Raw genomic sequence first — 115,825 nt, forward strand, 5'->3', positions numbered from 1 at the left:
AGAGGATGTCTGTTGTAGGGAGAGGAAGGGAAAGAGATTTTTAAGCTGCTTTGAGACTCTGGGCAGTGAAAAGCAGGGTATAAAAACAATTCTTTTACCAAATTTAGAGGGTGCAGAGGAGAGCAATGAGGATGATCCAGGGCCTGGGGATCATGAGGAAAGGACTGGAGAAGAGGAGGTCAAGAGGGGACATGATACTTTAGGCTGATCCTGCATTGAGCAGGGGATTGGATTAATTGTCTAAATGGCCCTTTCCAACTCTTATACCAATACCCTTTTTGTCTCATCTGATGTCATTAATTGACGACGTCATTAATTTCCTCAAGGGAAAGAAAAAGAAATCATGTAATCTTTGCCTTTGTGTGTGTTTAAATTCATGCATTTGAGGGGGGAAACATGAACACATGCTTTTCTCGGTTGAATGTTCTAGAAATGTCTTGCTTATATATTAGGCAACGTAGGTGGAGTACGGTTATCTCACTCTTAGCTTAGCCTTTTTTTAGCCTAGCTCACTGAGCAAGCAGCCAGCCCACTGCAACCTGGGAAGAACTCTTCAGAGGGCAGCTGAGAGATGGGTGGAAACAGATGGGACTAGCAATGGAAGTGGATGGGACTAGTCTCTTTTCATTGCCTCTTCCCACAACTGGGAAAGCGTCTGCCATTAATCACTAACCTTGACATTTTTATACCCCCTTTGCTTTTATGAAAGACAACCGAACCCAAAGAACAGTTGTTATCCTGGAAAGGAACTATCCAATCTTCATCATCCTGCCGGATATTTGTTGCGACGCTGTCTAATAACCCATTACTATTCTACTCTCTCCTCTTATCTGCACTCTGATGATTTTTGTCCCACGGTCTGAGGAAGCGTGCCTGCGCGCGAAAGCTCCCGCCTCGAATACACCTTGGCTGGTCTTCAAGGTGTTACTGGACTCAAATTTTGTCCTCTGAAAGGGGCAGTGGCCATAAAACGATTGGGAATGGCCGGACTAGATGACTGGCGCGGCGCCTTCCACCCCTCCGATTCTAGTTCAAGAGGAACACCCACTCCACCCCCCACCCCCGGCCGCCTTTTTCTTTTTCGCGCTCTTTTTCATCCTTGCAAAGCGGAGGTTTGCTTTGGAGGGGGGACTGTGCACGCGCCCCTCGGATTGGCGCAAGGGGCGCCGGCCCCTCCCCCTCTTCCCCTGCTGCTCCGGAGTGGGCCGGCTGCTTCGCTTTGCAACTCTTCTTGCAACGCCGGAAGGAGAGCGGCTGCCTGCTTCCTCGGAGGGTCGTGCAAAGAGGGACGGGGAAGACGCCGGGGTCGGAAGAGGAGAGCAGAGAAGCCGCCGCTGCAGACCCACCCATGGCGCGTCGCTGGGTAGGTGCCTCGCTGGGGTTTGTGCAAGGGTTTGTGTCTTGCATTGCAAGTTGCAACCCTCTCTCCCCAGGCCAGGAGTAGGGGGGAAATGTGTCTGTCTCTCCTGAGCGGAGAGATGCGCTCTGCACGTGCTCAGGAGCGCCCTGCAATGGGAGACTCATTTCATGCATCCCAAGAAGGAACTGGGCGGGGAAAAAAGGACCCCCAGAATAAAAGAAGCCCGAAAGCAAATAAGGGCAAAAAGGCTGAGGCCTCACTCTCCCCTTGTTCTCCCCCCCGCCCCCCCAGGCGCTGAGTTTCAGAGGTTTGGTCTGGATATGGAGGTTCCTTTTAGTAGCTGCCTACGAGCGGGACTTGGGTTTTTTCGGCGATTCCTCTGCCTCAGTCAGGGGTAGTTAACCTGTGGTCCTCCATATGTTCGTGGACTACAATTCCCATGAGCCCCTGCCAGCATTGCTGGCAGGGGCTCATGGGAATTGTAGTCCATGAACATATGGAGGACCACAGGTTGACGACCCCTGACCTAAGTAGTTAAGAGGTGCCCTGCGGGATCCAACAAGTACTTTGTGTAAAGGTTAGATTCAAATGGGAAGCCGTGTTGGTCTGAACACAATAAAATCAGAGTCCAGTGGCACCTTTAAGACCAACAAAGATTGATTCAGGGTGTGAACTTGACGAGAAGAAGGTCTGAAAGCTCACGCCCTGAATAAATCTTTGTTGGTCTTAAAGGTGCCATTGGGCACTGATTTAATTGTGTAAAGCTTAATTACTCATCGACTGAAAAAGTCTTTGCTTTTGACCTGCACCTATTGTCAGTCAAATGCATTGGTTGCCCCCAAGTCCAGGTATTAAGGGGAAGGAGAAAAAGCTCCGTCTCTCTGCTTTCTCTACCCCAGTCAGGATTTTTGAAACCCCGTAGCCTTTTATTTATTTAATTTATTGGGGGGGGGTGAAGAAAAGCCAGGTGTTTTCTTCAACCAGTGCACAGCTAACCTTCTGGCCTGGCAGTTCTCTGGGGATGTCCTGAAATATCACTCTCGTTCTCTCTTTGTCAGGCCCCTGTGACCTTTGAAGATGTGGCCGTATATTTCACAGAGGGCGAGTGGGCCCTGCTGGATCCAGAGCAAAGAGCCCTCTACAAGGAAGTCATGCAGGAAAACTACAGCATCGTGGCCTCCCTGGGTAAGAGTCCCGGCCTACCAACTTCTTGGGCCTACAGGTTCTGAGTTTAGGCCTCACTATTCAGTTGAGCCAGACAATATCTTCCTTTCCCCGTGTTCTGTTTATTTATTATATATTTATATACCGCCCTCCCTGGAGGCTCAGTGAGCTAGGCTAAAAAAGGGCTAAGCTAAGAGTGAAATAATTAACAAGAAATGGTTTCTGACAGGAAAACCCACATTTCAAGTTGCCTTGTGTAGCATCTAGGGGAGTAGTTGCCAGAGCGAGGCTGGGAAACTCCTGGAGATTTGGGGGTGAAACTTGGGGAGAACAGGGACCCCTAGGGGTATAATGCCAGAGAGGTCCACCCTCCAAAGTCGCCATTTTATTTGGGGAAGCTCATCTGAAGGCACTGGCAAACCACCCCGTATTGAGTCTGCCATGAAAACGCTAGAGGGCGTCACCCCAAGGGTCAGGCATGACCCGGTGCTTGCACAGGGGATACCTTTACCTTTACCATCCGAAGATGAGCTGTAATTCCAGGAGTCATAGCTGGAGGCTGGCATGCCTAAGTTTTCAGCAAGGAGCTGGCAACCCTAAGAGAATTAATCTATCAAGATAATTATTTTTATTAAATAGAAAAAGGCATTTCCTAGCAACTGCAACCTGATTCCAGGGGATTGAATGGAGACCCTTTGGCCTCTCAGACACTAGAATCCCACAGAAAGTTCTGTGTTCAGTGCTGCCCCATGAAGTCTCGGATTTTCTGGTGAGCCAGTGTGGGCAGGGATTAGATGAGAGTGTTGGACTAGATTGAATCTGGATTCCCCAGGTTTGGCTGTCTTCACTGCCCTGGAAGCTTGCCAGGCTGGTCACGCACTCGCACCCTAACCTACCTCACAGGGTTGTTGTGTGAAGATAAAATGGAAGAGAGGCGACTGATGGAAGCCACTTTAGTTCTCCACTGGAAGGAGAAAGCAGGGTATAAATGAAGTCATGTAATTTTCTGGCCGCCTTTTCTTTTAAGAACAAGGCCTTCAAACTGTTTGGATCTTAGCAGGCCTTTATAGCTAAATCAGTTATGTGATCAGAAAGGGCAGACAAATATATCTGAAAGTGCTGATGACTGTTCCCTGTTTTGTGCTCTCGTAGAAACGGATAGACAAGAGTGTTCCTGACCCTCTCTCTGTTTCCTTACTAGACACAAATGCAGGAAACCCAGTTCCAAAACCTGATTTGATCTGCCGCCTGGAAGGAGGGGAGATGCTTTGGCTGCCTGACCCACCAAAGATCACAGAGAGGCAGGTGGCTTCACACTACAACTCAGGTAAGGAGTCCGGCTGAGGTTTCCTTCGCCAATTTTGGGGTGGCCCAACACCTCCCCTTCCACACCTGGCAGTATTCAATGCACAAATAAATGCATGAATCTAAGGGAGAGGAAGGTTCAGACCTTGTCTACCTCTGAAGTTTCTCAGATGATTGTGGGCCACGATTGCTCTGATAATTAAGCAAAATCTTACTATTATTATGTATAGGATTGGATTTATATACTGCCCTCCCAGATTGCTCAGGGGAGGGCGGTATATACCGTATATACTCGTGTATGAGCCGACTTTTCCAGCACATTTTTTATTCTGAAAATGCCCCCCCTAAATTTATACTCGAGCGTTCTCTGCCGCAGTGTGAGTGTTCTTGTCTGGGGCCGGGGAAGCAGAGCCCGGCGAGAGATGGAGCCACGCCTGGAGAGAGGAAAAGTCGTGACCGCCCACCATCCAAGATGGCAGCTGCAACCAGGGAGGTGTGTGAATCAACACTGACTCCCGAGAAGCATAGGGGAACGTCCCCGGAGTGCGACCCGGTCCCCGAAACCACAAGAAAAGCCAAGAGTGACAGGAGAAGCTTCTTCTGAGACGTCGGTCCGGAGGAGGGGGGGGTCGAGAAAGGGACGGAGGATGCAGACAAGAAAGACACAACTAGCCCTATAGTGGCAGTGGAGAGTGGAAGATTAAGTCTGCGCTGTCCCCCCTGTTGCCTGGGCAGGGGAAGTTTTCTCTCTCCAAGGTTCTCCTGAATGTAGCCACAGCGACATCTAGTGGTGGCAGCCAGAACCTCATGGTATTTTGCACTAGCTTTTAGTCCCAAGAAGGTCTGGTGAAACAGAAAGGAATGTTTTTATCTAGCCTAGGGTGTGTGTGTGTGGGGGGGAGGCCTCCTGGAGATATCTATTGGGGATCTGGGAGGCTTTTTCTCTCTCACAGGGCTTAGATTTTTCTTTCTGTAGCAGTTCGGTTAGGGTTGGCGGGGAGGGTTAAGAAGGGTGTGGTGGGGTTTTTTTTTAGTGCAGTTGGTTAGGCCAGGCTGGCAGGGGGGTTAGGGATGACTGCTTTCACCCAAGGGACCCATGTGGGGAGAAGATGGCTGGTCGGAGGGGCCCAGATGGGGCTGGGAATTCTGTGGCTGTGGGCCAAGGGAGGTACAGCAGAGGTTGGACAAGAGAAGGGCAGAGAGTAATACTGACCCAATAGGTCCATGCTGACCCAATAGGCCCATGCTGAAGCCCAAGACCAGGCTTGGGTCTACTCACTGTCCTTCTAATCTCTGTCTCATAACCAGACGGGAGGTGGTGGAGGTTTATCCTGCCCTTCCCAGGGCTGTGACCAATGATGTAGCCTTTACATTGTTACCCATGCTTGGTCCCACCCCCTTGCTCCATCCAAGCACTGCTGAATACAAGTACCGGTATATCTCTGATCTTGGATATACAGTACATTTATTTACTGTACTCAGTCTGCTATATTTTATTTATCTTTCTGCATTCTATTGCCAATTGATTTTACTTGTTTATATATATAAGTTGCCTGGACACCACCGTTTTTTTACTGTCATTTGACCTCTTTTAAGTATGGGGCTTCTTTTTGGAGCAGGGCTTACGGTATATTTTGAGAATTCAGTCGCTCCGGTGTGGCGTTCTCTTTCAAAGCCTTTTTTTTTTTTAAATCCTGTTAGAAATGGATCCCAATGCTTCTAATCCTGGACCAAAACGAAAACGCAGGTCCTACGAAGCTGGTTTCAAACTTAAGGTTGTGTCGAGAGCAGAGGAAAGCAACAACATTGTCGCAAGTAAGGAATTTTGTGTTGACGAAAGACAAGTGAGGAACTGGCGGAAAATGAAAGCGGCCTTGGAAAAGATCCCCAAGGCCAAAAAAGCTCAACGTGGTCCAACCTCTTCATATGGGGCTCTGGAGACTGAATTGCATACCTGGGTCATGGAGTGTTGTCGAAAGGGCTATTACGTAACACGCAGGGAAATTCGCTTACGTGCCCTTGAAATGGCTAAAGATGACAAATTAAAAGCACCAGGCATTGAGAACTTCGTTGCGTCAGGAGGATGGTGCTCCCGCTTCATGAATAGGTTTGCCCTATGTATGCGGCAAAGAACAAAGATTTCACAAAAGTTGCCAAGAGACCTTGGCGATAAAGTGCTGCCATTCCATTCATTCAATCATTAAACAAAGAAGGATCCATAGCTATGACCTGGGAGATACTGTGGGACTATGGATGAAACGCCTGTGACCTTTGATCTTCCAAGCAACGGAACTATGGCAAGTTTGGGAGACCAAACTAGGTTACTCGGAAACACAGGAAATTAAAAAAAAAAAAATTTCACAGTAGTTCTTTCATGTTTGGCTAGTGGAACTAAGCTCTGTCCGGTTGTTATTTTTAAAAGACCTTGCCTAAAAAGGTCAAATCCCCACCACGAATTACAGGGCACACGCATGTTAAAGGCCGAACGGATGAAGACGGAATTAAAAAATGGCTGGGAGGAATTTGGAATGGACAACCAGGAGCCGCCTTAAAGAAAAAAAACATCATTGCTAGTTCTGGGATATGTTCAGAGCTCACACATCTGATGACATAAAAAAAATTGGCCAAGTCTTCTCAAGTTACTTTGGCCATTATTCCAGGTGGGCTCACATCTGTGTTGCAGCCCCTAGAACTGTGTTTAAATAAACCTTTCAAACACCGTGTGCGAAAGATGAGATACAGAATCATAGAGTTGGAAGGGGCTATACAGGCCATCAAGTCCAACCCCCTGCTCAACGCGGGATCAGCCCAAAGCATCCTAAAGCAAGACATGAGACATGAATGGAGGTCATCTGGTCGAGCCCGACTGACAAAAGTTGGAAATCCGATGAAGCTCGACATAGAATTGATAGCAAGCTGGGTTCGTGATGCATGGGAAGAGATTCCAGAGGGCATGGTGCAAAGAGCCTTCAAGAAAATGTGGCATTAGTGATGCTATGGATCCGGGGTAGTCAACCTGTGGTCCTCCAGATGTCATGGACTACAATTCCCATGAGCCCCTGCCAGCAAATGCTGGCAGGGGCTCATGGGAATTGTAGTCCATGACCATCTGGAGGACCACAGGTTGACTATCCCTGCTATGGATGATTGCACTTTGTACGAGATCGACAGCAGTGATGGGGATGACTGCAAACTGATAATGACAATGTCTATGCTGACAGCCCTCACGCCAGCTAAAGTTGAAGCTCTGTTTGGCCACACGAATGATGAAGAGGAATCATAGAATCATAGAACCATAGAGTTGGAAGGGGCCATACAGGCCATCTAGTCCAACCCCCTGCTCAACGCAGGATCAGCCCTAATCCAGTTTTGAAGGATTTCAACTCTTGTGTTTTAGCTTGGTTGCTGATTGGGCTAAAGTTTTTGCACTTTTTAAGTTATTGTTGATACCATATTGTTCTCGTTGACCCTCTTTGAAATAAATATTCAAAAACATTGAACCTACTGATGCCTCAATTAATGCAATTTTATTGGTATCTACTTTTATTTTTGAAATTTACCAGTAGCTGCTGCATTTCCCACCCTAGGCTTATGCTCAATAGGTTTTCCCAGTTTTGGTGGTAAAATGAGGTGCCCCGGCTGATATTTGGGTCAGCTTATACTCGAGTATATACATTTCACCCTTCCCCAAAGTCTTAGGGTGGGTCTCATCATTGAAGCATGAAATTTTAATTCATAAAATTAACATTAAAAGATCGTAGGTTTCAAAAGAACTTGGTGCAGTGGTTAAGAACAGCAACTTCTAATCTAGTGGGCAGGTTTTGAGTCTCTGCTCCTCCACATGCAGCCAGCTGGGTGACCTGGGGCTAGTCCCAGTCCTGGTTGAGCTTGTTTTCTCAACACTTGATTTTGAGTTTGTGTCCTCTGTCCCCAGTGCTGAGATATGGGGTTTCTCAAGAGGGGTTTCTCAACAGTACAAATGTTGAGGAAGGCTGGGTTAGAAGATTGTGGGGATAGAGGTTCGAATCCCTATTCATTTTCCTGTCCGTAGGGATCCCAGCCTCCACATTGAACTGGAGATCTTCCGAATGACCTCTGGTCTCCAGAGATGAGTTTCCCTGGTTAAAATGGCCTATCTGGCAGGAATGTGGCGCCTCTCCTAGTACCTGACATACACAGAAGTTTAAAGAAGTGAAGATTTTGGCATCATATTTCATAGAATCATAGAGGTGGAAGGGGCGATACAGGCCTAGTCCAACCCCCTGCTCAACACAGGATCAGTCCAAAGCATCCTAAAGCATCCAAGAAAAGTGTGTATCCAACCTTTGCTTGAAGACTGCCAGTGATTTCTCTGTGCTTTTAAGACTATCAATTGCACCCCTCTCCCTCCAAGTCCGATTTAAAAAACAAAAATTACCACAGTTGCATTTATTCTGGGCGTGAGCTTCTGAGGAAGAGTTCTTGCACGCGAAAGCTCACGCCCTGAATAAATCTTCGTTGGTCTTAAAGGTGCTGCTGGACTCTGATTTTATTGTGCTACTTCAGACCAACCATTTGAATCCACAATTGCATTATAATGCAAAACCATAACAGCCCAAAGGGGATGCAAAAATCTGGGCCATTACCTTGCGGAATTCCAATTGCGGTTCTCAATAGATGTGGTACAGTTGTAAGGTGAACATCACCTTCAAACCTATGTTCTACCTAGTAGTGTTTGTGGATTTACCCCCACGGAATGACCATGAGCTCTATTTCCTCTTAGATTCCCACCTCGGCCACGCCTTGCCACCACTTCCGGTTCGGCTTTGGGAGAGGCAAGGTGAGGCACCACATGCACAGAATCAAACCGTCTTGGTGGATCCGAGGATGATTGGCTTTCTGGTGCAGTTGAGCGCAGTCATCAGTCTGATTAACGCCATCTTGACCGCCATCATGGACGACTGCGCGTTCTACATGAGACGACTGCTCCAGAGGAAACGCAGGTGGAGACCATGGTGGCCCAGAGCCATGGCTTCTAGGCATGTCCACTGTCTCATGACCTTTCTCAGGAAGAGACATGCTGCGAGGAGAAAATGGTGTGGGCTGACCGCGGTGCGTTTCCCCAAGAGAGTCTGGACCGAGAAAAGAAACACAGGCTGGTGGGAAAACTTTGTCGTCTCAGCCTGGAGCGACGAAGAGTGGCTCGCCAACTTTCGGATGACGCGCAACACCTTCGAGGAGCTGGTGTCCATGCTTCGAGGGAGGTTGGAGAGGCAAACCACCAATATGCGTTCCCCAATCCCGGTCGAGAAGAGGGTTGCTACTACTGTGTGGTACCTGGCCAACACCGCCCCCTACCGCGTTATCTCTCAGCAGTTTGGGATCGGAATTTCAACCACAGGGCAAATTATGCTGGAGGTGTGTTGTGCGATGGAGGCCGAGCTCTCTCGGAAGGTCATCTGCCTGGGCACAGAAATCGGAACGGTAAGCTCTCCTCTTGCCTTCCGCCCCCCTAAAGTTGAAATTGTAGCGCAGTAACGTTAGATCAGTGGTTCTCAACCTTTCTAACGCCAGGACCCTTTAATACAGTTCCCTCTGAAATCTCCCTCTGAAAGGTGGGAGATTTTGTTGCCCATCAGCCCATCTTCTGCACCATCTTCCTTAGACTTATTCCCAGGCCGGTGAGGGCGTTGTGGAATTTTTGTCTTGTGACAGGTGCTTATTTCCTGCACTCCCCACTCCTGTGTGTCTCTCCTTGCTCTAATCAGCCAGTTGATGGCATGATTCCTCTGCCTCTGGATTTCAGACAGTCCTCCTCGGTCTCATCCTTCCCATCATATAGATCAGTGGTGCTCAACCTTCCTAATGCCACGACCATTTAATAAAGTTCCTCATGCTGTGGTGACCCCCAACCATAAAATTATGCAAGTGTTCTTTCGGAAATTAAACCAAAACTGACTAATGGCGTGAAGATCCATTGTTCATGATTGTATATAAATTATTTTTCCCCCGGCGTTTCTCAGTTCAGTCCTGCCTCTTGTCCCAACATACCGATCTCACTGTTTTCCAATGTTCCAGACAGACTAATGAGCTGCCTCAATCTACCTTGCAAGGCTGTGGTATGGATGGTGCCCCTCCAGCCAAGATGTTTGCCCTGCCATGACCCCTGTGAAAGGGTTGTTCGACCCCCAAAGGGGTCCCACCCCCAGGTTGAGAACCACTGCGTTACACCTATATGTGGGAATCCAGTGGGAAAGTCCGCGGAGGGGCTCTTGTCTTCACGCAAGATTCATGTGTTTCTTAACCCAACTTTTTAATTTCCTCTTCAGAACATGGATGGCTTCAGGCGCCTGGGATTCCCCCACTGCATTGGGGCTGTGCACGGGAGTCAGATTCCAATCCGCGCCCCCAAAGGAAGGAGCAACGGTTACGGCAGCCGGAAGTTTTTCTGCTCCGTCCTGCTCCAGGGGACAGTGGATTGCAGCGGCCGCTTCATTGACGTGGAGGTGGGCCAGAGTGGTAGGAAAAACAACGCCATTGTGTTCCAGAACTCCCACTTGCGCTCCACCATGGATGCAGGAGTGTTTGTCCCGGGAAACCCTACAGTGACTATGGAGGGCGTCCAGGTCCCGGCGCTTGTGATCGCCAACGAATCCTATCCTCTAAGGCGTTGGCTCATGAAGCCATACCTTTCACCGCGTAACAAGGTGCAGAGGCACTTCAACCAAAACCTGGGCCGTGCCTACAGCGTGGTGGAACGTGCTTTCATCCGTCTCAAGGCGCGCTGGCGTTGCCTGACGGAGCGCCTGCACGTGCTTCTGAATAACGTCAACCCCATCCTAATGGCATGCGTCATTCTGCATAATATTTGCGAGGAGAAGGGGCACGACGTGTCCCTGGACGTTCCGGAACAGGAGACTCTTGCTTGGGAGGAAGAGGAGAGGCCTACTTGCGGGGAAAACCAAAGGATGCTGGAAGAAGGAGAACGGGTACGGGATGCCCTTGCCACGTTCCTCTTCAACCAACGGCGTCGGAGATAAATGCCTGTTCCCCAAGTTGTCTGGAAATAAAGTTGTTTGTTTGAGAAATCATGGTTGCCTGGAGTGCTGTCTTTTTGGGACTGGGGATCCTTGCGGCGTTGGGGGGGTTAGCAGGTTTTGTTGGGAGGAGAGGGGGACTATCATCCGGCTCACTGTCAACTTCTGACTTTGAGCCTTTGTGGGACTCCTGCCATGGAAACTTGCTGAGTGACCTTGGTCCAATGATGCTTTCTCAGCCTAACTTACCTCACTGGGTTGTGAGGACAAGAGGAGGAGGAGGACGTCAGCTGCCTCGGGGAATAAGAAAAGGAGACAAATCCTTATCCATTGCTCCTCTTAATATTTGTGAAACAGCCTGGGGGGTGGAATGAGTCCGGGGTGTCCGAGTTAGAATAGGGCCTGCCTCTACAGCTCCTGTGCTTCCCTGGACACTAGCCACTTTGTTCTCAGACACTTGAGAGAGACACAGAGAGCCCTGCCAAACTGCAAACAACCCATGATTACCTGCTATGGCTCCTGCTGCCAGTGAGAGAGACAGAGACAAACTGCAAATGAGCCCCAAACTACAAACAGCCTTGATTCCCCTGCTAGGAGCCCTGATTACCTCCTATGGCTCCTGTTGAGAGAGAGATCTGCACCTGCTGGGGTCCCCTGGTTCCTAGCACCCATTGCATTCCTGGTTGCAATGGGCTTTCTTGCTAGTGGGGTAAATAAGCTGACAGTTCATGCCTTGACCTAATTTTATGGGTGGCCAAAGTGTGTTTTAGCCTCGTTCCCCCCCCCCCAAGGAAAAACTATTTTTCTTCAGGTTTCTAAGAGCAGTTTTAAAGATGCACATTGGGGGCAGCCAAGACACTAGAAAAACCACAACCATAGTTAAAAGCATAAAAATATGACCCATGTTTATTGTAGGATGGCTTGGCACCCATGCGGCTGAACCCAGGAGGTTTGGGAAGTCCTATCTAAAGTCTTATTGGAGGTTTTTTTTTTGGGGGGGACAACAGAAGACTCTCGTGTCTATGCTCCGCTGGTAAGAACCCCACTGGCCATGGAAATGCCACCCAAGAAACGCCAGCTTGGTCTGCTTCAGCAAGACTCCTCTTCCATGTTCTGCAGTCCCTCAAATGCAAAGCAGAAACGCAGCCATGAAGGGATTCTGGCATCAGCAGGTCTGTTTAGAGACAAAGTGGCAGGCGAGGCTGGGAGAAAGAGCGTGCGCACACATGGGATTCTGGTCCAGCTCTTGGTTCAGACCCGGCAGCCGTTCTCAGCAAAGGCACTCATGAAACCCTGGAGTCCGTGGCACCTGTTACGGTTCCTGGTGGCCTTGCAGTCTTTAGAGTCTGGCAGCTCCTCTGCCCAGGTGTTCATATCCAGCAGGTACTGGGGGCTGCGGAGAGGTGGAATCAGAACATGAGAATGCCCGGCATAGCCCACCCCCATCTGCCTGTTTCTACATCTGCATTTGCCGACATAGTGGGAGTGCAGAGCACAGGAGAGAGCTGGTGGAAAGGTTTCTCGGCCTCTCCCATCTCATCTGTCAATCTAACCCAGCGTTCTCAACTTCTTTTCAGTTGAAAAACCCATCAAAACAATCTTCAGGCTTTCAGAAACCCCAGAAGTGGTGCAATCGTGCAGAATATGACCATTTGGGGGGGGGGGGGTTGGCATGACCATATATGTCACCTGATAAATGTTTAACACATTAAAAAAATATATATCAAAAATTATTAAACTATCCCAGTCAGGGCACGGCTCCCTTCTTTGACCCAGCCTTCCTGTCGATGATCGACATTTCTGGCTACCAACTTATCCTCTCAGTCCAGGATGCATCCCCCTCCCCCTCCGCCCTCCCTAACCTACCGGCTTTCAGAGTCCCGCGTTTCTCCATCACGTCCCATCAGGAGATATTCTTTGTTTGGAGCCAGGCGTGTCCGACACGCTGCACGGACCACGAAACGTCGGGTCTGGTCAGTGGAGACCGTTATGTCTGCAGCTGGGGGGACGGGGGGGGGGCGGCAAGAATCGAAAATGTGCTGAGGATACTTTATGCAGCAGTCTTGCTGAAGGTGAGATCGTAGGGACAGCCAGGTGAGAAACCAGAATAATCAACCATACTAGTACGAAACATGGGTTTCGTTCTGCGTCTGCATTATATTTCCTTGGACCAGGATAGGAAGGTATACCGTGAGGATAACCTTCCAGGCCCGTGTGCTTAACGAGGGTGAAAGTTTATCTATGAGGCCTCTGAAATTATGCCTCTGCCTTTTGCCACAAGCAAAGGGGAAAGCCAGAACATATGAGCGTATTGTATTTTTATTGTTAACCCTTGCAAGATGGCAGGCTGGGGGCAGCGGCTGGTGTTAAATAATAATTATTGTGAGCAGTAATTATTGTGAACGGCCCACAGGTGTTAAACAGTAATTGTTGTGATCTTGACTTCTTTCCTTCCCTCCAGAGGTTGGGATGTGGGGGGTGGCAGGGGGGAGTTGGAGGTTTTCTACCATGTATCTGTATTTTTGTGGTCCATTTTAACGGGTTTTTTATTGGATGTTGTAACCCGCCACGAGCCGGTCTTGGGAGTGGCAGGAAATAAATTTAATAATAATAACAACAATGATAATATAGCTAACTAAAAAGTAATAAATATAAATAGAAGAAGAAGAAGAAGAAGAGTTGGTTCTTATATGCCGCTTTTCTCTACCCGAAGGAGGCTCAAAGCGGCTTACAGTCACCTTCCCATTCTTCTCCCCACAACACACCCCCTGTGGGGTGGGAGAGGCTGAGAGAGCCCTGATATTCCTGCTCGGTCAGAACAGTTTTATCAGTGCCGTGGTGAGCCCAAGGTCACCCAGCTGGCTGAATGTGGGGGAGTGCAAAATCGAACCTGGCATGCCAGATTAGAAGTCCGCACTCCTAACCACTACACCAAACTGGCTACACCAAACTATAAAATACATACTGATTGTAACAATTTCAACTTGGTCAATTTTTTAGAAACTATTGTATTGTTGTAACTAGCTTCAAAGCCCGTTCCTAAGAAAGGGCCTTGAAAGGGTCCCTGCCCCTGGCCCCTGGCCAGGCAGCTTTAGGTGGCTTTGGGCCGCAGCTCGCAGCCAGATCAAGTGGGGCAGGTGGGGGCTGGGCAGCTCGTTAGCAGGGCCAGGAGAGAGCTCCTTAGCAGTCAGCTAGTCAGCTCCTTAGCAGTCTTAAGGAGCAGTCAGCAGGCCGGGATGCCCTCATCAGCAGGCCCAGCCTAGCAGGCCAAGAGGCCCTCGTTAGGAGGTCCTCCACCAAGACCCTTTGCCCAGGGCCTCTCCCCTTACCCGCTGCTGGCTCCAGGCACTGAGGCGTCTGAGAGCAAAGAGGCTAGTCTAGTCCAGGGACGGAGGGCGGGAGCTGCAGGGGCAGGGCCAATCAGGGCAAAGTTGGCTGCACCCTGATTGGCCCTATTCCAACTTGGACAGCTGGACACGTCCCACCCCCTAGGCTGTTTCATAAATATATAGAGGAACAACAATGGATAAGGATGTCTGGACAGCTATTCTGTAATTGCTGAAGCTGGCAATCCCTTGACAGACCATTGCCACGTGCAGATCTGATCTTGCATATCCAGATTTTGTGGAGATTTAGCTGTCCATTTGTTTGTGGGCTGCAAAGAAGCTCTGGCTCTAAGTTGGTGCTCAATCCCCCCCCCCCAAAAAAAAAGTGTCACTCACTGAACTGCAAGGGCTCCAGGACTGTAACTTTGTAGACACGGAAGGCGCTTTCTTGGCTCTCACTTTCCACTCGAACCCGGTACGCTGCGGGTGGCAAAAAAAGGCAGTGGAAGGACAGGCTATTTTCAGCCAGGAAACTTAAGAAAATAAGGGGTTAACAAAGCACATTGCCTCGCATGATTGGTCTAAGGCTGCCCCTTGAGTGGTGATTCCAAACATGGCGTCTGTTGGTCCCCATTGGAGCGATGCAAGAGGTATTTCATCTTCAGACTAGACACAAAATCACAGCCAGAGGATGTAGTGATGGCCACAGGAATAAACAGCTCTGAAAGGGGATTCGATAGATTCATGGAGGAAACGTTTATCGGTGGCTACTAGCTGAAGGGACTAAAGAGGACCTCTACATTCAGAGGCAGTAAGCCTCACTGTACCAATAGAAGGAGGCAATTTCAGAGGGAGGCTTCAGCCTCTCTGCCCTGTGGTTGGCTCTCCAGACTGGTTGGCCACCCTGTGAGGCAGGATGCTGGACTAGATGGGCCGTTGGTCTGATCCAACAGGACTCTTCTTGTGCTGTTATAAAAGGGGATTAGACAGATTTATGGAGAAGTCTTATCAGTGGCTGCTAGTCGTGGTGTCTGAGGGACACGTCCACGTTCAGTGGCATTAAACCTCTGAATCCCAGAGCCAGGAGGCAACCTCAGGGGAAGGCCTCAGCCTCTATGCCCTCTCGGCAGCCCTCCAGAGGAACTGGCTGGCCACCCTGTGAGGCAGGATGCTGGACTAGATGGATTGACCACTGGTCTAGCCCAGCAGGCCTCTTCTCCTGTCCTTCCTGGGTTAACGAATGGCCGCTCAAGAGCACAGCTTAGAGGGAATGCTTGCAGTTCACTTTCCGCCAGGCTTCAACAGCGAGAAGACAATTTCACACAGGCAACCAGGTTAAAGAACGGAGAAATGGAAGGATCTGAGCTGTGGCGTGTGAGCATTGGAAAATCGAAAAAGGCTTGGAGGGAATGAAAGAGTCTAAAGCCAAACAGGCCCACCGGGGTCTGTGCTCCAGAGCCAAACGCTTACCATAGTGTACACGGGGATCGTAACATGCAAACTGCATGCGAGTGTCTTCTGTGATCCTTTCTTGGAGAGTTCGTTTCAGACGTGGACAGGCACCTGCGGGTAGGGGGGGTGGGGTAGGGGAGGAAAAGAGGCAATCAGAATCCCAGGGGAGGGCTCCTGCCATTCAGGTGGAAGAGAAACAGCTGATGTCCCTACGAGGGAAGGGAAGGGATTTGGGAGACCAGACCCCCTGGTTGTTTACCCTGTATACTCGCGTATAAGCCTAGTCTTTCAGCACCTTTTTGCACACTGAAAAAGCCCTCCTCGGCTTATACGCGGGTATATACAGTAATTGAAATAAAAGCCTGCTCCAGCCAGCCAATCGTTGCTCTGGCAGCTTGTAGGTCATCAACAGTTTGACTGAGGGACACTGATCTTTTTTTCCCTTTTGCCTTCACTTCTTCCTCTTCTTAACCACTTCCTCCAAGCTATTATTTTGGTTTCTGTGGGTGAAAAGCGGGGTACAAAACCCAGCAGCTCTTCATCCTCTTGACTTTTCTGTATTGCGGGAGGACGGGAAGGCTGGATGGGAGAGCCTGTGATGAGGGAGCATTTCCCATCCTCGACTTATACGCGAGTCAGTAAGTTTGCCAGGCTCCTCTTCTTCATCTTGTGCCAGGTGCAGCTCTCTTGCCCAAATAGCTCACTGACAATCCCATATTAAAAAAAAAAACCCTAAAGTTAACTCTAGCCCCCCAGGCAGGCAGCCCGCCTTACCTTCTGCGCATTGGCAGACGTCTTCTGAGCACAGTGCTGACACAAACTGGTCCTTGTTCTGTATGCCATAGAAAATGCTGCAGCGCTTCTCTGTGGAGGAAGCGGGGGACAGGGAAGAGACGCACAGATATAATAGGGGTGTTGCTTTAATTCAGTTACTACATTTCCCCAGTCCTGAATTACTGATAAAATCTCCAAATCTCAGACTGAGGTTACAGAGAAGGCCAAGGTTGGGGGGAATCCATGAATTTGGGCTAGTTCACAGGGCCTGTAAAAATATGTGGGTCCCCACAACCAAGCTTGTTGCATTAAATAAGGACAACAAGAATATAACAGTCTACACATAACGTTAGAAATTATGATTGTGAACCAAGATCTCCATTACTTATTCGTTCACAATAACAAAGGCCACTGTATACATCACAGGCCCCCATGGCCCCCACTGATAATTTCCTGGGTGCCCACCAAGTTCTTTTAGCTTGTGGGAGGGGTTAGGTGAGACATTTGCCCAACAGAGATTCTGGTGGGCTGGGAAGATTGAAAGGCAGCCTGTTAAATAGAGCTCCTGCCCAAGATTTATTTTTGTTACTCACTCCCTGACATTTTGTGATCCGTGGCAGCCATTTTATGATCGACCCCGCCTTTTGTGGTAGCCATTTTGTGATTGTGCTCACCACTCCAGTCAGAACTCCAAAGATGCCATGGGGGAGACTCTGCAGCCAGGCTTACCTGGTTCATAGAAGTCATAGAGGGAGGCGCTTGTTGGTTGGAGTTTTCCCACTGGGACCAGCTGCTTTGCTCCAAAGGAGATACATTCCTGGCCTGATCCTGGCACCTATAGGTGAATATACAAAGCTGCCTCATACCAGATTGGCACCTTGGTCCATCTAGTCCAGAATGGCCTACTCCAGCCATTCTGTCCATTTTAATGGGGTTTTAATGGGGGGTTAACTGGACATCTGTAACCCACCACGAGCCTGCCTAGGAGTGGTGGGTAACAAATTAAATAATAATAATAATAATTATTATTAATAATAGTAATAAACAGTCTCCAAGGTGGACTCCGGAGACCCTTTTAAATGGATGTCCGGTAGTGAGCCTGGAGCACTTATTTATTTTACTGCATTTATGTCCTTCCTTTTTCCCCACAGGGACCCAAAAAATCTTAGATACTTCTCCTGTCCTCCGTTTTATCCTCACAACAACCCTGTGAGGTAGGTTAGACTAAACATGTGACTAACCCAAGGTTACCCAGTGAATGAGCTTCCACAGCAGACCAGAGATCCCCACTTGGATGCCAGATTGGTGTCATGGTTAAGAGCAGCGGCCTCTAATCTGAAGAACTGGGTTTGATTCCCCACTCCTCCACCCCCTGCAGCCAGCTGGGTGACCTTGGACCAATCACAGTTCTCTTGGAGCTCTCTTAGACCCACCTACCTCACAGGGTGTCTGTTGTGGGAAGAGGAAGGGGTAAGCCATTGAAAGTCTCTTCGAGACTCCTTCGGGTAGCATGTTAACTGGAAACAGGGCCCCCTCACATTATATAACACCTTCCCCAGGAATGCTTATCTGGCAGCGACTTTGTGGAATTTCAAGCAATAGATTGTTCTATCTATTCAAACTTTCAAATGTAATTGCATCTTTACTCAAAAAGAAGGCAGCCCTGAATGTAAGATAACACCCCCCCCCAAAAAAAAAACAAAAAAAAACCAAACAAAACACAAATAGGATTTTTAGTTTTGGCCATAACGGTAACTTGTATGTGAATTGAAGTCAATCCTCTTTTTTTCCCTGGGGAAAAAAACTAGGCTTGCATTTGAACAAATACTATATATATTATACTACACAAATGCAGAGACATCACCCTGCCAACAAAAGTGCGTTTAGTCAAGGCTATGGTCTTCCCAGTTGCAATGCATGGCTGTGAAAGTTGGACCATAAGGAAGGCCGAGCGTCAAAGAATTGAGGCTTTTGAACTCTGGTGCTGGAGAAGACTCTTGCGAGTCCCTTGGACTGCAAGGCGAACAAACCGGTCAGTCCTAGAGGAGATCAACCCTGACTGCTCTTTAGAAGACCAGATCCTGAAGATGAAACACAAATACTTTGGCCACCTCATGAGAAGGAAGGACTCCCTGGAGAAGAGCCTAATGCTGGGAGCGATCGAGGGCAAAAGAAGAAGGGGACGACAGAGAATGAGGTGGCTGGATGGAGTCACTGAAGCAGTCGGTGCAAACTTAAAGGGACTCCGGGGAATGGTAGAGGACAGGAAGGCCTGGAGGGTCATTGTCCATGGGGTCGCAATGGGTCGGACACGACTTCGCACCTAACAACAACAATAACACAAATGTATTGCTGCTGCTGTGCAGTTTGATTGTTGTCCTGGTGATCTCTTAAGGCTTCAGTGTGCTTCCCGATGACGTTTTTTATACCAATTGCTCAGAGCCAGATAGGACATCCTTGGTCAGACAGGCACAAAAAAGACCTTGTTCTGCTCAAACAAGACAAAACGCTAGGATTGGTTGGCTCTTTGTTCTCCTGTTAAGTCACGTAAGCTGTTCAAGGCAAGAGGTGCCCAGAGGTTCTTTGCCATTGCCTGCCTCCACATCAAGCCCCTGGACTTCCTCCGTTTCTCCCATCCAAGGACTCCAGGCCCAGCCCTGCTTCACTTCCGAGGTCAAGTTAGCCGGACCTGGTCACCTAGAACAGGGGTAGTCCACCTGTGGTCCTCCAGATGTTCATGGACTACAATTCCCATGAGCCCCTGCCAGCGTTTGCTGGCAGGGGCTCATGGGAATTGTAGTCCATGAACATCTGGAGGACCACAGGTGGACTACCCCTGACCTAGAGGAGATTCTTATTCGTTCCTAGGTGACCAGGCCAGGGCTATTTCTAAGCCCTTACTAAAGAAAAGCCTTCTTTTCCAAGCAATCTTCTCTCACCGTGTCAAAATACAGCAGTAGCCGTTGCCCTTGGATCTCCCAATGGCTGATGTATTGATCGGCGAGATCTCGAAGCTGAGGGGGCGGGGGAGAGGAAGAACAGAAATCAGTAGATGAACGACACCGGCATATTTCCCCAGTAAGGAGACTCAACCCCCCCCCACTCCACCAAATCTAAAGCCACTGCCCCTCTCCCTCCAGTGACAAAACTGTAACTGGCAGTTGAACTGTTTTCACGCTAGCAGTTTAAATTTCAAATTGCCTCCGTTCGTTTGTTCCATTTTTATAGACCATTCCGGTGAGGTACAGACAACCTGTTTTAGTACAACACTGAATTTAGTTCTGATCTGTGACAGGTCCTGGCCCCCCATCCCAGGGTCTCAGGAAATTGTAGTCCATGGACATCTGGAGAGGCACAGTTTAGCCACCCCTAGACTAGAACAAGGGTCCCATTGTCACCTTTCTTGGCACCCACCGAGTGTTTATAGATAGTGGGTGGGACCAGATGGGTCTCTTGCCCACCTGGACAGTAGATTGGCCACTGAAGATCCATAGAATCATAGAATTGGAAGGGACCTCCTGGGTCATCTAGTCCAACCCCCTGCACTATGCAGGACACTCACAACCCTATTGCTCATCCACTGTAACCTGCCATCCCCTTGAACCTTCACAGAATCAGCCTCTCTGTCAGATGGCTACCCAGCCTCTGTTTAAAAATCTCCAAAGATGGAGAACCCACCACCTCCCGAGGAAGCCTGTTCCACTGAGAAACCGCTCTGACTGTCAGGAACTTCTTCCGGATGTTTAGGCGGAATTCATTTTGCGTTAATTTCATCCCATTGGTTCTGGTCCATCCCATACTTGAAGATGGTTATCAGATCCCCTCTTAGTCGTCTCCTCTCCAGGCTAAACAGACCAAGCTCCCCCAACCTTTCCTCATACATCTTGGTCTCCAAACCCTTCACCATCTTTGTTGCCCTTCTCTGGACATGCTCCACTTTGTCTACATCCCTCTTCAACTGTGGTGCCCAAAACTGAACACAGGACTCCAAGTGAGGCAGCTGATCTGCCAGTAGGCTCATAAAAGTTAAGGCCTCAAGCTGAAAACTCACACCTAATTTTCCCCATCCTCACTGAGGTAAATTTTCAATTTTAATGGGTTTCTTTCTTTACTGAAGGAGCAGTGAGGGAAGTCTGAATCACAGCCTTTTAGAAAAGGGCAGCACAGGCCACATGTCCCCGTCCTCCAGTCCCCCATCCTTGTCCCTGCCCACCACCTTGTCAAGGTCATCCTGGTCAGGTTGGAAGCCACTGAGCATGGTGATGTCCGCGATGACCATGCCTGAGATGCGGGCCCCTGGTTGCCTCCTGGGGAGAAAAGAGGGGAAACTCAGATTCCTGGGACAGGTAGAAAATAGACTGGCGGGCTGCACTACAATCCCATTTGGGTCACGGTATTCTGCCCCGTATGACTAACAGGTAAAGCCTGTTTGTATTCTATTAGGTGTCGTCCATACTTTATGTGACGTTCCGCCTCCAGCACTTGGTCATTTGAAGGCAGGGCAACCGTTGCACATACCAGATGCAGAGGTTGTAAGTGACATCTCTTCGCTGCTGGTCAGGACCTTTGACTTCCCTCCTCCGGCGTCGGCGGGCATCAAACACCTGGATAGGCGAGAGCGGCTGGTCAGCAGGCAGTGATGGAGGCCCCGAGTCTTCAGTCCCGTAGTCTTCGTCCTCATAGTAGTACTCGCTTAACGTTGCTGCGGTAAAGGGGCAGGAAGAAACGACAGAGACTCGTGAAATGGGAGGAGAGGATGAAGACGTAAGTTCTGGCTGGGCAGTTTTGAATCTGTTTGATTTAGCGGGCTGGAGTGCGGCTGGCTGGGATCTAATGAGGCTGGCAACGTGGCTGTTCTCATGAACACTGTCTTGCAGATGCCGTGTGTCGGTAACTGCTTGCTGGAGCCAACTGCGGGCAAGCTGTTGCAAGAATCTGCACATGTGGCTCTGAGGGTTGCCAGCCTCCAGGTGGCGCATGGAGTTCCCCCCAAATTACTCTTTTCCCCCTTAACAGGATTTGGGCTTCTCTGGCATACCTGAGTCTTGAATACATTACCACCTCAGCCGTGGATGCCTCCCCTGGATCTATTTCTGTTAACGGTTTCAGTTCCTTAGCTGTGAGTTTACTTATCATGAACCTTTTTGTGGTGCCTCCTTGATGCTAAACTTCTAAGTTTGCCAACCTCCAGATCGGGCTCCCAGAATTACAACTGATCTCTAGGCTACACAGATCAGTTCCAGACCCCCCGGGTGTTGCCAGAAATGCCCCCCACTCAGGGGAGGCTGGGTCCCTCCCAGCAGGTCCTGTTCTGGCTGATCAGCTGGCTGGCAGAGGGACTAACCTGGGGTAAGGCCTCGTTGCTGGTGCCCCACAGGAAGTGACATCATCACATCTACAACACCCAGGCATTCAGATAGAAGCTAGTTTTATCATAGAGGTTTTGCCCAAATGCAAGAGTGTCACTTAGACGGCACTAGTGTGATGATGTCATTTCCTGTATGACACTGGCAGTGAGGCCTGGGCCTTTCTCTTTCTCCAGGTAAGCCCCTCCTGTCTTCTGTTGGTTGCCAGGAGTTCGCCTGGATAAAATGGCTGTTTTGGAGGATCAGCTGTATGAAATTAAATTTCGAGTTTCAATTTTGACTTACCATCTCGGCGAACCGAGCCGCTCACCTCCACCTTTAAGCCGAGGGTTTGGCAGGAGGTGTTCTGCATAGCCATGACGTGAAACTGCTTTAGGACCTGAGGGAATTGAAGGAGAGAAATTAGATTCCATCCACTGCCCCAGCAGAAATACCCCACAAGGAAGATTTTTGACATTACCATTCTAAACTGGGTGCTATTTGTTGCTGGCTGGTCTTTCAAGTAAAGCGATGCAGAAACTGGAGTTTCATACAGCAAACTTCCTTCTATGAATGAGTCGTATCTGAAGTGCTATGGAGATTTCAAGCAGTGCTGCTTTTCTCCCACCCTTTCCCCCAATGGTGATCTTCCTCAGTCTTTTTGACATGCTAAGATGAGCGCTTAGAGCCTCTTGTGGCGCAGAGTGGTATGGCAGCCGTCTGAAAGCTTTGCCCATGAGGCTGGGAGTTCAATCCCAGCAGCCGGCTCAAGGTTGACTCAGCCTTCCATCCTTCCGAGGTCGGTGAAATGAGTACCCAGCTTGCTGGGGGGTAAACGGTAATGACTGGGGAAGGCACTGGCAAACCACCCCGTATTGAGTCTGCCAAGAAAACGCTAGAGGGCGTCCCCCCAAGGGTCAGACATGACTCGGTGCTTGCACAGGGGATACCTTTACCTTTAAGATGAGCGCTATAGTGCTAAACCAGTATAGCACTTGAGTGCTACAGCAGCACTACTGAGATACCAGGATTCCATTAGGATAGTACTCAATAGAACGTTTTTTAAAACAATCCACGGAAGATTATGTAGCAAAAAAGGGGGCATGTGTGTGGGGAAATGGCACTATAGGAAGTGCTATGGATAGTAAACAGCACACCACAGAGATTCGGAAACGCAACAAAGGTGTAGAAACGGAAGAAAACAGTTTCCCTCAAAAGCAGCTCTAACTTTGCTAACACAAGCGGGTTTTTATGAACAGGCAGCGTTGGTTTTTATACCCTGCTTTTCACTACCCAAAGAAGCTTCAAGGCAGCTTACAATTGCCTTCCCGTCCTCTCACTGCAACTGGCACCCTGTGAGGTAGGCGAAGCTGAGAGAGCTCTGAAAGAACTACTCTGTGAGAACAGCTCTAACAGGGACTGTGACAGGTCACCCAGCTGGCTGCATGTGGAGGAGGAGCGGGGAATCAAATCTGACTGTCCTGATGAGAGGCCGCTTGTCTTAACCACGACAACACGCTGGCTCTCAAAAGCCAATAACTATTAAAGCTACACTGCTAAAATAACCCAAGTTTTATTATTTATTTATTCATTCAGTTTTTATAGTACCCTTCTGAAAGGCTCAGAATGGTTTAGGTCATGACACAACACATTGAGAAGCTTAGGTTCCGCAAATACATTTTTAATATTAGGGGTATAATCCTTCCGTCCATCCGTCCATCCATGCCCCCCCCCAAACCCTCCTTTTCTGTTTTCTTCTCTCAGTGAACTCAATAGCCAGATCTATTGCTGGCCCTTTGGGGAGGGGGGAAAGTGGGTCAACATGACCATATATCAGGGCCCAAACTGGCTTTCCAGATGTCCATGGATAGCAATTCCCATGACCCCCCTACCAGCACATGTTGATGGGCATCTGGAGTTCATGGACATCTGGAGTTCATGGACATCTGGAGAGCCACAGTTTGGCCACCCCTGCCATATATGGTCATATCACCCGAATTTTTTCTTTAACAAATTCATAAAAACATGAAACATTAACTAACTCCCAACCATTTGACAAACCCTTCCAGGTCCATCAAGAAATCCCAGAGTTTCATGAAGCCCTGGCTGAGAAAGTCTGGTCTAGTCACAGTTCTCTTAGTGCTGTTCTCACCGAGCAGTTCCGTTAGAGCTCCCTCAGGTCCGCCAACCTCATGGGGTGTATGTTGTGAGGAGAGGAAGGGAAAGGTGTTTGTAAGCAACTTTAGCACTCCTTCATGGAGTGAAAAGTGGGGTATGAGGAAACAGGTCTTCTTCTTGGCTAAATTTGCGGGATTGGGAGCGCAACGTGACGGGGAACCCATAGCGACTTAGATATTGCCAAATTCATTTTCAAAGGCCGTGAAGATACTCACAGTCAACGTCCCTTTTCCTTTCCCTTCCACCTTGACACGGATGTTATCTCCCAAGGAAAACTGAAGGCGGGAGGAAAAATAACAAAGAATGAGCATCTGGGGAGATATTTTTGGAATCCATTTTGGAGGCCTGAATCAATGACGCTGGATGGTTTGGGAGGCCGAGAATGAAAGAAAGGAGCTCCCCCCACCCCACCCCAACCCCTGTGGGACGCCTCCTCTGCAGAACACTGAGGGTCAAGTGGGCACCTTTTACCTGTAGCTCCTCCTGGATTGGGTCTTCCGACCTCCCAATGGAGATACGTTTCGGCAAGCTTCTCCCAGGGACGGTGAGGGTCACTTGCAGTTCATTGTCTTCATCATCAAAGGTGCTGACCCAGTACCGAGACAGAGCTTCCAGGGCTATCACAGTGTCCTGAAAGAAACACACGCAAACACAACGACATTAGAGTCCAATGGCACCTTTAAGACCAACACAAACGCACATGCACACCTGAAGCTGCCCTCTACTGGGAGCTAACTCACCCGCCTCTCAGGTTGCACCACCTACTCAACCAACTGGTTTTAATATAATATATACTGCTTTTCTTCCCTATGAGGACCCGAAGCAGTTAAAAATGCACAAAGTGGCAAACAAGAAAGGGAGGGTAGGCTTCCATCAGTTGAGAAAGTCTTCTTTCTCCACTGGCTGATCTTCTGCCCAGCTCTAGGCCCGACCCTCAGGCTGAAAGTTTGCAGTTCAAGCCCACCTCCTAGAAAGAGCCCTGTGGTCACGATTTAGGATAATCCCCCTTTCTGACTGCAAATCCAGACCAAACTGGTCCCACTGGTGGACCTCCTGAGGCCCCCTGGGTTTTGGCCACTGGGTGACACAGAGTGTTGGACTGGAGGGGCCACTGAACTGACCCAACATGGCTTCTCTTACGTTCGTATGCCTATTTCCTTCCTTCACGCTGCACTCTGATACCTCTTCTGCGAAAGGCAAAACATTCTGGTACCTGTGTTGATTTGAAGCCTCCCCCATAATTCCTCTGCTCCGTCAGCCATTTAGAAACTTTTCCAGCGGTCGCGGTGTCCTTTTGCTTCACCAGGAAGAGCAGTGCGTAGGCTGTGGCCTCCACGGAGATGGCTGAGGCCCCTTGGCCGCCCACTGCCCAGTGTGTTTCCGTGTTGTCTGGAGGGAGAGAACAGGACTTCATTTCCTGCTTTAGGGTCGGAGCAATACCATGAACCACCAGAGGTAGGTGCTGAGGAGCTGGACTTCAATTCCAGTCAGAGGAACATGGCTGGATCCAGATTGAAGAGAGTCATTGGGCAATTTGGCCAAGGAAGACCCTGTAACTCTCTGGGGGGTAGAAAGGAAGAGGAGGAGGAGGAGGAGGAGGACAGTCAGGGTGAATAGGAGCAAAATGTGCCAAGATGACCTCTTTGTGTTCGGTCAAAAAAAACACCCAAGATGGTAGCTTTGCCTCAAAGTCAACAGAGCATTTAATTCCTCTAGGCTCTGGAAAATGCTCCTTTTTGCTGCTAGGGGAAGAGGCACCACTTGGGTGCTACCCATAGGAGCTTTGGTATGACAACTATGCAGAAGAAGAAGAAGAAGAAGAAGAGTTGGTTCTTATATGCCGCTTTTCTCTAACTGAAGGAGGCTCAAAGCGGCTTACAATCGCCTTCCATGCCCTCTCCCCACAACAGACCCCCAAAATCTTCCGGCATTTCCCAACCCAGAGCTGGCCACCCTATCTGGCCGTATCCCACTGTAGATCTGCCTTCAATTCCTTCCTGGGGGTGGGGCTTATGAAGCCCCGCCTTTCCACAGGCAGAAGGAAGGAGAGCTTTCATCGCGAGGGGCAGATGCGGTAGGCGGAGTTCGGTCGGCAGCCGAAACGGACACCGAAGGGCCATACTTGGATCCTGCGTGGCGAGTGTCTTCAGGAGGGCACCGGCAAAAGCAACGGCGGACTTGTTGTGCGAAGCGATCGACAGGGCGTAACTGGAGATGGCCACGGGATAGGGGCCCAGAGCAGGATCATCCAGCGAGCGGGCCAGGAAGGAGGTGGCTTGGAACAGGCCAAGTTTCTGAAAGAGAAGTCAACACAGTCGGGGCTGAGGAGAAAGACCACGACGGCACTTCTTGCCACCTCCTGTTGCTCAAGGGCTGACTCACAGATGGCAAGGTCCTCAGTCAAGAGCTGGCTACCTCCCTCTCCTTGTTTCCTTGGTCCTTATGTGGATGAGATAAGCCAGACAATGACAGCTAAGAGAATAGCTGTCGTTTGTTTCAGAGGAAGGAATCACATTTTTCATCCAATGAAGCTGATGGTCAATAGGTTCAGGATGGACCTCTCTCTACTCCATTTCCCCTCTCTATTTGTACGCCTCCCTCTGTACCCCTTTCCCTCTCTCTACACCCACAATATACCCTTTCCCCTCTCTCTGTACACCCCTCGGTACCCCCTTTCCCTCTCTCTATGCTCCCCTATACCTCCTTTCCCTCTCTCCATGCTCCCCTATACCTCCTTTCCCCCCTCTCTGTCTGTACACCCCCTCTGTACCCTTTCCCCCCTCTCTCTACACCCACAATGTACCCCCTTTCCCCTCTCTCTGTACACCCCTCGGTACCCCCTTTCCCTCTCTCTATGCTCCCCTATACCTCCTTTCCCCTCTCTGTCTGTACACCCCCTCTGTACCCTTTCCCCCCTCTCTCTATGCCCACAATGTACCCCCTTTCCCCTCTCTCTGTATACCCCTTGGTACCCCCCTTTCCCTCTCTCTATGCTCCCCTATACCTCCTTTCCCTCTCTCCATGCTCCCCTATACCTCCTTTCCCCCCTCTCTGTCTGTACACCCCCTCTGTACCCTTTCCCCCCTCTCTCTACACCCACAATGTACCCCCTTTCCCCTCTCTCTGTATACCCCTTGGTACCCCCCTTTCCCTCTCTCCATGCTCCCCTATACCTCCTTTCCCTCTCTCCATGCTCCCCTATACCTCCTTTCCCCCCTCTCTGTCTGTACACCCCCTCTGTACCCTTTCCCCCCTCTCTCTATGCCCACAATGTACCCCCTTTCCCCTCTCTCTGTATACCCCTTGGTACCCCCCTTTCCCTCTCTCTATGCTCCCCTATACCTCCTTTCCCTCTCTCCATGCTCCCCTATACCTCCTTTCCCCCCTCTCTGTCTGTACACCCCCTCTGTACCCTTTCCCCCCTCTCTCTATGCCCACAATGTACCCCCTTTCCCCTCTCTCTGTATACCCCTTGGTACCCCCCTTTCCCTCTTTCTATGCTCCCCCATACCTCCTTTCCCTCTCTCCATGCTCCCCTATACCTCCTTTCCCCCCTCTCTGTCTGTACACCCCCTCTGTACCCTTTCCCCCCTCTCTCTACACCCACAATGTACCCCCTTTCCCCTCTCTCTGTACACCCCTCGGTACCCCCTTTCCCTCTCTCTATGCTCCCCTATACCTCCTTTCCCCTCTCTGTCTGTACACCCCTCGGTACCCCCTTTCCCTCTCTCTATGCTCCCCTATACCTCCTTTCCCCTCTCTGTCTGTACACCCCCTCTGTACCCTTTCCCCCCTCTCTCTATGCCCACAATGTTCCCCCTTTCCCCACTCTGTACAACCCCACTGTATCCCCTTTCCCCCCCCCTCTCTGTATGCCCCTGTATTCCTTTCCTCTCTCTCTGTATGACCCCCCCCTGTACCCCCTTTTCCCTGCCTCTCTCCGCCCCCCTTTTCCCTGCCTCTATCCCTGCTTCCCTTCCCGCATACCACTTGTTTGAGCTGCTCCTGCTTCTCTGTTTGCTTCTCTGGGTCTGTCTCCTCTCCCTCATACATGACCAAGGCCTCTTGAAGGGCAATGGTGACGAATGCGGTGAGCGAAACTCCCCCTTTAAGGCCACCGACGCCACCCTAGGGAAGGAAAACAGGAAGGGACACAGCAATCAGGGCAACAATGAACTGCAACTTATAGACTCCCATCTTAGCCTAGCAAAGTTTTGCTTTGGGGAGCAGAGAGCTGCCAACGGGAGACGAGAAAGATGGCTGCTCGGGGCTCACCTGCATCTCCCGGTGGTAGACGGGGTTTGAGTCAACGAAGGAGCCATCGGACTGTTGCTTCCTCAGCAGCCACTGTACCGACTCACGGATCTTGGCCTTGTCCACAGAGTGGTACCCGCGGCTCAGGGACAGAACTTTCACCACAAAAGCCGTCAGCCTGCAAAGCGGGTGGTTGCAGATGTGGCATCAGAACCCTCGCTCTGATCGGTGGTTTGGGAATATCTGGAAATTTGGGGGGGTGGAGCCTGTGGAGGGCAGTGTTTGGGGACGGGGGGGGCACCTCAGTAGGCTAGGATGCCATAGCGTCCACCCTAGAAGGGGAGGTTGCTGCTGTGAGCAAGGCTGTCCTTAGCCTAGCCAAGCATTCCCAACAGGGATTGTTAAGACTTCCCGAATCAAGCTAAAACTAAGGTGGGCAGGAACACACAATTTAAATCCTGCCAACACAAACGAGCCAACCGAATGTTCTTGCACTTTGTTCGCTGTCTTACGCTATGCATGTTGCACCTTTAGGACCAAGGCGTGAGCTTTTGAGTGTAAGTGTCCGAGGAAGAGTGCTTGCACTCAAAAGCTCACGCCTTGAATAAATCTTTGTTGGTCTTAAAGGTGCCCATGGACTCTGATTTTATTGTGCTTCAGTTCTCATTCGTCTCGGGAAGAAGAGCAGAGCGTAAAGTAAATAATTTCTGCATAAGCACTGGCCGTTTTCTTCCACTGTCCACTTCTGTTCGAGAAATCTAGAATTCTTTTTTCCCTCAGTGCAGGATCCTAGATGCTATGGCCAATGGGATAACTGCCTCCCCACATCCCCAAAAGGCCCACACAGGCCCCACTCCAGCGCTGAGTCTCACCAGGTACTACTTGGGGTTTTGATCCACGCTCCGTACGACCCATCCGACTTCCGGAAAGTGAGGATTCGCTCGTAGCCTGTGACACGAAAGGCAGGTAAGTCCCTCTCCAAAACACCAATCCTTTTCAGAAACGTTTTGATTGCAAGGGCACACGTGTGTGTGTGTTTTTTTTTTTCAGGCAACATTTATCATAAGGGACTCATCAGTAAATGGATGAACTGGGAACTTATTTTGGTGAAATGAATGCTGGGAAAAATGCAAAGAGTTCTAGAATGTCCCCATTGGTGAGTGCCTGAGAAGGTGTTGGCAGACACCGCGGCACCCCCAGGCAACAAGTTGGCGACCCTAGAGTGTCTTCCTCGTGTGCCCCAGAATGCACCCCACCTGTGCGAAGATTCTCCACTGCTTTTTCTTTGCTCTCTGGTTTGAGCTTCAGCCATTGCTCCGTTTGGTCCAGGTAGTACATGGCGTAGACCCCCGGCGCCATCAGGAGCATGGTTTGTTCACCGCATCCCCGTGGAACTCGCAGCAGCGAGGACAGGCCTTCGGGCGACAGGGAGCTCTCCAGAGTGTCGGCTGGCAAAGACCCTGCGTCAAAGCAAACACGCCGTTCGGCAGTTTAGTGTTACTGAACCTCAATGTGAAAATGAGAGTGTGGGGGCCCTTCGATGTGCTTTCCCACCTGTCAGTCGAACGTTCATCTTGAAATCCCCATCAGGAATGGCATTGGAGGGCAAGTCTCCGGGGATCTCCACAGATTTGGTTCCGTCTATCCCAGAAACAGAAAAGGAAGAGAAACGGTTTGGACCGTCTTGGTATTCCACCCAGTAAGCCTTACTGGATTCCCTATGCTTGGGAGAAGCACTGTGGCTTGATTGACACACATGCAAAGGTAAATTGGTAATTTAACAAGGCAACTGGGGCAGACTGTTAAAAGATAGGGGGGAAGGGGAAGAGGATAAGAAAAAGAAAAAAAGATTGCAAAAATAGATAAAATAGGTGTTCGGTAGCCTGCCAACACTGACCAGCTGTCCCACCCTCAATTCTTCCCTCCCCCATCCCATAGAGCCAATTCAGCTAAAGCAATGGCTGGCGTCTTCATAGAGACAACTTCTGGCAGAAGAAGTAAAACAAAACAACGCATAAAGAAAACCGCGGCTGCCAAGCCAGGGACCCGGGAAATAAAAACAGCAGATAAAAGCAGACTCAAGACAATTTAAATCCATTATCTTATTGGCCTATTCTGCACACAATAGATAATTCACTTTCAATGCACTTTAAAGTAGATTTTCCTGTTCCGCACAGGAAAATCCAGCAAACAAAGCACATTGAAAGTACATTATCCTGTGTGTGCAGAATGGGCCATTGTAAGGCTTATGTGCGGAGTGTTTTAATGGGGTTTTGTGAGGGTTTTGTGGACTACTTCACAGAGCAAACAGCAGGGGGGCTTTCCAGTGGTCCATGGACAACAATTCCCATGAGCCTCTGCCAACAAAGAATCCAGAATACATATCCGTCCAGCCACTGCTTAAAGTCTGCCAGGGAGGGGGAGCTCGCCACCTCCTTAGGCAGCCCATTCCACTGCTGAACTACTCTGACTGTAGACATTTTCTCCCCTAACATCTAGCCGGAACCGTTCTACGTGTACCGTTTAAGCCCATTACTACGGATCCGATCCTTGCTGCCCACAGAAACTGCTTCCTGTCAACATACTTTCTCCCCAGTTACAGAGTAGCTGTGGGGAAAGAAATTTTTAAAGCCCCTAGGAGCCTGAATAGGATGGTCACACAGAGCAGGAAGGCCTCCTGTTTCCCCCTCTCTCATGCCATTTTCCTGAGCTGAAATTGTGTGTGTGTGTGTGTGTGTGTGTGTGAGAGAGAGAGAGAGAGAGAGTGTGTGCATGTGTGTGTGAGAGCGGGATATATGTGTGTGTGTGTGTGTATTTTGCCCATATTTGGAGCCACCCCAAGACCATTTTGGAGAGGGGTAGCCTAGAAATCAACTCAATGACTTCCCACTCCTAACCATTTCAGCTCAGAAAAATAGTGTATGAATGGGATAGCAGAAGACTTAGGAGAATCTAGACCCAGTTCCTCAAAAAAATTAACAAGCCCTTGGGCCCTCAATTGGTTTATTTTTAATTGTATTTATTTACTTGTTTTTTTGTTTATAATTAGATTTTTACCCTGCCACTCGCAGACAAGCTGGCTCATGGTAGCTCACAACATAGTAAAAGCATAAAACCCCCATAAAATACCATCTAAATTCCTTCTGAATTTTAAAAGGCTAAGGGAACAAGATTTAAAGGTTAAAAACCCTGTGCATTCAAACTGCATTCCCCATCCCTCCCCCTCACCCCCCACCCGCAGGCATTCTTCTTCCATTTCTTTGGCCTCTGCTGTTTTTTCCTACCTGTGATGTCCAGGGGGATGGTGTATTCTTCCAGCTCAACAGCACCCTCTCTCTGCCAATGGAAAAACAGACGGAGCAGGTGGGTGTGTGTCTCATGGACAATCTGACAGCCACCACTGTGTGAACTGGTAGAGAGTGAGGTCTGGGATGAGGGAGAGCTGGCTTTGAATCCTTGGCTTGGGGGTGGGAGCTGGGCTAGTAATTCTGGTAGCCCAATCTGATTGACAACAGAACTGTCAAGATTCACAACAGAATTCACAAAAGGCTTGTCAAGACAATACTGGAGCATCCCAGTGCACACGCCATCGGAGCATTTGGGAGAAAAAGTGTGATGATACTAAAATCCAAACCAAAGGACAAGAAACAGCCGGTCGTACACGCACAAACACATTGTTGGCACATGAATACACAGTGAAACACGTGGGGTGCCAATGTATTAGTGAGTTCTAAGTCACTTTGTGCACGGAACCGACGTGTTCATTTTGCACTGCTTAAGATTCCTGTTTTCCCAGGGATGGTCAGGCTGTAGGCCCAACCAGGCCTCTTCGCTCCAGCAAAGGCATTGCTTCTGGGTTGTATCTGGAAATGACATCACGCCGCTCTAGGAATTCGTCCATCATAGACAGATGAATTTCTGGCAGGTTGTGATGTCACTTCCTGAGACAAAGTGGAAGTGATATTTTTTAATTTTTAATTTTTAATTTTTTAAATTTTTTAAATTTTTACAATTTTAAAATTTTAAAATTTTAATTTTTTAAAATTTTTAAATGTTTTAAATGTTTTAAATTTTTTAAATTTTTTAAATGTTTTAAATTTTTTGATTTTTTAATTTTTAATTTTTAATTTTTTTTAAATTTTTATTTATTTATTACATTTCTAGCCCGCCACTCCCATGAAGGCTCGTGGTGAGTTACAATATACATAAAATCACACATAAAATCACCCCTAAAATATAATAAATACAACATAATCCACACTGATCCGAGGTATACCAGGCGGAAATAACACTAAGCCCCACCCTCTATAACCTCCGGAGGAGGACACAGGGTATTACACCGCGGATAGAATAACCTAAGAGGGTTATTCTATATCTTCCTTAATGTGTCAACCTCAACCATAAGCCTGGCGGAAGAGCTCCATCTTGCAGGCCCTGCGGAACGCTGAAAGCTCCATCCTGAACCTATTGCCCCCAGCTTCCTGCAGGGCCCCTACTTCCCGCCCCCAAAAGGCTCCCATTGGTAGCTAGCACTTTCTTGGTAAACCCACATGAAGAACTTTGCTGAAAACTGCTCTGCTCGGGGGCGGAGAAACATCTGGTGTAGTGGAAAAGCCTCACCTCAACCTGTAGCACCTTCGTCACCTTGTCCCCAGCCCCCCAGCCGCCATGGGCAACGACCGTGATGGGGATGTTGGTGACTCCCATGGGCACCAGAACAAACGGAACGGGGACTGCCGAATTCCCCGGCACCTCCACCTGCTGCTTCCTTGCTGGGCCCACCGTGGCCGGAGAGCAGATACCCTCAGCAGGCTCCAGATAGACTAAGGCCTACAAGGGGAAAGGATTATTCGTTACTTTTAAAGATTGAATTTAGCATTGTTACCTTTAATACATTTTGCTCATTCACTGGACAGGAGACAGTTCTACCCTATGAAGGCAACCCTTCACGGGAAGTGAAGCCTCTCTCTCAAACCCTGTTAGAAACCGCTGATCTTCGAGAACTTGTGTAGCACAAGTGTTAGCAGAATGAGGTCCATCTTTTGAGTTTGTGCACTAGAAGCTAATAAAGAGCCAGTTTGGTGTAGTAGTTAGGAGTGCGGACTTCTAATCTGGCATGCCAGGTTCGATTCTGCGCTCCCCCACATGCAGCCAGCTGGGTGACCTTGGGCTCCCCACGGCACTGAAAAAACTGTTCTGACCGAGCAGGAATATCAGGCCTCCCTCAGCCTCACCCATCTCCCAGGATGTCTGTTGTGGGGAGAGGAAAGGGAAGGCAACGAGGCCGTTTCAAGACTCCTTCAGGTAGTGAAAAGCGGCATATAAACCGACTCTTCTTCTTCTTCTTCTAAAGAGGAAAGCAATTCCGTCCTGTCCAATATGGCTGGGGGACTGCAAACCAAGTGAAGGGCCATCCCGAGGGGGAAGTGCCCCATGGTTTTCTCTTACCTTGATCGGGTCAGGCAGGTAATTGTACAGAACGGGACGCAGCTCTATCTGCTCAAAGCGCTTCACCGCGTACGGCAGCCTCAGCGAGATGTGGAACTCTTGGAAGACCTTGATATGGAGCGGTTCTGAGACACAGATCCCTGAAGAGGTAAGTCCAAATGAGCATGGGCGAAAGGAAGATGGGAGAGGGAGAAGGGGGGGGGGCGGCTAGATGGCTGGAACGCTGTCTCTCCTATTTGGATGGGCCTAAAAAAGCTGGAGTCCTGAACTTTCAGAATTGGCCTGAAAGCCACCAAGATCAGTGGCAGGACATCAGTAAAACAAAAATAGAATCCAGTAGCACCTTTAAGACCAGCAAAGATTTATTCAAGGTGTGAGCTTTCGAGCGCATGCACTCGAAAGCTCACGCCTTGAATAAATCTTTGTTGGTGCTACTGGATTCTATTTTTGTTGTCCTACTTCAGACCAACACGGCGACCCACTTGAATCAGGACCTCAGTAAGATTAACTCACTCTGCCCACGTAGTGCGAAGGCTTTTTGCCTACTGTTGGCCGCCATCTATTCAATTGGGACTTGGAACAGGACCCTGTTGGGGGCAGGGAGGCCATGGCTCAGTGGAAGAGCATCTGCTTTGCATGAAGAAGACCTGACGTTGCCCAGTTTGAAAGATCAATTGGAAGGTGCTGCGAAGCTCCTCCTCCTGAAAACCTTGAGAGACACACCACAGCAGGCTGGGTGACGGAGCTGCTGATTTGTCACGTGAAATGCTTAATGCTGTTTATTGCCTTGTTTGTTTAGAGTGTGCACAAGCCATCCTGGGTCCTGCTCTCTGTGACAAAAGGCAGAATGAAAGTGTTGAAGAGAATCAAAGCAAGCAGAATGGATTGCGCGACTTCAGGCTGCTTTTCAGCTCTGAATGTTCAGTCACATTTAAAAAGAACGTTGATGAAAATGAGAGAATGGGCAGGAACGGCTGAATTTTCATCACCGGTTAGAGAAAAACCAACAACTTCTTTTACGACCCGTGGAAAACCCCTGATAGACTTCTGTCAGTACAGAGATAACAATGATCTGACGACTTGTGGCTTTGGAGATTAAACAAGATCATTGTTGAAATAATTCCACGGATATCATGGATATCAACAATCAACTTGAATCAGATTCTTCTCATTTATTAGATTTATAAACCGTCCCTCCCTAAAGAGGCTTGGTTCAAATTCACTGGAAATATAAAATTCTAATCTTTAACACTCAGCTGTATAAATATTTGCGCAGAGCCCTCCTGGGCGGAGCCAGACTGGCGTCTACCTACGGTCCCTGGAATGTTACGGGCCAATCAGGATGTGCACAGCAAAGCTGTGTGTGTTCTGATTGGGCTGGCCCTGCTTGCACCCGCCCCCAACAAATTGGACCAGGAGCACTCTGGCCTGGGACTGCTGCCTGAGTACTCTGGCCTGGAGCCGCCGCCAAGACTGTGGCATGGAAGGGAAGGGAGGTGAGCCCAGGCTTCACTGGCGTGTGGGGTTGCGAGGAAGGCCATGACACCCGCCAGCATTACCCCTGGGCTCAAAAAGGCCCACTGCAGCCTCTCTAGGCCTTGGCAAGCTTGCCCGGAGCAGAGGGGAGGGAGGAGGCAAGTCTCTGTCAGCGTTCCCCTTACCCTGAGAAGGCCCACCATGGCCCCTCAGCAGGCCTGCCTGGGGTGGGGGAAAAGAAGGCTAGTGCCCATTGTAATTTTCAATTACAATGGGCTATTTTGCTAGCAAGACAGTGCCTCTGAGTGCTCCTTTATATCACCTCTAGACTTTACTACTTACCACTATGTCTTACTACTTGTCCTTACTACTATGCCATTAGGCCATCTATGCCAAAATACCCTGGGGGGGGGGCTGTATTCTGGAGGAGGGGGAGGTCCTCTGATTTTGTTTGTTTGCTCTGGCCTCCACTGTAAGCCTGACGGAATAGCACCACTTTACAGGCCCTGCAGAACCTTGAATCAGTGCTTGAAGAAGGATGCACATAAAAGCTTACGACCGGAATAAAACTTTGTAGGTCCTGATGGTAGCAATGGCCTCAAACCTTTTCTACAGGTTACTAAAGGAAGAGATAGATGTTCCAAAATATGGGCAGGAATCCGTGGCTACGAGGAAGGTGAAGGACTGTTATAAGAAAGCGTTTTTTGTGAATTTGCTTCCATGTCAGTGTCCTGTTTACCTTTGCCAGCTGACATGCTTACTGCCTGGATCTCCCAGGTGGTGATGGAGTCAGGAAGCAGCAACTTTTCTCTGTGGGAGACAAATATGACCTTGTTTACCAGTGAAAATGAGCAGCCATTGGGGCAGGGGAGCACACAGGAAAGCAATGGGGAACCTCTGGGTTCTCATTTTTGTCTTAGGATCCACCTAAGTAGGGGCCAGGACCGAAAAGGCCCTAGCCCTAGTTGAGGACAGGCAAGCCTCTTTGGGGCCAGGAATGACCAATAAGTTGGAACCCGCAGTGCACAAGGCCCTGTAGGGGCCATAGAGTGACAGGCAGCCTCGTAGATATGTGGGTCCCAGACCGTGTAAGGGCTTGAAGGTCAGTACCAAAGCCTTGAACCTGAAACTGTGGCCCTCCAGATGCCCACAGACTACAATTCCCATAAACCCCTGCTGGAATGTACCCCTGGTGTAGGGTTTGCTCTGCTATTTGGATGCCTGGCTGATGGGGGAAAGTTTCCCCATTAGGATCTGGGCCCAGGGATTCATGAAATCTGCTTTGCTGCTCAGCCTCCCGATCTAATGTCACCCAAAGTCCAGAATCTGATCACTGGAGCATGTCTACCATCAACCCATGCACAGAAGGGAGAGGACACTATCGAAAGTCCTATCGTCCACTCACGTCTGCGTTGTGTCCACAGTGTATGTTTTCCACAGCCAGCTCTCAGGGAAGAAGCTCCGGACTTGAACGAATTCATCATCGAAAAAATCCTCTTCTTCCTCTAGGCCTTGAGCTACAAGGAGAGAGGAGGTCCCATGTTGAGGGAATGACGACACGTCCCTCAAGTCTTCCAAGCACCTAACCTTTGCGTATAAAGATTCACCATCTATCACACCCCAAAGAATATGCAGGATAGAGCCACATTTCTGCACATTTTGTTTTCCTTCCAAAGAGTTCAGGACACATCAGTGCTTCCCCCATACACTGACATTTATACTTGAAAGTCTCTTACCGTAATTCACACCCTCGACTCTACTCCCTCCCTCCCACACACACACACACACACACCCAAACAACCTGCCCAATGAACATTCCTCAGTGTGGTATCAGGCTGTGACTCGGGAAGGCTCATGTGGAAATAAAGATTGTGAGTCTTTAAAGGCGCCTTCCGATTTTGTTTTATTGCTCAGAACGTGACACAGGGTGATAAATGATATAATAATAATAACTCTCTTTCCCCCCATCCCTTTTCTCCTCACAACCATCCTGTGAGGTAAGTTCACCTCCCCCTGATCAGGGCTGACAGCTCTGGCTGAGGGGTGGTGCCTGTGGAGGAGGGGGTTCTGGGAGGGGAAAGATCTCAGCAGGCCACAATGCCCTAGACCAGGGGTGACCAAACTGTGGCTCTCCAGATGTCCATGGACTACAATTCCCATGAGCCCCTGCCAGCGCATGTTGGCTCTCTCAGAACTCTATCAGGCCCATTGACCTCACAAGGACCGTTTCCGCACTGGGAACTTCGCAGCCCCGGCTGCCGTACAGGAGCAAAAATCTGGGGTGGACAAGGAGCACTGGGCCAAACTGTCCCCCAGCAGGAGCAGGAAAAGACAGGGCAACCTGCCCCGGCTCAAACTCCAGCTTGCAGCCCAATGTAGAGCCTCCAGTGTGGAAACGGTCTCTAAGGTACCTGTTGTGGAGAGGGGAAGGGTTATTGTAAGTCACTTTGAGAATCCTCGGGGTACAGAAAAGCAGGGTAGGAAAACCTCCTCTTCTTCTTGAGAAACAGCATAACGCTATGGTTAAGAGTGGCATTCTCTACTCTGGAGAACTGGGTTCCCCCACTCCTCCCTCTACATGAAGCCTGCTGGGTGACCTTGGGCCAGTCACAGTTCTCTCACAACTCTCTCAGCCCCATATACCTCACAAGGTGTCTGCTGTGGGGAGAGGAAGGAAAGGCAACGGGAAGCCTCTTTGAGACTCCTTAAAGTAGAGAAAAGTGGAATGTAAAAACAAATTTCCTCTTCTCTTTTACTGGTTTCAGGCTCTCTACTCACTCCGGGCAAGGCCACGGGCACCCCCAGATTTGCGTCGCAGTTCGGCTGCATATCGGCAACAGTCAAGGAAAGCGTCACGGCAGTCTCCCTCGATGCGTTTGGCTCGCTGCTCACACGTTAAGGGCATGGGGATCAGCACCATGCCGTCCCGACAGCAGCTCTGGAACCTGGAGTTTGAATAATTGGAAACTGGGGAGAGGAAAGGTTGGGAGAGAAGACAGAAAGGTGAGTGGACACCTCTCCGAAGAGGAGCAGGTCGATCAGAAGAAAGGATGCTGGTATTTTGTGCTCTGCTTTACACAAGTTTAGGCTGATTCTTCTAGGCCAGGGCTCCCCTGACCCCTTCTGGCCTGTGAGCGCCTTTTGAATTCTGACTTAAGGGTGGTACGCACAATTACAAAATGGCTGCTGCAGGAGGCGGAGCCAGCCACATAGTGTTAGAGAGTGAGGTCATTTGTAACTCCAACTGTAAGTTTTAGCAGGTGCTCTGTGTATGTTGTTGTTATTATTACCATGTTTTTGTATTCATGGGGTATTTTAGGGGATTTTATTGTATTTTATTGATCTTGTAAACCGCTGCAAGACATTTGAGAGCGGCGGTATATAAATCTAAATCTAAATAAATAAATGAATAGCAGGATGCCTTTTAAAACAAATGTTTTAAAATATGATCTTGCATGCACACTGCTTATCAGAAGGCTGGCTGGGCAAAAGCCCCGCCTACTTTTTAAAACACTTGTTGAGTATGAGGAAGGGTATTGGTGGTCACCACAGCACCCATGGGTACCACACTTTGAAAAAAAAGGTGAAATGACATGCTGGAATGCGGGAGATGGAGCCTGGTATGATGTATACCTGCAGGGCCTTTTCCGTCCTGGCCCCTACCTCCCCCTACTTGGAGGAGCTACGAGCCCTGCAGGAGCTTTCGGCTTCTTGCTAGGACTGCAAAATGGAGCTCTTCCACCAGGTCTATGGTTGAGGCCAGGGCGAAAAGAAGATCTGTGCCCCCCCTCCAAAAAAAAAAAAGGAGAGAAGGTATTCCATCATGTTCCATCAGTGGTGGCCAGCTGTTTTCCCCTGGTCTCCAGTGGGGGGGGGGGGAGCTGGTTAGTTTGCTGTCGTGTTCTTATTGGATTGTATTTTATTAACTCTTGTTTTTTTGGGGGGGGAGGTTATTTTATCTTGTAACGTGCCACGAGCCGGCTTTGCAGAGATTGGCGGGCAATAAATTTAAATTTTAATAATAATAATAATAATAATAATAATAATAATATCAATAGTAGTAGTAATACTAATAATAATATCAATATTATCAACAATAATTATAATATCAAGAACATCAATAATAATAGTAGTAGAATAATAATAATAGTAGTAGTAATAATAATAGTAGTAGTAATAATGATGATGACGTATGCAAATGCTGATTTTTGCCCCATCCGCCCCAAAAAACGTTCTCCTTCCCCCTCCCGTCACTCACGCCTCTCCTGGAGTTGGACTTGGATCTGCAGTGACCGTTTCTTCCGGGAAGGCCCTGCGTTGCACCCGTGGGCTGTGGGAGTGAGAAAGAACACGGAGGGATAGCGAGACCCGGATGAGACAAAAATTGCCCATGGCTCACGTTCCCCGACTGCCCCCCTTCTATTACGGCCCTGGCGATTCACCTTCTCGGAGCGGGCTGTTCAGGGTGCCTGCGCGGAGGGAGAGTCCGGCATCAGAGAAGACACTGAGGGAGTCTTTCCCACTGCCAGCTGTGCAGCCCAGATCATAGCTGCCCATGGCCTGGAAGACCTGGTTGCAAGAAGAAAGGCGGAGAGGAAGTAGGCAGGGAAAGGATGGGATGATGAGTTTGAATGGATGGGTGGAAAAATAGAACGTTTACCGAAAATATAGGGACCTGGCTCTAGTTTTAGGACATGGAGCCGGCATGCATTTGGATAAATACCCACCCACCCACAAACAAACAAACAAACAAACAAACAAACAAACAAACAAACAAATGTGCAGTCCAAGTGTTTTCCCCCAACCCCATAATACAGATTTTGCAGGAATAGTGCTAGAACAGTACTGGATTCTCTTTTCTTTTGCTGCCCCATAATGAAGAAGAGCTGGGGGGATTTATACCCCACTTTCCACAATCCAAAGGAGTCCCAAAGCAGCCTACAAACACCCTTCCCTTCCTTTCCCCAGAGCAGACACCCTATGAAGTAGGTAGGACTGAGAGAGCTCTAAGAGAGCTGCTTTGGAAGGACAGATCTGAAGAGAACTGTGACTAGCCGAAGTTCTCTCTGCTGGCTGCATGTGGAGGAAGAGCGGGGGATCAAACCTAGCTCTCCAGATTAGAGGCTGCCGCTCTTAAACCGCTACGCAGAAGTAAAAAGTCTCAGGCTGGCGATGGGCAAAGCAATTTATTCCAATGTTCAAAACAATTTCATCCTAGGTTTAATCTGTTTTTGATATCTTCATCAGTGACGTTTTAGTCTCTGATAATGTCTTGGTTTATGTAGTTCAATCCCAAATTGGTCACATACTATCCGAATTTGTAAGGTAAAGGTAAAGGTATCCCCTGTGCAAGCACCGAGTCATGTCTGACCCTTGGGGTGACGCCCTCTAGCGTTTTCATGGCAGACTCAATACAGGGTGGTTTGCCAGTGCCTTCCCCAGTCATTACCGTTTACCCCCCAGCAAGCAAGCTGGGTACTCATTTTACCGACCTCGGAAGGATGGAAGGCTGAGTCAACCTTGAGCCGGCTGCTGGGATTGAACTCCCAGCCTTATGGGCAAAGCTTTCAGACAGCTGCCTTACCACTCTGCACCACAAGAGGCTCTTCCGAATTTGTAGGGGTCTACTAATATTAGTGAGCCTCTTGTGGCGCAGGGTGGTAAGGCAGCCAACATGCTGTCGGAAGCTGTAACCATGAAGCTGGGAGTTCAATCCCAGCAGCCGGCTCAGGGTTGACTCAGCCTTCCATCCTTCCGAGGTCGGTAAAATGAGTACCCAGCTTGCTGGGGGGTAAACGGTAATGACTGGGGAAGGCACTGGCAAACCACCCCGGATTGAGTCTGCCATGAAAACGCTGGAGGGCGTCACCCCAAGGGTCAGACATGACCTGGTGCTTGCACAGGGGAGACCTTTACCTTTACGTTTTTTACTAATATTAATATCACAATGGGCAATTACGCTACAGCAGTGACAAAACGTACTATACCTGGGATGAAATTGTTTTGAACATTGTGAAATTGTTTTGAGCATTGGATGAAATCCCTTTGCCATTGCCAGCTTGAGACTTTTCTTCTTCTGCTTAATTATGGCTGACGGGTCTTCACCTGTTCTTAACCACTCCTGCATGCTGGGTCACAAACTAACATGGAGACCCATCTGGGGGGGGAGGGGCTCAGCCGTACCTTGCCCTGAGTGAGGCGATTCTTCCGGTTGAGGGCGTAGACAGCCGTGTCCACAGCAGCGAGCGAGACGGAAGATCTCTCGTCGGTGGTGATGGTGAGCCTCAGAATATCCTGGGGTCGCATCTGGTTGGTTTTTTCCGGGATGCTGAGACGCAGCTGCAGACCAGAGAGACACCATGAGGCGTGACCTGAGATTAGGGCTGCGAGTCTCCACAGCAGCCTTTTTCAACCTTTGACAATGCAGTGAAGTTCTATCTGGCCACCCTGGAAGTGGCATCTCATCAGGGGCCAGCAATCTAACTCCCTGTTCCCCACCCACACTCAGGGCCATTCCGCACTCGTTCAAAATTGCACAATGGTTGCAAATTGAAATCGCTACTGATTTGCTGTTATGCACAACGTCGTTGACAATCTGCAACACTCCTGAAACCGATCCGCAAAAAGCGCTTTGTTGTAGCGCTTTCAGGGAAATCCCAAAAAGTGGATTCACCCTCCGGAAAGCGCTACACTCTTGCAACGAATCTGCAACACTAGCGGGAAAGTTCTCTGTGTTACCATTGTTGCGGTTTCTGCAAAGTCCCTCCCCCTGGCTCTCTCCTCTGATCTTCCAGCGAAGCGATCGCCATTTTTTTTTCTCGGAGCGAGCGGAGATCAACGCACCGGCGAGCCTTCATTTACCCAGTGAGGCTTCCCTGGCTGCAGTCCCTCCCCAGAGCTGCTTTAAGTCACCAAGACACCAAGCACCAAGAAAATGTAAACAGACTGATAACATAAACATGTATAAAGATAAACAATTATCTATGATTTTCATGTGACAGTACAAAATCCAAGATAATGATGCCATATGTTATATGTGGCAATGTCCAGCTCTATTTAAATATACTTCGGAGGTACACAAATATGAACATTAGATAATTTGCAGGCAAACTGCCAGATATGGCCATCTTACGCCTTGAGGGCTACAGTTCTGGCGAAAGGTTATCGGCTAAGAACGCTACTCTGCTTGTTACTGCAACTAAATGTTTTTGATGAATTCCAAGGTGTCATGTGGCAAAACAGAACCAATGAATGGGAAGCTTTAGAACTGAGTGAATGGGTTTGTTTTCAAAACGAGTCAGACCAGGAAGTTCATCTGCAAATTATATAATCTTGCATGAAACACCGCTGCAAACACAGGAAATTAATCTTTTAAAGGTTCAGGAACAAAAGAAATAGGAAGTTGACAAAACTGAAAACAAAGTTTTTTTGCAGTCATTTCCTCTGCTTCATCAAGGCTGACTTGGTTAAGCTATTTTTGGTTAGGTCTCATCCTGTTCATGGCATTAACCTGTCTCGGCGAATTAAATAATAATAAATAAATAATAATGAGTTTCAGTTAAATAAGTTATAAATATATAGCATCCAAATCAATTCTGGAGTCTCCAGCAGTGGATTCTGGGAAAGACTTTTCTTTTTGGAAACAAATGTATTTCCAGGACTGTTTACCTTCCCTTCGCAGGTGTCAACAACGTCCACCCAGATGGAGTTTGCCACGACTTCGTCCCCCAGGCGGTAAAAGGCCACAAACCGGAACGCTGGCATCAGCTGGGCCGTGATGTGGATCGGGACCACCGTAAAAGAGCCACGGGCCACGCTGCTGGCAGAGACAATGTCACCTTTGCTCAGGACCTGGAGGCAAAAGGACAATTCACGACAGCAGGTTAAGAATGTGCTGCAGTCCAAGCTGTACAACATGAATCTTATTTTTGAATGAGTGTGTGTGTCTGTGAGAGGGAGAGTGTGTGTCAGGTGCTGGTTGTGACCTAAAGGTAAAGGTAAAGGTATCCCCTGTGCAAGCACCGGGTCATGTTTGGGGTTCCCCCCAGGCCTGTGGCTGAGGCCAGAAATCTCACAAGAATTCTGCCCTTCCTGCCTGGAACATCAGTCAAACCTTCACCACTTGACTTCAATACCGATCCCACTGGGAAATCAGAGGGGGTTTTAACTAATGTGGATATAGAATGTTTTAAAATATCAATTGGTGTTATTTTACTATTATGTTGTTACCTGCCCTGAGCCTTCAGGGTAGGGTGGGTTAGAAGCAATGGTCAACGGGGATCCTCAGGCTGCTGCCTATCAGCTGCGTTCTCTCTTAAGGACAACCTGCTCGTCCTCAACCGGACTCCAGGCCTCCTCCATTAGACCTCCCAACTTGTGGGACGTGCCCCCTGAGGAGATAGCAGCGTGCATCACCTTCAGAACGTTCTAGGAGGCACTGCAAGGCCATTTCATTGGCCATGGTTTGTAATGGGGTACAAACCCCAGATAACTTTTAGCGGGGGTCATTCAGGGTTCTATTTTCTTGGGCTTTAAACTTTGCTGTTGTAGCGTTAAGATTCCTAAGTCGTCTCGAGCCACCAGGAAAATTGGGGTATAAACCTTTTAAACAAATAAAACAGGCCAAGGATAGATCAAAAGGATTTACCAAGTAGTGGAAGTGAGAGAAGTCATCTGGTCCAACATGCTTCAGCCCCAGATTGAGGGTCTCTCCGGGGTTCAAATCTTGGAGCCCGGGGCTGTCGATGATCAAGTATCTGCCCCTCGGGGAATTCATGGCGGTGGCCGTCAGTGTGGCTTGGGCCGGAGACTCTGTCCCCGCTGTGATCTGAATGGGGCAACAAAGAGACATGTCGTTCCCTTGGCAATCCCTATGGCGATCTGATAAGCTGGTCTCTGTTTGATAACTCGGAGCCTGAGAGACAAGATTTAGCATCTGTAGGGAACACCCATTTAGAGATGGCTGCCTCGGTCATAAGACAATGCTTGGCCAGTAACCTTCCAACATTTCGTAACTGACTTCAGCTTGTATGGCAGCCATGTTGTGGTTTGGTCACTCCTGCCATGGCAGCCATTTTGTGGTTTGGCCACTCCTGCCATGGCAGCCATTTTGTGGTTTGGTCACTTCTACTATCGCAGCCATTTTGTGATTTGGTTACTCCTGCTATGGCAGCCATTTTGTGTTATGATCACTTCTACCATGGAAGCCATTTTGTGATTTGGTTACTGCTGCCATGGCAGCCATTTTGTGGTTGGGTATGTCCTGCCATGGTAGACATTTTGTGGCTTGGTTACTCCTGGTTTGGTCACTCCTGCCATGGCAGCCATTTTGTGGTTTGTCACATGGCAGCCATTTTGTGGTTTGGTCACTCCTGCCATGGCAACCATTTTGTGGTTTGGTCACCCCTGCCATGACAGCCATTTTATAGTTTGGTCACTCCTGCCGTGGCAGCCATTTTGTGGTGGCACACACTACTTGTTTCACAAATTCCAAACATACCCTCAGGTTACACAAGATGAGAGATCCCAGCTCTATAGCTTGTGAACCTCCTCCCTTCCTCCCATGATCCATTCTTCCTCTTTCTCCCACTCCCTTGAGCGTACAAATCTGCCCTCTTCCCACTTCCAGTACAGGAAGGATCCTTATACCGTGAAAGTGGCTGTTTTTGCTCCAGCGGGGATGTTGATCCTGTATTTCGCAAGCCCACGGTTGTCAGTGTCTACTTGAGCTGCTTCAGGAGATGCCCCCCCAGTGATCAGGGTGGAGAAACGGACTGGAAGGCGGGAGGCGGGTGAGCCGTCTGAGAATGAAACAGTCGCCTGGCGGAGGGGGAGAGAGGTTTAGGAAGGAGTGTCGGATACATATGCATAAGCACACAAAGATGCACACAACAAGTAGGCAAGCGCAAGGGACAGTGTGTGACAGTGCGCAAACCATCCTGCCCTGCTTCTGTGACTTGAACAGCAGTCTGTAATGCCAGATATCTAAGACCATGCTTGTCCTGGAATTCAGAGATGGGAAAACCTTCCATGGCAAATAGTCACAGGTCCAGTCACAGATCTCTTAGGGCTGTTCTCACAGAGTTCTCTCAGAGCTCTCTCAGCCCCACCTACCTCACAGGGTGTCTGCTGTGGGGAGAGGAAGGGAAAGAAGTTCGTAAGCCATTTTGGGACTCCTTTTGGTACCAAAAGAGGGGTATAAAAAAACGTCTTCAACTGTGCTGAATTCCACCTCGACAAATACCACATCTTGAGTCCTTCCCTGTTCTCCAAAGCTTCCATGAGCCTCAAACAGTACACAGGTTTAAGACACGCCTCGGTTTAAATATTTAATTTTTCAAAGCAAGCCTTTGTACCTCGAGAGAGCGTCCTTTTACACAGTCTAGCTTGATGCTCTATTCGAACTGAGAAATACTCCCCCTGCTTCATCCCCATTTCCCTTTTCTGTAAAAATTTAGACTGTGCCTGTATATTCAGAAATTTGTATTCTACATTTGAGAATTCGTTTAGTGGAACAGTGACCTCCAGTGGCTAGGAGGTGCAGTTGCGGGAAAACAAGATGGGCAAGAAGAAGAATTGGACCATTTCTGCACGGAGGCCGCCTTCTGGTTGCAAACGTGTGGTTGGAAGCCACGTGTTTACAAGCGTCCTGATGGGAGACCCCTCCTGCGTTTTCCCTTTGCCTCGTCCTGGCTTTTTGCCTCCCGCAAGGGAAAACAGTGCAGAGCTTCTCCTCCCACTCCTTGGCTACTCAATCACCGCAAGCCACCAATCCCAGCACAGTGGCTGTTTAGGGGAGTCAAACTTCCTTCCCTCCCGAGCCTCGAAATTAATTCCCCCCCCCCCAAAAAAACCCTTGCATTTCCACATTGCTATGTGGTAACGGTACAACACAAGAGCATTTTAAAAATAATAACATTTCAAAGTTGCAATGGAGAAATGCCACAACAATAAAACATTCCCCACCCTTTGGGGGATTCTTGATGTTTTGGTCTCTATTTACATTCCAGTAGATTTGTGAGAGGCTGGACATGGCAACTGGACCCCAATGAGTGATTTTGTGTGAACAGTAAAGGCTTAAAAACAAGGATCCTTGAAAATCCTGAGGGGTCACCATAAGTCAGGTGCGACCGGACCCAACATGAGAGATGCTGCAGCCCTAGAAGAGTGATCACTCACTCACTCACTCACTCTCACTCACTCACTCACTCACTCACTCACTCACTCACTCACCAGCACTTCGAATGGAGCCCCCGGAACAAAATGCTGTTTGGTTTTGGACAAGTCCAGCAGGTACGGAGAGTCCAGAAACTTCACGGAGGCGAGTTCTTGCTCCTCCATCTCTCCACCTGTAGGAATGTGGGGGAAAGCAACGGGAGGAAGAAAACATGCTAGATGTTCCCTCTTCCATCATTCTCCTTTTAATGCTAACAACCACCCTGCAAGAGTGAGGCTGAGAGTTCATGGATGGCCCAGGATCACCCTGCCAGCTTCCATGGCTGAGAGGGGATTTGAAACTGGATCTATCAGACCCTAGTCGGACACTCTAGCCTAGAGATCCCCAACCAGGAGTCTGCGGACTCCCAGGGGTACCTGGGAACGACCAGGGAGAGGGGGGCATGGCTTTCCTCCTTATGCCTTAATGGACTTGGTCACAAGCTAGGGAACTGGCAGCTTCCATTGCTGCCCCTCCCTCCTCCCAAGCATGATTGGAGGATGGAATCTTTGGCGTTGTCCCTCTCCTCCCTAGGAGTCATCCTCAAATCTCCAGGATTTCTCCAACCAGGATCTGGTGACCCTAATCAAGGGAGAGGTTGATACCCCTTAGGAGTAAGGGAAAGGGTTATCCTGATAGCTAGAGTGGTTTATCAGTAGAACAGGGTTCCTCAGGAGGTGGTGGGTTCTCCATCTTTGGAAACTTTTAAACAGAGGCTGGATAGCCACATGATGGAGAGGCTGATTGGTCAGGAACAGATTCCACTGCCCTTATCTGTAGAATGTTCGAGAACCACCAGGATGTCCTCCTGACTTCATGGGAGAAGGACCCTTCTCAGTGAGTAGCCAATAGTCATTCTCCATCTTTGGGAATTTTTAAACAGAGGCTGGAGAGCCATCTGATTGAGAGGCTGATCCTGAGAAGGTTCAAGGGGGTGGCAGATTATAGTGGATGAGCGATAGGGTTGTGAGTGTCCTGCATAGTACAGGGGGTTGGACTAGATGACCCAGGAGGTCCCTTCCTACTCTATGATTCTATTATTCTATGATTCTTGCCTGGGGAAGACTTGGGAGGGCCACAAAACTTTTCCAAGCTCCCTGGACCAAAGAGGGAACTGGACCTGCAAGTCCGTATCCTTGCATCAGCCAAAATGTGCAAATGTACTAAAGAGTTTGGCCAAGCCTTTGCAGAACTAGACAAATGGATCCCCATTTCCGGACTCACTTGCAGTCTCTATGACGGTGGCTGCAATGTACAGCGTTGTTCCAACCAGGTCCTCCAGAGAACGCCCCAGTTTTTCCAACAGAAGGCTGCGTGTCAGGGATACCAAACCGTGGCCATCGATTACCTAGCAGGGGGTGGAATTTGATTGGAGGGGTTATATTATACACTGTTTAAGGCAAGATGAAAATTTCCTGGGCCAGCTTTTCTCAACTTCTGTAACGCTGAGAAGTTCCTGAAACATTCTTCAGGCTTTGAGAATTTCCAGAAGTGGCACAATCGGGCAGAATATGGTTGGGAAGCAGAGCTCTGGACACGCCCACCCAGGGCCCCATTTCCACCCCCTCCAGGCCCATCATCGTTTTGGGAGGGGCAGGTCGACAGGACCATATATGGTCATATCGACCGATAAATGTTTAACAAATTAAAAAATATGTAAGAGAGAAAGAGAAAGAGGGAGAGCAAGAGAGTGAGAGAAATAGAGGAGGAAGATAGGGAAAAAGAGAGAGAGAAATAGAGGGAAAGGGAAAGAGAGAAAGAGGGAGAGAGAGAAAGAGAGAGACGAAGAAAGAGGGGAAAAAGAGAGAGAGAGAAATAGAGGGAAAGGGAAAGAGAGAAAGATATAGAGAGAAAGAGAGAAAGGAAGATAGGGAAAAAAGAGAGAGAGAGAAATAGAGGGAAAGGGAAAGAGAGAAAGAGATAGAGAGAAAGAGAGAAAGGAAGATAGGGAAAAAAGAGAGAGAGAGAAATAGAGGGAAAGGGAAAGAGAGAAAGAGGGAGAGAGAAAGAGAGAAAGGAAGATAGGGAAAAAAGAGAGAAATAGAGGGAAAGGGAAAGAGAGAAAAAAGAGAGAAAGAGAGAAAGAGAAAGAGAAAGAGAAAGAGGGGGAGAGAGAGAGCTACCGCCAACCCACAGCTGCCCCCCATAGGTCGGCTCTTCTATTGTAGAAGAGCCGACTTACAGGGAGCAGCTGTGCGTCAGTGGTAGAGCCTCTGCTTGGCACGCAGAATGTCCTAGCTTGTAGGACGGGGGTTGGAGTTGGAGGATGGGCTCCCCAGGCAAGAGGAAGGGCCCCTCGGAATTTAGTTGGATCCACCTTGCCTTGTGCAGTAAGGACCCGATTTGGCCGTTTCAGCCCTAGTGCTCATTTCAGGATGGACTCTCCATAGGATATCATGGAGGGATAGGGGCACCCTCTTTGGGAGCTCCTAGAAGTGGACCCCTTGGACCAAGCCTTTTGGGAGGAGGGGGAGGAGTCTCCCAGAGCAACCCTGAAAGTTTGGAGGCTGTACCTTAAACTTCCCACCCTCCCAGGCCCCGGGAAAGGCGGAAATGACGAAATTCCCAGTATAGTCAACGGCACCATTTACTTTTATGGGCGCCAAAGTGGTTGAATCGGGCCCTTAGTGCACAAGCGTATCCACATAATGTTGCCCATGTGATGTGGGGAGGTGTGTTTGGAGATTCCACCCTGTCCAAGTGCGTGGGGTGGGCCTACTTCAGACCACACAGGGAGAGGACTCTGACCTTCCCCTGCCCTGTTGTCCTGAATTGAAACCGTCACTGGGAGGCTCTGTTTATTCTACTGAATAATATCTCAGGTTAGGAAAACAGCACGGGGAAGGTCTCTCTCTCTCTCTCTCTCCACACACAATGATCCAAGTTCCAGTCAAATGAAGGTGCCCCTGGGGAATGTCAGGACATGCCTCACCACCCAACCCAGGGACATCTCCAGGAATCAGGGATTTAACAGATCTTGGTTTTAGTTGTCTTGGAGACCCCCAATTAGGCTGGAAGGTGGGACATAAAATACATAAAATAAGTACTTCAAAAGACAGCTGTTGTTAGAAATCAGTTCTAGCCAGGGGTTTAGGAGTTAAGCCAGAATTCAGATCTTGATTCACGCTGGGACATGTGGAGATAGTGAACATGAGGATGTACAGAAACCTGGAATAATCACGCCCAGTGTCCCACACAGCTGGAAATGGTATCTAGGCAGAGTGTACAACTTCCTAGTTGATCTGGACAGCAGCACGCTCATTAAAGGCGTCAAAAACGGCTCCTTGAAAGAGGCAGAGGGGAGCTGAAGAAGGCTGAAGCAACCAAAGTTGTCTCCTAAGGGATGTTGTGGGCAGAGGTGGTGTTGAAGAGATCTGTCTTCTCTTACCGAGACACGTTTCTCCAGGCCTGGGATGTACATTTTTGCCCCATCATCGTCGCTGACTCCAAATCGCACATAAGCTGTCCCAGTGACTCCCTTCCCGTAGAAAAACCTGTTCAGGGGGGAAGTCCAGGAAGAACGGAAAGGTTTGTCAGCCAGGGTTACTGATACGTCAGCTAGGCTGATAGCGGGCATGAGTGACAGAGGTTCGTTATTGTGCCCGTTTTGGGCAAATGGTTGTTTCTGGGCACAATGGAGAGGGTTGTAACTAGCGCAGCCAGCTCTGGGTTGGGAAATATCTGGAGGCTTTGGGGGTGGAGCTAGGAGTGGGCGGGATTTGGGGCAGGGAGAGGCCTCAGTGAGGAGTATAATGCTATGAAGTCCACCCTCCAAAGCATCCATCTTCTCCAGGGGAACTGATCTCTTTAGTCTGGAGATGAGCTGGAATTCCAGGGGCTTGGAGATCTCCCTCTATTACATCTGACCTTCGACACTATTCAACGCTATTCAAATGAGGGATTCTTAATGGACCAATCATGGACAATTGCTTGAAGGACTTATGGGCCAATGAGTAGCCTCCATTAAGGGCCAGTCAGGTTCTTTGGTAGTCTAGCCCAGGGGTAGTCAACCTGCGGTCCTCCAGATGTTCATGGACTACAACTCCCATGAGCCCCTGCCAGCAAACCCCTGGTCTAGCCAACTGTATATAAATTCGTGTTGTGCCAGCGTTCCCGCTCAGTGTATCTGGTTGGTGTCGGGAGTTAATAAAGAGCTGGTTGTTTTCGAAGAGCTGTGTCTGTGTCTACCAAGCCCACCCCAGGCTTAATAATCAGGCCTTTAAATCCTTTGGTGTTTATTTACTTCATTTATAACCTGCCTCTCCCCCTGGTGGGGACCCAAAGAAACTCACTTCATTCTCCTCCCCTCTGTTTTGTCCCTCACAATAAACCTGTGAGGTAGATTACGTTGAGCAGGGGTAGTCAAACTGCGCCCCTCCAGATGTCCATGAACTACAATTCCCAGGAGCCCCCTGCCAGCATTCGCTGGCAGGGGGCTCCTGGGAATTGTAGTCCATGGACATCTGGAGGGCCGCAGTTTGACTACCCCTGATGTTGAGTGTGATTGGCTCGAGATCACCCTCAAGGTGAGCTTCCACAGCACAAGGGAGGATTTAAACCGGGATCTCCCAGATCCTAATCCAACACCCTTAACCACCACACCACACCACACCACACCACACCGGCTCTCTGCCTGCAGAGAATCCTGATTCCCCAAAGTTCACCACTGTTTGGACCCTGATGGTGCCAGCTATAACCTGGGCGCAAAACCTTATTGTTTTGGGCAAGGTCGTCAAACTGGCAGGGGCACCACTCCAGATGGTTCGTCCTCTCACTGACATTGTTCATGCCGTGAAGTGCTTTATTCCCGGTTATAAACTGCTTTGAAAACTTTTAAACTGAAGAAGTGAAGTATAGAAATCTGGAATGGTATCCCCCAGGGCCTCGTACTTAGCCTGAATATCAATTTGCAACTCCAAGTCCTGCTGTCCGGAGAGGAGGATGTATTTCCGTTCTGGAACAATCGTCACCTCGAAATTCGGAAGCACTGATGAGAGAGAGAGAGAATAGGAAGACATTTATTTATTATATTTATATACCGCCCTCCCTGAAGACTCAGGGCAGTTTACATCAAACAGGAACAGTATAAATAACTCCGTTTAAAAGGTAAAGGTATCCTCTGTGCAAGCACCGGGTCATGTCTGACCCTTGGGGTGACGCCCTCTAGCGTTTTCATGGCAGACTCAATACGGGGTGGTTTGCCAGTGCCTTCCCCAGTCATTACCGTTTACCCTCCAGCAGCAAGTTGGGTACTCATTTTACCGACCTCGGAAGGGTGGAAGGCTGAGTCAACCTTCAGCCGGCTGCTGGGATCGAACTCCCAGCCTCATGGGCAGAGCTTTCAGACTGCCTGTCTGCTGCCTTACCACTCTGCGCCAATAATAACAATAACAACATAGAACTATAAAACACTGGGGCGAACAACAAGTCAACGCTTACTGATGGCCCAGTGGGGTGGGCTACTCCACGGTAATGGCTGTAGGAGGGAGGCTTAATAGGTGTTGCTCATTGGAAAGGGGCCACGGAAGGAAAACGGTGAGAAGGCAGAGCCCAAAAGCTTTGTGGAAGACCCTGGAAACTGAACTGATGAGATACCCTTTTTGTCACGTATGACATTGTTAATTGCTAGAGAAATTCAACCTTCCTCAAGAGAAAGAGGAAATCACGTGATCCGTTCCTTTGTGTGTGCCTGAATCAACGTGTTCAAGGAAAAAACAAACACACCTGCTTCTCTTGGCTGAATGTTCCTGTAATCTGTCTTGAGTGCATATAAGACGAGGTACATTGAGTTTAGTTGTCTCACTCTTAGCCAAGGCCTTTTTACACCTAGCTCATTGTGCAAGTGGCCAGCCTACCGCAGGGAACCCTATAACCGGAGAAGCGCTTCTAAAAGGGTTGCGGCCAAAATAACGTTGAGAATGGCCGCTACAGGAGACAAACACTGTGCATGACCTGTTCTGTTTTTCCCTGTTAGAAGCACATGGAGTCTGTGAGGTGGAAAATGCACAGGCGCACCCCCATCCCCGCCCCCCCCCCGCCTCTGACGTACCATATTTCTTCACCTCAAACTCTGTGGTGGTGTTGGAACCCAAACTGTTGAGGAACTGGGCTGTGATACGCCAGATGCCAGGCCTGGGTAAGAGAATGACAAAGGCAACTTGAGCCGGTTAGGACTGCCAAACTGGGGGGTGGGGGGAAAGGCAGGGGGACAAATGAATTATAATTGGTCTATAGATAAGGTGACCAGATTGTCCCACTTTTGGGGGGACATCTGGGGGCACCTGGCAAATTGTACTTATTTATTTATTTAGATTTCTATACCGCCCATTTCTTTGCAGCTCTGTTGAATTTCAATTACTGTATTTGCCGGCGTATAAGACGACTGGGCGTATAAGACGACCCCCCCCAACATTTCCACTCAAAATACAGAGTTTGTTACATTACATTACAGTACTATGGGCCACTGTGGGAAGCTACGTCTATCCCAACTGAAGTGCACCCGGCGTATAGGACGACCCCCCCCCCACTTGGAGGCATGTTTTTCAGCGGGGAAAAGTAGTCTTATGCGCCAGCAAATACTGTATGTTGAAATTAAAAATATATATATTTCAATACTATTTTTGCGTTCTATGCGTTCTATGAAACTTTTTGTTGCTCCATATAGACCAGATTTTTGATCAAGAACCCCCCCTGATCAATGGTGTCCCACTTTGCCCATGTTAAAATCTGGTCACCTTATCTATAGATTCAGGTGAGTTGCTGTGTTGGTCTGAATAGATTTTGAGTCCAGGGGCACCTTTTCGGTCCTGGCCCCGACCTGGTGGAATGATCTCCCTGAGGGACCTTCCAGCATTCCACAGGGCCTGCAAAACGGAGCTCTTCCGCCAGGTCTACGGTTGAGGCTGGGACAGTGGGGGAAGATCGATGGGGGCCCCCTGGTGTCATGTTGCCTCTCCTGCCTCCTCCCTCTGGAGGTAGGGGTTGGGGATAGGGGGGGTTTCTCCGCCATGTTGTTGGGTTGTCTGTTTATTGTATCGGGATTTTCGTGTCCATTTTAATGGGGTTTTTAATGGGAGTTTCAACTGGACCCGCCATGAGCCTCCTTGGGAGTGGTGGGTAACAAATAACATAAAAATAAGACTATCATAGTTTTATTTAAGGTGTAATTGTCTGAGGCTTTGAAGAGGCCCTTCAAAGCCTCTTGAAGAGGCCCTGACGTGGTAAGAATAATAGTCCTGGGGAAGACTCTGACGAGACGAAACCAATCGTAACTGGGGATTGCTTGACCACTATACATTTGGACTTCAACGTTATATGTTCAGGAGCTTCATTGGACTGCTACCGATTTGGAAAGGGACGACTACCCTCTCCAGGGTGTCCCAGGCATCTGTCCTGCCAACTGGCTTTGAGTTAGTCTGGGAGAAAAGCTGGAGAAACTTACTCGGAAATATCTGGGATGCTGATTTGATCGCTGATCACAAAATTAGATGCCGCACGCTGATCTTTCCGGACCTGAAGGCCCCGTGGGTTCTGGTGGCAACAGAGAGATAGGGGGACGAACAATGAATGGTTTTCTTAGGGGGGGAGAGGGGAGTTATGCAAATAACATTTTTCACTCACTCCTTCTTCAAGACTTCTTCTTCAACCTTCAACTCAGGGTTCCCCAACCTTTTAGGGCCCTGTGGCAGGGCAAGTTGATCCATGTAGCTTCTCTGCTCCCCCCTTTTCCCTCTTTAAGAACACTCAGAGTGAGCCCTTTTTCCATTGTAGGGAGCCCCTCCACTCCTAGGTGTAAACTGCACGGGGCTTTTATTCCAACCCCAGGTCGATTCAGTCCCTGCCCTCTACACAGAATGCGATTTCCGTTTGGATTTTGGGCGATTTAAAATTTCCTTCTGGAGCAAGAAGGATTGATCTGGAGTGAGCCTACCTTTATTATGCTTTATCTTGGAGTGCTGCTAATCCTGAATATATTCAGAAAATTGCATTGTTTTGAATCTGGGCTCCCCTCCGTGGTTGGCTACAGGTGGTCATGTGACAAACCTGCCTCAAAGGAGAAGCCCCTAATTTCTCTCAACTTCTGTCGGCCTTGGATTTTTTTGTGTGCCTTCTTCGTTTCCCCCCCCCCCCTTCAAGAAAAGAAAGGATTTTTTTTCCTCCCTCCTCTGACTTCTCGGATCCTCTCCCCCCTTCAAGAAAACAAAGAAAGAGTTTCCATTTGCCTCCCCCCCTCTTCTGAACCTCCCTAACCACGTGCAGAAGACTTTCCTGTTTCAATGGGGAGGGGGGGAAAGAGGAAGACCTGAGTTCAAAGCGATCTGAATTCAACAGGATTGACAATGGAATAAACAAAGTAAGTGCAGACTCTGCCCTAGGCAGGACCGACAGAAGTTGAGAGAAATTAGGGGCTTCTCCTTTAAGGCAAGCGTGTCACATGACCAGGTGTGGCCTATCAGAGGTTCTCTACCACGGAGCTTTCTTTCCCAAATGAATATTGAGGATTTTCAGCACTCTGAGATATGGCACAATAAAGGTAGAGTCACTCCGAATCAATCCTTCTTGCTGCAGAAGGAAAATTAAAATCGCCCAGAATCCAAACGGAAATCGCATTCTGTGTAGAGGGCAGGGACTGAATCGATCTGGGGCTGGAATAAAAGCTCCGTGCAGTTTACACCCTAGTCTGACTGCTCCTGCTGCAACATGTACTCCGCTAGGGCCCCTCAAATCCTTAAATAGGCTCTGGTGCTATGGGTCCCGCAAATCCTTTAACCTCTCCTTCCTTGTGGGCACTGTTGGTGGGGGTAACCACAGAACAGCTCCCAGAGGAAGCGAATCCACACTCACAGAGGAAGCCCAAGTGCAGGGCAGAAGAGGAATAATAAAAAAATACACAGGGAAAGATGAATGAGAGAGAATTGAACAAAAACACTGTGGCGGCAGCTGATGCTGAGACAGTAATATTACTTTAATCTGTACAGCCAATTAGATCTTCAGGGAAAAGGCATAACCCTGCTAGGAAGGAGACCCCTCCAGTTTTCAGAAATAATTGGTGGGTGCCAAGGAAGGTGCTAGGTGGGCAGTAGGGTGCCCATGGGCACCATGTTGGGGACCCACACTGGATGGACCTGTAAAGAGGCTGGAGAGTTTTCACATTACCTGAACAGTGATGATGACAGGTTCGGAGCTCGGCCGCAGCTTGTGGTCCAAGGCGAAGACTCGGAAATTCACTGGAATGAGAGGATAGAACATGGGGTTGAAGAGGGAGAAAACGAAAGGCAGGCTTTGTTCCTCTCTAAAACTATCTTGTTGGTAACTTTGGCTGGCCATGGTATTTGCATGTAATTGTAATACCTGCATAGGTAATACCTGTATAGGTATTACAATTCAAGTATTATGAGCTTTATTTTCAATAAATTGCTTTTGCCAAACAAGCCAAGCCTATCGATTTGAGAAGTCGGCTGGGGTTGTGACACCCATGAGCTAAAGGTTCCTGCTGTGCCAGGCCTGTGCCAGTAACCCTAGTTAGGGGCTGGCTCACCTTTCTGCCGAGGGGTATAGATAGGCTTGTCAGTCTGCACGAGCAGGTACCCTTGTCGGGAACTCCAGCGCAGGTTGAGGGTTTGGATGACTTTGGAACCGGAGGGTTCTCGGCCTTGGGCAACCAGTTGAACGTAGCGGCTCCTTCGTTGGTGAGACAGTCCGCATTGAGAGAAGAGATTATGGGTCACCTGAGCGAATGCAAAAAGAGCAGTGTTGAAGGAAGGAACACGACAACCATTTACCCATTTGCAGCCAGTGTGGTGTAGTGGTTAAGAGCAGGGGCCTTTAATCTAGAGAACCGGGTTCGATTCCCCACTTCTCCACATGCAGCCTGCTGGGTGACTTTGGGCCAGTCACAGTTCTCTCTGAGCTCTCTCTGCCCCATCTTCCTCACAGGGTGTTAGGTATGGGGAGAGGAAGGGAAAGAAATTGTAAACCACTTTCAGATAATGAAAAATGGGGTATAAAACCCAGCTGTTCTTTTCCATCTCTACAACAGAATATCGCTTTATATGTTAAGTAGCTTCAAAGCCCGTTCCTAAGAACGGGCCTTGAAAGGGTCCCCTCCCCTGGCCCCTGGCCAGGCAGCTTAAGGTGGCGCAGCTCGCCGCCGGATCAAGTGGAGCGAGCGGGAGCTGGCCAGCTCGTTAACAGGCATTGCTTAGTAAGCCGGGAGGCCCATGTTAGCAGGCCCCCCACTATGACCCTGTGCCCAGTGCCCTCTGCCCTCACCTGCTGCTGGCTCCAGGCACTGAGGCGCATCTGAGAGCAAAGAGGCTAGAGTCTAGGGATGGAGGGCAGGAGCTGCAGGGGCAGGGCCAATCAGGGTGCAGCAAACTTTGCTGGTTGCACCCTGATTGGCCCTATTCCAACTTGGGCAGCTGGACACGTTCCACCCCCCAGGCTGTTTCACAAATATATAGAGGAACCATGGATAAAGATATAGTTACAAAAACATTATCTGTTCTTTTGTGTGTCCCCCCCCTTTTTTTTAAATGAATAGCTCTGAGTTCTGGAGCTAAACAACCTTAACTCCTTCCGTTTATATGTGGGAGTAAACACAAGGGAAAATGGCAGTGATCCTGTATAGGAAAGAAAAGGAAACATCAAGCGATTGAGGATGTGACCTCTCTTTACCCTCTGTACGCCGACACATTTTCCATTTTTCTTCTGTCTATTCTAGAAACATCTCCCACGTTTCCTGCCTCTTGTTTTCTAACACGCATCCTCATATCACTCTGCTTCGGACGGTTATTACTGTCTAATGTCATAGCCTGAAGAGAACAAGAAGATTCCCCCCTCCCGTCATGACGGCTCTTTGTTTTTACATTCTGAGCCTGACAAATTTTCTACCTTATTTACTATTTACTATTTATTTTCTTCCATTTTGGCACTTCTGGCGCCAATTTTCCCCTCACAGAACATGAGGCTAAATCAGGCTTTCTCAACAAGGGTTTTGTGAAACCTCAAGAGAGCCCTGAAAGAGTTTTCTGAATTTAAAATTTTTAAATATATGTATATGTATGTGTGTGTGTGTGTGTGTGTGTGTGTTTATATATATTCATATATTTAAATTTTTAAAAAAAAATATATGTATATGTATATTTTTTAAATATATGTATATATATATATATATATGTTTTTGTGTGTGTGTGTTTGTGTATATCTGTTCTACTTAATATTTCTGGTAAGGCCTTGGAGGAGGAGCTGGTCTCATGGCTTAAATGCCACTCAGCACTTAACACCCACTCAGAGCGGCTGTCCCGCCCCGTAGTGCCTCCTCCGCCAATCGCCTTCTCCCCCTCACTCCTGACCACCGCCTCCCACTTCCCTCCGAGGCTCAGAGGCTACAGATCCCCGCCTCATGAGAGCTGACCCCTGCTGGTGAATTCCCTAACAGCCGCCTGCAGCCTTTCCAGGTACTGGGGGGGAAGGGGGAGGCCGTCTGCAGAGTTTTTCAACCCCTCCCAATCTAGCAGCCGTTGTATTCCTGAATGCCACAGGCTTGGCCCCTAGCGAGGATATATATGTATGTATGTAGAAAATCAGAACAACTAGCAAATCCACTAAAAAGCCTTCCCCACTAATTCCAAGGTTACATTCGGACTGAATACTTTGCACATGTTCTTAACCATTCGTGCAAAACCGCCTTTCCTCCTGGGGCCAAAGTTTGATCCGGGGGCCCCTTTTGCTGGGAGAGACGGCGCTCTGTACCTTCAGCGTAATTCTCTGCAAAAACCCGCTGCTCTGAAGATGAAAAGGCTCCTCGGGAGAGCATTTCACCCGTGCGTCATTCTCATTCTGGAAGTAGACCGTGCCTGCGAGCCCAGAGGGGGCTCCCTCGACCTGAAGCACGACCCCCACTTCCGCCCCCACAGGCACCACGCTGGGGGCAGCCATCAGCAACCTGCGTAGAGAGAAGAGGACAGAGATGGGACAGCTGTAGATGGGACACACTGGCTCCGCCCACCCAGTTCTGATGCCAATATAATAGACAAGCCACAGTCGGGGGGAGAGGGTGTGAGACAGTTTGGAAGAGGGTTACAGGAATATTTGTGTACAGCTATATATATTCAGCCTCTTGTGGTGCAGAGTGGTAAGGCAGCAGATATGCAGTCTGAAAGCTCTGCCCATGAGGCTGGGAGTTCAATCCTAGTTACTGTCCATTGGACTTGACAGGACATTGCATACACCCATTGTTTATTTATTTTTGGAATCACACACCACCCTTCTCCACCCTTCCACCCCTAGGTTCTTGGCCCCCACTGCTTTTGTGGAGCAGCGGGAGCAGAAGGGGGGGTGACATTGTGCAACTGCACAGATTCATTGCCAGGCAGTTCCATGCGGGGAATTTCCCAGATCTCTGCAGGACAGAATGCTTTCTTTATAAACAAAGAAGAAGCTGTTTCCCCCCCCCCCCCATACTCAGCTTTTCATTACTCAAAGTTCCAATGTGGCTTACAAAACTTTCCCCTTCCTCTCCCCACAACAGACACCCTGTGAAGTGGGTGGCGCTGAGAGAGCTCTGAGAGAACTGCTCTGCATGTAGATCACACGCTATTCTACAGGCCTGGTTCTTTAATACCTCACTTTCCACTACCGAAAGAGTCCCAAAACAGCTTTAAAAACCTTTCCTTTCCTCTCCCCAGTAACCAGCAACCCTAGTTACTGCAAACAGCAATCCAGTGAAGTGGGTGAAGCCAAGAGAGCCCTGAGAGAACTGTTGTGCAAGAACAGCTCTCAGAGAACTGTGACTGGCCCCCGTTCATCCAGTTGGCTGCATGTGGAAGAAGAGATTCAAACCTGGTTCTCTGGATTAGCGCCCACCACTCTTCTATCCAACCGTGCCGCTCTTTAACCACTACACCACGCTGTCCGTATTCAGATATACCCCCCCCAGGAGCTGGGAGATCCCTGAAAGAAAGGTGCCAGTACCCAGCCTTGGGGGTACATAACAAGAAGTGACGTCATATCAGGTGGCCAACTCTGAGGTAGAAAATTCCTGGAAATTTGGGCCTGGAACTTGGGAAGGATAGAGAAATTGGTGAGGCATAATGCCATACAGTTCCCCATCCAAATCAGCCAGTCTTTAGAGCAGGGGTAGTCAAACTGCGGCCCTCCAGATGTCCGTGGACTACAATTCCCAGGTACCCCTGCCAGCATTCGCTGGCAGGGGCTCCTGGGAATTGTAGTCCACGGACATCTGGAGGGCCGCAGTTTGAGTACCCCTGCTTTAGAGGAACTGATCCCAGTCATCCGGAGAACTGTTCTAATTCCAGGATATCTCCAGGCCCCACCTGAGGTTTGGCAGCCTTATAACACACACTATTCAATAGGCTCAAACTCAAATACTTTGGCCACCTCATGAGAAGGAAGGACTCCCTGGAGAAGAGCCTAATGCTGGGAGCGACTTAGGGCAAAAGAAGAAGGGGACGACAGAGAATGAGGTGGCTGGATGGAGTCACTGAAGCAGTCGGTGCAAACTTAAATGGACTCCGGGGAATGGTAGAGGACAGGAAGGCCTGGAGGATCATTGTCCATGGGGTCGCGATGGGTCGGACACGACTTCGCACATAACAACATTCAATAGGCCTGAACTCTAAAAAGCTCCCAGAGGTTGCCAGTCGATCGCTGGCATCAACCCCAAACCATTACGGAAATGGAGAAGAATTAACACATGCTACGCTACGAGCAGGGAAAAACTCCCATTGAAAGAAACCTCCCAGAAAGTAATAATTTCTCACAGTTTTACTGGACTCCTAACTCTTGTCTCAGTTGTTGGTCCCTTTTAGGCCCATCTTACTACAGTGCTGGGATGAGGGGTCAGCTTCTTTAGCACGCCGGTTCTTACCTCCTGATCTGACATTTCCACCTCGAGAGCCAGCTTGCTGTAGTGGTTAGGAGTGCGGACTTCTAATCTGGTGAGTTGGGTTTGATTGCACGCTCCCCCACACGCAGCCAGCTGGGTGACCTTGGGCTCACCTCAGCACTGAGAAAGTTGTTCTGACTGATCAGTAATCTCAGGGCTCTCTCAGCCTCTCCTACCTCACAGGGTGTCTGTTGTGGGGAGAGGAAAGGGAAGGCGAATGTAAGCCGCTTTGAGACTTACATTTGGAGCAGAGGCCCATCACAAATTGTCTATTAGTCACAAATTATTGAGCCAGCTTGGTGTAGTGGTTAGGAGTGGGGACTTCTAATCTGGCAAGCTGGGTTGGATACTGCGCTCCTCCACATGCAGCAAGTTGGGTGACCTTGGGCTCGCCACGGCACTGATAAAGCTGTTCTGCCCAAGCAGTAATATCAGGGCTCCCTCAGCCTCACCCACCTCACAGGGTGTCTGTTGTGGGGAGAGGAAAGGGAAGGCGAATGTAAGCCACTTTGAGACTCCTTCAGGTAGAGAAAAGCAGCATATAAGTACCAACTCTTCTTCTTCTTCTTCTTCTTCTTCTTCTTCTTCTTCTAGAACAGCATAATTTGACATTTCCCCCCTCCAGAACAGCCTGTTCTCATCCCTTCCCCCTAAAATCAAGACCATTTCAGAGAGGGAACTGCAGAGATTTCCATAGTTTCGCAATAGGAGGCTTGGCTGCAGTTTAAGCACAGGGAGCGATTTCCTGCTGGTCTTGTCTTCGGACCTTCGGCCAGGAATAGCAATGATGGAAATTCCAATACTGCACAAGCTGTTTTTTGTTTTGTTTGTAAGAAAAGAGCCTTTTTGCATATTTTATTTAAAAAAAAACATGCAAACTATTAAACAGTCATACGTTCTGAGATATTACCCTTCTCTGCCTTGTTGTTGAGGATGATGTAAATATAACAATAGGATCCAGATTTGATTACCAGAATATCCACTGCAAAGGATCAAGGCTTAGAATAGATAAAAGGAAGTCCTTCTTCACCCAAAGGGTCATTCACACGTGCAATTCACTGCTGCAGGAAAGCTACAAGTATAGGCAGCTTCAAGTGGGGATTGGCTAAACATCTGGAGCAGAGGACCTTCTGGAGCAGAGGACCTTCAGTGGCTATTAGTCACAAATTATTGAGCCGGCTCGTTGTAGTGGTTAGGAGTGCAGATTTCTAATCTGGTAAACCAGGTTTGATTCCGTGCTCCTCCACATGCAGCAAGCTGGGTTATTTTGGGCTTGCCATGGCGTGAATAAAGTTGTTCTGACCGAGCAGGAATATCAGGGCTCTCTCAGCCTCACCCACCTCACAGGGTGTCTGTTGTGGGGAGAGGAAAGGGAAGGCGAATGGAAGCCGCTTTAAGACTCCTTCAGGTAGAGAAAAGCGGCATATAAGAACCAACTCTTCTTCTTCTTCAGTAATCTCAGGGCTCTCTCAGCCTCACCTCCCTCACAGGTTGTCTGTTGTGGGGAGAGGAAGGGGAAGGTGACTGTAAGCCACTTTGAGCCTCCTTCAGGGAGAGAAAGGTGGCCTATAAGAACCAACTCTTCTTCTTCAGTAACATCTGGGCTCTCTCAGCCTCACCTCCCTCACAGGGTGTCTGTGGTGGGGAGAGGAAAGGGAAGGTTGCAGACAGGGAAAGGTTGCAGAACCCCCGGGCAACTCTCCGGGAATCCCTGTCCTAGAGCTAGGGTCCCCAGTGCAGTGACCGTATGCCATGGTGTGTGACAAGACTCCCCCATTGCCTGTCCAGTGTTTTTAGAAAGCGGGTGTGGCCAGGAAGTGTTTGCCCAGCAAAGCTCCTGATTGGCTGCTGACTCTGATTTACAGCTCAGGGCCCACTATCTTAGTGTAAACCATCTGATTTTTAATTATTTCATTAAACAGTTTAGGATTTAGACCTAGGGAGTCTAAAAGGTCACTGGACTTGGGCAGTTGGGTTAAGCCCCAACCCTCCTTGACTGAGGGGAAATGGTGCTCCTTCCTTTGCAGGTATTTTGGTGGGCCTAACAGTCAGGGGTGGGTGGGTTCACCTTAGGATTTCCCCCTTTGCAAGAAAGTTGTGATTGAGGATCAGAACAAAGCTCTTTCCCCCTCAGTCAGTCTGGCCTTATAAAATATCAGAGCTTGACTGGGGGAAAACGGTGCTCCTTCCTTTGCAGGTATTTGGTGGGCCTAACATCCGGGTGGGTGGCTGGGGTCTGCACCTTAGGATCTCCCCCTTTGCAAGTGAGTTGTGATTGAGGGTCTGATTAAGGCTCTTTCCCCCTCAGTCAGTCTGGTCTGGAGGAGGAGAGGGAAGGTCCAGAGCGTCACGGAGGGAAAACGGCCCATCCCTTTGCAGAGCTCCAGAGCAGCCGCTGCTGCAGCCAGACCCACGGAAGAAGCAGATGAGACGCAGCAGATCTGCACTTCTGTAAGTTAAAGTCTGGACTTTCTCTTTCCCTGCTGTGTCTCTGGGCCTTGTTTGCTAGGACTGGCTCTGTCCTCAGTGCCCCTTCCGTTTCCATTATGGTTGCGATGCTCATAGCCATTGTGGGGTTCTGAGGTTCATGGTAAATATTGTTACACTGGAAACTAGTCAACGTCTGGGATTAAAAAAAAAAAAACTTTTGAAGTTATTTCCCATTTTGTCAAGCCATAAAGGTGCTGTCATCTGTTGATTTGAACCTCCCCATTAGACAGGCACCACAAAAATTGAGCCCAATAGCACCTTTAAGCCCAGACCAACAAAGATTTATTCAAGGTGTGATCCTTCGAGTGCAAACACTTGAAACCCTCACACCTTGAATAAATCTTCGTTGGTCTGGGCTTAAGGGTGCTATTGGACTCAATTTTTTGTTGTGCTCCTTCAGACCAACACGGCTACCCTCTTGAATCGACCCATTAGAAAGGGTCATATTAGGGCGCCATGAATAAGGTTATGTAGGAAGAGCTGCAGCTCAGCAATAGAACATCTGCTTTGCATGCAGACGGTCCCAGGTTAATTGACTTCAGCCGTGGAATCAATTGCCTACGGAGGTGGTGAGCACCCTCCATCACTGGCTGTCTTCAAGCAGCAGCTGGACAGATGCTTCTCCTGGATGCTTGAGGCTGATCCTGCACTGAGCAGGGGTTGGACTAGATGGCCTCTACGGCCCCTTCCATCTTTAGGATTCTATGGTTCTCCTGTGAAAAGGACCAGGCAGGAAGTAAGGCCTCTGCTTGTGTCCATGCCCCTGCCGGTCTGGGTTACAATGCTGACTTGAATGGACCAGGGGGGTCTGATTCAGATTAGGGCAGCTTCCTGTGACATGCAAAAGATGTTCCGCAAACCACAGAAAAAGCTTACGTTAACAGAAAGGACGTCAAAAAATAAATACATGGGGACCTTCGCCACAAGGAAGAATAAGTAATGGAATTGCTTCAGGTTTGGGGTGTTTGTTTCTCTCCAGATGATAAAATGATTCCTCACACACAAACAGGTGTGTTGGTCTGAAGTAGCACAATAAAATCAGAGTCCAGTAGCACCTTTTAGGCCAACAAAGATTTATTCAGGGTGTGAGCTTTCGAGTGCAAGCACTCTTCCTCAGACTATGATCTCCTTACACAGCGGTTTCACATCTTCTCCCCATTAGAACCTCTCCATTAGAAAGGCACAACAAAAATTAAGTCCAATAGCACCATTAAGCCCAGACCAACAAAGATTTATTCAAGGTGTGAGCTTTCGAGTGCTTGCTCTCCTGTGGTTGAGACACAGTCTACTGATGTAACAGATTTGATTTTTGCTATATATTCCCTGTCATGAAAGGACATCATAGTCTGAGGAAGAGTGCTTGCACTCGAAAGCTCACACCTTGAATAAATCTTTGTTGGTCTTAAAGGTGCTAGCAGACTCTGATTTTATTGTCCTCACATACAGTTTACATTCCCACCTACCCCTCTTCCAAGGCTGCCAGCTTGCCAAAGAAAACGGATCCTAACCAGTTCTAGTGACTTGGCTTTGCAGAAATTAGCAATTGATGCTTTCCATGGTATGGAGATCAGTGGAATCTCTTGGTACCTGGTTCCATTTGGAAGGCTTTCAAAGGTATAGGTGCAGGAGCCAGTTACAAGGCTGGCAACTGGACTGCTACCTCTGCTCCCACACCCTGGCCCTTCTCCCAGATCTTTTGCTAGCCTTCACGCTTGTCCCCCTGCCAGGATTAATTAACTCTTCCTGGCCCCAGCAAACTCACGCTGTGCTTTGCAAGTGCCCTGGCAGCCTGTAAGTTCAATGACATGGAAATATCACTGCAAGCTCGGTCAGACGAATGTACTGCACTATAGTTTGTTTATGCCCAACCTGGCTTCCTGTAATTATGATAAAAGGTAAAGGTAAAGGTCTCCCCTGTGCAAGCACTGGGTCATGTCTGACCCTTGGGGTGACGCCCTCCAGCGTTTTCATGGCAGACTCAATACGGGGTGGTTTGCCAGTGCCTTCCCCAGTCATTACCGTTTACCCCCCAGCAGCAAGCTGGGTACTCATTTTACTGACCTCGGAAGGATGGAAGGCTGAGTCCACCTTGAGCCGGCTGCTGGGATTGAACTCCCAGCCTCGTGGGCAGAGCTTTCAGACTGCATGTCTGCTGCCTTACCACTCTGCGCCACAAGAGGCTCTTAATCATGATAAAGCGGACAATAAATCTGTAACACAATTATAGTCTGCTGAGGATGGGTGGAATAAAAGTCTAAAGAATAAATAAATAAATTATAACATCAACCCCCCCCCCAACAACCCAGAAAGCAGTGGAATGCAGTTAGCCAAAGTACCTGGTTGTGTGATATAGTTTCTAAACGCACACAGGGTAGAACTTTTTAATGACAATGTCGAAACGGTCAACTGCAGGACAAAAGTTTGAGTCCAGTGCCACCTTTAAGACAAAGTTTCATTCAAGGGATGAACTTTTGCGGGTATACCCACTTATTCAGCTTTGCTGCTTTGACTGCTTTCATGTTTTTAATCATTCCTATGGCTGCAGCCACCCCCTCCGTTGCAGGCAGAAATTCAACAGGTGAAGGACCGGCCACAAAAGAAGCACAATGGTGTGGAGCATTTCACTGGTTGAATTTCTGCCTGGCATATCATTGTAAAGGACAGTAGAGCCCTTCCGGAACAGAAGCACAGCTATTCCTCAGGATAAAACCCCAGGATGACCCTCCCCCCATAATCAGCACCCTCCACCCTTTTACCTTGGAGCTTGTTGGCTCAGGGCGACCAAAGTCCCCATCCATGCTAGCCAAAGAGGCAGCTGCTTGCTGGGAGCCATCTCTGGACTCCTGCCTCAGTGCCCGGCAGACTTCTCTGCTCTGGTGCTGGAAAGGGGATTTTGCAATTGAATCCCAAGGCCAGGAGAGGGGGGCGGGGAGAGAAAGTGTGTTTGCATGCTGTGATAATTATTCATGACCGAAGGCCCTCCCAGCAGCTGAAGGCTCCAGTTGAGACCCATCCTTTAGAATCATAGAATCACAGAATCATAGAGTTGGAAGGGGCCATGCAGGCCATCTAGTCCAACCCCCGGCTCAACGCAGGATCAGCCCAAAGCATCCTAAAGCATCCAAGAAAAGTGTGTATCCAACCTTTGCTTGAAGACTGCCAGTGAGGGGGAGCTCACCACCTCCTCAGGCAGCCTATTCCACTGCTGAACTACTCTGACTGTGAAAAATCTTTTCCTGGTATCTAGCCTATATCGTTGTACTTGAAGTTTAAACCCATTACTGCTTGTCCTCTCCTCTGCAGCCAACAGAAACAGCATCCTGCCCTCCTCCACGTGACAACCTTTCAAATACTTAAAGAAGGCTATCATGTCCCCTCTCAACCTCCTTTTCTCCAGGCTGAATATTTAGAAGCCTTCCAGGCAAAGAGACATCTGGAATTAGTGATTCCATACCTGGTTCTTGGATATGTTGTGGACAAATGTATAGTACATTGGTCCCCACCAAGTATGTTGGAGAAGTCAGTGGGATCAGCTGGTTAGAATCCTAGAGTTGGAAGGGGCCATCTAGTCCATCCTCCTGCTCAATGCAGGATCAGCCCAAAGCATCCTAGGAAGGTTTCTGAGTCACCACTGGAGATTTGATTGGTTGTGTGGATTTCGGGGAAACATTGCTTCTGCAGCAGCTGCCGGCTCAGCACAGTACAAGGAGGTTTACTGTGTGACTAATGGCAAGCAGCAGCCATGTTGTGGCTGGCTCCGCCTCCCAAGGCAACCATTTTGGGCTGCTCCCACCACTCTGTCAGAATTCCAAAGGTGCCTCCACAGGCTCAAATAGATCAGCTGTATAGTTCTGAACTGCTGTTGCTTGTGTATATGTAGGAGGCTTGCCAATCTCCAGGTGGGGCCTGTAGAACTGAAGCTGATTTCCAATTAGAAACCAACAAGATTTCCATGGTGTAAAACATGCAAGAGTCAATGCTTCCTTCGTTGGTGCACAATCCTCTGAAGCTGACCGCCAGAGAAAATGACTGTTTTAGTGAATGGACTAGTGCATTACACCCTGCTGAGGTCCCTCCCCTTCCCACCCTCCCCTCCCCAAAACCCACCTTCCCCTGTACCCCCAAATCTCCAGGACTTTCCCAACCAGGAGAAGGGAAAAGCTTTGGAGGCACTTTTAGGTGCAGGTCCAGAGTTGGAAATGATGTCATATGACATCATGTCCGGGTTTTCAGCAGGATACGACATCATGTATTGCACGATTTCATTTCTGCCTCTGGGCTTTTCTTCCACTGGTTTGGAGAGCGAGGACCGAAGTTGGCGGGGACTTGATGGTTTTTCACACATGCAGAGTAACTGCTTTCGAGGAATCATAAGGCACCATCCATTCCATGTGATCTGAAACCCGAGGTGTTATTGTCCGCCCCCCTCTGAATTGTTTGGTAGACCCTGCAAGATCTGTGATCCATTTGCTGCCAGCCCTACTGGTTAATTACAGGGGAATATTTACAGGTGACTATAGGGCCTATTCTGCACACAATAGATAATGCACTTTCAATGCACTTTAGAAGTAGATTTTCCTGTTCCGCACAGGATAATCCAGCTGCCGAAGTACATTGAAAGTGCATTATTCTATGTGTGCGGAATGGGCCTAGGAGGGGCTGTGGCTCAGTGGTAGAGCTCCTGCCTGGCATGCAGACTGTCCCAAGTTCAATCCCTCAAAAGGACCAGATAGCGGGTGATGTAAAAGACCTCACCTGGAAGGCCGCTAACAGTCTCAGGAGACAGTACTGACCTTGACAGGACAATGGTCTGGTGAAGTACAAGGTGGATTCATACGCTGTGCTTCCTTCATATTAATTTGTGATGAATGTTTTCATTGCTTGACTGCACTAGGATTATGGACTTTTCCCCCGGGCCTGCCTTTAACAGCGTCCGTTATGCAGAAGTGAAGTTTTGCCCAGGGTCTTTCTTGTTCCTAGGAAAAGCTTCACCTTCTGTATTTCCACGTGTCGGAGTGGTGTACAAAGGCCCAGGAACAGAGCTAATGAATAAATCTAAAATTGCTCAAGCTTAATTACATACTTTGGCCACCTCATGAGAAGGAAGGACTCCCTGGAGAAGAGCCTAATGCTGGGAGTGATCGAGGGCAAAAGAAGAAGGGGACGACAGAGAATGAGGTGGCTGGATGGAGTCACTGAAGCAGTCGGTGCAAACTTAAATGGACTCTGGGGAATGGTAGAGGACAGGAAGGCCTGGAGGATCATTGTCCATGGGTTCAAGATGGGTCGGACACGACTTCGCACCTAACAACAACAACAACAAATTACATACATACATAACTTGTAGCCCCTGTGGGCAAGTGTGTTCAGGCAGTAGAGAGAAAGATCAAACAAAAAGCTATTTGGCTTTGAAAACCGTGTGTTTGATCTGGACATAGAAGAGGACTTGGCCTTCTTCCAAATTGGCTGTGGGCATCACACGACCTTGGATCAGTCATGAGGTCATGAAGTGGGTGTCCTCACTGTAGTCTGTCGATGGCAGAGCAAGGTCTGAGTCCAGGAGCACCTTAGGGACCAACTAGATATCCATGGTATAAACTTGCCAGCTCTGGATTGGGAAATAGCAGGAGATTTTTCGGGTGGAGACGCACCACACTCCAAAACTGGACATCACCCCCAGGGTTTTTGGCTGTTCTCACATCCCAGCCTCTTTCTGCTGGGAATCCACGTGACTGGTGAGAAATCCCCTTGCAGTCCACGTAAACAGAAAGCAGATTTTGAACCTGACCAGAAATCTGAAGAGACAGCTCAGGATCCTGGGCGTGCTTGCTGAAGGGTGCATTTGTACGTGTACGTAGGGGTGTGTGTGTGTGTGTGTGTGCATGTGCGTGCATGGCATCAGCGACTCCCTCTTTTTGGGGAGGGTCAACAAGCTAAGCAGGTGAAGAGGAGGACGCACGGATACCCCTCCATTCACGGTTAATTAGCGGCTCATTAAGCGTGCCGTTGGAGATGATATTAATTAGCGCTGATTGGGAGCGAGGAGTAGAACCCCTAATAAATCCCCCCCTTCCTGTCTCTCTCTGGCTTTAATTAAGCAAAACAGCCAAGTAATTAGAGGACTAATTAGCGGAAGAAAAATGAGCCAGCGTGTCTTAGACTCTCAGTGCTGAGCCCTTGCTGTTGTTGCAGGACCCACTCTGTCATTTGGTCGGCTTTCTCCCTCAGGTCTTCCTCCCCCCCCACTATCTTGTTTTCTGGTCCCTCTCTCACTTGCCCACCTTGTCTTCTGTTTCCTTGTCAACAAAAACTCCACCTGGGCTCAGATCTCGTCATTATGTGAAATAATAAAAATGAGAGTGTTTCTGAGCATGCGTGAGGTACTTTTTTCTCTCGACACTGAGTCATTGCAAGAAGAGCTGTTTCTTTATACTCCGCTTTTCACTACCCAAAGGAGTTCCAAAGTGGTTTACAAACAGCTTACCCTTCCTCTCCTCGCAAGAGACAGTCAATGAGGTCGGTGGGGCTGAGAGATCTCTGAGAGAACTGCTCTGAGAACAAGCCTAAGAGAACTGCGACTAGCCTGATTTTTTTTCCAGGGATCTCTGCCGTCTGGTGGCCAGTTGTAATCCTGGAAGATTTGTCATCTCTATTGATACAGTGGGAACAGATTGACCAGCATTGGATAGGCGTTGGGAGAACTCATTTTTCTTTCAAGGTGCTGGAAAGCAGCATCAAGTAACAGGTGATGGGAAAGACGTCCACCAGAGACCTGGGAGAGCCAATGCGACTCAGAGCAGAAAACACTAGGGGCCAAGCCTATTGCATTCAGGGGGTGGAGTGGAAGAACACTGCGGATGGCCTCCCCTTACCCCCAGGACCTGGAAAGGCTGCAGGCTGCAGGAACCTCACCTCGCCAGCAGGGGCAGATCCCATGCAGTAGAGGTCTGCAGCCTCTGAGCCTCAGAGGGAAGTGGAAGGAGGAGGGGGTGGTCAGGGGTGGGGGATGGAAGGCGATTGGCTGGCCACTGGACAGACAGGCAAGCTGGTTGGAGGAGGAGGCACTCAGAGGCGGGACAGCCACCCTGAGAGGTTGTTAAGCACTGAGTGGCACTTAAGCCATGAGACACGCTCCTCCTCCAAGGTCTTACCAGAAATATTAAGTGGAACAGATTTATTTGTAATTTATTATATATTCTGTGAATTTAGGCAGATTGTGAGTGGTTGGGCAGAATGGATTGCATCGGCGATCGGCTCTTGTGGCCCGTTCTTGCATGCGAAGGAAAACGCTGGTTGCCACTTTGGCATAGGGAGGTGCATTTCCTCCAGCCCAGACTGGTCAGGGATTCGGGGGGGATCATCTGGGGGAATATCTGGGCATGGAATTGGGGTCCCTGTGGATGTGCAGGTAGTTGTGAGTTTCTTGCATTCTGCAGGGGGTTGGACTAGAGGACCCTTCCAACTGTATGATTAGAGACTAAAAAAGTTTGTGGCAGGGTATAAGCATTCATATGCCGTTGTTCAGGTTGCCAGCTCTGGGTTGGGAGATGCCTGGAGGCTTTGGGCTGGGGAGGGTCTTCAGTGGCAGTGGTCCCCTACCCTTTTATCACCGGGGACCGGTCAATGCTTGACAGTTTTACTGAGGCCCGGTGGGGGGGGGTAGTCTTTTGCCAAGGGACGTCGCCACCGCCGCCTGAGCCCCTGCTCCTCTTGCTTTCCCGCTGGCGCCCCTGACTTCCCGCCGCCCACTGGGAGACGCTGCCAGCAGCAGCTGCGCAGTGCCACACCGAGGGGGAGCCCCAGCCATGGCGGCCGCTGGAGAGCACCAAAGGTGAGCGAGCGGCAATGGCAGGGCAGCCCCTGAGGCAGCAGCCGGGGAGGAGGACGAGGAGGAGCCGCAGCCCGGTACACACTGATCCACGGACTGGTACCGGTCCCCGGACCAGGGGTTGGGGACCGCTGCTCAGTGGAGTATAATGCCATGAAGCCCACTCTCCAAAGCAAGCATTTTCTCCAGGGGAACTGATCTGCGTCACCTGGTGATGAGCTGTAAAACCAGGGGATCCCCAAATCCTACGTGGGGACTGGCATCTCTAGCTCATACCCTTAAGGTGCTACTCTTGCTACTCTACTACTACAGACAGTATGTAATAAGGCTACTCTTTTGATATATTTGTGGTTGTCAGACAACAGAGATAAATTTTGTGGGTTCTGTGATCCCCATAAAACTGCCACAAGAGGCCTCACAGAAATCTCTGTCCAGTTGCCTTATACAAAAGCCTTCACACATATACAGAACTGTAGATCTACTGGGCAGTCTGGTCTATTTGCAATCCAAATACGATGTCGGCATTTGCCGAAATTACAGCTGCGCCACAACTTTCCTTCGGTTGTGAACGGCTAAGTTCTCAAAAATGTTGCCGTTGGATGCATTCCATCTTAATGAAGAGACACTGCTGTGAGCACAGGACTTTGTAGGATCCCTAACTGAAAGCCCTTATCCAAATCCCTGTTTTTAATTAAAGTTTTCAAAATCTCAGCATTTATTCTAGTGTGAAATCAGCCTACAGGGAACAACGGCTAGGGCAGAATTCTTTAAGGTGGCCCTGCGGGGAGAGGATTGGAGATAGCAGGGCAGGGGGAATAAACCCAAGGGGCAAGTCTCTGCTGAGAGAAGTTAGGAGAAGTTAGGAGCAGTCATTTTAAGACAAGCCTTGTAACCGGGAACCAAGAAGTATTTGAAGTGATGCCCTGGCCAATCAGGGAAGACTGCTTTGCTACAGTGTTGGAGGCACGAGGCAGGAAGTTAATTCGCAAAAAGCAGAGATCTGCACATTTACTGATGCCGATTTTTCAAATATCGAGGGTTATATCCACTTCTGGATATTGTGGGGGAAAAGTAGGGTCTCTCTGGATCAATCAGGCATGTTGTAGAGGGAAAATGTAAAGCGCCCCAAATCAAACTTGAAATTGCATTCATTGTAGACAGCAGGGATTTATTTGAGCTGGCAGTGGGTAGAAAGCCCTGTGCAGACTACATCCTGAAATTAGTTGTGACTCTGAGGGATTGTCAGGCCCACCTGGAGATTGTGCACAAACAAGGAAAAAAACGTGAGGGTCAATAAATCCTGTAAGCTTCTGATTAATTCGACTGGAGGTAAAAGTTAAGCTGAGCAAGAAGATAAGTATTTTGTCTTCAATATCTTTAATAGTAACCATTAGCCACAACCAAGGCTAGTATCGTAGATATAAACTAGTTTCATTTTACTTCCTCGGTTGTCAGTTAGCACACGACCAAAATAAATTCAGGCAAAGCTCAAAGTCTCTTGAGTAACAGAAAAGAGGTCATTGACGCTGCTTATCTTCTTACTCAGCTTAATTTTGACTTCCAGTTAATCATAGAACCATAGAGTTGGCAGGGGCCAAACAGGCCATCTAACCCTACCCCCTGCTTAGTGCAGGTTCAGCCTCAAGCAAGCCGAAATATAAGACTATATAACAGTTGTAGAAAGGAATTCTTTGGAAACTTACAGGATTTATTGAGCAACACATTTTTTTGGTCTTGTCTGCCCACCTGGAGGTTGTCAACCCTGCTGATTTTTTTTTCTGTCTGATTGTTTTGATTGGGTTAAAAATAGTGTGAGTTGTTATTCATTTTTGGTTCCATTGTTAACCATCTCAAGTCTTCCCAGGAACCAGATGGGCACAAAAAAAAAAGTGTTTCCTACAAAATGAGGATACCACCTAGCCTGGAAAAGAAATGTTCCAGAGGATGAGTGATAGGGTTGTGAGTGTCCTGCATAGTGCAGGGGGTTCGACTAGATGACCCCAGAGGTTCCTTCCAACTCTAGGATTCTATGATTCCTTTCTCAGGTAAGCTGGCAATAGCATCATAAATCTCATACAGTTTACTAGGAAAAGCTGCCGTTCTTGGGAATGCGATAATTAACTATGTGTTTGAGACCAAGGGAACAATCCTCAACAGCATCGTCAGAAGAAAGTCCCATTGGATTCAGTAGGGCTTACTCCCAGGAAAGTGCTTTTAGGACTGCAACATGAGAGGGGAAGTTTGCCATTTTCAAAACGGGATCTGGTACGGATAACTGTGCTCATACTCCTGCCTATTTGTTGATTTCGAAATTAGCACCGTGCCCTTTTAACCTGAAAAACAGGTTCCCGAAATCCGAGGACTGAACTTTGCATGAACGTACGGGTGAGTCAAATCTTGCACCATACAGGGCTTGTCGACTTCCAGGTGGGGCTTGGAGAGCTCTAGGACTGCTAACTCCAGGTTGGGGAACTCCAGAAGATTTGGGGGATGGAGGACCGGGTTTGGGGTAGAGAAAGAGGTCAGCAGGGCATGATGCCACAAAGTCTACATTTGCTCCAGCAGAACTGATTCCCATCACCTGGGCCGATTCCTCACTGGAGGCTTTGCTCCGGATTGCAGGCTGGATTTTGAGCCGGGGCAGGTTGCCCCACCTCTTCCTGCTATCGCACAGGGGAGAATTTGCATGGTGCACCTCATCCACCCTGGATTTGTGCTCCCACACAGGAGCTAAGGCAGCGAAGTTCCCAGTGTGGAAACGGTCCAGGAGATCAGTTGAAATCCCAGGAGTTCTCCAGCTACCACCTGGAGGTTACTGTATACAAAAGAGGACTGGCTGAATGGAATAATCCAAACTAGAAAAATTCAACCAGATGGCTGGTACACAAATGTAATCTTTTTAGTTTTAATTCTTCCAAATCATTTTGTAGACATTTAAGGAGACTAGTGAGCGGTTGGCTCACCTGCGGAACAATTAAGACACGGAATTCACGGCACCAAGAAGTGGTGGCGGCTACTGGCTTCGAGAGGAGATTGGATAAACATATGGAGCAGAGCCAGAACTCCAGTGGCTCTTAGCCACAGGGTATAGAGCAGGGGTAGTCAAACTGCGGCCCTCCAGATGTCCATGGACTACAATTCCCATGAGCCCCTGCCAGCGAATGCTGGCAGGGGCTCATGGGAATTGTAGTCCATGGACATCTGGAGAGCCGCAGTTTGACTACCCCTGGTATAGAGGGAACATTCTGTCTGGGTGCTTGGTGGGCAACAATGGGGGGGGGGCTTCTGGAGTTCTGGCCCTGCTGGTGGCCCTCCATATGGCACCTGAGTCTGACGTAGAGTATTGGGCTGGATGAGCCACTGGCCTGATCCAACATGGCTTCTCTTATGTTCCAAGTCACTGTGGAGGGAGATGCAATTCCAAGAAAGACACAATGGTAGAGGGGAAAGAACCTGTGGTATTTAGATTGAAGACTACACTGAATGTGAATGTTTTTGGGATGAAAATTATGTCTAGGGGTGAGGAGCACTGACTGCTGAACCCTGGCTCATCTGGTTTGCATTAATCCTTTTGCTTCTGCAGACTGTTTTATTATTTTTTTTTCCTGGAGATGAACCTCCTGGAGATCATGTTGTGCTGCTTAGCAAGTCCTACTGGGCCATGCAGTGATATAACAATTATATAATGGATTATGCTTCATGTGTGCCATTTGCCAGTCTCAAGGGGGTCATCTCTAGGCTTGCCAGCCTCCAAGGGGATCTGGAGATCTCCCAGAATTACAACTCATTTTAAGCTTACAGAGATCAGTTCCCCATAAAGGTAAAGGTAAAGGTATCCCCTGTGCAAGCACCGAGTCATGTCTGACCCTTGGGGTGACGCCCTCTAGCGTTTTCATGGCAGACTCAATACGGGGTGGTTTGCCAGTGCCTTCCCCAGTCATTACCGTTTACCCCCCAGCAAGCTGGGTACTCATTTTACCGACCTCGGAAGGATGGAAGGCTGAGCCAACCTTGAGCCGGCTGCTGGGATTGAACTCCCAGCCTCATGGGCAAAGCTTTCAGACAGCTGCCTTACCACTCTGTGCCACAAGAGGCTCATTAGTTCCCCATAGCACAGTACAAATCTTGTTAGGACACATTTCTACAATGGCCACACAACGTTCTTTGTCCCCAGCTCTACCTTATTTCCCCCCTATATTTGTGTGTGTGACTATCTCACATGCACATATGACTCTCACATGTGCTGTGCTCTGGTTCAGCCTCCCTTTGAGTACTGTGTTCAGTTTTGGGTACCCCAGTTGAAGATGGTTGTAGATAAAATGGAGTGTGTCCAGAGGAGGGCAACAAAGATGGTGAGGGGTTTGGAGACCAAGATGTATGAGGAAAGGTTGGGGGAGCTTGGTCTGTTTAGCCTGGAGAGGAGATGACTGAGAGGGGATCTGATAACCATCTTCAAGTATTTCAAAGGCTGCCATGTAGAGGATGGAGCAGAGTTGTTCTCTCTTGCCCCAGAGGGATGGACCAGAACCAATAGGATGAAATTAATTCAAAAGAAATTCCATCTAAACATCCGGAAGAAGTTCCTGACAGTTAGAGCGGTTCCTCAGTGGAACAGGCTTCCTCAGGAGGTGGTGGGTTCTCCATCTTTGGAGATTTTTAAACAGAGGCTGGAGAGCCATCTGACGGAGAGGCTGATACTGTGAAGGTTCAAGGGGGTGGCAGGTGACAGTGGATGAGCGACAGGGATATGTGTGTCCTGCATAGTGCAGGGGGTTGGACTAGATGACTCAGGAGGTCCCTTCCAACTCTATTATTCTATGATTCTTCTATGATTCTATGTGGAATTATCACATAGGCCAATCTGCTTACAATTAGTGTTTCATTTCCTATCTGGGAGTGTATTTTATGTGAGAGTAAGAGAATCCTGTCTCTCTTTGTGTTCTGTTGCCAGCTGCAGGGATGGAAGTGGTGGGGTTGAAGCCGTGTTCTCCCACAGCCTCACGGCTACGTTGAACGGGCCTGTCTGCTAGATCACACCCTCTATCAAGGAGGCCGCTAGAATACCTCTCCGCCTTTTCCCACTTCACGCAGGTTAGTTCCCCTTTTGTATCTCAAAACATTTTGCCTGTGACGCTTATTTTGTAAAATCAAACAGCAAGCCATAAAATTAAGCTACCCTCAGGAGTGGTTTAAGGATTCATGGGGCCCATACTGCCAGAGCCTTACAATTGTGTTGGGAGCAGCCAAACTGGGGGCAGAGATTCATGGGGCCCCCACAATGGAAAGGGCTGTCAGTGTGAGTGGGGGAAAAGGGGGGAGAAGAGAGGCTACAGCCCTGATCCATAGGGAGAAGGCTCTGCAGCACGGGGCCTCTGGGAGCTCGGGACATATAGAGCTGGGAACATGTGCGGTATATAAATATAATTAATAAATAAGTAAATACATGTACAACAGGGATAAACCGGCCCTGATCATATTGCATTTCGGCATAAGCTTTCACAAGTCAAATCTCACTTCTTCAGATGCACAGGATTGTAAACCCTGCCAGGCCAAAACGATACAGACAGAGGCCTGTTCAAAACAGGACCCGGTCCAAAACAGAATATGCTGTTGTCTGCTCAGCACAGGAGAGAGACCCCTGCAGACTCTGGTTCTGTTGTGCTATCGTTTTCGACGCATGGTGACCTTATGAACAAATGACCCCCCCCCCCCCAAATGTCCCATTGTTAACAGCCTTGCTCAGGTCTTGCAAGCTGTGGACCGTGGTTTCCTGGACAGAGTCATAGAATGATAGAGTTGGAAGGGGCCAGACTGGCCATCTAGTCCCATCCCCTGCTCAGTGCAGGATCAGCCTCAAGCATCCGGGACCAGGATCTGTCCAGGCACTGCTTGAAGACTGCCAGGGAGTCAATCCATCTCATGTTGGATCGTCCTCTTTTCCTGCTGCCTCCCACATTTCCTGGCACTATTGATTCTTCCAGGGAGTCTTGTCTTCCCATAATGTGGCCCAAGTACAATCATCTCTGTTTAGTCATTTTAGCTGCTAGGGAGAGTTCGGACTTGTTTAGCTCCACCATTTGTCTTTTTGGCCATCCTGCGTATCTGTAGAACATCACCGGCAGCACATTTCAAAAGAATCAACTTGCTTCCTGTCAGCTGTCTTTGCTGTCCAACTTTCCCGTCCTTCTGTAGTAATGGAGAATATTTTGGCAGGGATGATCTTGACCTTGCTCAACAGCAACACACCATTAACAATCAAGTACCTTTCAATAAGTACCTTTCGATAGCCAAAGAGTAGAATCCCAGTACAGGATGCAGGGAGATTAGCGGATGCAATGCCCATTGGGATCTCCGTCACGGAAGGTACTTCTTTTAGGTTCGCCAACACCGTGAACGACTCGAATAAGCAAGACCAGCAAAATCTTTCCTGGGAGTACAGGCTCTCACCTGAGAAGGGCCTTATGCGTTTTAACTGTCCGCCTTCAAGCCGATGGGCGAGTTTAAATTTGCATATCGAGCGGAGGCTGTAATCCGTTTTAGGGAGGGCTGTAGGCTCTCCTTGGCCCATTCCGCACACACAGGATAATGCACTTTCAATCTGCTTTGGCAGCTGGATTTTCCTGTGCGGAACAGGAAAACCTATTTCTATAGTGAGCTGAAAGTGTATTATCATTGTGTGCAGAATAGAACCTACTTGCTTCTGGTGGGAATAAGGAGGATGCCGTCTTGGGGTATCTGATGCTCACGTGTACTCTGCTGTTTCCCACCGCGCTGCTCTCTCCCCCTCACCCCCAATTCTAGCTGGAAAGCAGGTTGCTTCTTTCACCATCCTCCTCTCTCTCTCTTTTTCCCCTTTCAGGTGGCTTTTCCTCCAACAGACCAGCTGAGGGCAGCAGTTATGTAGGGAGAGAGTCCACAACCCCTGTGCCTTAGCCAAGGCTTATGAAGAGGAAGGGAGGAGAGAGAGAGAGAGAGAGAGAGAGAAAGCAAGCAAGCAAGCAAGCAACCAGCAGCAGAGAAGCGGATCTCTTCTCCTCCTTTTTCCTTCGCTTCCCTCCCCCTTTCCAGCTCCTCCTCCTCCTCCTCCTCCTCTCCTCCTCCTCCTCCTCCTCCTCCTCCAGCCCTTGTGTGGGACTCCATTTTCCCAGCCCCAAAGTCTCCAAGGAAGGGGCCGTGGGAGCTCACCTCCAAGATGGAATAGAGGCACGATTCTTTCTCCAGCGCCTGCGGCCCTTGTGTCGCTGGTTGCCAAAGAAGGACCTACGTCTTTTGTGTGTGTTTCAGCGTGTCCGTGTGTGGGTGCGTGCGTGCGTGTGTGGACCATTTTGCCTTGTGGCTTGCCCAGAATGGATGATCAAGGGAGGCTGATCCAAGCCAGGGGGGCAGTGGGGCTGACGGGCCACCCCCCAGTCCAAGGAGTGCAGACTCTGACCCCCCACTCTCTCCACGAGCCCCCCTCGGATAACGGAGAGCCACGGAAGCAAGACATCGGCGACATCCTCCAGCAGATCATGACCATCACGGACCAAAGCCTGGACGAGGCGCAGGCAAAGTTGGTTACCCTTTTCCATTCTTGGCTGGCCTGGGCTTTGTGGGGGGTGGAAAGTTTGGGCGGAAGGATTCCCCCCTTTGTGTGGGCACGGGGCAGGCCGGAGCGGAACACTGGCAAAGGGGGGCTCAGTGGGCGGAATTGGATGGGAGGTGTTGCATGGGGCTTCCACCAATTTCTGGTTTTGCGATGTGAAATACTGGGGTGGGGGTGGGGGACGGATGCCGAATGAGGGTGTCTTTGGAGACTTGGAAATTGGAACTGATAGAGAGAAGCGTTGTGGGCCAAGTGGATTTGTTGGTCCGGGCAACCTTAAAAGTCTGGATCCTTGTTTCAGAGTGTTTGGAAATTAAGAGCAAGGGGGAAATAAAGGGTCTTTTCTCCCCCCTTATAGGAACAGAGAGAAGGAAGGAGAGACTGAACTGAGCATGGGATCCCTTGCAGGGGGACTTTACTGGAGGGTTCAAAAACTAGCCAGAGGCCTGGATATAGAAGAATGATTATTAAAGTTTCTTTCTTACAAAAAAGGAGAGAGAAATGGGAATTAATTCCTGATGAGGAACTGCTATTCCCTTTTTTTGGAGGGGAATCAAGTCTTGATCGGTGTGTAGTGCTACTGGGGCTTTCTTTTGACCTACGCTGTGGAACAAAAAGGAAAACTTAATTTGGGCACTCGGGTTACTGACTAGGGCATGCACACATCGGGCATGTATGCATTGATTGATTAATTGGGGTAAGGGGCTGGCGGGGGTCGCCAGCATGGAACTGTGGAGCATTGGGCTGTTATAGCTGATAACAGTCCTGAGATATCAATTTGGGGATCACTTCTCAGTTTGGCAGCCCCTAGTTATTCCTGATTTTCACCTCTTTGGCTTCCACCACCAGATCCCACATCCAGAAAATGTAGGGATCTAAACTTGCCACTCACTTTCTCTTCTCCCTCACCCCCTTTTGTTTCAGAAGTGCCAAAAGCCCCAAACATTGTAGTACAAGGTAACAATATTTGGCAATTTTCTTATTAATTAATAACAATAATATTTGGTGATGGTCACTAAGTATTATTACCCATATATATATAAGCCAGTCACCAGATACTATTACCAGTACCCTACAATTCAATCATATTCGGCACTTTTGGTACCTCTGTGGAAAAAAAGGGAGTGATGTATAAGTGGGGACAGAAAAAAGTTGTGATTCTTTTTTTAGCGCCTTTGTACAGTGTGGAAAAAATAACTGAATTGTTTCTTTCTCCTTTACATCGGGAAAGGAGGCTCTCTGCTCTGATACCTGTTTGCCAGAGCAGGTGGCCTGTGTGTGGGCTTTCGGCCATGTGAGAATTGTCGAAACTGCGTTGTGTGTGTGTGTTTATTACACAGAACTGTGGTTCCTCTCAAAAGGCCTGTTTCGTTTTCATGGAAGGTGTTTCTCTTGGGAATTGTCCCTTGTGTGTGTGTGTGTGTGTTCGATTGTAAAACAATAGTTCAAGTTTCTGTTAACTATTGTGAAGTGCTAGCCAGGAATAGTTTTTGTTTTGTTTTGTTTAGAAAGTCAGGATTTCTCAAGGGGGTCTTTCCTTCCTGAGACCTACGTGGCTGTTTGTATAAAATCTAACGTGAGGTAAATGGGAAGTTGGCTACCAGAGCCCGTGGAGAGGTTTGGTAACGATTCCAAAGGGAGTGAAAAATGAGGCACTGTAAACAAAAAGAGGTCCTTCGTGCAGTACTGAAGCAAGAACCAGGAAAGTTGTGTTTCAGTCTTAGATGGGTGTGGAAGCTGTGCCCTTTTTTGGCAATTTGAAAAAGGTGCTCTCTGTTTGGTGGTTCGGGAAGATTAACTGTTTAGGGGTGTTTTCACGGAAAGTTCTTTTCGTATCTCTGTCGTTGTTGCCCTGGTGTTGAGAGTTTGACTTCCATTTGGGGATGGCTTCCGTTTGGAAAACCCACATGCAGCGTTTTGGGGTTACTCTTTTTAAGGGGGATGAATCGTGTAACTGATTTGAGGGACGATGACTGCGACTAGAGAATCAAGAAATAAAAATATTTCCCAAAGAAATGTGGGGTGAAGTTATAACAACACGTAGATGAGAGAGATGAATAGGAAAAGTTTTTTTTTTTTAAAAATCTTGTTTCCTTTTTTTGTTGTTGGGTGAGTTCCTTTAAAAATAACCAGCTCTCCTTTGTCTACTTTCCCAAACTTGGAAGAAAGTTTGTCCATTTTGCAGTACCTGCAGATTCACCACTGTTTTTGATAAGTCGTTCGCCAAACCGAAGGGAATATATGGTTTTAATCATTGTGTCTGTCCAGACACCGGCGTTTACTGGGAATTCCTGGGTGTGGATTGAGGATTCCGTTCTTTTTGTGTGTGTGAATTAAAAAGGGATTGATTTATTCACTAGACTGAGGCCTTGGAGCAGATCTCATTTAAAAAAAACAACAACCCAGACCCTCAAAACTCTTTCCAAAAACCGTTGGCTTTATCTGTCCTCTCTCCCACTGTTTAAACTGCAGGAAACACGCTCTGAATTGCCATCGAATGAAACCAGCTCTGTTCACCGTCCTCTGTGAAATCAAAGAAAAAACAGGTATTGTTCGGGCCACGGTTTGAGGGAGGGTGTTTGTTCCTTGGCTTGCCTTGTGCTTCAATCTATGAGAGAATCACCTCAAGGAAGGGAGAAAAGGAAGGGAAGGAGGGGGAGAGAGGGAGAGAGATTGAGGAGCGGGTGTTTCTCCTCAAGAGGTTTTGCCAGCGGCCTGTCGTCTCCGCGCCATCTTGAAGCGTCTGGAATTTCTTTTTTTCTGCCTGCCCTATTTTCTTTGTAGCTGCTGCTTCGCCCTCCTTCTCTCTCTTTCTTTCCACGCGGCCTTTATTTTATTGCCGTGACCCTCTCTCTTGTGTTCGTGCCACCCCACTCGGAGGGGGCCGCAAGGGGTCTCCGGTAGCACCTGGATCTTTTGTCCGTGAGAATAATCAGTGTGTTCCCCCCACCCCCACCCGGTTTCAAAATTACCTCTACCGCCTCTCCTTCCTTTGCAACCCGGTTTCCAAAATTCCCCCTTTTGCTTCGGGGTGTATCCCCAGGGGTTGGTTGGGGCCACGACTCCTCCACTGTGGGTCGCTCAAAGAGAGCAGGGGTTCTCTATGTGCATGCAAATTTTCTGCTTCTCTTGCGCCTTGAATTTGCATTCTCCCCGGATTAAAAAGTGAAAGAGCAGCAAAGAGCAGCGCCCTGGCCACAGGGCCTAAACGGATTACAGAAAAGGAGAGTGAGGAGGTGTCCTGGTTATTTTGTTGCCGTCGTCATGGTTGCTGTTGTTAAAAGTTCCCCTTGTCTAAGCCGCCGAATTTGGGCCACGTCCAGCTCAAGCAGCGTGTGGCTTTTTAAAGGATCCAATCCAGGGTATGGTTAAGGCTCCCATTTTAAGGACACTTTCCCCGGACGTAAGCTTTGCTTCCAAGTAGACCTGCTCCATAAACTGCTTAAAAACCTCTTTAAAAACAAGAGGAGTGAGGAAACTCAAGGGTGTGTAGTCTAAATAGGTGTGCATTGTATATATTTTAGCTGTGCTACCATGAATGGTATTGGGTAAAACCAGTAGTCTGCACCTAGGGGTGGTTTAGGATGCGGGAGCAGATTACACCCCGATGTAAAGTTAAGTTGCACAAGCTGGATCAGTGCCATTTCATTTTGTAATTGTTGTTTAAGACAGGTTTCTTTTGGTGGGTGGGTTTTTATTTTTTCTTCTGGAGGCTAAAGCCAGAGTGGAGAAAGTATGAGAGAGAAGGTAAGATAGATAAACTTCAGCCATGTCGCAGGTTGCAGGATAGGATTAATGGTGGGTCTTGGGATGGGAGAGTGTGTTGCTGTGAATTCTGTCTCTGGGTTAGTGCACACCGCCTTCCTTGCTATGCTAAATTTATCACCCGTGAGTACTGGCTAGGAGTGGTCCGTTCTAATTTTTATCCGGCCTGTATTTGGGCTCTGCATTTGTTGAAATGTGAGACCCCCTACCCATGGCGAGACACTCTCCCCATGCTTTTCATGGTCTTTAGGCCCCATTGTTTGTACATTCCCCCCCCCTCTCCCCACGTCTTTTCCTCTGTGTATGTGGGTGGAGGTGTTGGTAATTGGAAAACCCTTCATGTGGACTCCCATGTATATGGCAATAAATGTGCCAGTTTTTCAGGTGCTGCAGAACCTTTTGCAATCCCTGTATGTTTTGATGCTGCTAAAAACAGCATGGATCCAGGTGTAGATCCACAACATGTGTATGTGTGTGTGTGTGTGTGTGTGTGTGTTGGGGGGGAAGCTTGTGATTTTAAACACAGCCTGTACAACCGGCATGCCTTTTTTCCCCATTAAAGGAGTGTGTTACAAAATGACAACACCGTAATTCTGGTTGTCAGGGATCTACATGGAAGTCAACTTCAGCCATTACTAAAAGGAGCTCCCGTGTAGGAAACACCCAAATCTGGCATGCCAGGTTCGATTCTGCGCTCCCCCGCATGCAACCAGCTGGGTGACCTTGGGCTCGCCACAGCACTGATAAAACTGTTCTGACCGGGCAGTGATATCAGGGCTCTCTCAGCCTCACCCACCCCACAGGGTGTCTGTTGTGGGGAGAGGAATGGGAAGGCGACTGTAAGCCGCTTTGAGCCTCCTTCGGGTAGGGAAAAGCGGCATATAAGAACCAACTCTTCCTCTTCTTCTTCAAATGCGGACTGTCATATGTAAAAATTCCATGAACATTCCTTTTTTTTGTCATGTTTATATGTGGCAAACAAACCCTGGAAAACTTACAGCACTCCCCTCCAAACAACAAAAACTGCATGTGCAACGGCATGTCAGGCCAGGAGTCATGTTTCCTATAAGGAAGGGCTGTTCTGTCATATAGACGAAGCAACCATCTGCCCAACATAGATTTCGTGTTATTTCCAGCCCAAGTTTTCACATATGTTCCTCAATGCATTTATGCACAAGTTGTGATTCCTTTCTTTTTTGGCAGCTAAAACTGCTGACATCTGTTCTGACTCAGGACTGCTCTCTTGAATTAGATGTTGCAATTGAAGCATTAAGTTCTTCTTCGGTGTTATTGGAGGGCTTGCTGTTTTGGATACCTGAAGCTTAGGCTGGATGTCATGTTCTGGACAACTCGGTACACCTTGGTGAGCTTTTTGGCGTTGAATAGAAGCAGCTGGTGGCCTGGTTCCAATGCCTCCTTGAAGAACAAAAGAGCATTGGTGCAGTACCTACTGAATAAACCCATCTTGGATCCCTCTAAGTATAGTGGGCCATTTTCCAGCATCTCCTTATCCAAGGTAGTGGAGCAGGTTACTTCTGGACAATTCCAGATTCTTCTGGATGTAATGTGTTTTTCTAAATCCAGTTCAATCTGGATTCCATCCAAGCATTGGGAGTGAGACTGTTTTGGTCACCATGGTGAATGATATTGAGAGAGGGAGAGAGGGAGAGGGATGGAGAGAAAGATAAGTCCACCCTACTGGTGGACCTTTTGATGGCACCTGGGTTTTGGCCACTGTGTGTCGCAGGGTGTTATGCTGGATGGACCATTGGCCTGACCAACATGGTTTCTCTTACGTTCTTATGGCTCTTCTGGTGGACCTCCTGGTGATCCCTGGGTTTTGGCCACTGTGTGATACAGGGTGTTGGACTAGATGTGCTATTGGCCTGATCTTATGCTTCTCTTATGTTCTTGTGAACCTGTTAGTGGACCTCCTGGTGACATCTGGGTTTTGGTCACTATGTGACACAGTGTTGGACTGGATGGGCCATTGGCCTGAACAAACATGGCTTCTCTTAAGTTCTTATGTTCTTAAAGTGAAGGAGTGTGTTACTCTGTTGACTATCTTGATTCTCTTCTGGCCTTAGAAACTATCAACCAAATTATATTCTGGATCAGGCCAGGAGTCTTCTGTTTAGTACTCATGCTCTTGTTTTGCATGCAGATTTCCAAAAATGGTCCTAAGAAATTGAATTAGATTAGATTATACTGGGGAATTTCAAAGACTCTGGCAATTAGAGAATCACTTTTGTCCTCTCATAAACCGTTTCCGCACTGGAGGTTTCATGCCAGGCTACAGGTTGGAGTTTTAGTCATGGCAGGTTGCCCCACCTCTTCCCGCACCCACACAGGGGAGCATTTGGTCTGGTGCGCCTCATCTGCCCCCGATTTGTGTTCCTGCACAGGAGCTGGGGCAGTGAAGTTCCCAGTGCGTAAACGGTCATACTAGTTACCATCTATGGGAAACCCGCTACAAGAAATTGTATGAGGAAGATATGGATTCTTTAGGCTGATCCTGAACTGAGCAGTGGGTTGGATTAGATGGCTTGTCTAGATCCTTACAGCTCTATGATTCTATGACATGGGATGAGCTGTCACTGATATACTGATGACATTCAATTGTATCTCTAATTTTCAGCAGATCCAGGTTAGAATTCTGGCAGTGTAATCCTAAGCAGAGTTTTTCCCCCATCCACCTACCTTTGAAATTAATGGATGTAGACTGGAGTAACACGGCATAGGATTGCCCTCTGAATAAATACGAAACCATGTTCTTTATGGTGTGAGCCCAAAAGGAACCAGGGAAAGAAGGTGTAGGTTTACCAGTCATGGGCGAGACTATATTCCTCCCTAAAGATCTATGGCCTGGATTGTTTTTGATTGTTCTCATTTGGTTTGCCTGCCCCAAAGGAGGAGTTTTTTAGGGGACTTGCATTTTACTTATTTTATCTTGTAACCCGCCACGGACCGGCTTTGTTGAGAGTGGCGGGTAATAAATTCAGACAACAACAACAACAACAACAACAACAACAACACCCTTTACTGTAAAGCAAAGAGTTTGCTATGGGTATGCATGTCTTGATAGCTTCTTGGTGAGCCAATTTGATGTAGTGGTTACGAGCAACGGCTTCTAATCTGGAGAGCCGGGTTTAATTCTCCACTCTTCCACATGCAGCCAGCTGCGTGACCTTGGGCCAGTCACAGTCCTGTTAGTTCTGTCCTGTCAGAGCTCTCTTAGCCCCACCTCCCTCACATGGTGGCTGTTGTGAGGCTAGGAAGAGAAGGCCACTTTGAGACTCCTTCAGGTAATGAAAAACAAAATATAAAAACCAGTTCTCCTTCTTGACTTCGCTACTATAACATACTGGATGTGGGGGTTGCCCTGGAGACAGTCTGGAAAATACAACTGATCCTGAAAGCAGTGACTCAGATGAAATCCAGGGCCATATGCTGGGGGGAATCTCAGTTTCACAAGAGCTCTTTTTGTTCCCAGTCTTTGCTTTTTTTCTTATTCTCAAATTCAATATGGTGTCCTTGACTACCGAAGCCCTGAAAGTTGTGGAATGAGGACACATGAGCAAATTATTTTCCCCTTGTAAAACTACCCCTCGCCTCACATACCCCTAAAAAAAAAAACACAGCTGGACTCTGTGGGTCCCACCCAACAGTATGGAGGCCAAACTATCCCCTACCAGGAACATTGCATTCTGGGTGACAGCATCCACCTTGTAAAATTCCCTCCCAAACAAAACCCACCAGATTCCCACCCTTGGACATTTTAGAAGACCAGAGAGTGTTTTTCTAGGCTGCATATGGGAGGGAAGGGTGCACAGCGTAGCCTGATCTTGTCAGATCTCGGAAGTGAAGCGGGGTCAACCCTGGCTAGTGTTTGGATGGGTGACCTCCAAGGGACGCTAGGGGTCATGGTACAGCGGCAGCCAATGGCAAGCCACCTTCAAATGTCTCTTGCCTGGCTGCCAGACAATTTATTTTATTTATGTATTATTTGATTTATAAATGGCTCCTGTCTGCCAACAGCCTCCTTCCCTCATACATGCAGCCCAGAAAATCACTCTTTGGCCGTCTAAAATGTCCAAAGGTGAGGATCTGGTGGGTTTCACCTGGGAGGGAATGTTGTAAGGTAGAAGTCTTCACCCAGAATGCAATGATCCTGGTAGAGGGCAACTTGGCCTCCATGCCATTGGGAGGGACCCATAGTAGAGTCCAACTTTGTTGAACCTTAAAGTGTGGAGGGAGGGGTAGTTTTACAAGGGAAAATTAGTATCCTCACATGTCTTAGTTCCATAACTTTACATTAGTCCTAGGAACACCTAGCTATGGTACACACACACCGTATGATAGATAGGTAGGTAGGTAAGAAAGGTAGGTAAGAAAGGTAGGTAAGAAAGATAGGTAGGTAGGTAAGAAAAAGGTAGAATCATAGAATCATAGAACCATAGAGTTGGAAGGGGCCATGCAGGCCATCTAGTCCAACCCCCTGCTCAATGCAGGATCAGCCCTAAGCATCCTAAAGCATCCAAGAAAAGTGTGTATCCAACCTTTGCTTGAAGACTGCCAGTGAGGGGGAGCTCACCACCTCCTTAGGCAGCCTATTCTACTGCTGAACTACTCTTGACTTTGAAAAATCTTTTCCTGATATCTAGCCTATATCGTTGTACTTGTAGATAAGAAGGTAGGTAGATAAGAAAGATAGGTAGATAGGTAAGAAAAAGGTAGGTAGATAAGAAAGATAGGTAGGTAGGTAAGATAGGCAAGTATGAAAGAGGTAGGTAGGTAAGAAAAAGGTAGAATCATAGAACCATAGAGTTGGAAGGGGCCATGCAGGCCATCTAGTCCAACCCCAGAGTAGTTCAGCAGTAGGTAAGAAAGATAGGTATGAAGGTAAGATAGGTAGGTAAAAAACAGATAGGTAGGTAGGTATGCTTCTCATTTGCCTCAAAAGCCCCTGGCTGGGGCCAGGTTGGTGCAGTGATTAATAGCAGCAGTTTCTAATCCGGGTTTGATTCCCCATTCCTCCACAGATAGACAGCTGGGTGACCCTGGGCCAGTCACAGTCCTGTTGGAGCTATTTTCACAGAGCAGTCCTGTCAGAGCTCTCTCTGCCCCACCTCCTTCGCAGGGTATCTGTTGTGGGGAGAGGAAGGGGAGGCGATTGTAAGCCACTTTGAGACTCCTTCAGGTAGTAAGAGCCGGTGTGATGTAGCAGTTAAGAGTGGCAGCCTCTGATCTGACAAGCTCGATTTGATTCCCTGCTCCTCCACAGGCAGCCAGCTGTGTCTGTTGGGTGAGTGCTTGTTGTGGGGAGAGAAAGAGAAGGTGATTGTAAGCTGCTTTGAGACTCCGGAAAGTGAAAAGTGGGGGATAAAACCCAACTCTTCTTCTTCATAAGTCAGTAGCAACATTGAGGACACTTCACAGGTTCTCCTACAGGCTTGACTTGCTGCAGGGGCCGTTCGGGCTTCCCTTGTCTGCTGCTCTCCAGTTGGTTTGATTTAGAGATTTTGTGGCTCATGTTATATAATACATTTGAGGGCCCCAATTGGGTGGAAGAGGCAGGCTAAAATGTTTTCGAAACGAAACGAAGAGACAACTGCTACTGTTGGATCAGCTTTGGTTTTGCCGCAGCCCATTTTGGGGGCTTAAAGCAAACAAAAAAAAATCTGAAAAGTGGCAGGTTTGTTAATGCTGTAGATTGGTTTTGCTCCTGCCCTGGCCTTGAAAATAATTCCGGAACGGAGCTGTCTCGGTCTGCAGCAGAGCAGCTGGATTTGAGCCCGCTAAGACATTCTGCAAGATGTGTAGAGTTCTGTGCTTTCTAAGCCATAGCTGCTAAGGGGAGCTTTGAGCCTCAAAAGCTGATCTCCTGAAAATCATGTTGCCGGTGGACTCGAATCCATCTGTTCCTGCACTGTTTCTGTGCACTATGTACATGTAAAGTCATGTTATGTCATATTTCCCATCCCCCCGGCTATCACACGCCTGCATGCAGTTGCACAGACAATTGTTGTATTTATTTATTTGCATTTTTGCCCTGCCCTTCCTGATGGCCGCAGGGAGACGTAACGCTCGGCCCCACCCTTACCTCTGAAAGAGTATCTTCATTCCCCGTATCCAGGGCGGATTGTTGCCCGTTCCTTAGAAACCAGGCAGCAGGCAAACAGAAAACGCCATCTCTAGTTCATCTCCCACCATCCAAAATTCTGTCTTTGGTTAATTTAACAAATCTCTCTCCTGTGGTATATTTCTCTCTGTATGGGACAGAAATCAAGGGAGTAAGGATAGAGCCTCATGCAACTCCTAGGTAGGGTTGCCAACTCCAGGTTATGAAATTCCTGGAGATTTGATGGTGGAACCTGGGTGTAGTCTGCACGGGGCTTTTTACTCACTCACAGATCAAATAAATCCCTGCCATCTACACTGAATTCGATTTCCATTTTGATTTGGGGCACTTTAAATTTTCCCTCTGCAACATCCTTGATTGATCTGTGGTGAGCCTACCTTCCTCCCCCATGATATCCAGGAATGGATATAAGTCGCTATATTTGAAGACCTGGCTTTGAAAGCCCCCAGTATAAGTGAAGAATTCTGCTTTTTTGCGAATTAGTAACTTCCTGCTCCGTGCCTGCAACGCTAGCTTAGCAAAGCAGTCTTCCCTGATTGGCCAGGGCATCAGTTCAAAGACTTCCTGGTTCCCGGTTGCAAGGCTTCCCTCCCTGTTTTAAAGTGACTGTGCTCCAGAAGCCCACCCTTCTCTCAGCAGAGATTTTTCTCTGGGATTTATTTCCCCCTCCTTGCTGTCTCCAGTCCTCTCCCCGCTCCGCTTCTTCAGGAAAAGAAAGTGACTCCTGCTGCTTATGGCTCCCTTCCCTGCTCTGAGCTTCCCCAATCAAGTGCAGAACACTTTCTGTTTTAATTTGCGGGAGGGGGGGGGATAGAGAAAGACCTGAGTTCAAATCGATCTGAATTCAGTAGGATCAACTACGGGAAAAACAAAGTCAGTGCAGAATAAGCCCTGGTTGAAGTTGCTGAACTCTGTGTTAAAGGATCCAACAGTGGATCTTCTGGGGTCTCGTCCTGTTTGCCTCTTGGTGGCAGGATGTTGATGAAAGAGCCCTCTTGGTCCCAGACCAGCTCTTTCCGGAGTATGTGGCTCAGTGGTGGAGACCCTGCTTTGCATGGCAAAGGTCCCCTGTCAGATTGTTAACATCCAGCTGGAATGAAAGCCGCGCTCATCTGCTAAAGCCTGATAAAGGTGCCATCTTACCAATAAGCGATGTTGTGTGTGCAGACCTACCGAGGACCAAACTGGCTCTCCTCTACGCTAGGGATGCCAGCCTCCAGGTGAGACCAGGGGATCCCCCGGTTTTACATCTTATCTCCAGGAAACAGAGATCCATTCCCTGGAAGAAAATGGCTCCATTGAGGTTCCTCCCTGGCCCAAATCCTGCCCATTCCCAGCTCCAACTCCAGAGCCAGTTTGGTGTAGTGGTTAGGAGTGCAGACTTCTAATCTGGCATGCCGGGTTCGATTCTGCGCTCCCCCACATGCAACCAGCTGGGTGACCTTGGGCTCGCCACGGCACTGATAAGACTGTTCTGACTGAGCAGGAATCTCAGGGCTCTCTCGGCCTCACCCACCCCACAGGGTGTCTGTTGTGGGGAGAGGAATGGGAAGGCGACTGTAAGCCGCTTTGAGCCTCCTTCGGGTAGAGAAAAGCGGCATATAAGAACCAACTCTTCTTCTTCTTCTTCTTCTTCTTCTTCTTCTTCTTCTTCTTCTTCTTCTTCTTCTTCTTCTTCTTCTTCTTCTTCTTCTTCTTCTTCTTCTTCTTCTTCTTCTTCTTCTTCTTCTAATTCTCCCGGTATTTCCCACTCCAGAGCTGGCAGCCCTACTCTAAGCACACCCAGACGTCTCCGGAGTTCCACTTTTCAGAAAACAGGAAAATAACAACGGAAACTTTCCCTACGTGTATCGTCCCCCTTCCTGGTCTGACGTTCTTCATTTTTAGCAACTGGCCCAGAGGGTGGAATCCTGGCTGTTTGGCAGCTCAACGCCTCGACTTGCAGGGAGGCGTTCTCTCAGGCCGTTCGGCTCTGACGAAACTCACTCTCCCCCCTGGAGATCTGCCAGGAAAGCCCTGGAGGGAACTCATTTCAGAAATAGCATCCAGCCTTTTTATCTGGGAAGACAAATGGTGATGAAGGTTGTTGTCAAATAAGACTGGGAACGAAAGGCACCCCCCTCTGCCTTATCCACCCTCCCTGCTCTTTCAGGCCGCATGCAAATAGGTCTCTCTGCCTTTGGCCCGCAGCCCGGTTTTACTTAAGAGCGCCATTCACCTATCCCGGAAAACGAGGGGTGCCAGCTCTGGGTTGGGAAATACCAGGCGATTTAGGAGATAGTGTATGGGGAAGGGAGGCTGGGGGGGGGATCTCACCCCCCCCCCCAGGCAGGGTGCCACGTAGTTCACCTTCCAAAGCAGGAATTTTCTCCAGGGGCTGAACCGGTTGGAGATCACTTGCAAGTCTAGGAGATCTCCAGTCACTGCTTTTAAAGGTTTGAAGAAGAATTGGTTTTTATATGCCGCTTTTCACTACCTGAAGGAGTCTCAAAGCAGCTCATGATCGCCTTCCCGTCCTCTCCCCACAACAGACACCCTGTGAGGCGGGTGAGGCTGAGAGAGCCTTGAGATTACTGAAGAAGAAGAAGAGTTGGTTCTTATATGCCACTTTTCTCTACCTGAAGGAGTCTCAAAGCAGCTTACAATCGCCTTCCCTTCCTCTTCCCCACAACAGACACCCTGTGAGGTGGGTGAGGCTGAGAGCCCTGATATTACTGAAGAAGAAGAGTTGGTTCTTATATGCCGCTTTTCCCTACCCGAAGGAGGCTCAAAATGGCTTACAGTCGCCTCCCCTTTCCTCTCCCCACAACAGACACCCTGTGAGGGAGGTGAGGCTGAGAGAGCCCTGAGATTACTGAAGAAGAAGAAGAAGAGCTTGTTCTTATATGCCGCAGGAGTGGTTTAAGAATTTCTAATGCCCGCAGCACCAGAGCCAGTTTAAGTATTTTCAGGGCCCTAACAGAGTACAATTGTGGCAGAAGTAGCCAGATTGGGGGCGAAGGGGACACCAACAGTGTCACTACGAGTGCTCTTAAAGAGAGGAAGGCCCTGATCCATGGGGGGAAGGTTCCTTATTTATTTATTTATTTATTTATTTATTTATTTATTTATTTATTATTTGATTTTTAGCCCACCACTCCCACGAGCGAGCTCGTGGCTGGTAAACAAAGATCCTCCGTAAAACCCCCATAAAATCAACCCATAAAAGCTCCACCATGCCTGAAAGCTAAAAACCCATCCCCCTCCCTTGTGGGTCTCCTGTAAACACAGGGCCTTTGGCACGTGCTACATGGAGTAACTGGCCCTGGGTGAGGCTGAGAGAGCTTCCTATCGGGACTGTGACTACCCCAAGGTCACCCAACTGGCTGCATGCAGAGTAGCGGGGAATCGAACCCAGCTCTTCAGATTAGAAGCTGCTGCTCTTAACCACTACACCACACTGGTTTGCAGAGCGCCTTCCCATTTTCCTCATGCTGCTCTTGGAGATGGGAGCTCGTTCCGCACATGTTAGCTGATGCCCTTTCCATGCGCTTTTGTAGCTGGGTCTTCCTGTGCAAAGCTGGATAATCTACTTCTACAGTGCATTGAAAGTGCCTTGTCCAACATGTGCAGGACGAGTCTAGGAAGTGAGGTCTGCTATTTGGAGTAAGTGGGCAACAGCATAGAATGGCTGGGTGCAGGCCGCTGTTGATCCCTTGGCTGGAGCTCCCACAACAGGGGGTATAGGGAGATGTCCTTGAGATACGTGGGTCCTAGGCCAGGAACAGCTTTGCATAGAATTACTAATACCTTCGAGCCTCTTGTGGCACAGAGTGGTAAGGCAGCAGACATGTAGTCTGAAAGCTTTGCCAACAAGGCTGGGAGTTCAATCCCAGCAGCCGGCTCAAGGTTGACTCAGCCTTCCATCCTTCCGAGGTTGGTAAAATGAGTACCCAGCTTGCTGGGGGCTAAATGGTAATGACTGGGGAAGGCACTGGCAAACCACCCCGTGTTGAGTCTGCCATGAAAACGCTGGAGAAGTGGTCCCCAACCTGCGGCTTGCGGCCTGGGAAGTTTTTTACTGCGGGGGAGGGGCGGGGAGAGGGAGCCACGGCCCGGCGCCATGGCCTTTGCGGCCCGGCACCGGGCCGCAGGCCGTAGGTTGGGGACCACTGATTTAGATTACTGTTGTTGTTGTATTTGTTTATGTTATATATTAATTCATTCCATATATCCCCCATGTTGTATGTAAACCGCCCTGAGCCATATGGCGGTATAGAAATCAAATAAATTAATAAAAATAAATAAACAAACAAACAAACAAATAAATAAATAAAAATAGTGCCTTAAAGCCTTCCCAAATTTGTGACAAGTTAGGAGCTTTGGTGAGTCACTGCTCCCACGAAAGCATATCCCCTGCCACAAATGTTGTTAATTTGAAAGATGTCCCTGGACTCTTCGTCTTTTCTGCTCAAGCAAAATTTGTATCAAAAGAAATATATAAATTCCATCGAGTACACACTAATACAATTAAAAACACAGGGCCTGATATTCATTATGAGTAAGCTTTACGTAAACTGTTATAATTTCCTATACAAAGCTACAAATGGATTTTATATGCTAGCTGATGACACACGCATCTGGAAATACTTGAAACTGTAGGCCAGATTTATAATATCAGTGGATGATTTATGCATGAGGAGAGTTAGCATATGAAAGGACCTATGGTTTACTTTATAAGCTGACATCAAACCACGCAATATGTGAGATTACATCACCTGGCCAGGACTGATTTATATTGTTTATTTTCCGGATGTGTTTCTAAAAGCTATATTATAAGGAAAGCCTTTGAGGCCAAAAGGCATACGGTCTTGTGTAGGTCATTTTAGATTTATCATCAGCTTTGTATAGGAAATTATAACAGCTTATGGGTCAAGATGGGTAGCCGTGTTACTCTCTTTGTAGCAGTAGAAACGAGCCACAGTGCAGTAGCACTAACAAAATGTGTGGTGGGGAAGGAGTTTTCATGAGTTACAGCTCAGTACTTTAGATAGCAGAAGAAGTGAGCAGGGAGTCACGAAACTTCATATGGCAACACAAATTTTGTTCGTCTTTAAGGTGGTACTGGACTCTACTGGACTGCTACTAGATATTCAGGGGTGTAGTCTGCACGGGACCTTTTACCCAGTCCCAGTTTGAATGAATCCCTCCCATCTACACTGAATTCGATTTCCTTTTTTATTTTGGGAGCTTAAAATTTTCCCTCTGTAATGTGCATGGTTTATTTGCGGTGACCCTCCCTTTCTCCCGCGATATCCAGGAGCGGATATACGCTGCAATATTTAAAAAACCACCACCAGTATAAGTGTAGATTTTTGTTTTGTTTTTTGCAAATTAACTTCCTGTTCTGTGCCTCCGACGCTGACGTAGCAAAGCAGTCTTCCCTGATTGGTCAGGGTGTCAGTTCAAAGACATCCTGGTTCCTGGTTGCAAGGCTTCCCTCCCTGTTTTAAAGTGACCGTGCTCTAGAAGCCCACACTTCTCTCATCAGAGATTTGCCTCATTTCCATACATTTAAGCCCAAAGGGATGGGACATCTTTCACTAGGCCTATTGATCTCCCCCCCCCCTCCCACAAATACACTCATTGTTCTTTCCCCTCATTCTGAGGCCTTGAGACAGAGGCCAAAACCTTGAAAGCCGCCTGACCTTGAGTCCTGGTGACTCTTGTTGTGATCTCCCCTGACGATATTAATGCACAAAAAGTAACAAGCCGATGACTGCTGAGGGGTGTGTGTGTGTGCATGCACGCCCCAGGGTGTGTCAATGCAACAAATTCAAACCAATTTTAACTCTAAGTGGATCTCCGCCAAGAAATCTTGAGAACGGGAACTTCTGCGGAGGGGTTATGAGCGTCTGGCTGTTTTTGCAAGCAAAACCTTGCATTGCTTTCATTATTTCCTGAAATTGTACAAGTTGCCGCCTACTTTATTGGCCTGGTTCATGGGCTTTTAGCAACCACTTGCAGAGTGAAATTTCGTAGGGGAGGCTTTTCCTGGCGTTTAGCTAGTGCAGGGATTCCCAATCGGGGGTCCCTGAGGCCCGCGGGAGCTCCAGAAGGGGTCCACGGGATTCCCCCTCCTGCCTTAATGGACTCAACCAAAAGCTCGGGAACCGGCCGCTTCCACTGCCCCCCTCCAGTGTGAATTCTCTCATGGTGTCTGTGCCTGGGAGGGGTCGGAGCCTGCACGCCTACTCCCGCCTTAAACCACATCCTATCTCTCCCCCTCCCGCCCTCCTCAAGCCTGCCTGTTAATGTGAGTAACAATGTCACTTCAAGTGGCATGTCACTTCCGGGAGGCGTGGCAGGGAGGTGCGGCAAACTGACATCACTTCCTGGAAGCCTGAAAAATTATTTCAGGGGCTCCTCCATAGTCAAAGGGGTTGGAAAAGGCTGAGCTTGGGAACAGCTTCAGCTGCTCAGTTTCTGTTCTTTAGAGCAGGGGTAGTCAACCTGTGGTCCTCCAGATGTCCATTGACTACAGTTCCCATGAGCCCCTGCGAGCAAATACTGGCAGGGGCTCATGGGAATTGTATTCCATGGACATCTGGAGGACCACAGGTTGACTACCCCTGCTTTAGAGCATGGTTGGAGGCACCGACTCCTGGGCCGAGGTCTCGAGCCTGGCTGCAATTTAGACGCAAGGCTTTACTCCATTGATACCCTGCGTTACTCACCGATTGCAAAATATAGAAAACAGTTCAGTCAGGTAGCGTCAGCTCTCCAAGAAACAATGCAACAGGATTAAGGCTGCAGATTTATAAACGACACACGCAGCTGTCTAAGGCGTGTCAAACCTGAATGCAGAATTGTTTCCCAGGTTAGTCGGCATTCACAAGCAATGCATTCCAATTCCGGGGCCAGAATTCAACTCGCAGGAGCAGTTTGCCTTTTGGGTACAAAGGTGAGGCGGGAGCAGAGCGGGGAGAGTTCACTTCTGCGTCTTTTCTAGGCCTTTTTGGATTAAGTCCTCCACCCCCTGATTCGGATTGGAAATGTGAAAACCCAGTTCAGCCCCCCCCCCCCCGTCTCCTCCAATGTGGAACTTAACTGTTGTTTCAGATCGTGTTTTAAAGGGCCAGTGCAGTGGGGGCCCTTTGAAATTCAAGGGCGCAGGGAGCTCTGAGGAACTGCAAAGGAGGGGAGCCATTTGGAAATCCCAAAATCTCCATCTCTGAGTTCAGTAAGCTTCAGGATCCTTGAGCAGGCTTTCTTCCCTGTCACATATTCCCCTTTAACTAGTAGTTGTCCTCAACATTCTGTCCCTCTCAGGGCATATTTACTCCTCATCAGTAAGTTTTTTTTTTAAAGACTCCTCCCCTCGTAAATTTACAGTCGCTTTTTCTGTATACCTGCAGAGTCACTTGAACAGCTAAAGCCCCCTCCCTTGCATTTGGATAGGGCTATCAGTTCTAGGTAGGCAAATACTTGGAGATTTGAGGGGTGGAGCTTGGAGAGGGCAGAGGGCATTCGCTGGCAGGGGCTTCTGGGAATTGTGGTCCATGGACATCTGGAGGGCCGCAGTTTGACTACCCCTGGCCTAGGGAGGGCAGGGGGCCTCAGCAAGTTACAATGCCAGAGTTCACTTTCTAAAGCAGCCATTTTCTCAAGGGGAACAGATCTGTGTCCCCCGGAGATCCATTATAATAGCAGTAGATTTCCAGGCCCCTCCTGGAGGTAGGTTAATATTCTTACCTGTGGGTGACCCTGTGTGATAGATTACCGTGAGTGTCATAGATGGGTGGCCCTGTGTTGTGTGGCTTTCGTAATTCACATGGGGCCAAGGCACTTTACAGGGTGATGTCTTGATGACTGTACAAATGATTTATATATTTAAGTTCCTCAGGTTACTCCTGGACTTATCCAGTTTAAAGATCTCGGCAGGTCATCAACCGAAGACAGGATGGTCCTTGAGGCGTTTGAAATTGGCAGTTAGTCTGGGCAAACAGTACAGGAAAAGATAGACCAAAAGTTTGATCGTTATGTTAGGCCAGGCCCATTATGTTCAAATTAGAGCCGTTGTGGTATGGTATGGCTCAGGGGTATTCAAACTGCGGCCCTCCAGATGTCCATGGACTACAATTCCCATGAGCCCCTGCCAGCGAAGTTTGACTACCCCTGGCTTCGGACTAGGGAGACCCGAGTTCAGATTCCCGCTCTATCACAGTGCTAATCTTGGGCGGGTTATTCTCTGTCCACCTAACGAATTTGAGAAGACATTCTCTCCCATTGCAAATGCCAAGGCAAAAGGGGATTTGTTTGCTCCCTTCAAACTGGAGTTTTAAACTTGCTTTAATCCCAGTTTGGAATTGGGAGGGGAGGGGAGGGGGCCGGCTGCAGTTTGCCCATTCGACCTATTGTCCGTATTTGGACTAGAAGAAGAGATGGCTTTCATATACCACTTTTCACTACCCGGAATCTCAAAGCGTCTTACAATCGCCTTTCCCTTCCTCTCCCCTCAACAGACCTCTGTGAGGTAGGTGAGGCTGAGAGAGCTCTGACAGCTCTGGGAGAACAGCTCTAACAGGACTGTGACTAGTCCAAGGTCGCCCAGCTGGCTGTATGTGGAGGAGGAGGAGGAGGAGCGGGGAATCAAACCTGACTTTCTGGATTAGAGGCTGTCGGCCTTAACCACTTCACCAGAGTTCAGGGCAGCTTGCAGTTATTATAATAACAACTGAGTGGCACCATGTTGTGGCTGACATGGATTTTCAAGGCTAGAGGTGAACCAAAGTGGTTAGCTGTTGTCTGCGTTCGGTAATCTTTCGTCCAAGAACTGGCCGCGGCCAACTCTAATTCGCTTCCATACTCCGACAACCTCAGGAAAGTCTGAACTTCTCAGGCTGCTAGCCTGCAATTAGTCAGAGGTTTTTATAAAAACCATAGAGGTGCAATTAATCTGTCAACAAGATAAACAATCTGTATTGTTTCCAAACCCCCAGAAAAACCTGTTTGGTCAGGGGAAGCAGTGCGTTAAAAGACACGGAGAGTGCAGGCGTGCGCCTTAAAAATTGATCTTTGCCGTGATGGAAAAGGTTAAAAGCTTTGTTAAATTGGAGAAGTTGGAACGTGTGTCAGTTCTTATAGTGCTTTTTTTTTATTGTATTTCGAAGGGATCGTGGAGTTTACGGCTCGTAAAATTGTGGCTGCATGTAGCCTGATGCCTGGAAGTCTTGCTGAATTCTTACTGCCCCAATATAGTTTATTTCATAATTTCCTGTATCATAATTCCCTATAATATGCTTAAGATGACAAGGAGGAGTCACTCCAGCTTTTTCTTCCATGAGGAAAGCCCAACCTCTCTGCTTTCATACCGAATTTGATAGCCAAACCCACTAGGGATCCAGATTCTGATTCTCTTATTTGCCTTGTACCTTGAGCCATCCTTCATGTAGGCTGTCCTGCTTCTCCTGTCATGTAAGGAGATCATAGACTGACAAAGAGTGCTTGCACTCGAAAGCTCACGCCCTGAATAAATCTTTGTTGGTCTTAAAGGTGCAACTGGGCTCTGGTTTTGTTTTGCCTCTCCTGTGTGTGCATGTTTTAACCGCCACTGGCAATTTGTGGAGTGGAATAAGCTTACGGACAGTCAATCTGTGTACTTCTAAATGAAACACCACCAGCCCTCCCTTTAAATGTTGAAAAACCACTCTGCACAGGAGAGCAGGGGGAGGGTTCATCGCTACACAGACTCTAGCCAATCAGTACTCAGTTCTGTTGCAAGGAGATGCAGGGCCTCATGATGACTACCGTGCGCAGTAGGCACTTTTGCCATCGTAATTTATTCTGTTTATTTATTCAACTTGTATACCAACCTTCTCCGGGAAAAGGCGCGGGGGCGGGTTACTACAATAGGATAAAACCCTCAATAAAACAGTCGGTTGAAAAACAAACAAACTAATATTAACAGTAAACTATCAGCAACTAACAAAGCTCCCCTCCCTCCAGCTGTCTTCCATCTGGCGTGCAGGGTTGGTAGCATGTGCCAAAAGAGGAGAGGAGAGGGAGAGGGAGAGGGAGAGGGAGAGGGAGAGGGAGAGGAGAGGAGAGGAGAGGAGAGGAGAGGAGAGGAGAGGAGAGGAGAGGAGAGGAGAGGAGAGGAGAGGAGAGGAGAGGAGAGGAGAGGAGAGGAGAGGAGAGGCCCGTCTGGTATTAAACTGTCCTTCCAGGGCTATCAAGAAACTCCAGGTTTTCACATAACCCTGGTTGAGAAAGCCTGCTCTGGGGCAACAGAAAGCAACTCTGCTCTCTCCTCTATAGTCAACCTGTGGTCCTCCAGATGTCCATGGACTACAATTCCCATAAGCCCCTGCCAGCATCCATGGACTACAATTCCCATGAGCCCCTGGGAATTGTAGTTCATGAACATCTGGAGGACCGCAGGTTGACTACCCCTGCTCTACATGACAGATTATGCACGGGGCGGAATGTCCGGGCGGGCAGCAACAGGGCTGTGGGGCGTATCCGCGATTCTGCCTGAAGTTGCCACCATCCCGGGCACTGCCAAGCCCTGACCCAACTCAGGCCCTCGGATGCCCCATGGTAAGGGAACACAGAGTCTTCCGTGTTCCCTGTGATGCCACAGGTGCCATCGGGGCCTAGGGCGGCCAGCCCTGTGCGTAATTGAAGACACCACATGCCCCTACCAGCTCCGCGGAGCCACATAGCTTGACGGGGTTTTCCCCACCCCACCTAGGCAGGATGACATGCCACTCCCCTGCCATAGCGTGGTGTGGACCCACTGCCCCTTGCCCCCATGAAGCATACCTGGCTCTTCCAGCCCCGCGATGTGCCCGTGCGGCCACAATGGTGGGACAGGCCACATACGCCAGGGGAGCCCTTACCCTGTGTGTAAGCAGGGAACGGCAGGGCATTCCACCCTGCCGCGACGATACGGCGTCAGCCCGGCATGGCTACCACCGTGCATAATCGGTCCATGACAGCCTTTCAAGTACTTTGAAGGGGGTTCTCCTATAGCCTTTTAGTCGTCTTCTCTCCAAGCTAATCAGACCAAGCTCCCTCAACCTTTCCTCCTGTGACTAGAAATTTAATTTAAATGAACCGTCTACCCTAGGGCCAACCCAAGCTGGAGGATTTAATGAGGGTCTTTCTTTCGATACTTTTATCTGTTTGCCAAATCTATCCCGTGATTGGTTGGCTTTTATCTGTGATTGGAGTGACTCTTAATGTATCCCAGCTTCAAAGTCTAATGGAAATGAAAGTAATCAAATATATTGAACCTGACAAAATCAAAGCACGGTGCAGTAGTTGTGTTTGGCTAAACTAAGTGAAAACATCTTTCCCCCCGCCGAATTCGTGCAAGCAAAAGCTTGGACTCTTTCAGGTCTTTGTGCAAAAGAGAGAGGGGTAATAATAAACATGGGGGTAGCGCTCTCTGCCTCTCAAAACTCTTGAAAGAATTTTTGTTGTAGGCGCTGGGTATGATTGTAGGCGCTGGGTATGCTGAGGCAACAAAAATGATAACAGTAATTTCTCCTAATAACTAAATTAATGATTGAGGGGCTGTCTATTGTGGCAGAGAAATCTGGCTGCCCCCAAGATGAGATTTGGATTTCTGGACATTTATGGACCCCCAACTATGCAGAACAATGTAATAAAAAAATAATTAAAATTGCCCAATAAGGACTGAATATGTTCCAAGCAGCATGTTCTAAGAGCAACTGAGTTAAGGAAGGAGGAAACGGAATGGGAATGGAGGAGCTGCCTGAGTCCGTAACAGTTCATAGTATCCTGTAAGTGGAAAATTCGGGTTGGGGGAAACGTACCAATTGCGCCTCTCCCTGCATTCCTTTGCAAGACCCAACTCATAATTTTACTCATAAACAAATCTTTCTTCATAGCGTGCTTACACTAGCCAGGTACACTGCATAAAGTTTAACAAGGCACAGACCTTGTTCTTAGTTTTGCAATCTAAAATATGATTTGTAAGCCACCTTGACCTATGAGGAACAGAGGTTATAAACAAGGCATAATAAATAAAAATCGACAGTGGAAAGCTATCACGTCAGAGAGATGGGTTTTGTGGCCGGGTTTTTAGGCCGCAGTCCAGCCTGTCCAACAATTGGTGTCACACAATAGCCAAAACCCAGATGCCACCAGGTGGTCCGCCAGTGGAGGCCAGAATTTCAGAAATGCTTTCCTTAGAGTTACCGTCTTCTAATTGGAGAGCCTCTTGTGGCGCAGAGTGGTAAGGCAGCAGACATGCAGTCTGAAGCTCTGCCCATGAGGCTGGGAGTTCAATCCCAGCAGCCGGCTCAAGGTTGACTCAGCCTTCCATCCTTCCGAGGTCGGTAAAATGAGTACCCAGCTTGCTGGGGGGTAAACGGTAATGACTGGGGAAGGCACTGGCAAACCACCCCGTATTGAGTCTGCCATGAAAACGCCTTCCCTTTCCTCTCCTGGCCATAGATACCTTGTAAGGGAGGTGAGGCTGAGAGAGCCCTGAGATTACTGAAGAAGAAGAGTTGGTTCTTATATGCCACTTTTCTTTACCTGAAGGAGTCTCAAAACGGCTTACATTCTCCTTCCCTTCCTCTCCCCACAACAGACACCCTGTGAGGGAGGAGAGGCTGAGAGAGCCCTGATATCACTGCTTGGTAAGAGCAGTTTTTTCAGTGCTGTGGTGAGCCCAAGGTCACCCAGATGGCTGCGGGGAGGGCAGAATCGAACCCAACATGCCAGATTAGATGTCCGCACTCCTAACCACGACACACTACACTTGGAAGTGACATAGGCACATTGGCAATATTGGGGGGGGGACGCTCTGGTTTGGGGGCAAAACTCTATGGTAAGAAGCTAATTCAACCATAGACATTTTGTCCTCAAACCAGAGAGTTGCCCCTGACATCAATGACATGGCTACATCACTTCCAGGTAACGTAGCAGCGTTGTGTTTACTCTCTTGTTGCTCCTGGTAAGTTCCCCCCTACCCCCCGCCAGCTGGTCCAGTAGTCCTGGCATTCCTAGTTGCCCCCCCAGGCACCAAGATTACAGAACATCCCTGCCCCAGGCGTCATGATCCATCTATACTTTGTGGCCTCATGGACTTCGGCGGCATATGCTTATCCAATCCACTCTTGAAGCTGTCTGTACTTGTATACCACTTGTGTATTTGTAGACTTGTATACCACTTCCTGCAGCAGTGAATGCCACAGATTAATTACTCTTCAGGTGAAGAAGTGTAAAGTGTCTGAGTGGGAAGTTCACATTTTTGAAGCTCCTGCCCATGTTGACACCATATCCCTTTCGTTATGCCCTCATCTTACTGTGCAACCAGAGAGCTTTCAAATTGCTATGCCACACTTTTGTAAATACCGGTGCCCCCCAGTGGTGCAACAGGGAAAAAATACAAGGGATATGGCAGCTAAATCTCTCACAAAATTGTCAAATAGCAATTTGAAAGCTCTCTGGTCGCTCTCTGGTTATGTACACACAGTCAAAAACCCAGGTTCCTGAGGGTACACATTGGCATTCCTACCTTGTGTATCAGGAACAATTTTCTCAGTATACTTGTGAATAGGGCAACACATGCGTTGTACAGCTTCGGCACATCCATTCAGAAACCCAGATTCTTGCACGCGCCAGAGCTGGAAAATCTGTGTTCAGGCAAAACAGTGTGCACACATACAAAGAGGCTCACATATAATGTGCTCTTCTGATATGTGAGGTAGGTACGCCAAAATAATATGTACCAAAAATGCTACTGGCTCAGGGGGGTGTAGTTCCTACCAGAAACTGCACTGCTGCATGCATTTCTGCTGCGTATCCAACAATTGCGCACTGGCGCTATGCCTGCCTGGATTACACAACTTGGGTGGTGGTCAAAAGTGCCGTACTGTGACTTGCCAAATATTCATGGACTACAATACCCACGAGCCCCTGGCAGCATGGGCCATTGGCAGGGGCTTGTGGGAATTGTAGTCCAGAAACAGACTGGAACATTACAGTCCGGCCACCCCTGCTATAGGTTATAGCAAACGCTGGCAGGGGCTCATGGGAATTGTAGTCCATGGACATCTGGAGGACCACAGGTTGACTACCCCTGCTCTAGAGCATTTATATTGAGCAGGTAACATTTGAAACCTGATGAGTGTGTGCAAAGCTGGAACGGGAATCTCTTCTCGTCTGCCTATGTCAAGTTTGAATCAAGCCTGTGGGTGTTGTGGGGGCAGGGAGGCCAGTTGGTTTCTAGGCCTCAAGCCCCAAAATTGTCTTAAATTGACTTTGGCAGGAGTAGGGGACACGGACACTTCCAGGCTCCCTCCCTTTATTCTCTCATGCATTACAGTTCAGCAGGGGTGGACAAACTGTGGCTCTCCAGATGTCCTACAGTTCCCATGAGCCCCTCACAGCCTGTGCTGGCAGTGGTTTGTGGGAACTGTAGTCCTTGGACCTCTAGAGCAGGGGTAGTCAACCTGTGGTCCTCCAGATGTTCATGGACTACAATTCCCATGAGAACCTGCCAGCAAACGCATACTAGCCCCATACTAGCCTACAATTCATGTGAATTGTAGTCCATGGACACCTGGAGGACCACAGGTTGACTACCCCTGCTCTAGAGAGCCAGTTTGGCTAGACAGTACCTTAAGGTCCCATCATGTCCTGAGGCCTTCTTTGTTCTCCAAACTCTGTTCATACTTGCAGGGATGGGGGTTAACATCCAGCCAGAAGAAGCGTTCTGGTTAACCAAAAAGCTTGCCCACTATAATGATCTTTGTCTTCCTTTGCAAAGATGACGACCTCAGGGCCAGAGGCTGTGTGGGGCTGCACCCCCCCCCTTTTCTGCTCTTGATACAACTAATTTGGCTCTTCTTTCTTTGCTTTTGGCACTTCTCCCCCCCCCCCCCCCCAATATCTGTGCGTTTGCCAAAAAACTGCTACCCCGTTTCTGGGCCCATGGTTGCCATGGCAATGACCCAGCAGTGACCTAGTCTCCTGCCAAGCGACAAGAGTGGAAGGAGGCTCCAGGAGGGGAGGGCGGGACGCCCACCGGGGAAGGTGGAGGGCACTGTGGGCCGGATGGGGGCCTCCGGACCTGTTAACTCTTTCCTCCCCCCGTGTTTAGGACTGAGCATCCGAAGCTCACAGGAGGAGGAACCTGTGGACCCCCAGCTGATGCGTCTGGACAACATGCTCCTCGCGGAGGGGGTGGCCGGGCCGGAGAAGGGGGGCGGTTCAGCCGCAGCTGCCGCAGCGGCCGCAGCGGCAGGAGGGGTATCCCCGGACAACTCCATTGAGCACTCTGACTACCGCAACAAGCTGTCCCAGATCCGCCAGATCTACCACTCGGAGCTGGAGAAATACGAACAGGTGAGGGGTGGTCCTGTTCCGGCACTTGCGCTTTGGTTTAACAAGAATAACAACAACCAGGGGGAGGTTTTTTTTTTTTAATTAAAAGGGAACAAAACAATAAGCAAAAGTATGGGGGACGGATTCAGGTGGTTAGACGTGTTGGTCTGAAGCACAATAAAAGTTGAGCCCAGTGGCATCTTTAAGATCAGCTAAGATTTAGTCCAAATATCAGTTTTTGAGCGCCTGAACATGGAAGCTTATCCAGAGGTGGCTAAACTGTGGCTCTCCAGGTGTCTGTGGGCTACGATACCCATGAAACCCTGCCGGATGCTGGCAGGGGCTCATGGGAATTGTAGTCCATGGACCTCTGGAGAGTCACGGTTTGGCCACTTTTGGTATACCCAGAATTAAACTTTGTTGGTCCCAAACAATTTTAATTGGGAGGGGGGGAATGTAGTTTTTAGTGTTTTTATCGTACTTATTGTAAAGCCTATTTGCATTTTATTTGTAAGCGTCCCCGAGCTGACTTGTCGAGAGGGGTGGGGTATAAGTTTAATAAGAAATAATAATAAAATAAACAAGCCACTGGGCTCCACCTTTGTCCGTTATGGAGGATAGTCCCTGATTTGACAAAGACTATCAATTTTTGATAGATTGCTTCAAGAGCTGTGGGGACTCTGCATAGCCGCAGGGAGGGACTGTGGCTCAGTAGGACAGCTTGGGTTGCCAGCTCGTTTGAGAAATTCCTGGGGATTTAGGGGGTCAGGTGAGGCCTCACTAGAATACAATGCTAGAAAAGCCACCCTCCAAGGCAGCCATTTTCTCCAGAGGAACTGATCTAAGGAGATCTACAGATGCCACCTGGAGGTTGGCAACCCTAAGCAGAGACCGTGGTTTGTATTCAGAAGGTCCTCCACCACCTGTGATTTAAAAGAACCAGGTGACCTCCAGCTGAGCCCCTGCCAGTCAGAGTAAGCAAAAGTCCAGCCAAGGGTCCAGCTTCCTGTGTTCTGCTCTGACTGGTAGCAGCTCTCCAGTGTCAAATGTGGACAATTTTTGCACCATCACCTGCCTGATCCTTTTAATTGGCCTCCGCTGGGTAGCCTGAATGGGCCTGAAGTGACATAGCAAAGTTTGCATCTGGTGGCAGCTCTAGGATCAACAAATTGGATTCCAGGCACAAGCTTTGGTGTATGCACAGTGGCAACTTTAAGACCAACGAAACTTATGCCCAGAATTAAACACTGATGTTCTTAAAGGTGCCACAGGACTCTGTTCTCTTAATTGGAGATGCTGCAGGTTGATCCTGGGGCTTTCTGCATGCAAAGCAGCGGCTTTGCCACAGAGCCACAGCCCCAACCTAGCTGCTGGAAACCAAAAAACAGCCTACAGAAATGTCAGTGTGATTCAAGAAGAAGAGTTGGTTTTTATACCGCGCACTTTGCTACCCAATGGAGTCTCAAAGTGGCCTACAATTGCCTTCCCTTCCTCTCCCCTCAACAGGCACCCTGTGAGGGAGGTGGGGCAGAGAGAGCTCTGACAAGACTGCTCTGTTTAAGCAGAAATTGAAAAGAAAGCCTTTTTGAATTGCAGAAACACTTGCAGGCAACAAATTACCTAGAGTTAGTACAAAGTTACCTCAGTTTTATTAGCCATTCACCTCATACATCCTGCCATCTGATCTTTTCTCCTCTGTTAAATAGAAGAAGAAGAAGAGTTGGTTCTTATATGCTGCTTTTTCCTACCTGAAGGAGGCTCAAAGCGGCTTACAGTCACCTTCCCTTTCCTCTCCCCACAACAGACACCCTGTGGGGTGGGTGAGGCTGAGAGAGTCCTGATATTCCTGCTCAGTCAGAACTGTTTTATCAGTGCTGTGGCGAGCTCAAGGTCACCCAGCTGGTTGCATGTAGAGGAGCAGGGAATCAAACCTGGCTCGCCAGATTAGAAGTCCGCACTCCTAACCACTACACCAAACTGGCTCTCCAAACAATTTTATTTTGAACTTTCAGAAGCCTCCCATGTGCCATTTCAGAAGCTGAATATAAGAAGGTGATCTTGTCTCTTCTCTCAGTTTCCTGGGCTGGGCCACCGTCATCAAAATATACATGCATACATAAGACTTTGTTTCCAGCCATAGGCCATTACAATGCAATCAATATCATATCAGTTGATATGAAAACAGTAAAAGAATTAGAACAATACATGCGGTAGTCCAAAGATAATAAAAGACAATAAGAATTCAGGTTTCTAGCTCTCTGGTGGCATAAATTTGGCTTGAATTTTCCTTGCTGCTAATGCAAATAGTGAAACATTATAACTAATTAAGGGGTTGGTATCCGATAATAAAAAAGACTATTTTGTCCAAATTCGCATGGAAGTTCTGGCCACTCAAACATCTCTCAATATATTTGGTTCTTGGCTCCAAGTATAGTGGGCAATCCAAAACATAATGATAAAGGTCTTCAACAGCAGGTTCTCCACAAATACATAGGCGAAGCGCAATCAAAATATATATATTCCAGTGACTGGGCAAGACAGCCATAGACAAACAAATAAGAAGAAAATGGATAAAGGGCTGTTCAGCAAGAAAGAAGAAAAAAAGGGAAGATCCTGTGTGTGAGGGCAACATTTCCATAGAATTACAGGAGGATTAATGCACCTACCATTGTGACTTCCCTGTGTGTTGGGGCTTGGGAATAAGCATTTCTGACTGGTGTACTCAGGTGCGCCAGTCCTATTCTGTAATCTCACCAACTCTCCTACTTCCTCATCGCCTCTTCTCCTCTCCCCTCCCTTCAGGCCTGCAACGAGTTCACGACACATGTGATGAACCTCCTCCGGGAGCAGAGCCGCACGCGTCCCGTGTCGCCCAAGGAGATCGAGCGCATGGTCAGCATCATCCACCGCAAATTCAGCTCCATCCAGATGCAGCTGAAGCAGAGCACGTGCGAAGCCGTCATGATTCTGCGCTCCCGTTTCCTTGATGCCAGGTTAGCCATGGCCCCGTTAGCCACGATGGGGGTGAGGGGGTGGGAAGGGGAAGGGCCCCCAGGTGAGCGTGTCCACAGCTCTGCTTCCTGACCATATTCCGCACCATCATGCCACTTCTAGGGGCTCTCAAACCCTGAAGAATGTTTTGGGGGTTTCTCAGTGGTGAGAAAGTGTGCTCTAGAACAGGGGTAGTCAACCTGTGGTCCTCCAGATGTCCATGGACTACAATTCCCATGAGCCCCTGCCATCTGGAGGACCACAGGTTGACTATCCCTACTCTAGAAAGCTAGTATGCCAAGGAAAACTGTTACAGTTTCGGAAGGCAGGCATGTCAGTCTGCAGGACAGCCGCAAGATTTGAGTCCAAGAGCACCTTAGAAACCGAATCATTTTGTGAGGCAGAAGATTTCAAGGGTCAGTGCCCCTGAAGGGGAAGTTTATACCCCCCCCCCCAAAAAAAAAATCTTGTTGAATTCTAAGGTGCCATTTGACTCAAATCTAGCAAGAGTGTGGCACTAAAGGAAACTTCAAATCATTTTCACCCTGGCCAGGATGGTTCAGGCTAGCGTGATCTCATCAGAGCTTGGAAGCTAAGCAGGGTTAGCCCTGGTTAGAATTTGGATGGGAGACCTCTTCCTGCTCCCAGATGGGGGAGCACCTGGCCCAGTGCACCTTGGCTCTCCCGGATTTGTTCTGCCACACGGGAGTTCCTGGTGTGGAAATGGCCGTAGAAGTCTTTCCATCACCTCCTCCCTCCCTGCCAGATTCTGCGAGATCTTCCTGACCAGAGATGTGCAGGGATTGAACTTGGGGCCTTCTGCATGTCAGGAATATGCTCTATAACTGAGCCATGGCCCTTCCCAACATGCCACATTCTCAATTTGTATGTTGTTACCACATGCATTCTCTGAACGCAATGCCCAGCTCCAATTGCCTCTGCGTGCCGCTGTGACCTTTTCTCCTCTCCCTTCTCCATCTTTCTCTCCACCTTACCTGGATCTTCTCTCCGACTCCGTTCTACATCCCTGTCCTTTCTCTGCTGCTCCCGTGTTCCTCCTCCTCTTCTTCACTTGCCGTTGGCAGGCGGAAGCGCCGCAATTTCAGCAAACAGGCCACCGAGGTGTTGAATGAGTACTTCTATTCACACCTGAGCAACCCCTACCCCAGCGAGGAGGCCAAGGAGGAGCTTGCCAAGAAATGTGGCATCACAGTCTCACAGGTACTGGGGAGATCGTGGGGGGGCAGTCCTGAGGCTGTGTTAAATTGGCCCCACGGGGATTATCCGGGACCTTAGGAGCGACTCGGGGCAGAGGGGTTGGCGGTAGGGGGGGGGAAAAGATCATTTGTATGGCTGACCTGTCGATACATAATCCCCTCCTCCCCTCCCCTCCCCTTCCTTCCCCTCCCCTCTTCTCCCACCTTCCCACCCACTTTCCATCCCTCCGTTGTGATACTTCCTCCCTCCCGTCTTTCCCCTCCCCTCCCCTCCCCTCCCCTGCCTCCCTCCTTCCAGGTCTCAAACTGGTTCGGGAACAAGCGCATCCGCTATAAGAAGAACATCGGCAAGTTCCAAGAGGAAGCCAATATTTACGCCGTGAAAACGGCTGTCAGCGCCGCGCAGAGTGGGGGCGACTCCCCCAACACCCCCTCCTCCGCGGGTAACTCCCCTCCCCCCAAAAAAACTCCACTACACCCCATGTTGGTGCAAGAGTCCCTGCTGGGATTGGAGTAATAACGGAGTTCCTTCTCCACCAGGCGATGGAATTCCCGGGGAGATCCCCTCCACGACCAGCACTCCCCTCCCTGTCCCCCCACAGCTAGCACACCCTACTGGTGCAGTAACAACCTTGCAATAGAACATCACGGCCCCCTTGTTGGGCTTGGAGTAGCCAGGGGTTCCTCCCGCACACGAATCCTCTTGGCTTGCTCCCCACCTAGTAAACTTTGCAGTGGAATTAACCTTTTCCTTTGCTAGAGCAATCGGTATTTCCCCCTCCCATTCACCCTGCTCTTGTTTTTCTCCCCCCAATCTGTTTTCTGATAGGCTCTGGTGGATCCTTCAACCTCTCCAGTTCCGGCGATATGTTCATGGGCCTTCAAGGCCTGAATGGAGATTCCTACCCCACATCGCAGGTCAGTTCCCCCCTCCCTGCTAAACTGGACCAGTTACTATGGGATTCAATTAGGGTTTGATTATGTGCTCCTCCACACGCAACCAGCTGGGTGAGCTTGAGCTTGTCTCAGCACTGATAAAGTTGTTCTGACCGAGCAGGAATACCAGGGCTCTCTCAGCCTCACCTCCATCACAGGGTGTCTGTAAGCCGCTTTGAGATTCCTTTGGGTAGAGAAAAGCGGCATATATGAACCAGCTCTTCTTCTTCTTCATAGATGAAGGGGCACAATAGATGAAATCATGCACACATTAGCAATGCAGCTTCCAAAACCACACACTCCACAAAGCCTACATTCATTAATATACTTCCACTTGTGTTGTGCTGTGGGTGGTTATTAATCATGTTAGAATGTAATACATACCATGGTTTGTTTGTTTTTTAAGGAATGTCAGGGAGGGTGAGAGATGCCACAAAGCTGGGTATGTGGAGGGGGAAAAAGTCACAAGATGATAAACTGGCAGTTCATACTGTGGGAATGGAAAGGACATGCAGAGGAAAGGATACGCAGTAATGGGTTTAAACTACAAGTACAACAATATAGGCTAGATACCAGGAAAAACATTTCACAGTCCGAGTAGTTCAGCAGTGGAATAGGACTCCCAAAGGAGTCTCAAAGCGGCTTATAATTGCCTTCCCTTTCCTCTCCCAACAACAAACCCCCTGTGAGGGAGATGAGGCTGAGAGAGCCCTGATATTCCTGCTCAGTCAGAACAGCTTTATCAGTGCTGTGGCAAGCCCAAGGTCACCCAGCTGGTTTCATGTGGGGGAGTGGGGAATCAAACCCAGCTCGCCGGATTAGAAGTCCGCACTCCTAACCACGACACCAAGTTGGCTCTCTTATAAAGATCATTTTATAAAGTAACTAGAAGAACAATGTTCTGCTAAGAACCGAGCATGCCCCAGGAAGCACAGAATCTTGACTTACTAAAAATCCTTAGCTAATATTCCTAAAGAAATATCAGTCCCTCCTTGAAACCTTTCAGGATCCCCCCTACCCCACTTCAAGATGCCCTTTTGACCAAATTCTTGCTGTGGGCTGCCCAGCCAGCTGTTCCTCTGCTCTTCATATGTTTTTCTTGAACTACCAGGTGGAATCGATGCGTCACTCCATGGGGCCGGGCGGCTACGGAGACAGCATGGCTGCTAGCCAGATGTACAGCCCACGAGAAATGAGGGTGAGTGTGTGTTGGGTGACAGAAATTGGTCTAACTTAGATGAAAGACTTTTGTGTGGCACGAAGACTTGAGGGGGAGGCTTCCCCGTGATGGCTTGTCCCTTGGTACCCAAACAAACAAACTATTCTCTTCACATAGAAAACTACATGCTGAGGATTTGAGCCTGGATTCCTCCCTCCCCTGATGCCATTTTCTATTTGGCTGTAGGAAGGGGTGTCATTTTGTTTAGCTCATACAGGTGGGTACCAGAACAAAGCAACAGGCTGGACAGCCATCTGGCAGATGTGTCCAGTTTTGGACACCACAGTTGAAGAGGGATGTAGAAAAACTGGAGCATGTCCAGAGGAGGGCAACCAAGATGGTGAGGGGTTTGGAGTAAAAGGCTGCCATGTGGAGGATGGAGCAGAATTGTTCTCTCTTGCCCCAGAGGGACGAACCAGAACCAATGGGATGAAATTAATACAGCAGAAATTCCGTCTAAACATGAAGATGTTCCTGACAGTCAGAGCGGTTTCTCAGTGGGACAGGCTTCCTCGGGAGGTGGTGGGTTCTCCATCTTTGGAGATTTTTAAACAGAGGCTGATGGAGAGGCTGATTCTGTGAAGGCTCAAGGGTGTGGCAGGTGACAGTGGATGAGCGACAGGGTTGTGAGTGTCCTGCATAGTGCAGGGGGTTGGACTAGATGACCGAGGATATCCCTTCCAACTCTGTTATTCTATGATTATTCTATGAACAAAGTTTGAATCCAGGGGCACCTGTAAGGCCAACAAAATTATACGCTTTTGTGTGCAGGCACAGTTCTTCAAATACATATCTGAGGCAGGGTGCCTGCACACGAAAGCTTAAACCTTGAATAAAACTTTGTTGGTCTTATATGTGCCCCTGGGCTCAAACTTTGTTCTGTTTGGTTGAAGAGTGTTGTGGGAGCCCCCACCTATATTCTGAGCTGGTAAAACTCTGAGGTGCAGGGTGAAGTGGACAGCCTTGCCGTGAGGGATTAAGATGTCTGGGAGGGAGGCCGAAGTCTGATGGATGGGAAACTTGATGCCAGGATCCATCCATGGGGTGCTAAATCATGGATGGAGTGCTGACATCTAGGATTCCTGATGACAGAGAGAGTTCATGGGTAATTAGAGGCTGAGGGGGTCTAATAAATTAGGCTCAAACTTGGTGAGAACCAATTCTCTGTGTACTCCGTGCTAAAAGAGGGGAAAAAACCCTTTGATTTTATGCCTTGGTAATCCAAATTCTGCACCAAGGTATCTGAGTTCTGGGAGCTGAGCAGGTGCCTGTGAGTGGTTTTATTTTGTACAATTCTGCCTAGTCACGGCAGGGGCCAGAGAGACAAAATCTTCCAACTGCTTCTTAAAATCTTACTTGGCCGCCATTGCGGCTTCTGAGATTTCAGGAGGTTTTTGCAGACATTTCACTCATTTGAAGTATAGCAGCTTTCCTTTAAAGAAATTAATGTCTGTTAGGTCTGTCTAGCTGGGTCTGTTTAGCCTGGAGAGGAGACAGCTAAGAGGAGATCTGATAGCCATCTTCAAGTATTTAAAAGGCTGCCATATAGAGGATGGAGCAGAGTTGTTCTCTCTTGCCCCGGAGGGACGGACCAGAACCAATGGGATTAAATTAATTCAAAAGAAATTCCGTCTAAACATCCGGAAGAAGTTCCTGACAGTCAGAGCGGTTTCTCAGTGGAACAGGCTTCCTCAGGAGGTGGTGGGTTCTCCATCTTTGGAGATTTTTTAAACAGAGGCTGGAGAGAGGCTGATTCTATGAAGGCTCAAGGGGGAGGCAGGTTACAGTGGATGAGCGATAGGGTTGTGAGTGTCCTGCATAGTGCAGGGGGTTGGACTAGATGACCCAGGAGGTCCCTTCCAACTCTATGATTCTAATGAATACACAGGGCAAGGGGGTGCCAGGAAGCCTGGATTCTACATTGTGTATTTTTATGCAGTCTTGGTTTGTTTGTTTGCTTTGTCTGCAGTAGGACCCCTGGGCAAGGAAAACATGCCCACTTGACTGCCTTTAAACTACATGCAGAATGATACCAGCTAGATATCAGGGGAATAATTCTCCAGTCAGAGTAGTTCAACAGTGGAATTGGCTGCCTCAGGAGGTGGTGAGCTCCCCATCACTGGCAGCCTTGAAGCAGCGGCTGGATAGATTATCTTAATGGCTGCTTGAGGCTTATCCAGCATTGGACTAGATCAGTGGTTCCCAAACTTATCTGGCCTATCGCCCCCTTTCCAGAAAAAATATTACTCAGTGCCCTGGAAATTAATTTTTTTAAATTTGAATAGTTATTCATCGCCCCCAAATGCACCTGTGGCCCATCGCTGCCCCCCTGGATCGCTGCAGCACCCACCAGGGGGCGGTAGCGTCCACGTTGGGAATCACTGGACTAGATGGCCTGTCTGGCCCTGTCCAGCTCTATGATTCTGTCATTCTAATGGCAGCTATGGGCTGGGACGATGGCAGTGGCTCCTTCTGGCCATGTTTGTTGTGGGATGAATATTCCTCCCTTGTTTCTCTTTCTCCTGACCAGGCCAACGGCGGCTGGCAGGAAGCGGCCACCCCGTCCTCCGTGACCTCCCCGACAGAAGGCCCCGGCAGTGTCCACTCTGACACCTCCAACTGATCCTCCTCTGCCGCGTGCCTCCCTCCCTCCCCGCCTCTCTTGCCCCTTCCGGCTCCAGGGAAGAGGCCAAAGTCAAACGAGACCGGGCTGGGAAAGAAATCTCTTCTCTGCCGAGCGAATAACTGCATCGCTGGGCCAGGAGAGGGGCTGGGGAGGGAGATCCAGCACGGCACCTCTTCGGATCTACAAGAGCGGCACTCCTCGGGGAGGGGGAGATCGCTCAGGATGCAGCCGTTGTGACCCAGGATGGCTCGTCTTCCCACGATCCCAAACGGCGCCCGTTTAGTAACCAAGATGCAACTCTAGAAATGGTGAAGGGGACCCAATTATAGTCACATCGGTGGGGTGGGGTGGGGTGGGGGGAGGGAAGGGACATCCCAAATGGCGTATCTACGTGGAGGGGTTGGGGAGGGGGGCGGGCAAGCCAGTGTGGCAGCTGCAACCTGATATCATTGTCCGGCGGATCAGAAATCTTCAATCATGCCTGCCTGAGAGGACCCAAGGCGGCGACCCAACTGTGTAAGACGGGATACGATTCGAGACGGCGACACAACAGGGACGCTCAGCGGTAGGACGGTCAAAGTCATTTTCACGTGATACGGCTTCCGTCGGCATCTCTCCGTGATGGGATGGTTCCAAGACGGCAAATCGCAGTCTCCTCTCGCCAGGATGAATTATGGCATCTGTATTAAAAAAGGAAAAGGAAAACCCATCGGAGCTACAAATGCCATCCAGGCCCGAGATAGGATCTTGATCTCCTCCATGGTTGGTAAAGACCTAATCCCGCAGAAAACGCTGCTTTTCCTCGGTCTCGACAAAAGATTTTACCTAGGGGGAAGAGTCCACTATACATTTCTACGGGAATATGTTTCCCCAGGGCATCTCAAGATGGACACTGTTTGAATTGGGAAGGGATTGTCCGGGAGGGGCATCGTCTCCAGAAAAGAAAGCTGCGTCAGGCCAGGGTAACGCTCCTGTGTTAGGCAAAGAAACAGATGGTATCTCGTCATCAGAGGACAGTGGTTTTGAAGAGGGCAGAGCAAGGCATTGGGTGAAGAGGGAAGGTTTATAAGCACAAATTTCGTACCTCCTCCTCGGCAGGGCTGACAGCTTAACCATAAGTTTGGGGGAGCAACCAGGCAATGAAGGGAGCCAAGTTCAACCCAAGTCCCACATGCTGTAGCTTCTCTGTGTCTTCTGCCTCCCATCTTGGCTGGGACTTCATTACACTTTCTTTAGCTTTCACTCACCTCCGTCCCACGCTTCCTTTCCTTCCCTCGTTCTTTTAGTCCGTTCTGCTGTAGTCCTGTCTTAGGCATCTCTCTAGCTTCTTTCTGAACGTTGGCCCTTTTGCTCCTCCTTTTTAAAAGACGTTTTGCCTTTCTGATTTCCTATCATTCTCCCTTCCCACATCACCTATCTAAGGGCCTTTTCTGCCTGATCAAGCAACACACGATCAACTAAATTTGCAGACTGCCCGTTACCCTTGTGCAGGTTTCCCATCTAGCGACCTTAGCACAGCAGCTCATTGAGACATAAGAAGTTGGCAGAGGTCATAGCAGGAGAAAGGATCTCATCAGGGCAAGGCATGAGACCCTGGAGAGGCATTGCCACGGAGTAGCAGTACTACATTGGTCAGGGGTGGCTAGGCTGTGACTCTCCAAAGACCCATGGACTACAATTCCCATGAGCAACTGGCTCATGGCAATTGTTGCCCATGGACATCTGCAGAGCTACAGTTTGACCATCCCGGCATAGAAGAATGGTCTGATTTGGTGCACGGCAGATCCATCTTTGGAGCTAGCCACACACTGTCTGTTTCCCCATCTCCTCCAGGGGCACATGAGGGTACAAGGGCTGCTGTATCTGGTACGGGGTGGGGGGAATGTGATCATGCAGAAAAGTTCTAAAGTGTTCACACACTTTGTGTTGCCGCTTCCCCTTCAGCACTTCCCTCCACCCCCGTGCCAAGGGAATGGGACTCGTTCCAGTAAAGCAAATATAGCTTGTTCCCAGCATAGGCCAGAGGGCAATTCCAGAATTAGGTAGGATACTCCCCCCCCCCACCCCCCTCACCCCCCGCCCTGAGAAATAGGATGAGCGTGTAAATAGTTTGTGCGAAGAACGAATGACCTGAAATCAAAAAGGAGGAGGAGGCAGGCAGGCAGAAAACCGAGCGAGGGACGAGAAAGACAGAATGGATGGAAATCTTAGAGGAACGGAGGACAAGGGGGAAAACGGAGGATTCTCCAGGTCCTGAAGTTAGGAGGGAAGGATACAGTTTGTTGGAGGAGCCAGAATGAGAAAGGAGGGGGCGGGGGAGCAATTGAAACGCCGACGGAAGTATAGCATTAACAAACAAAAAATTAACCCAATGTCAAGGAAGCTGGATAAGGAGGTTAAGAACCCCCTCACAAAAAAAGGGGTTATGGACCAGAGAAGGGGGATTTGAAGGATAACGGTACGTAGTGTAAGAAAGATGGAACAGAAATACACAGATGACAAATACAGATGGCATCTGAGCTGCAAATGGATGGGGATGTTCAGCCGGGAGGGTGGGGGAAAGTCTCTGGCGGGATTAAGAAGATACCAAAACGAGACGAAAAGGAGGAATGCGAGTAAGGCCGTCGATTGCGGAAGAAAACGAAGAGACTTGGAGAAAAAGGACTCAAGGCCGCACCGATCCGTGACGTGCGCAAGGACGTTGGACGGCGGGAGAGACCGGACGAGGAGCGACGCCAGCCCACACGGATGCTCCCGCTTGCTCTCCTGCTTTGATCGCCGGAGGCCTCCATGCTAGTCAGCCCAATAGCTTTATTACCTCATGGCGCAAGGAAACCAATAGAGACTTGGGACAGAGACCTTTTGAACCTGCTACCTCTGTGTGCCCTGGGGGGGCTGTGCTGCAAAGCCCCCCCAAACCTGCCCTGTTCCCCTTGACAAAAATTGGAGGGGGGGAGGGGGGCTTATTGCGTGACTAACCATTTGATTTGTTCTGGGCTTCTGTTTTGTTTGGGGGTTTGTTTTTGTTTTTTTGTTTTGCTCTAGATTTCCTTTGCTTTTATTATCGTTATTATTTCTTCTATAAAACTGAAGACAAGTTTTACCCCTGGGATTTGTTTCGGAACAGGATTGAAGGACTGAAGGGGGAGAAAGCCACCCGTCTAACTGCTGGAGAGTAAGGATAGGTCCCTCAACATACTTTGTACCGTTCAACGCTCGTTTCAGAAAGGCAGCGCGTGGCGTGGGATAAGCTAGACCCGGAGCTGTCTTAAGAGAAGGGAATTGGTCCCCGTGCGTTTATGTGAAGCGGCACTAGCCACTGGAGTCTGTGAGGGCCGGCTTCCTGAAGCAGCCACGACACTTTGCAAGGGAGAGCTAGTCCTCAAGGGCCTGATGGCAGCCATTTTGTTGGCCAAGTTTTGACTCGTTTGCTTTATTTTTAATCCCCAGGTCGTA

The 115,825-nt window shown here is 48.8% G+C and overlaps 3 protein-coding genes across 8 annotated transcripts; 2 read left to right on the forward strand and 1 right to left on the reverse strand.

Annotated features, from left to right (window-relative positions):
• Nucleotides 1–977: 977 nt before the first annotated feature.
• LOC143834278 (uncharacterized) lies at nucleotides 978–10,887 on the forward strand. 2 transcript variants are annotated; one of them, XM_077330954.1, is made up of 6 exons: nucleotides 978–1,363; nucleotides 2,419–2,545; nucleotides 3,726–3,851; nucleotides 5,531–5,644; nucleotides 8,592–9,292; nucleotides 10,138–10,887. In XM_077330954.1, exons 1-6 carry the CDS (start codon nucleotides 1,349–1,351, stop codon nucleotides 10,846–10,848), a joined length of 1,794 nt encoding a protein of 597 aa, XP_077187069.1. In that variant the 5' UTR covers nucleotides 978–1,348; the 3' UTR covers nucleotides 10,849–10,887. The 2 variants fall into 2 exon arrangements, with proteins under 2 accessions (XP_077187069.1, XP_077187070.1); XM_077330955.1 differs by lacking the exon at nucleotides 5,531–5,644 and having other exon boundaries at nucleotides 987–1,363.
• An 837-nt stretch (nucleotides 10,888–11,724) lies between these two features.
• LOC143834201 (complement C4-B-like) lies at nucleotides 11,725–65,603 on the reverse strand. The gene is made up of 41 exons (XM_077330797.1): nucleotides 65,469–65,603; nucleotides 58,068–58,260; nucleotides 55,852–56,041; nucleotides 55,470–55,540; nucleotides 53,755–53,843; nucleotides 52,363–52,445; nucleotides 51,204–51,300; nucleotides 49,702–49,807; nucleotides 47,538–47,661; nucleotides 46,331–46,446; nucleotides 44,747–44,917; nucleotides 43,746–43,925; nucleotides 42,767–42,949; nucleotides 41,282–41,437; nucleotides 39,541–39,667; nucleotides 39,357–39,428; nucleotides 37,877–38,065; nucleotides 36,504–36,615; nucleotides 35,838–35,908; nucleotides 33,623–33,762; nucleotides 32,795–33,004; nucleotides 31,459–31,510; nucleotides 29,729–29,815; nucleotides 29,431–29,634; nucleotides 29,047–29,122; nucleotides 28,196–28,352; nucleotides 27,908–28,048; nucleotides 26,043–26,214; nucleotides 25,134–25,309; nucleotides 24,392–24,550; nucleotides 24,136–24,195; nucleotides 22,049–22,142; nucleotides 20,916–21,099; nucleotides 20,614–20,704; nucleotides 19,337–19,411; nucleotides 17,127–17,232; nucleotides 16,398–16,487; nucleotides 15,642–15,734; nucleotides 14,568–14,651; nucleotides 12,712–12,844; nucleotides 11,725–12,238 (listed from the first exon to the last, which is right to left on the reverse strand). Exons 1-41 carry the CDS (start codon nucleotides 65,543–65,545, stop codon nucleotides 12,097–12,099), a joined length of 5,133 nt encoding a protein of 1,710 aa, XP_077186912.1. The 5' UTR covers nucleotides 65,546–65,603; the 3' UTR covers nucleotides 11,725–12,096.
• An 11,954-nt stretch (nucleotides 65,604–77,557) lies between these two features.
• On the forward strand, nucleotides 77,558–115,472 carry PBX2 (PBX homeobox 2). Of its 5 annotated transcripts, none has more exons than XM_077331111.1 (9): nucleotides 77,558–78,092; nucleotides 80,586–80,671; nucleotides 103,157–103,401; nucleotides 106,183–106,373; nucleotides 107,457–107,592; nucleotides 107,887–107,935; nucleotides 108,418–108,506; nucleotides 109,636–109,722; nucleotides 112,274–115,472. In XM_077331111.1, exons 1-9 carry the CDS (start codon nucleotides 77,887–77,889, stop codon nucleotides 112,364–112,366), a joined length of 1,182 nt encoding a protein of 393 aa, XP_077187226.1. In that variant the 5' UTR covers nucleotides 77,558–77,886; the 3' UTR covers nucleotides 112,367–115,472. The 5 variants fall into 5 exon arrangements, with proteins under 5 accessions (XP_077187226.1, XP_077187224.1, XP_077187223.1 ...); XM_077331109.1 differs by having other exon boundaries at nucleotides 77,569–78,092; nucleotides 80,595–80,671; nucleotides 107,887–108,031; XM_077331108.1 differs by having other exon boundaries at nucleotides 77,570–78,092; nucleotides 107,887–108,031.
• The last annotated feature ends 353 nt before the right edge of the window (nucleotides 115,473–115,825 follow it).

The sequence above is a fragment of the Paroedura picta genome, chromosome 3, assembly GCF_049243985.1.
Source record: "Paroedura picta isolate Pp20150507F chromosome 3, Ppicta_v3.0, whole genome shotgun sequence".
Taxonomy (NCBI): domain Eukaryota; kingdom Metazoa; phylum Chordata; class Lepidosauria; order Squamata; family Gekkonidae; genus Paroedura; species Paroedura picta.

Bases quoted from the DNA above. Each gene is read 5' to 3' on its own strand.
- LOC143834278 (XM_077330954.1), top strand. The intron at 3,852-5,530 runs GTAAGGAGTCCG...AAATCCTGTTAG, and splicing joins GGCTTCACACTACAACTCAG to AAATGGATCCCAATGCTTCT. The intron at 5,645-8,591 runs GTAAGGAATTTT...ATTTCCTCTTAG, and splicing joins AAGCAACAACATTGTCGCAA to ATTCCCACCTCGGCCACGCC.
- LOC143834201 (XM_077330797.1), bottom strand. From the start codon at position 65,545: ATGGCTCCCAGCAAGCAGCTGCCTCTTTGGCTAGCATGGATGGGGACT. The intron at 28,353-29,046 runs GTGAGACTCAGC...CCCGCTTTGCAG, and splicing joins AAAACCCCAAGTAGTACCTG to GCTGACGGCTTTTGTGGTGA. The intron at 17,233-19,336 runs GTGAGAGAAGAT...ATTCACCTATAG, and splicing joins TACTGCTGTATTTTGACACG to GTGCCAGGATCAGGCCAGGA.
- PBX2 (XM_077331108.1), top strand. From the start codon at position 77,887: ATGGATGATCAAGGGAGGCTGATCCAAGCCAGGGGGGCAGTGGGGCTG. The intron at 108,032-108,417 runs GTAACTCCCCTC...GTTTTCTGATAG, and splicing joins CAACACCCCCTCCTCCGCGG to GCTCTGGTGGATCCTTCAAC. The intron at 108,507-109,635 runs GTCAGTTCCCCC...TTGAACTACCAG, and splicing joins ATTCCTACCCCACATCGCAG to GTGGAATCGATGCGTCACTC.